The 133290-nt window shown below is 39.1% G+C and overlaps 3 protein-coding genes across 12 annotated transcripts; 2 read left to right on the top strand and 1 right to left on the bottom strand.

Moving 5' to 3' along the window:
- Window positions 1-18489: 18489 nt before the first annotated feature.
- On the top strand, window positions 18490-90485 carry usp9 (ubiquitin specific peptidase 9). 5 transcript variants are annotated; one of them, XM_062061702.1, is made up of 48 exons: window positions 18490-19048; window positions 41241-41505; window positions 48455-48600; window positions 48729-48808; window positions 48931-49043; window positions 49201-49419; window positions 49501-49616; window positions 49692-49943; window positions 50020-50155; window positions 50232-50384; window positions 52178-52282; window positions 52392-52598; window positions 53099-53235; window positions 53415-53453; window positions 57879-58012; window positions 58095-58185; window positions 58276-58389; window positions 58480-58708; window positions 59728-59823; window positions 59925-60136; window positions 60216-60456; window positions 60528-60677; window positions 60759-60879; window positions 60973-61103; window positions 62607-62885; window positions 62971-63096; window positions 63202-63339; window positions 63405-63571; window positions 63669-63777; window positions 63861-64007; window positions 64083-64229; window positions 64595-64802; window positions 64888-65108; window positions 65612-65799; window positions 65947-66120; window positions 66240-66381; window positions 68574-69330; window positions 71324-71447; window positions 71518-71743; window positions 71833-71962; window positions 72077-72262; window positions 74379-74599; window positions 74684-74772; window positions 74856-75012; window positions 79529-79741; window positions 86343-86372; window positions 86546-86644; window positions 89054-90485. In XM_062061702.1, the coding sequence occupies exons 2-48, from the start codon at window positions 41410-41412 to the stop codon at window positions 89333-89335; spliced, it is 7878 nt and encodes a 2625-aa protein (XP_061917686.1). In that variant the 5' UTR covers window positions 18490-19048; window positions 41241-41409; the 3' UTR covers window positions 89336-90485. The 5 variants fall into 5 exon arrangements, with proteins under 5 accessions (XP_061917686.1, XP_061917685.1, XP_061917687.1 ...); XM_062061701.1 differs by having other exon boundaries at window positions 74666-74772; XM_062061703.1 differs by lacking the exon at window positions 53415-53453 and having other exon boundaries at window positions 74666-74772.
- Window positions 90486-92071: 1586 nt separating this feature from the next.
- On the bottom strand, window positions 92072-96568 carry rpl8 (ribosomal protein L8). Its single transcript, XM_062061700.1, has 6 exons — window positions 96435-96568; window positions 95846-95989; window positions 95633-95774; window positions 92541-92759; window positions 92349-92464; window positions 92072-92274 (listed from the first exon to the last, which is right to left on the bottom strand). Exons 2-6 carry the CDS (start codon window positions 95981-95983, stop codon window positions 92116-92118), a joined length of 774 nt encoding a protein of 257 aa, XP_061917684.1. The 5' UTR covers window positions 95984-95989; window positions 96435-96568; the 3' UTR covers window positions 92072-92115.
- Window positions 96569-108425: 11857 nt separating this feature from the next.
- On the top strand, window positions 108426-128940 carry ddx3xa (DEAD-box helicase 3 X-linked a). 6 transcript variants are annotated; one of them, XM_062061693.1, is made up of 20 exons: window positions 108426-108765; window positions 109338-109389; window positions 112873-112920; window positions 114321-114380; window positions 118796-118903; window positions 119217-119340; window positions 119414-119518; window positions 119603-119702; window positions 122895-123030; window positions 123105-123202; window positions 123289-123387; window positions 123464-123624; window positions 123706-123850; window positions 123927-124071; window positions 124301-124351; window positions 125040-125221; window positions 125300-125417; window positions 125510-125666; window positions 125751-125878; window positions 126013-128940. In XM_062061693.1, exons 1-20 carry the CDS (start codon window positions 108721-108723, stop codon window positions 126096-126098), a joined length of 2148 nt encoding a protein of 715 aa, XP_061917677.1. In that variant the 5' UTR covers window positions 108426-108720; the 3' UTR covers window positions 126099-128940. The 6 variants fall into 6 exon arrangements, with proteins under 6 accessions (XP_061917677.1, XP_061917679.1, XP_061917683.1 ...); XM_062061695.1 differs by lacking the exon at window positions 114321-114380 and having other exon boundaries at window positions 108427-108765; XM_062061694.1 differs by lacking the exon at window positions 124301-124351 and having other exon boundaries at window positions 108429-108765.
- The last annotated feature ends 4350 nt before the right edge of the window (window positions 128941-133290 follow it).

Here is a 133290-nt window from a genome sequence, read left to right as displayed (position 1 = left end):
CCGGATTGTTATAGGCGCAAAGTGTAAAAGCCAGCATGTGTGATGGTATGGGGGTGTATTAGTGCCCAAGACATGGGTAACTTACACATCTGTGAAGGCACCATTAATGCTGAAAGGTACATACAGCTTTTGGAGCAACATATGTTGCCATCCAAGCAACGTTACCATGGACGCCCCTGCTTATTTCAGCAAGACAATGCCAAGCCATGTGTTACATCAACGTGGCTTCATAGTAAAAGAGTGCGGGTACTAGACTGGCCTGCCTGTAGTCCAGACCTGTCTCTCATTAAAAATGTGTGGCGCATTATGAAGCCTAAAATAGCAGAAGGGAGACCCCCGGACTGTTGAACGACTTAAGCTGTACATCAAGCAAGAATGGGAAAGAATTCCACCTGAGAAGCTTCAAAAATGTGTCTCCTCAGTTCCCAAACCTTTACTGAGTGTTGTTAAAAGGAAAGGCCATGTAACACAGTGGTGAACATGCCCTTTCCCAACTACTTTGGCACGTGTTGCAGCCATGAAATTCTAAGTTAATTATTATTTGCAAAAAAAAAATAAAGTTTATGAGTTTGAACATCAAATATGTTGTCTTTGTAGTGCATTCACTTGAATATGGGTTGAAAATGATTTGCAAATCATTGTATTCCGTTTATATTTACATCTTACACAATTTCCCAACTCATATGGAAACGGGGTTTGTAGTTTCATCATAGTTTACTGACACCACTATTTAGTAGTGCAACTAATTCATTTGTATTTATATTTATCAGGGCTGCAACAACGATTAATTTGATGATCGATTAATCTGTCGATTATTACTTCAATTAATCGATTAACAATCGAATAAAAGAGACAAACTACATTTCTATCCTTTCCAGTATTTTATTGAAAGAAAACAGCATACTGGTGCCATGTTCTTTCAACTTGCCAAATAAACCAAGGAAAATGTTACAAAAATGCACACTTTTGACACCCCTGCTATAGATAATAAAAAATTTAATCTGATAAATCTATGGATAAAAAGCAGAGCCTGGTGACGCATGCGCGTTTATCATAACTCTCTCTCTCTCTCTGCCTCTGCCCCTCTCTCACGAATGCTGCTTGCACAATTTGTTTTGTTTTTAACCCCTTCTTAACCCTGAACGTACATTGAAAATACACGCAACCCTAACTCAAAATGCCGGACATTTGAGGCATTTAAGAAACACCGCCCGGACAGCCCTGCAAAAGAGGACATGTCCGGTGAAAAGAGGACGTATGGTCAGGACCTAGCCTGGTCGCTGCTAGCATGCTAGCCGGACATGTCCTCTTTTGCTAGCATGCCAGCAGCTAACGGGCTAGGATAGACTGACCATACGTCCTCTTTTCACCGGACATGTCCTCTTTTGCGGAGCTGTCAGGGCGGAGTTTCTTAAATGCCTCAAATGTCGGGCATTTTGAGTATTGTTTACACAACGTGCGTTACGCTACTTAATATGTCCGTGTGGAAACTTGTTCGGTACACCTCCGCACCGAACCAAAACCCCCGTCGTACCGAAATGGTTCGATACAAATACACGTACCGTTACACCCCTATTATTTTGATTATTGTTTCTCAGCTGTTTGTAAATGTTGCAGTTTATAAATAAAGGTTTAAAAAAAAAAAGTAGCCTCAGCGCATGCGCATAGCATAGATCCAACGAACCGATGATTAAATTAATCGCCAACTATTTTTATAATCGATTTTAAGCGATTTAATCGATTAGTTGTTGCAGCCCTAATATTTATGAATATAGCATTTTATGCTTCGAAGATCCTGGGTTCGATCCAGGGCTTGGGATCTTTTGATGGATTGATTGAAACTTTTATTAGTAGATTGCACAGTACAGCACATATTCCGTACAATTGACCACTAAATGGTAACACCCCAATAAGTTTTTCAACTTGTTTAAGTCGGGGTCCACATTAATCAATTCATTCTGCGTGGAGTTTGCGTGTTCTCCCCGTGACTGCGTGGGTTCCCTCCGGGTACTCCGGCTTCCTCCCACCTCCAAAGACATGCACCTGTGGATAGGTTGATTGGCAACACTAAATTGGCCCTAGTGCAGTGGTTCTTAACTTTGTTGGAGGTACCGAACCCCACCAGTTTCATATGTGCCTTCACCGAACCCTTCTTTAGTGAAAAATAAAATGTTGTTTTTTTTTCAAATTCAAGAAAAAGTTTTATGTTTTTTTACTGGTGCACAAAATGAACCGTGCATGAACATCACCTTGTTCAAAGAACAAAACCAACACAGTGCATGAACTCACAACAAATTACACACCTTACACACATTACCATGTATTGATTTACGTGGACCCCGACTTATACAAGTTGAAAAACTTATTCGGGTGTTACCATTTAGTGGTCAATTGTACGGAATATGTACTGTACTGTGTAAACTGTACTGTTTCATATAATGTATTCTCTTCCTTAGCAATCTGCTAGTAAAAGTTTCATTCGATCAATCAAACAACCTGCAAATCAGATGGAAAATTAGAGGGAACATTGTTTGGGGGTATCCATAATACGCCGATAGGGAGAAGTTTTTATTTACACGATAAGTCGGATTTGTCTATAACTCCGTGGCGGAGGCTCCGCCGAACCCCTGAGGCTGACTCACCGAACCCCTAGGGTTCGATCGAACCCAGGTTAAGAACCACTGCCCTAGTGTGTGAATGTGAGTGTGAATGTTGTCTGTCTATCTGTGTTGGCCCGCCCGAATGCAGCTGAGATAGGCTCCAGCACCCCCCGCGACCCCGAAAGGGACAAGCGGTAGAAAATGAATGAATGGATGCTTTGAGCGGGTAGCTCGTGTGTGAGCAGCGGCTTGCCAAAAGGTCAAATAATTATGTATGCAAATTGAAGATTGTCATTCAGTGAAGGATGTTAGCCTGTCATTGTTTGGTTGCAGAAGTTTTTTTGTTTGTTTTGACAGAAGTTATTAACGTTAGAGAGCAGTTTTTAAACATTTGTGTGTTTATAATTGCAAAAAAACATCGTAACAAAAAATTGTGCCTATCATGAACAGTACAACACATGCGGATCCCTGTTATTTTTATTTGGCAACGTCGCTTTTATAGTGAAAAAAGGTCAGAGACATCTTACTTTGAGCATACAATAAACACAAGATGGGCTTCCGTGGTTAAACTATAATATTGTGAATGCGATAAAATCAGTAAAAAAGATCAAAGATGAGGTCATGCATAGAGAAAACAATGACATCATGCCATTCACAGGAAGATCATAGCGTTTTTCGAATGTCACCAATGCGCTTTTCGCTGCCATTTGTATTGCATGGCGTCCGGGGCTTGTTTATATGCTGTGATGTTTGCCTTTTGGCACAAATTAAATTAAATTATTGTCTAACTGTGGTTTTGGACGGAACACGTCGGAGTTGTGGTTAGCCAGTTGGCCTTAACATGTTTTCTCCAGGCCTCCTCCCACTTCCCCCAAGTTAGGCAAACTGAAGACTCCATATTGTCCATGGGTTGTTAGTATGTGTCCTGTGGTTGACTGGCCATCAGTCCAGGGTGCACCCCGCCTCTCGCCACAAAGTCAGCTGGTGTAGGTTCCAGCTGGCCCTAATGAGGACGAGCTGTATAGAACATTGATGGATGGAATTTTCATGTTAAGTGAATCATTTTGTGGTTTCGCCTTTGATTTGTTGCTCGTCAATATAATCCGAATGTGTGAACAGTTTCATAACAATATAAAAGATCGCACATTGTAACAATATCAACACAATAATACATTTAGTCCAGTATTCACTTTTATATCTGTTTTATTACACACAAAAGCAACAGCTCTCCTTCAAATCCTTTGGCTTTTTGCTCCCAAAGTTGTGCGTCCAAGCACCTATTCCCTGAATGTGTAAACAACAATATCAACAACAACAAAACACATTACTATAGAACAGTGGTTCTTAACCTGGGTTCGGTGAGTCAGCATCTGGGGTTCGACGGAGCTTCCGCCGCGGAGGTATAGACAAATCCGACTAAAAACTTCTCTCTATCGGCTTTATGGATACGGCAACAACAGAAGTCAGACTGATTTGCAGGTGTGTAATTTGTTGTGAGTTCATGCACTGTGTTGGTTTTGTTCTTTGAACAAGGTGATGTTGATGCACGGTTCATTTTGTGCACCAGTAAAAAAAAACATCTTGAATTTGGAAAAAATAAACATTTTATTTTTCACTAAAGAAGGGTTCGGTGAATGCGCGTATGAAACTGGTGGGGTTTGGTATCTCCAACAAGGTTAAGAACCACTGCTATAGAAGAAAGCTGACATCCAACCACTTATTCCCCGAATTTGTAAACCATAATATCAACAACAAAACTGAAAAATTTAAATATATTATGGCTATTATTACGATTTTGACTTTTGTCTATTTCAGAGCCATATTTAAGATGCAAATCTTACATTGACAATAAACACTTATGGTTAAAACACCTAACACAACAGTTAAATGACAATATTATGATTAACACACCGTTAAAGGGATATTGGCGATTAAATCACAACATGCTTTAATTTGCTTTTAGTCCAATGTTTGTCCCAGTATCTCCTAAGAGTTTAAATGTTGTACTTCATGTGAAGGGCTTTTAGTTTGATTACACTGAATGTATTTTTGGTTTCTATTTCATCCGTGCTGCATTCAAACAACCTCGGAAGTTGGCAAGCCAAGATGGCAGCTCCCGGGTAAAATCATTGTTTTAGCCGACTTAAGCGCATCGTGTAAAACCGAGCGAGGGAGAAGTTGATGTACGAATAATGTATGTTGCGTGTATCGTGTTGAAGTGTGCTACCAGAGTCTACGGGAGGGCCACAAACACGTCCGTATTTTCACACAAAGATGATACGCACTTGAACATCACAGACTTTAAAGAGTCCACTTAAAGGCATCTTTATGTGAAATCGTTGTTGTTGTTGTCGCTGAAGGCAAGACGAGGGTGTGCACGTCCACGTCATGACAGATCAGCAGCATTGACACGCTGCGAGCCGACATATTTTGACCATCGTTCATGTGTCGCTGTCAACTTTCACTTTGCTGTCTTGTCTCTGCGGTGCAGGAGCGGTGCGAACTAACCAGGTGGGCGACACCTTTGTATTAACATTGCACACGACGTGCTCATGGCACAGGTGTACACGTCGTGGAGTGTGTGGCTTTAAAATGGAACAATACTTCAAAATATTTGCCGTCTGACAGGTTCTTCTCGTGTCTGTTGATGGCTTGCAAACCGTTTTATAGGCTCGTTAGCACTACCAACTGGATGGGAGCAGATGTATATATTCAAATGGTTGTGTCAAAGCTGGTTGTTGACTAGCACTTGCCCCAAATAGCTTCATCTACCTCAGGCCTGGCCCTAACCAATCTGGCGCCCTAGGCAAGATTTTAGGTGGCGCCCCCCCACATCGGCAGTGAAGTGTATACTCAGGGGCGCCGCTAGGGATTTTGGGCCCCATGAAAAGAATCTCTACAGGGACCCCTGTATTATAATTTCATCATCTTTAGGGGCCCTTCTGGGCCCCCCTCCATCTTGGGCCCCTAGAATCCGTCTCCGTTACCCCCCCTTTTCGGCGCCCCTGTATATACTCACAAGAAACCGAATAGCTTTGTCTTTGACCTTTTTTTTACTTAAAGAAAGCAAATTAACATATTATATGAGAATGTTATGTTATGATTATCTTTAACCGAATCACAGCAGTGCTCAAATTAAAAAACAGCATTCCCTCTCATGTGATATTGCTTAATTAACATTAATGATGTGCACTTTAACAACTAGGCTTACAACTATACCTAATATATAAAGGGGTGGAAAAGTGACTATTACCTGCAGGGCAAACATTAGCTAACCAGAAGGCAATAACAATGTAAACAAAAAAACACCTGCTTAAAAGATCTGATACAAATGTCCCTGAGGAATGTAAGGTGGGAGTAGTGTAATTACCTAACGTTACATTATTATTTTCCATAACAATTTAGCCCCCTCCACAATATTAACCCGACGTTAAAGCAGAACTAGCTATTTATTGAATAGCAATTGCCGAATCATGTAACATTAGCTTATTGCTAAAAAGCCAGGTTACTATCACATTCTGTAACAGACAAATAATTTCATGTAGGCTAACGTTACCTACCTGCTACCTCTGTCTTTTTCTCGTTTCTCCTCCTCTTCTTTTCTATTTTTTCTTCCCTGGGCACCTGACAGTTTTGGCCGTTTTGACATTTTGTGTTGATTTTTTGGTGGTGACGTCCAAAAAGAGTCATGATACGGGAAGGGAGGGGGCGCACCGTGCGGGGGGAGGGGGGGCGTAATGTTGTAACAAATAATATTTCTATTAAATAGGCTTTACTTTGCATTTTAATTAACGTGGGATTATTTTTTGTATTTAGAAATAATAGTACCAACTTTTTTTTTTTTTTTCTCCAACATTTGTGGCACTGGCGTGGCGCCCCCTGATGGACGGTGCCCTTAGCATTTGCCTATACGGCCTATGCCACGGGCCGGCCCTGATCTACCTCAGTACCTACTAGGGCTGTGAATCTTTGGGTGTCCCACGATTCGATTCAATATCGATTCTTGGGGTCACGATTCGATTCAAAATCGATTTTTTTCAATTCAACGCGATTCTCGATTCAAAAACGATATTTTCCCGATTCAAAAGGATTCTCTATTCATTCAATACATAGATTTCAGCAGGATCTACCCCAGTCTGCTGACATGCAAGCAGAGTAGTAGATTTTTGTAAAAAGCTTTTATAATTGTAAAGGACAATGTTTTATCAACTGATTGCAATAATGTAAATTTGTTTGAACTATTAAATAAACCAAAAATATGACTTATTTTATCTTTGTGAAAATATTGGACACAGTGTGTTGTCAAGCTTATGAGATGCGATGCAAGTGTAAGACACTGTGACACTATTGTTCTTTTTTTTCTTTTTTTTATAAATGTGTAAAGATAATGTCAATGAGGGGTTTTTAATCACTGCTATGTTGAAATTGTAACTAATATTGATACTGTTGTTGATAATTTTCATTTTTGTTTCACTACTTTTGGTTTGTTCTGTGTCGTGTTTGTGTCTCCTCTCAATTGCTCTGTTTATTGCAGTTCTGAGTGTTGCTGGGTCGGGTTTGGTTTTGGAATTGGATTGCATTGTTATGGTATTGCTGTGTGTTGTTTTGTTGGATTGATTAATTAAAAAAAAAAAAAAAAATTTTTTTTAAATAAAATCGATTTTTAAAAAAATTAGAATCGATTCTGAATCGCAAAACGTAAGAATCGCGATTTAAATTTTTCCCACACCCCTAGTACCTACTGTATTCATGGTCAGCCTGTCGATTGATTAGGACACTGCTGTATAGCGGGAGGTTTATGTATCGTTTAATAATTAATGAGGCACTGCTTTAGTGTATTTTTCCCTGTTTAATGCCCAAACGCCCAAATTGTGTCCATAGTAAAATAGGCTGACCATATTCTGAAATCCCAAAAAGAGGACACATATAAGGCGGGGGCAGCACACCAAGACCCGGGACGAGGCGAAAATTTGCCAATGATACTCGAACTTGCTTTATAAATAATATATTTATTTGAATAAAACATATTTTCTCCTCTGTTGACAGCAGTGTTGTCGCTAGGAATTTGCGAAAAGGGGTCCCACAGTAAATTGTTGGTTTCCCACTTTTTTGTAAGCGTTTTGAAAACAAATGATAAACGTATGCATTAGCCTGTTATATCTCACATTCTACATTGTGTTTTGGAAAAAGGTTGTCATAAACGTTACTTAATTCATTAAAAAATAAATAAATAAATGTATACATATGTAAATGTATTCAGTTATAAACGTTCATTCACTTTCTTTTTTCCTTCATGGATCTGAACTTTACCACTGCTAGTAGTTTTTTCTATGTTTTTATTTAATAAGTTGTAGGTGTATTTATTTCAGTATAAAAGTGTAAAAGGTGTTTTGCTTGGTTCATGAAATGATGATAATGGTGTGCCAGGGCATACATACATTTTATATTTAACGCTTAAATCTCTGGAGTCTACATCAACTTCAGATATATACCTCATTTCAAAATGTTTTAGTTTTTTCTATGTTGTTTTTTTGTTTGTTTGTTTTCCGGCCTATTTTGTCAAACAAAACACTGTTTTTAATGGCAAACACACAAAATATGCAAAATCTTCCACCAAAAATATTTTTCAAAGTGGAATATTTGATGTGAAGTAATCGGAACCTTGGATAGGTCAATAATTCATAATAACATTGATTTTGATTCAATATTATGTTTTGAGCAATGACAGTTTGAAAGGAAAAAAACAGCTTTGTTTTATTAGTCAACATTGCAACTTTTTCTAAATTACATTTCACCTTTAAGCTTTTTTATTTCACTTTTGTTATGTTTTTGTTTATTGTAATAGTATTTTTAAAATGTGCCGTGGGCCTTTAAAACATTAGCTGTGGGCCGCAAATGGCCTCCGGAGCACACTTTTGACACCCCTGCTATAGATAATAAAAAATTAAATCTGATAAATCTATGGATAAAAAGCAGAGCCTGGCGACGCATGCGCGTTTATCATAACTCTCTCGCTCTCTCTGTCTCTCTGTCTCTGCCCATCCTTCACCAATGCTGCTGTGTGCGCACACCTTCACAATTTGTTTTGTTTTTAACCCCTTCTTAACCCTGAACGTACATTGAAAATACATGCAACCCTAACTCAAAATGCCGGACATTTGAGGCATTTAAGAAAGTCCGCCCGGACAGCCCCGCAAAAGAGGACATGTCTGGGGAAAAGAGGACGTATGGTCAGTCTATAGTAAACTCATAATTAAAGTGCAGATAGAAGTTGTTGTTTTTTTATCTTACATCAGGGGTCTTCAACGTTTTCCAGGTCAAGGATTCCCAAACGGAGCAGGGACCTCCTACTTAAATATATTGTGCAAAAATGTGTTTTAAAGGAGTCGTATTATATTAACCTATGCACGATATTTACATTTTTGGAGTTTCACCTGTATTTTTAGCACGTCAAAAATGTGCACTGGGAGCGGGCGCGATGTTGTGACGTTACATCTGGAATGATCCGGACGCCAGAAAATGCACATTGCAAGGAGTTCCTTCAAATAGGAAAAACAAACATTAATTAAAAAAAAAAAACTTCAGCATACACCAAAACGGAATTTGAGTCAATCAGCCTCTTAAAGGGAAGACATTTTTTTCTACATTTAAAACACTTCCTTGTGGTCTACATAACATGTAATGATGGTTCTTTGGTCAAAATGTTGCATAGATGGTTTTACACACCATTTTTAAAGCCGCTTTTTGACCACCTCGTGTTTTATGTCTTATTTACCTCTCTCGACTTCGACAGCGTCTTCTCTCCCGTCATCTATGATGTATTTTTTAGTGCTACCATATTGAGTTGCAGCTCATTTTTTATCAGAAATGGCAACAGAGGATGCATGTGCATATACGAGCCAGTCTGCCCCACAACAAGAAAAAGAAGATATTTGACCACAGTTTCGGACTACAATGGACCCGCAAAAAAAGCTCTTTGCGTAAACCTCTTCCATATGTGGATAATCCGCTGAAGTCACCGACTGACAAAAACGTCACCAATGTGGCAAATCCCAAAATGGCTCGAAGGAAGGCAAGAATGTTTTATAAATATCTCCCCAATTCCTCCACGGTTTCATTTCAAATCTTACTTATGTAGATCTGAAATACACAACAGCAGGTACCAATAAGTAAGAACAGTTTATTTTGCATAATTAGGGCTATTTTAAATCAAAACTGTCCCTTGTTATTGTGCATTAATAAGACATTTTAATAATATGGTATAGAACGGCAAATCCCTAGTTGGAAACTAGGGCCGCTAATCTCTAGTGGGGAAACTAGCACTCTAATCACTAGCTGGCCACTACCTTGCTGATCGCCCGCTGGCAGCTAGGGCCGCGATGCTCTAAATAGCAACTAGCGTGCAACTAGTACGTCAATTGTTAGCTGGCCACTAGTGTGCTAATCGCCTGCTGGCAACTAGAGAGCTAATCGCTAGCTACCTTAAATGACAACACAGTGTTTACCATAAACTGCCAAGATACCTGTGGCGGTGGGGGCGTGGTTATGGGCGTGGCTATGGGTGTGGTTACCATGACATCATCGAGTAATTTGCATAATTTACTACAATGATATGAATTTCTCTAAAAAGGCTCAAAAAATGTATACTTACTAATTAATAATAACAGTTTGGTTTTAAACGTCCATCCATCCATTTTACAATATAATTGCAACACTTTATGTACATATTTATATACAGATTTGAACAATAAGTTATTCACTGAAATATATTTATTAATGGTGGTTCTTACAAAAAATGTATCTTATAAAATATAAAAGCTAAAATGTCTCTTAAAGCTCTGCCCCTTTAATTAGTGCATACTAAATAATTTAACTTTAGCCTACTACTACAACCATATTATTTACCAGCAACATAAAGTGAAACAGAGGCAGAGGTGTCCTGCCACAGTCAGTAACAAATAAACAGAAAACAGTAGTGGTCAAATACAAATAAGGCAACAAGAGAAGTATCCTACACTTCTCTTTTGTAAAGTAAATCTGAACAGCCTGAATGGGCATCTACATCAACTATATGATTTGCCTGAGAAGCTGGACAGGACAAAAAAAAAAAAAGTAAAAAAAAAAAAATATATATATATTTTTTTTAAATTTATTTGTGGCGGACGTAATTCTTTCGTGGCGGGCCGCCACAAATAAATGAATGTGTGGGAAACACTGCAACATGATTATAATATAAATATTTACTGCCATTTTTAAACTACACTCCAGTGTGTTGGAATGTCAATGTGTATTTAAAGAAATGTTGATTTGCGAAAAAATAGCAGGGGTAATATGAAGACATATCATTTTAAAAACTCTAAATGCGGTACTCCTTTGTGGGTCAACAGTCCCACACAAAATTAGGTCAAAGGAATTCAGTATTAACTCTTTATTATCGCGTTAACTTTGACAGCTATAATCTGTATGAATCTCAATATGTTGGGAATATTATTGAAGTTTAAAACATGTATTTAAATTTAGCATCACTTTGCATCAGTTACAGCAAAGCAGCCATTTTGATAGTTGTGTTCTAGGGTTCCTTGAATGTATGGATTGTATTGGTGTGTTAGCCCAGTGTTTCTTAGCGTGAGCGCTCCCTAGAGGGCCGCCAAAATATATCTGTTTCTCAGCTGTGGTCCGTATGGGCTGCAGAGGTGTTTAGTTGTATTACACTTTTCCAGCACTTGTTGCCGTAACGACAATATCAAACAAACAGAAGAAGTCTGGAGCTAAACTCAAAGGGAAGTTTCTTAAGCGCAAAAAATATGACTTAAGTGGTGAAGCTGTAATTTTATGTGAACGACTGTTTTGTTAAGAAACCTATTCATTATTTATTTTGCATCTATTAGCACAACATAAATCAAGATTGTTTATTGTCATATGCACAGTTAAACAGACAGTTTGCCGTACAATGAAAATCTTACTTTGCTAGTCCACCCTTCAACAAGTCACACGGTAATAATTGTATGTACATTCATTTTTCATCAGTTATTTATCAGTCCCTTCTTTTGCAGTAACTATATTTTAGAAACTTTTTTTTTTACTAATCAGCCTGAACTAAGCTTGATGAAGGTTTATGTGTTAAAAAATCCTCTTTGTGATTAACACATGGTTTTAAATTATTTAAGAAGGTTTTAAACTGTAAATAGGTTAGATATAATTATTGAATATGATTAAAATCCAGGAGCCGTACTTATCAAGCTTCTTAGAATTACTCCTAAGAAGTCTGCTAAGAGTTGACTTAAGAGTAAATAAATTCTTCGCTGAAAGCTGCACTTAAAAGTTAGTTATCAAGCGTCTTACTCACACTTTCAGCGAAGTGTAGGACTGAATCTTAAGTGTCACACTCAGAGCTGAATTACGACATTACTATGTGCCGTAAACGGAATTTTAGGTGACGTCATTTCTGTGTCCATAGAAATGACCAATCACGGAAGGGAATCCCTTTTCTAAGAATAAAAAAATATCTTACAAATATTTAAGTGGACAATGGGAGTGTATGTTTTGACAATAAACTACAAAATAATACAAAACAAACAATATTGGCAATGAATCAAAAATAACTGTTTCCTTTTTGTTGCACCTTTCCTGCTTGCTCCCAGACCGTAGTCGAAGAGCGCAGGGGAGACACTTCTCCAGGGCCGATGTATGATCGGGGCAACACCCTTCACTTTACCCGGCAGTGGGTCTCCACAACGGACGACTTTAGGGTGAATGATGAGTCCGGCGATTAGTTGCAAATCTTGCTTTATTGATTGCTTGCACACAGCCAATCCAACACAAAACAAACTAGTCCCCGCCCGCACTCGCTACCGCTCCCTCTCTTCTCTCGCCCACACATTCACTGACGTCACTCACATCACATGCTGTCACCTATTAAAGGGCCACACGCACATACGCTACTCTCATAACATTTTCTTTCCAATTAATTAATTAGGCAACTAATTTGAAACTGGTGTGGGTGGCTCTATATATACTCGCCCACTGCAGCCACATGCAGAAATCAACATGGAATCGAAAATTATTAAATCTGTGACAAAAATAATACCCGCTCTGTCTAAACGATACCGTTTGATCAGCTGCTCGTCATCAAACAAAGCCAGGACATCCTTCCGCTCCCTGAACGTTCGCGCACGTCTCTCTCGCCACAGTGCCATCCCCTGCTGGCAACTCCTAACCACTTAAGACACCTCTGAAGGTCTCTTAAATATCGTGGAGAGTAGGAGTGATTCTTAGACTTAAGAAAGTTGATAAATAGTTTTATTCTTAAATTTGAGAGTAGGACTAAATTTCGCCAATTCTCAGGACTTAAGTGTAAAATGGCACTCTAAGATGCTTGATAAATACGGCCCCAGAGTAAGATTACTAATTCAATGTTAATATTTAAATGGGCTCCGGACCTCTCTCTAGTGGAAAAGTTTGGCCCTGATGTCAAAAAGCTTAAGAACGCCTGCGTTGGGAAATAGGTGCAAATGTGCTTCATTGTCCTGACTCTCCAAAAATAAAAATAATACAAACACAATTGAATACATGCAACTGGAAAATTTTGCACAATTTAAAAATGCTGCAATCACGTAATGCTAAAAGATTTTTTTTTAAAAGGACAAAATGCTGCAAATGACAAAAACATTTATTTTGCATTTGTGTATGCGTAGGCGTGGTCAGTGACAAGACTCCCAAAGCCAAACTAATTCCGTGGGCAGATGAGCAATTTTTATACAATATAATCAGTGAACTGTGAAAAATAGACTTTAAAATGTAATTTTTTAACATTTGTTCTTTTTATACCACTGATAGTAACATCCAGTTCTGTTCTTGTCATATTCTTAATTTAAAAAAAATGTACTAACTTTTGCGCAAGTTGCACTTTTCAAACAAATATTTGGAATTTCTTCTGTTTCCATGCTCTTTATTACATCTCGGCTGGTCGACAAGTGTGAATGCCCCCTCAATAAACATTTTGGCACGAACAAACTAGAAATATAAGCATGCCAGATTGAATACAGCCAGGCAAAGTGTCATACCCCAACAGGATGTTAGGAGACAAGACAGAGTAAATGAATACAAATTAGACATCCTAAGTCTAATACTAAAAAGACTAGCACAATCATGATGGCCCACGGGTGTCAAAGCGAAGGCCAAGGGTCTCTCTAATACAGGGGTTTCAAACTCGTTTTCATTGAGGGCCACATCGCAGTTATGGCTGTCCTCAGAGGGCCGCCTGTTACAGTGAATGATATATGATGTATAAGGATTCGCCCCATGATATTACATTACATTACACAATAGTTACTCAGAATTTTACTGTATAATTTTTGATGGTTTTTACAGCATATATATAAATGGAATAGGAAAACAGTACCACTTTTTTACATGGCAACTGAGCTGCCTTTTTTTTTTTTACTGTAAAGTCTATGGTTGTTGTTTTTATAGTGTGTTACTGTAAATGTAAAAACAGTACCACAATAGTTTTTACGGTAAAAGAAAATTGGCAGCTCAGTTGTCAGAATTTTACTGTAAAATCTGTGGTCATTTTTACAGTGTACAATTTGATGAATACTTTGTCAAAAGTCAAACAGATATTTAAGTGTTTTTACCTTAACAAAACATGCTTTTGGAATGTATGATATTTTGTTGCATTATTAAATAGTATTAAAGTTTAAAAGATAGGCAGCTGTGCATATAGAGCAGACCTGGGCATTCTGCGGGCCGCGGGCCACATCCGGTCCTTTGTGCGTCCCTGTCCGGCCCGCGTGAGGCCAATCATAAATTACAAAATACATTTTAAAAAGTATCTATATCGAGTGTGCAATACAACGGTGCTGCTTTTGTTTTGAAAAGCGTTATTTGTATTACTTCCGTGTGGACGTATGCGCGTGCGTGATTGTGAGTGAATGTGAACAGCGGCAATCACAAATTACAAAATAAAGTTGAAAAAACATCTATGTCGTGCGCGCAATACAACTGTGCTGCTTTTATTTTGAAAAGTGTTATTTATGGGCGTATGTCCGTGTAACCTGTGAGTGAAGGTGCACAGCGACAAGTGATGCACGGCTTACACCCGAGACGCTAAAAAGAGAAAAGTTGATGACAAATGGCGTGTTTTCAACAAGACATGGACTGCCAAGCAACGTTCCCTCTAAGGTGCGCGCCTGCGCAATTGCGCACTGCTCAAGCGTCCGCTGCGCACAGCAAATATATGCCGTGCACCAAATCAAATCCCATCTGAATTCTAAAAAAAATAAACACATTTATTCTGTGTAATTTTGCAATGCAACTTTGAGTGACAGTGACAACAAGCGGCCCTAACGGTGTTCGTCAACACCGTTCAATTTAACACCGTTCAATTATTGTATTGCTATCGAGATGCTTCGAGGCCAGGAATTATATCGATCACTTTATTGAGCAAAACTGTTTATATTCGGCCACAACCACACCAAAAACATGAGTAAAACACTCCTATCTCGAAAAACTAGTCATTTTCTGCCGTACAAACCAGGCCTAAACCAACTTGTCATCTGTCACCAACACGCATACCACTAAACCAGGAGATTGAAGCTCAGCGAATCCAAGACGGTGACACAAGCTTTCCACCTATACAATTGGGAAGCGGATCGTGAGATCAGGTTCGAGGTGCGGAAGCCGGATGGGGCTTCCCTTACCCTATGCCGGCCTCGTCCTACACCTGAAGACCCTCGCCCTGACCCTAAATACCTTGGGGTCACCCTGGACAGGTCGCTCACTTTCCGTAAACACCTCTTGGCAACACGCAAGAAACTCAACACCCGCGTCTCACTGCTGAGACGGTTGGTCGGGTCCGGTTGGGGTGCCGGGGCAAGAACTCTGCGAACAGCAGCACTTGCCCTGGTCTACTCAACTGCTGAGTACTGCGCACCTGTCTGGGCGCGCAGTGCTCACTCTAAACAACTTGATGTCCCGATCAACGAAGCCTTGCGTGTTATCACTGGATGCCTGCGCCCCACCCCTGTGGAGCTACTGCCCATCTTAGCAGGCATCCAACCCGCTGAGCTTCGTCGCCAAGGTGCTGTAGCAACTCTGGCGGGCCGGGCAAACATGGATGAGAACCACCTGCTCCATGAAAGGCTCACACTCTCCTCAGAGCCAACGCCCCGCCTCCCCTCCAGAGACCCACTGGTACCAGCCGCCCTGAAGCTCCTGCAGCAATGCAGTGACAACAACATCAGGGCGGCTCACTGGGCGAATCACAAATGGAGCACGGACCTGGAGCATACCATCTCCTCCAGACTCCGTGACTTCATACCTGACACCGGCTCAATACCAGGCCTCTCACTACCACGAGTGGCCTGGGTGAGGCTTAACCGCCTCCGAACTGGTGTCGGTCGCTTTCGCTCAAACATGTTCCAGTGGGGCTTAGCACCTAACGCGACGTGTGAGTGTGGCGCGGAGGAGCAGACTGCCGACCACGTGATCCTGCGTTGCCCGATTTATCGTGCTCCTAATGGTTTGCGTGGCCTGGCGGACCTGGATGACTGCTCGGTGACCTGGCTCACTTCTGTGTGTCCTGACATATGAACGGGAGGGCCCCCCGGGCCTGGGGTGGTAAAAGGCATAGACCCTCGGCCTCAGGTCCGGGTGCCGGAAAACAGCTGCCCATACGATGAAGACTAAACCACTGGTGCGTTTATGGCCACACACAAAGTCGAACTCAAACACCACACAAAGTTACACTATGACTCCTCAGTCATACGTGTGCTTATTTTACTGTCATTTATTAGTAATGTTAATTTATTTATATTAATCATGGAATGCTGTTACTAGAGAAAGTTACAGGAATGCACACTTCATCCTATGCTAACATTTCATTGTGCAACATGAGGATGTTTAAGGGGAACTAAATGTGATTTCTGAAAGGGGTACAAATGATTTCCAAAGCAGTGCTTTTGGTATAAAGTTAAGTTAGGTTAAATGAAAATATTATTATTATATTTTTTTATCTTACGGTATACATCAAAAATAATGAGCAAAATTTAATTGAAATATTGTCGATGTGGCCCTCCAGCAGTGCTCGAGTTGCTCATGCGGCCCCCGGTAAAAATTAATTGCCCACCCCTGATATAGAGGGTATGCATTCAGTACATCCATCCATCCATTTTCTACCGCTTGTCCCTTTCGGGGTCGGGGGGGTGCTGGAGCCTATCTCAGCTGCATTCGGGTGGTAGGCGGGTTACACCCTGGACAAGTCGCCCCCACATCGTAGGGCCAACACAACATTCACACTCACATTCACGCACTAGGGCCCATTTAGTGTTGCCAATCAACCTATCCCCAGGTGCATGTCTTTGGAGGTGGGAGGAAGCCGGAGTACCCGGAGGGAACCCACGCAGTCACGGGGAGAAAGTAAAACAATATAAAAACAGTTACATAGAAACTAGTAATGAATGAAAATGAGTAAAATTAACTGTTAAAGGTTAGTACTATTAGTGGACCAGCAGCACGCACAATCATGTGTGCTTACTAGGGATGTCCAATAATGGCTTTTTGCCGATATCCGATATTCCGATATTGTCCAACTCTTTAATTACCGATACCGATATCAACCGATACCGATATCAACCGATATATACAGTCGTGGAATTAACACATTATTATGTCTAATTTGGACAACCAGGTATGGTGAAGATAAGGTACTTTAAAAAAAATAAAAATAAATAAAATAAGATAAATAAATTAAAAACATTTTCTTGAGTAAAAAAGAAAGTAAAACAATATGAAAACAGTTACATAGAAACTAGTAATTAATGAAAATGAGTAACATTAACTGTTAAAGGTTAATACTATTAGTGGACCAGCAGCACGCACAATCATGTGTGCTTACGGACTGTATCCCTTGCAGACTGTATTGATATATATTGATATATAATGTAGGAACCAGAATATTAATAACAGAAAGAAACAACCCTTTTGTGTGAATGAGGAGGGAGGTTTTTTGGGTTGGTGCATTAATTGTAAGTGTATCATGTGTTTTTTATGTTGATTTAATTAAAAAAAAAAATCAAAAAACCCCCCGATACGATAATAAAAAAACCTGATACCGATCATTTCCGATATTACATTTTAACGCATTTATCGGACATCCCTAGTGCTTACAGACTGTATCCCTTGCAGACTGTATTGATATATATTGATATATAATGTAGGAACCAGAATATTAATAACAGAAAGAAACAACCCTTTTTTGTGAATGAGTGTAAATGGGGGAGGGAGGTTTTTTTGTGTTGGTGCACTAATTGTGAATGTATCTTGTGTTTTTTATGTTGATTTAATAAAAAAAAACAAAAAAAAACCCCAAACGATACCAATAATAAAAAAAACGATACAGATAATTTCTGATATTACATCTTAAAGCATTTATTGACATCTCTAATCTTCACCATACCGGGTTGTCCAAATTAGGCATAATAATGTATTAATTCCACGACTATATATATCGTTATTGGTTGATCTCGGTATCAGTTGATATCGGTATCTGTAATTAAGAGTTGGACAATATCGGAATATCGGATATCGGCAAAAAGCCATTATCGGACATCCTCAGTATTGTTTTGTTGGATTGATTAATTAAAAAAAATAAAATAAATAAAATCGATTTTTTAAAAATGAGAATCAATTCTGAATCGCACAACGTGGGAATTGCGATTCGAATTCGAATCAATTTTTTCCCACACCCCTACGGGCCACCCCCGGGCCTTGAGTTTGACACAAGTTTACACCGAGTTGTAAACATTCGAGTATCATTGAACGCACCATCAAAGCAGAATGGGCGTGGCCTCGTCCCAGTGGCTGACCTCAGAGCGGCCATGTTGTTCCAGTGAAACTACGGAGTAGAGGAGCAGGGGGTCTACTCGGAGCCGGACTCCACTCAGACTCAAGCAGACTCGGGAGCAGTTAAATGCACTTTCCGTTCAGCTGATGTTGTGTTGACTTGAGGGGGGCCGCTCCTCCGCATCTCTCCTACGGACGAGGCCGACGCTTTTTTTGGACTTTGTCTGGCTTTTCCTTTTTGGCCCATTTATCTTTTTTTAAAAACGGGAGCAAGCTGGCGCTTCCGCCATGTTGATTCAAGTTGTGTTTGTGCGGAGAGTGACTGCACTGGGAGCCAAGTGACAAGCCCCGCACGTTTGGTCGACAGTCAGTCAGGGGGCTGTTACTGCGCCGGTGACGCAGGAAAAACACCCAGAAGCCAAGAGTCTGGGGGGGGGGGGGGGAAACGTCGGAATTAAAACAAGAGATCTTTAGGTGACCCCCCGTCTGCGAGAAGCCGTCACCGACACAGGCCCACGTTTATATAACACACCGCCACGACATCGCCGCTGAAGGTTTGGACGTAGCCCGACAATAGAAGAGGGGGAAGTCCTATCAAATTCCTGGTGAGTTGTTGGCTAACTAGCACTGCACGCTATAGACGGGGATCGTCAGCCTAGCTACTATGCTACTTTCGCTTGCATTTACTTGTTTTTTCGTGTGCCATGTTGCCTTCACGCCTCGCCCAGGCTGTTTTATAAATGTCAAGGCGGCAAAAAGTGCAATTCATTGGTGCTAACACCACAACCGGTGTTTTTTTTTTACATTTTATTTCTAACACTGACTGTGGAGCTAGCATGCTAGCGCTAGCCAACCAAGTATACTGTCGGCGGTGTCTACCAGCTGAGACAGGGAAAACAATGATATATGTGTCGCTATTAATCCATTGATTGCATGGCAAAGCTGTACGTTTCGATTGTCGTCATGTTTATTTGATGCAAATAGTGCAAGCGAGTCGGCCACCCGAGTAAAACTTGATACTTAAGTGATACAAGTACTGTGGGGGTTTCAGGAAATAGACGACGACTCCTATTGAGTTCTGTATGCAGGTATCGACGTGATCTTAGTTTATTCACATTTCGTTCCTGTGACGTGTAAACGTGTGCTGACAAGAGCACACAAACTGGACAAATATGGTGACATTTTTAGTCATATTAGTTTGTCAAAATGCAACGGGCTACCTTAATACCGGACGTTAAGCTAACTGTTAGCACGTCCGAGGCTAATAACTAAGGGGAAATGGCGACTCTGCCCGAGAGCAACTCGGTCAACCGGGGTGGAACGACCTAAGAGTACCATGCAGGCTTCGTTGTGTTCGTAGCTGTTGGGGCCACATTTATTATATGTATTCTCTGGCACTGCCGTCTACCTTTTTAAGGAGGGGGGCGGTTAACGTATGCCAGGCCCCGAGCCGATGTGATGATGAGGCCTGCACGTCTCAACGCAATTCGCTTTTGACGACAAGGCCTGTCGACGAGTCCGCAGCTCGGCTGTTTTTTGTTGAGGTGGATCGTCTTTTGCACGATTTGCTAACTCGGGAGATCAACAATGTAAGGCATTTGTTATTGTTACTTGCGTTATGACTTGTTTTGATCTGTTGTGACCGCTCGCTGACATGGACGTTAATTCGACACCGATTCACCGGGTGGTGTAAATGCACGAATGTTGTAAAGCCGGTTCAGTTCTCTTGAGGCCGGCAACATGAAGTTTGTTCTAGAATAAGCCCAACAGGGACGTCAGGTGGGCTGCTGAACATATTCCAACGACAAGTGGGGGGGGGGGGTCAGTAGAATGTTCTAGCTTCTTGTAACACACAAAAGCAGGATAGAAAAGACCAATGCATTCCTATGATGGGAAAGTTGCTAACCCTAATTTTTGACCGAGAGCCCACAGGAGGCTTTTTCTGTAGTTAAAAAAGCAAACATTCTTAGACCGTCTTTAAGGATGTGATCTTAAGATAAACAATATTTACAGGGTTTGAATTTAAGTGCCGCGACCGCCCTTGTCACTTGCTGTAATGCCCTAAAAAATTGACCAGCATCGACGGCAAGGAAATGCCATCGCCCTTGACTTTTTACTTATTAATGAACAATTGTGACGTAATTGTTTCGTCGCAAACATTTGATAAAGACACCCAGAGATTACTTTTTTTCTTTCATTTTCAAATGTTTAAGACATCGCATAATTAATGTTAATCTGTATTAACAACATAAGTGCAGCCATTTTGGACGTAAGGGGACACTATGCCCATTTTTCCCCCAGATATATATATATATATATATATATATATATATATATATATATATATATATATATATATATATATATATATATATATATTAGGGCTGCAACTAACGATTAATTTGATAATCGATTAATCTGTCGATTATTACTTCGATTAATCGATTAATAATCGGATAAAAGAGACAAACTACATTTCTATCCTTTCCAGTATTTTATTGAAAAAAAACAGCATACTGGCACCATACTTATTTTGATTATTGTTTCTCAGCTGTTTGTACATGTTGCAGTTTATAAATAAAGGTTTATTTAAAAAAAAAAAAAAAAATTATTTTTTAAAAAGCTTCTGCGCATAGCATAGATCCAACGAATCAAAGACTAAATTAATCGGCAACTATTTTTATAATCGATTTTAATCGATTTAATCGATTAGTTGTTGCAGCCCTAATATATATATATATATATATATATAGGGCTGCAACTAGCGATTAATCTGTCGATTATTACTTCGATTAATCGATTAATAATCGGATAAAAGAGACAAACTACATTCAGTGTTTCCCATAAACTGCCAAGATACCTGTGGCGGTGGGGGCGTGGCTATGGGCGTGGTCACCATGACATCGTCGAGTAATTTGCATAATTTACTACAATATGATTTTCTCTAAAAAGGCTCAAAAAATGTATACTTACTAATTAATAATAACAGTTTGGTTTTAAACATCCATCCATCCATTTTACAATATAATTACAACACTTTATGTACATATTTATATACAGATTTGAACAATAAGTTATTCACTGAAATATATTTATTAATTGTGGTTCTTACAAAAAATATATCTTATAAAATATAAAAGCTAAAATGTCTCTTAAAGCTCTGCCCCTTTAATTAGTGCATACTAAATAATTTAACTTTAGCCTACTACTACAACCATATTATTTACCAGCAACATAAAGAGAAACAGAGTCAGAGGTGTCCTGCCACAGTCAGTAACAAATAAACAGAAAACAGTAGTGGTCAAATACAAATAAGGCAACAAGAGAAGTATCCTACACTTCTCTTTTGTAAAGTAAATCTGAACAGCCTATATGGGCATCTACATCAGCTATATGATTTGCCTGAGAAGCTGGACAGGACAAAAAAAAAAGTTATTTTTATTTTTTATTTTTATTTTTTTTATTTGTGGCGTACGTAATTCTTTCGTGGGGGGCCGCCACAAATAAATGAATGTGTGGGAAACACTGACATTTCTATCCTTTCCAGTATTTTATTGAAAAAAAACAGCATACTTGCACCATGTTCTTTCAACTTGCCAAATAAAACAAGGAAAATGTTACAAAAATGCACACTTTTGACATGCCCTAAAAAAATTTAATCTGATAAATCTATCGATAAAAAGCAGAGCCTGATGACGCATGCGCGTTTATCACAACTCTCTCTGTCTCTCCCCCTCCCTCACGAATGCTGCTGCGCCCACAATTTGTTTTGTTTTTAACCTTAACCCTCAACGTACATTGAAAATACACGCAACCCTAACCCAAAATGCCGGACTGTGGAGCTAGCATGCTAGCGCTAGCCAACCAAGTATACTGTCGGCGGTGTCTACCAACTGAGACAGGGAAAACAATGTTATATGTGTCGCTATTAATCCATTGATTGCATGGCAAAGCTGTACGTTTCGATAGTCGTCATGTTTATTTGATGCAAATAGTGCAAGCGAGTCGGCCACCCGAGTAAAATGATACAAGTACTGTGGGGGTTTCAGGAAATAGACGACTCCTTCTATTGAGTTCTGTATGCAGGTATCGACGTGATCTTAGTTTATTCACATTTCGTTCCTGTGACGTGTATAAGTGTGCTGACAAGAGCACACAAACTGGACAAATATGGTGACATTTTTAGTCATATTAGTTTGTCAAAATGCAACGGGCTACCTTAATACCGGACGTTAAGCTAACTGTTAGCACGTCCGAGGCTAATAACTAAGGGGAAATGGCGACTCTGCCCGAGAGCAACTCGGTCAACCGGGGTGGAACAAATTAAGAGTACCATGCAGGCTTCGTTGTGTTCGTAGCTGTTGGGGCCACATTTATTATATGTATTCTCTGGCACTGCCGTCTACCTTTTTAAGGAGGGGGGCGGTTAACGTATGCCAGGCCCCGAGCCGATGTGATGATGAGGCCTGTACGTCTCAATCCAATTCGCTTTTGACGACAAGGCCTGTCGACGAGTCCGCAGCTCGGCTGTTTTTTGTTGAGGTGGATCGTCTTTTGCACGATTTGCTATCTCGGGAGATCAACAATGTAAGACATTTGTTATTGTTACTTGTATCATGACTTGTTTTGATCTGTTGTGACCGCTCGCTGACATGGACGTTAATTCGACACCGATTCACCGGGTGGTGTAAATGCACGAATGTTGTAAAGCCGGTTCAGTTCTCTTGAGGCCGGCAGCATGAAGATTGTTCTAGAATAAGCCTAACAGGGACGTCAGGTGGTCTGCTCAACATATTCCAATGACAAGTGGGGGGGGGGGGGGGGGGGGGTCAGTAGAATGTTCTAGCTTCTTGTAAAATGAACACAGAAAAGCAGGATAGATAAAAGACCAATGCATAAATATGATGTAAAAGTTGCTTTAACCCTAATTTTTGATCGGGAGCCCACAGGAGGCTTTTTCTGTGGTTAAAAAAACAAACAGTGTTCTTAGACCGTCTTTAAGGATGTGATCTTCTGATAAACAATATTTACAGGGTTCGAATTTAAGTGCCGCGACCGCCCTTGTTACTTGCCTTAATGCCCTAAAAATTGACCAGCATCGACGGCAAGAACATGCCATCGCCCTTGACTTTTTACTTATTAATGAACAATTGTGACGTAATTGTTTCGTCGCAAACATTTGATAAAAACACCCCAATTTCTTAATTTTCAATTGTTTAAGACATCACATAATTAATGTTAATCGGTATAAACAACATAGGTGCAGCCATTTTGGACGTAAGAGGACTCTATGCCCACTTTTTTCCCAGATATATGTTTATGTGTATAATATATATATATATATATATATATATATATATATATATATATATATATATATATATATATAATGGGTGTGTATATTAGGGATGTAACGGTACACAAAAATATCGGTTCGGTACGTACCTCGGTTTAGAGGTCACGGTTCGGTTCATTTTCGGTACAGTAAGAAAACAACAAAATATACATTTTTTGGTTATTTACCAAATTTGTAAACAATGGCTTTATCCTTTTAACATTGGGAACACTATAATAATTCTGCCCACGTTAATCAACATTAAACTGCCTCAAGTTGTTGCTCAGATTAAATAAAATGACAAAACTTTTCTTCTACATATAAAAAGTGCAACATTAAACAGTTTCAAGTCAGCTCATCATGCTTAATTTATTACAGTATTTGGGAAGCCTGTAGTTGATTTATTATGTAAATTTTATATTTTTATCAACATGTGATAGCAGGGACCTGCCATTTAAAACTAGACTGCTGCATTACTAATGATTAATGTATCTATAGCTGAAAAAATGGTGCATTAGGAGAGACTATTCATCCCTGAACACCATGGAGTTCATGTAGGCTTAATGATGCTGTTACATTAATATTAACATGTAAAGCGACTTTGGGTACTTAGAAAAAGCGCTATATAAATCCCAGGTATTATTATTATTATTATTATTATTATTATATCAACTGTCACAGACAGAAACTCTTCATTTAACATAATGTCCTTTTTTTGCTGCTTCAACACAGCTCAATCAACACAGAAAAAGGTAAAGTGAAATAATAGACAGACAGGGCTTTGCTGTCCATAACACACACACACACCGCAAAATGAGCTAACATTACGCTAAAAGCGAATTAACCTTCACCTCAAGCCAGGACTGCGAGCGAGCTGAGCTGCCTTTTATATTTCTAGAAGGTCAACGGGCTCATAGTGATGTTACTAGTAGTTGACTGGGAGGTGTTTAATATAATTTGGGGGGGGTCCGCTGCCTGATGCTTACCTGCTAAACGCTAAGCACTGACTACATGCGCTCTGAATATGCACTGCTGATTGGCTGTTACTGCTCTGAATACGCACTGCTGATTGGCTGTTACTGCTCTGAATATGCACTGCTGATTGGCTGTTACCGCTCTGAATACGCACTGCTGATTGGCTGTTACCGCTCTGAATACACACTGCTGATTGGCTGTTACCGCTCTGTTTGTAACCAATCAGATGGTTGTGTGGGTGGGACAATGCTGGGTGTTTCGCAGGTTTCTCTGCTCCTCAGGGGATTTCATGGAAGTGTCTCACTTCAATAAAATTTCCTGACCAACGTATATTCCGCACTACCCTGGTATTGAGCACTGTATAACGGATAAACCACAGAAACCTCGACTATATATATATATGTATGTATGTATGGCATGGCGTCGGACGTCTGGAGGGAGGATGTGGACACAACCTCGGTAAGAGTGTTAGCTTGTACCTTGCTAGCTAGCTCACAAGTGTTAGATGAAGTTGTGTGAAAAAGAACTATCATTTTAGCCAAAATCAGCGAGCTAAACTTTGTCTACATCAGTTCAAGTACACTTTAAAGCAGCGGCAATTTGCAATGCAATAAAAAAGGCACGATAACAAACATATACGCGCACACAAACAGACACAACAATTCTATACATTTAGTCTATTAATTAGGGCGCTAAAACTGCCAGTAGTTAATCAATAGTGTTAAGCTTTTTAAACATAATAACAAAATGCTTTTCTTTTTGAGCGAGTTGGATTTGGTGTTTTATTTGTTTTTATTGCTACTATTTAACTTTTTAATACATTTAAAAAATAGTTTTTTTTTTAAGCGCTTTGCCTTTCCTTTCTTATAAACGGACATTTCAATAGTCTTTTACATTTTTACACTTTTACATCATTGTAACTGAGCTACTGTGTTGAACAATTTCCCTTGTGGATCATTAAAGTTTGTCTAAGTCTAAGTAACAAATGAATGAGCAGCACAGTTACAGTATAAATACATATTTATGAATTAATTTGTCATCTTTGTTTGTAAGCACATGCCTAAAATTACTTAAGTTTCATTTAAAAGTTGATGAAAAATCCAACTAGTCAACTAATCGTTAAGATAGTCCACTGTTAAAATAGCTGTTATATGCAGCCCTATTACACAAACTTAGTAATTGTGAAAAGTATAGACCATTATGTTACACTAATGGTAACCTAAGATAGCTAATAGTGTTCTTTCTGTTTTGCTTTGGAAAATGTAACTGAGCAAGTTGCAAACAGTCCCTTTAAGGAGCCAACTATGTAAAACGATTATTATTATTGCTTGTGTTGGGCTCTCTCGCAGGTTATGTAAATCCACAAATGTTGTGTAACTTGTCGAAAGGCCGGCCGCAGTTGCACTCAACATAAAGTTTGGTCTAGAATAAACCGACTTGGAAAGTCCAGGTGGGCTGTTCAACATATTCCAATGGCAGGTGGGAGGTCGGTAGAATGTTATAGCTTTCTGTAAAATTAATACACAAAAAGCAGGATAGATAACCGACCGAAACATTACTAACATTACAATACTAATACTAACTTGAATGTTTTTAATCCAAAGTTTACAGGAGGCTTTGACTGTGGTTAACAAAAATGTTAAGACTTTCAGCACTTGATCTTTGGATAAACAATATTTACAATAACCTGACTTAAATCGGCTTAGATCAGTGACCGTTTTTTAAAATATATTTACAACATGTTCAAAATGTGTAGGTGGTAGTAGCCTGTAGTCTCAAAAGGAATCACCTTTTGGAACAACTCTGTCTTGGTTCGGTTTGAGGTTTCTTAGTTTTCTTTGCCTCTATCCAAAGTTTATCATCTTTTATGTTTTGCTTAAAAGCCAACTATTTAAGACATTTGTTATTATTGCTTGAAGGGCTGGGCGATATGACCTTTTATTAATATCTCGATATTTTTAGGCCATGTCACGATACACAATATACATCTTAATATTTTGCCTTAGCCTTGAATGAACACTTGATGCATATAATCACAGCAGTATGATGATTCTATGTGTCTACATTAAAACATTCTTGTTTATACTGCGTTAATATATGCTCATTTTAAACTTTCATGCAGAGAGGGAAATCACAACTGAGTCAATTTACCAAAAGTGTATTTATTAAACAGTTAAGCAGTGGCACAAACATTCATGTCATTTCCAAAACAGAAAGTGCAAGATTGTCAGAGACATTTTAAAAGAAGCTATTAGTGCACTTTTGTGCATGATGTCACTAAGATGACATATCAAAACAGCACTAAATTAAAGTGCACTTTTTGTACAGAACACCACTACAATATTTTAAAACAAATAAAGTGCACTTTTGTGCAAGATGTCACACAAGATATTTCAATAACTGTCAAATAAAAATGAGCGGCATAATAGGAAATCAAATAGTGTATGTCCTTCGCTATGTGGTAGTTTCCTGCGGACGTTATCTCCTTCTGTTGTTGACTATTTTTTTCATACGGTGTTGATCTGGAAATGGAAGATGCCAGGCTCCATTGGGTCAGTGCATTTTGTTGGGTGTGGCACTGGCCGGAAATGTTTTAAGCACTTTTCATTCTCTAGCGGGTGACTTTTCAAATGATGCTACAAATTAGTAGTGCTGCTACTTTTTGTAGCAACGCTTTTGCCGCATACTTGACATATTACGGTTGTCTGTTCAACATCTTCCCGCTTGAAGCCAAACCACCACCAGACGATGGACCCCGTGCTGGTTTTCTTGGGAATTAATTTTTCTTCCTCCATTTGTTACCAGATTCGCACCTTCTCTCTCTCGTATTACCACTCACACCGCTCCGCTAGCACCACAGCTAACGTTACCATTCCGCTACCTGTCTGCTCGTATGACGTTGCACGAGCGACAGTATGTGACGTATGTAACACGGTGCGCTTGTTTTATCTCTCTGTGAGAAGGAGACAAGAAAGAGTGAGAATTGTCTGTAGTGTAATGCCCGCAGCTAGCACTAGTCTGAAGGCCCGCTGCGTGCACCCAACATAGTTTGTTCTACAACAAACATGGATGGGAAGTCAGGTAGGCTGCCCAACATATTCCGATGGTAGGTGGCAGGTCGGTAGAATGTTATAGCTTTTTATAAAATAAATATACAAAAGCAAGATGGATAACATACGTTTACTAACATTCGGTCTACTCTGACACTTACAGGAGGCTTTGAATATGGTAAATACAAATGTTGATCTTTGAACAAAGTCTTTTAAGCACTTTATCTTCACATAAACAATGTATACATTTACTTAATCTTAACTTTATATCTGTGACTACTTTTTAAAATGTACATGTCAAAATGTGATGGTGGTAGTAGCTTATAGTCTCAAAAGAAATGGTCTTTTGGACCAACTGAGTCTTGGTTCTGTTTGAGGTTTCTTAGTTTTGTCTTTCACCAAAATTACTAACCTAATATATTTCACTTAGAGGTAGGGATGATGTTTGATAAGGAATTATCGAGTTCGAGCCTATTATCGAATCCTCTTATCGAACCGATTCCTTATCGATTCAATTATCGAGTCCAGATAGGGTGTTGTATATGGAAAAAAACACACAATATTTGGTTTAACAAAAGCTCACTTTTATTATATAATTAAAAAAAAAATCTAATAAATAAATAAATATTGACTGTTACCCACCTAAAAAAATAAAATAAAATAAATAAATATTGACTGTTGTTACCCAAAGTATATTAAGTGGGATTTTTCAGAAAAACAAATATATACAGTAACACAAAAACAACCTGTCTCTGTGATCACTATAGGTGTATAAATAATAATATAGTGTTAAATAAAATCAGTCCCTTGGGCACAAAACTGAAAATAATACAGCTTTCCAAAAAGTGCACTTCTGCTGCTATTTGACATAACTGTTTGTTATGATGCTTTGACATTTTTGCACTTTATTTCTTTATTGAAAGAAAATTCTATGAAGAGAAAAGTTCTTTGCAAATGTGGTTACAATGCTTAAAAATGAAAAGTTAAAGCTAAAAAAAGAAATAACTTTATTGAGTTAACATTATTTCTTTATAGGGGGGAAAATGTTATGAGCTAGAGAATATAACAACTACACCAGCATGCAACGGGAGTTACAGGCATGCGCGGTAGCCCCGAAAAGTGTTGCATGTTGCCACGCTTTGAAAGTAAACGTCAAGACCTCAGCCAACACGCCTCGTCTGCATTATTTATAATTAGACCGACAACACATCTACAGTGTGATTTTGTTTTGTTTACAAGGAAAGAAAAACAAAAGTTAAAAAAGGGAGATATGTTGTATATATATGTATGTGCTGCGGTTGTTTTAAGAACGTTGCGACAGCTGCCGTAAAGGAGGTGCGTTGCTAGCCTGGTTGCTATGTTTCCGGTTGGTCGTAAAAGTGTTCGTCATGTGTTTTACCCTGCTAAAATCTCTCAGTAAAGTTATTCGATGGATTATAGCTTTTGTTTTGAACTTTATTACACCTTGGAGCGCTTTTTCCCGTCGGTTGTTTTCCTGCTTTCGCTATCTGCGCCTAATAACTGAGCTACGTGACGTCATTTCTTGTGATGTCCCACGGAGCATTTCTGGTCGGGACGGGATTCGAATAAAGAATCAACTCTTTTCCTTTACTATAGTGGTCTCGATAACGGGTACCGGTTCTCAAAAAGGGATTCGAGTCCGAGGACTCGGTTCTTTTCTTATCAAACAACCGGGAAAACCGGTTTCGAGTATCATCCCTACTTAGAGGCCAACTATGTAAGACATTTGCTAGTTACTGCTTGTAACCGATTGGTGTCTCAATCACTAAGTTTCCATGCACTAAATTAGTCTGATTTCTCAAATAGTTCTGTTTTTTGTATTTTCACACCTGCATGTGTTCAACTGTCCATGCACTCTTTTCTAATGCGACTATTGGTCATATGCCGTGTGCCTCTCGTACGCTACAGGGCGCTTATTTCCTTATAGCACGGACAAATATATTGCTTTCCCGGTTGACCTATGATGTAACACTACACATCCGTGGCTCCATACAAGTCAACAGCCTAGCTCTGTAGTACCTGATGTCAGCTGTAATATTGACACAGATTACAAATATATCTAATTAATATGCTGATTTTATATAGCATACATCAAAGAATGATTGTATATTGTGCTACAAACATGACGCTATTACCAATACCGTATCGGAGCGGATGCAGAGAGTTTTTCCAAATGAATTTTCAGCCGGAGTATAATGGAAACAAAACTTTCGAATGTCTCGGCGTTTATTGAAAAGCCACCGTGGATTGATGGAAGGAGTTTTAAATTCTAAGGAAAATACCGCTCTTGCCACGGCCGTAATGTTCCAGTTGAGAGTGTTGATATTGTTCTGGACTATCTTGCCAGTTGTGTGGAATACTGAGTTATTGCTAAACGGCTTGGAGTGCACAGATGTATCGTGAAAAGGTTTTGTGTACGCTTTATCTTTGGCCTTAAATATAGCTGTTTAGTTCTTTCATCTTATTCATATTTCATTAGGGAGTTCGAATGACATACGAATGAGCATTTAAAATTTCCTAAACTACCTTCCGAAATAAATCTTTAAAATGTTATGTTCTTTTAATTTGTTAAGCAAATAAACTGTCTCCTCTTCATTACAATTGTTGCTTATGTTTTTATTAATGGTATCTGCTTCGGGATTGTACGCCGCGCGTTGAGACTTTCGCATGCGCGATACGAAGGGTCCCCTCCGGCGGTCGAGATCTGGTTTTCAATTGCATAATCCAGGTGTGTTAGTCCAACTTTTCAAAGACCGGACACAGTCGGATTAATGTGTTTCCATGGGTTGTAGGATGCTTATTTAGAGACAAACTAATTTAGTGCATGGCCATGTACTGAATGTCATGGATGTTAATTTGATAGATTTATCGGGTGGTGTTATTGCCCAAATGTTGTGTAACTAGTCTGGAGCTTGTAAAAGCCTTGTAGAATAAATCTATAGAGTTAATCATCTGGGTCTTTCAACATATTCAAGTGGGGGTGTGCGGTTGTGTGTGGAAATGTGTCATCTTCTTTAAAAATGTATAAATACATAAAAGCAAGACCCAATAAAAGACTAATAGTCTATTTTGCCAAAGTCGGCAACCTTTAAAGAAATCAGTGTCCAAATGACAGAAATTTTACTAACCAGTTCTCAGTCATTTCTCATAACATCAGTTTTTGAGTAGTGGGTCGTTAAGTAACTATTTGGAACTCTCCCTTTCCATCGCCTGTCAGGTCAGGAGTGCTACAGCTGGCCGCGCACCTAGTTGTACTGAGTTGGCACCCGACAAAGGTAAGGACAGAAAGGTGGTTAATTATTTTTTTTTTTCAAGCCTGTGCAAACTACCCTAGTTTTGACATCACTACCAACCAGCGCTGTACGGTGCGACAAATGTACCCGAAAATGCGACTAAAAATAGACCTTGCGACCAAAAAAACCAACTGTTGCACATGTGTGGAAAGGGATTTCAACCCTTTTTATTGCATGTTGCCCCTAAAATAAATCCATTCGAAATTGATAAAACTAGAGTAAAATGTTTGCCCATCTGTATAGCAGGTTTGAAGTACATTTCAACCATAACCAAATGATTAATCACTCGTGTTGAGAGCTGTGTGTATATGCTGATTTTAGAAAAAAAATTATATTTCACTGCACGTGTATTATATCACCATGTTGATGATTAAACATGTTATAATTCTATGAGTGTTGGGTTTAAGGCTGCAGCTAACGATTATTTTTCTATCGATTAATCTATAGATTATTTTTTTGATTAATCTGTTAATCTATAGATTATTTTTTCGATTAATCTATAGATTATTTTTCCTTTTACCGATTATTTTTTAATTCAAAATGAAGATGAAAAAATAAATGTAGACCCGTTTTTTCAAAAGGCATGGCTTTTATTTACAAAAAAAAAGAAGTATGGCCACTCAGTCAACATGGACAACAACATGACTAAATATTCTGTAACAATGTAAACATTTAAAACTTTTAACATTTAACAAAATTAAAAGTAGCTTATTTGCTTTTTAATGTGCAAATATAAAAGTCAACATCCAGTGCAAATCTTAATATTCTGCAATAGTATAAGCATTTTAAAAGTAAAAGTATTGCTTATTTTGCTTTAAAATGTGCAAAAATAAAGATATAGAATACAAAAAAGTGCAAAACGAAATATTCTGTAACAACAGTGTAAACATTTCAACAAAAGTGAAAATATTGGTTATTTGCTAAAATGTGCAAAAATAAAGATAAACATCCAATACAAAAAAGTGCCAATCTAAATATTCTGGAGCACTGTAAACATTAAGTATTGCTTTTAAAATGTGCAAAATAAACATCCAGTCCAACACAGTACACAATAACCAATTCTACTCATTCCAGTGAGTGACTAACAGTTGTAATGAAGAAAGGTTAGCATGTGTACATGCTCTGGTTCTTTTCTTGTTTACAATATTCCCAGCAGCTGAAAATAGGCGCTCAAAAGGGGTCGATGTGGCTGGAACTGAGAGGTAATTAGCCTTCACCTCAAGCCAGGACTGCGAGTGAGCTGAGCTGCAGTTTATATTTCTAGAAGGTCAACGGGCTCATAGTGATGTTACTAGTAGTTGACTGGGAGGGGTTTATTATCATTTGGGAAGAGTCCGCTGCCTGATGCTCACCTGCTAAAAACCTATCTGCTCCACGCTGAAGCGCTGACTACATGCGCTCTGAATACGCACTGCTGATTGGCTGGTAATGCTTTCTGTGTACCAATCAGATGGTTGTGTGGGTGGGACAATGCTGCGTGCTGAGACAGAGGCAGACGGAGCAAAGCAGCTTGTTAACACTTTAGCTTTAGCTTAGAAACTCGTTCGGTACACCCCCGTACCGAACCGAAAGCCCCGTACCGAAACGGTTCAATACAAAACACGTACCGTTACACCCCTAGCAGATACAAATGACACATTCATGTTTTTGTGTAATGATGACAACGTATGCTCACGCGGACGATTGACTAGTTGATGGTTTTCTTTTCAAATGTTCGTTCATAGCCGTTGTGCTGCTATGATAGGCCATTTCCGCTCGACACAGTGTGCATACAACAACATTATTAGGCCGTTTATTTGAAATACTCCCACACTTTTGACCACTTTTGGCATGCTTTTCCCCCCTCGCTCGCATCGTCTGCTTTGATCGTCTGCTTTGCGCTTCGCCATGACGGTAGTGTGACGTAAATATGCGACGCGTCGACGCATTTACGTAACCGATGACGTCGACGCGTCGTTTCAGCCTTAGTTTGGTTTCAGCAGCACAGGTGTGCATGGACGCTTTAAACGCTAAAAAAAAAGATTCATAATGTTCCCAGGGCTTTGTGTAAGTGTAGGCAGGTTTTAAAAATAATGTACGTGTCATTGTACGTCTAGTATATCAAAATAAACATTATAATAACAGAGGCGTAATGCCACCAAGTCAGCCGTTGCTGATATTTCCAGGCTTCTGATTGGACAACATAGACCGTTTTAAAACTACACTTGTGTGGATGGAGATCATTTCAACTTTGGATATATGTTTTTGAACCTCCCGTGTTCATGTGGACATGGCCTCAGACTACTGAGTAAACTCGCTGACATCACACGTCACAAGGCAACAGGCACCGCATTTTTAAAAGGCACACGCACACTGAAACTTGTCTTAACTGCATTATGCCAGATATTTGAAGTTTATTTTTTAGGTAACACATTCATTAATACCCTAGTAACTACTTACATTTATTAAAGAGTAATTCCGTTGGTAATTCAATTACATTTTTGGTAAAGTAAGGAGTAACTATAATTAATGACTTTTTAAAAGTAATTTTCAGTTTCAGAACACAGCCTATCACACAGGATCATTAATTGGCAGGTTGGTGTTCCTGGCTAACGTATTTCATGTTGCTGCTGACGTTTAAACATGTCCTCTTAAAACAGAACACTGTATTTTACATTTTGTTTTTTGTGTTTTTGTTAGCTGAAGAATTGAGCATAGCTAAATTGTTTTTTTTTTAAAGATTTAAGATTATGTTTGACTTTTCTCATATTTTAAAGGCTTTTTCTTCTTTATTATCTCAAAATACTCTTAAAGTTGGGATTCTATTAGTCAAAACCTACTTTTCTTACTTGTTGGTACCTGTTTTTGTGTATTTGGGATCCCCAAAATTGACATTGAAGGCATGGTGGAGATATTTAGTTAGATCAACGGATATTTTCCTTTATGAGTTAGTTTATGGGCCATATGGGTTTTGAGTAGAGATGTCCGATAAATGCTTTAAAATGTATCGGAAATTATCGGTATCGTTTTTTTTATTATCGGTGTTGTTTTTTTTAAATTTTTAAATTTTTAAATTTTTAATTTTTTTATTAAATCAACATAAAAAACACAAGATACACTTACAATTAGTGCACCAACCCAAAAAAACTCCCTCCCCCATTTACATTCATCCACACAAAAGGGTTGTTTATTTCTGTTGTTAATATTCTGGTTCCTACATTATATATCAACATATATCAATACAGTCTGCAAGGGATACAGTCCGTAAGCACACATGATTGTGCGTGCTGCTGGTCCACTAATAGTACTAACCTTTAACAGTTAATTTTACTCATTTTCATTAATTACTAGTTTCTATGTAACTGTTTTTATATTGTTTTACTTTCTTTTGTATTCAAGAAAATGTTTTTAATTTATTTCTTATTTTATTTTATTTTAAAAAAACCCTGATCTTTACCATACCTGGTTGTCCAAATTAGGCATAATAATGTGTTAATTCCACGACTGTATATATCGGCATCGGCATCGGTATCGGTAATTAAAGAGTTGGACAATATCGGATATCGGCAAAAAGCCATTATCGGACATCCCTAGTTTTGAGCCATGTCGCCCAGCCCTACTCTTGTGTCAGCGACAGTGCTAGCGCAGTTTAAGGATGTTCTGTGTTTAATTGAGGTTTACAGTAGGGCCTATGATGGCATTGTGTTTCTATATATCTGAGGGCACGTGTGTACCTTCTTAATAATGACATTGTAATATTTAAGACATTGAATATTCCTACTAAAAGTGTTCTGTGCTACAAAAAAAAATTCTGTGCTACCATTTTTTTTTAACTTGGTAGCACCGGTCCTACTAGTTAAAAAGATAGGCGTACAGCACTGTTACCAACTATAACGTCTAACTTTACGCTGTGTGCCGGTCGTCATCGAACCTCCATTTGGACGTGTGTGTGGAGTGTGCATGTTGTCCCTGTGCTTGTGAGTTTTCTCCGGGTACTGTGGCTTCCGCCAACATTCCAAAAAATAAGCATGTTTGCTTCATTGGAGACTGTAAATTGTCCATAGGTATGAATGTGAGCGTGAATGATTGTTTGTCTATCTGTGCCATACGATTGGCCCTGTTCATTTTCCTTAGCATGTAAATGAGCTGGTCCATTCTGCGTTAGCATGAAGGTAGCGGCATTAAAACCAACCATCATTCCTACGTGAATGTGCACTTCATGTGTATATATAATGTACTTGACCTGATGTGTGGTTAGTTTTACAGAATATCAACAAAACACCTCTAGTGATTATTTCATCTGTAATTCAAAAGACTGTTTACTTACTTGGCAAACTAAATTGGAACAGTCAGGGAAAGCATAATATGGTGTAGCTTGTGTTACCTTTTACAATAAGCAGCAACAATTGAAATTGCATTGAACAAAGAGCGCAGTCTCACCAAATCAAATTCCTTGTGTGGGAAACATATTTGGCCAATAAAGCTGATTCTGATAATGTAGGAAAAACTGTTATTAACTAACAACACGTTTTAGGGGTGTGCATCTCTACCTTAAATGGGGATCTGAATTGAATCTCGATACATGGGTTATGATATGATTTACGAACAATAATTTTTAAAACAATTCGATTCGATACAATTCAATACGAGAGTTTGTGTGCGTCTCCTCTCTGCTCTGAAGAGAACAGAATGGATTTATTTGCGATTACACTTAAAAGTACATCAAAATGTGTTTTTAGTACAAGCTGTCCAAGAGCAGACATTCAGTAGACAGGGGACCGTCTGTGAGGAAAGGCTCTAAGCATCACCGCTTGTACGTTAAGGACAGTGATATACGCGCTTTCATGTCTCCAAACATCCAAAAAAGTTGCTTGATTTGTTGTTAGTTGCTTTTGAGAAAAAGTCACTAGGAGTTAGAAAGGTACTAGATTTAGCGATAGTCACCAAGTTGACAACAATGCGCTGAGGTGTGTGTGAAAAATTGTGAAAAACATTGCAACTTAGGGGAAACCATGTAGATCAGTGGTTCTCAAATGGGGGTACGCGAACCCCTGGGGGTACTTGAAGGTATGCCAAGGGGTACGTGATATTTTTTTTCAAAAATCCTTTATAAATATATTTATTGAATAATACTTCAACAAAATATGAATGTAAGTTCATAAACTGAACATCAAATCAAGTAGGCTATTCCATTCATTACCACAAACCCAGAGTTTCCCCCATGCCATGATGACCCTCACTAAAATGTCTATCAAAAAGAACTGTGAAAAGAAATGCAACAATGCAATATTCAGTGTTGACAGCTAGATTTTTTTGGACATGTTCCATAAATATTGATGTTAAAGATTTATTTTTTTGTGAAGAAATGTTTAGAATTAGGTTCATGAATCCAGATGGATCTCTATTAGAATCCCCAAAGAGGGCACTTTAAGTTGATGATTACTTCTATGTGTAGAAATCTTTATTTATAATTCAATCACTTGTTTATTTTTCAACAAGTTTTTAGTTATTCTTATATCTTTTTTTTCCAAATAATTCAAGAAAGACCACTACAAATGAGCAATATTTTGCACTGTTATACAATTTAATAAATCAGAAACTGATGGCACAGTGCTGTATTTTACTTCTTTATCTCTTTTTTTCAACCAAAAATGCTTTGCTCTGATTAGGGGGTACTTGAATTAAAAAAAATTTCACACGGGGTACATCACTGAAAAAAGGTTTAGAACCACTGATGTGGTTAATTTGTTTGTAACAATGTGTTCTAATGATATGTAGGTTCATTTGTTTATAACAATGTGTTCTAATGATATGTTAATAGACTTATTTAAAGTAATTGTATTAATGTATTTATGTACCTTAAGTAGAAAATTTTATGTGCATATGAAAGCAACACAAGCATTATAAACAACGTAACATGGCAAAAACGAAATAACATAAATTAAAAATAAATGTGAAAATTGTGAAAGATAGCACCTGATGGCCATAAGACGTCTACAAATATTAAAAAGTTTAAATTTTCCTGAGGGAACTCTCCTGAAGGAATCAATAAAGTACTATCTATCTATCTGTATTTTTGTTAATAGTATCAACGTGTCAGCTTTTTCTCATTACATGATGCCTTTATTTCTATTTTTACATTTTGATGATGAGAGGTTTTTTCAAGTTATATATATTTTTATGTACTAATGTATGCACATGTACAAGCTGTATCGAAACAGATCCATTTAAGAGTTTGAGCAGAAATGTCGTACAGTAATGAACTATACACCATAAAACATTAACAACATGCTATGTCAAATGAATGGTTTTTAAAGTAATAACTTTGTGAAATGACAAAAAGTCCACAAGTAATATAAAAAAACATGTTTACTTTTGATATCAATATAAAACACAAAGCAGTTTGGCTAATCAAATAAACAAGCTTTGTTGTTCAACAACACCATGCGGTTGAGTGCATGAGTTTGGGCAACAAAAATAAACCGGACTCGTACATCTAATACACAATCTTTGTTGCTCACTGACAACGCAGCCTGCGTTCAATTCGATGAGATGACATAACATTTGAGCTAGTATTTATGTTACTGGAACACTGACAAAGTTAGCAGTTAAAGGACAAGTGATCATCCCAGTAAACAAACTAAAGACTTTAAAGTTGTGGCAACGTTCCAGACACATCGCCTGCTGCATGGTATCTCTCAGTCCCAGTAGTTGACGGAAGGACGTGATGTTGCACTTGCAAAATGAAACTACAACATTAAATATTTTTCTCCTCAATGGTATAATTTTAATGTGGGACAAATGCATTTGTCTTCAATATTGTCCACACTTGTCATCTACTAACAGCAGTGCGCTGTTAAACGCATGCCGAGACTCCACGGAAGTAGAAGCTAGTGAAATTAAGTGAAACAAATCAATCGGCTCTTTATGCGAAGGGAACCTCTCCAGAGCAAAGTCTGCGCAGTTGCCGCCATTTTTTCCTGAGTCTAATGGCGCTAGTGCGGAAGCAAGCAGTGTTGCCTAAAATGTATTAGTAAATGTTTTTTCGGTAATTAAAAATGTATACGGTATTACTAAAGGTCTGGATTGTTTGTAGAGCCTTTCCAATCCTTATAGTGACCTTTTCTTTATTAAAAACGACTAGCAACAAATCTAGCATCTTTTTTTGGTGGTGTTGGAGACTGTACTCGTGTTTAGAGATCTGTTGGTCGATGTCTGCAACAAACCGCAAGAGCTGCAGCAAGCCTGACGTCACTCTTGCTTGATGCTGATGCTCCAGCTGCACTTTCTCTCCTTGAAAGAGAGCCACTGTCTTCTTATTTTCACATTGCAAATTTTGTAGATAGCTGTTCACAGGTATATCTCAGATGTATTAAAATATGTCCACATCGCAGGCATGCTGCCTCTGCTCCAGAAAATCACGTATATCGTGGTTTACGTCATCACAACATCCTGTTTTCACTGTGCTGTTTCAGTGAACTGTCTTTTACCGGTGGCCACATTTTTGATGCATCACTACTCAATAGGGGTGTCAAAAAATCGATTTAAAAAAATGTTTGTCCTGTCCAGCCTCTCAGACAAATTATATTGTGGATGTAGATGCCCATATTTGCTTTACAGATCTTTAGAAAAGAAGTGTGGGATATTTCTTTTGTTGCCGTATTTGACTTCATTAAATGTTTGGGAAGCATTAACAAAATCAGTTTTCTTTTAAATAATTTATATATTTATCAAAGCTGTTTATTTTATAAAGTAAATTAGTTAGACAAAGAACTGGCATCTAATGTTATTAAACTATAGATTTTCAATTGATAATCAATTCCGAATCGAATAGTTACCCCCAAAAACCAAATTAAATCATATGGTGCCCAACGATGTACAGCCCTACTAGTCAAAAGTGCGTAAATAATAGGCTATATATATATGTATGTATGTATGTATGTATATATATATATATATATACATATATACATATATATACACAGTTTCCCATAAACTGCCAAGATACCTGTGGTGGTGGGGGCGTGGCTATGGGTGTGGTCACCATGACATCATCGAGTAATTTGCATAATTTACTACAATGATGTGATTTTCTCTAAAAAGGCTCAAAAAATGTATACTTACTAATTAATAATAACAGTTTTGTTTTAAACGTCCATCCATCCATCCATTTTACACTATAATTACAACACTTTATGTACATATTTATATACAGATTTGAACAATAAGTTATTCACTGAAATATATTTATTAATTGTGGTTCTTACAAAAAATATATCTTATAAAATATAAAAGCTAAAATGTCTCTTAAAGCTCTGCCCTTTTAATTAGTGCATACTAAATAATTTAACTTTAGCCTACTACTACAACCATATTATTTACCAGCAACATAAAGTGAAACAGAGGCAGAGGTGTCCTGCGACAGTCAGTAACAAATAAACAGAAAACAGTAGTGGTCAAATACAAATAAGGCAACAAGAGAAGTATCCTACACTTCTCTTTTGTAAATTAAAGCTGGACAGGACAAAAATAAAAATTAAAAAAATATTTTATTTTTATTTTATTTTTTAAAAATTTGTGGCGGACGTAATTCTTTCGTGGCGGGCCGCCACAAATAAATGAATGTGTGGGAAACACTGTATATATATATATCGAGTCATACAATATAAGGCACAGAAATACCTCATTTTTAAGGTGTGGCGGCTTTTATTTTGTCGTGGCAATGCGCCAAGATCAATTACATGTAGGCGAAACCTTGCGATGGTGTTTGGATTCTCTTCAAGGGTTCTTCTTTTTTAGAGGGAGTTTTTCTCTCTCTGTTGCCAAAGTCTCTTAGGACTTGAGCCTTGGACCAACTGAGTCTTGGTTGTCGAAGTGTCTTCCGTTTAAAATTGTTTTATAATTATTATTTCATCATTGGTTTTCCTCATTGTATAAGGAGTGTGCTTGTAAGTGTGTAAAGTACCTTGAGAAATCTTCTGTTGGAAACTGTCGACATATTCAAATTGATTCGTTTTTACCCATGTACCATTGGTTTGGGTCCCAATCACACAAAAACGAGCAGTGTCTAAATTTCAGCAAGGCACTAAACCCAGAATGACTGCCTTCAAAAGTAATTTGAGTTGCCTCTTGTAGCGTGATTCGGCTAATACATTCTGGGAGTTTATTGGTGGAGGTCACAGGTTTGAAACTGATTGCCAACATTAACGCATTTCTGACAGAAGATGTCATTCTGACAAGGGAAAACAAGTCAACATTGATAGCTTTATTGTGACATGTTTTTACTGGGGATGGGTTTGTGGTAACTGACATTTCACCTGATTTGAATTGTTGATCTGATTTTGTGTTATAGTGTCGAGCTACGTTCTGTATTTTTGCTCGTTATTCCCCATCGCTTGTCCTAAGTCAAATGTAGCATTACACATTGCATGCAAATAAACAATCTCCAACATTGAGATCATTAAAGTGCAAACTTTTGTCCTAAATAACATACTTTTGTAACAAAAAATGTATTATACATTTTATCCAAAAGAATAATGAAGTAAAACATTGAGGACTTTGGTTTGTTTCAGTAAGTAGATAAAGTGTAAACAGCCTTGGTGGTGTGCAGAGCAACTGCTTTAGTGATTGCCCTATGCATTGTGCTTCTTTCTCATCATACATGGCATCCATACATACTTTGTGTAAATGATTCCACCATAGTAAGGTGATTTTTAGCCCTTACTGTTTATTGTTGCATCTTTTTCGCACTCGGCTGGAGGCTTCGCTTTCAGATGCCGTTGTTTGTTGTGCAGATGCCTTTTTGAAACAAACTTTGCAGCGTGTAGTCTCTTGTTCCATGCCTGTTGGCACAAAACCAAAGTACTAACAACACTTTTTTTGTATTTGGAACAAAGATCTGGCTCTTGTTAGCGTTAGCATTAGCCATGTTTTGCTATGTGTGCCACTAAGGAAGTAAGGCGATGGAGCAAGCTATGGAAGCTCCTGAGCGAAAAGTATGTTGGACTAAGAGGAGAAAAAAACAATTTTTTTTTTTTACATTTTTAAATCGTCTGAAACAAAAAACTTGAATATATCCATGATATTGATATATCGCCCATGCCTACTGTCAACCCTTAACTTTCTCTCTTTCCCTTCATTTCAGGTTATGCAATGGTCTCAGCGGCACATCCAGATCGCCAGGTGCTCGTGTCCCTCTCTCGCGTGTTCGGGCTTTCTTCCCTCCGCTCCACGGCTGAGGTGGCTCTGATTTCCCTCCTGGTCAGCGCCGCGTAAAAGAGGCCAAGATTGCCAAGATCTGCCCCGTGGCGAGCATGACGGCCACCACGCGTGGCTCTCCTGTGGGGGGCAACGACAGCCAGGGCCAGGCGCCTGATGCTCAGAGCCAACCCCCATTGCCACAGAACCAGGTCAGCCTTTAACTACCTCAAGGGCTAAATGGTAAAAGGGAAAAGTTTCAGGGCCACATTACCCCACCAAAAAATCCCTCTAAACTCTGAAGTTAGGTTTTGCAAGAAATGTCATGTATGCTATAAAATTGTGAAACTTTAGTGTAGGGTTGGGCAATGAATCGAAATATAAGTGTGGAGGCGGATAGGAAAGCAGCAGCAGCAGCAGAAGAAGCCATGTGACACACTCCCGCTACAAACACGCATCATGGAGGATATCTCTGACCCCGACAGTACAATAAAAGCAGCTTCCACCCAAAAGGAATTCCCTAACAGTTGTTTAGACACACTTTGGGTTAGGGCTGGGCGATATGGCCTTTTTTTAATATCGCAATATTTTTAGGCCATGTCACAATACACGATATACACTACCGTTCAAAAGTTTGGGGTCACCTTGAAATGTCCTTATTTTCAATGAAGATAACTTTAAACTAGTCTTAACTTTAAAGAAATACACTCTATACATTGCTAATGTGGTAAATTACTATTCTAGCTGCAAATGTCTGGTTTTTGGTGCAATATCTACATAGGTGTATAGAGGCCCATTTCCAGCAACTATCACTCCAGTGTTCTAATGGTACAATGTGTTTGCTCATTGGCTCAGAAGGCTAATTGATGATTAGAAAATCCTTGTGCAATCCTGTTCACACATCTGAAAACAGTTTAGCTCGTTGCAGAAGCTACAAAACTGACCTTCTTTTGAGCAGATTGAGTTTCTGGAGCATCACATTTGTGAGGTCAATTAAACGCTCAAAATGGCCAGAAAAAGAGAACTTTCATCTGAAACTCGACAGTCTATTCTTGTTCTTAGAAATGAAGGCTATTCCACAAAATTGTTTGGGTGACCACAAACTTTTGAACGGTAGTGTATATCTCGATATTTTGCCTTAGCCTTGAATGAACACTTGATGCATATAATCACAGCAGTATGATGATTCTATGTGTCTACATTGAAACATTCTTGTTCATACTGCATTAATATATGCTCATTTTCAACTTTCATGCAGAGAGGGAAATCACAACTAAGTCAATTTAGCAAAAGTGTATTTATTAAACAGTTATTAAGCAGTGGCACAAACATTCATGTCATTTCAAAACAGAAAGTGCAAGATTGTCAGAGACATTTTAAAACAAGCTATGAGTGCACTTTTCTGCATGATGTCACTAAGATGACATATCAAAACAACACTAAATTAAAGTGCACTTTTTGTACAGAACACCACTACAATAGTTTAAAACAAAGTGCACTTTTGTGCATGATGTCACACAACGTATTTCAATAAGTGTCAAATAAAAATGAGCTACATAATAGGAAATCAAATAGTGTATGTCCTTCGCTATGTGGTAGGTTCCTGCGGGCGTTATCTCCTTCTGTTGTTGACTTTTTTTTTCATACGGTGTTGATGTGGAAATGGTTGTCTGATGTCATCACCGGAAGTAGTCAAATCACCTGGCAGGTGTTTCCTGTGTGACAAAAGAAGAGATCAACAAGGAAGTCCTTCCGCCATCAGTGTGTGAATGTGTGTGTGTGTGTGTGAATGGGTGAATGTGGAAATAGTGTCAAAGCGCTTTGAGTTCCTTAAAAAAGGTAGAAAAGCGCTCAAGTACAACCCATTTACCATGGTTGCCTCGGCATTTTGTTGGTGTGGCACCGAACGGAGATGTTGACATGCGGAGTTAGCACTCTTCATTCTGTAGCGGGTGACTTTTCAAATGATGCTACACATTAGCAGTAATGCTACTTTTTGTAGCAACGCTTTTGCCCCACACTTGACAAATTACGGTTGTCTGTTCGACATATTCCCACTTGAAGCCAAACCACCGCCAGACGATGGACCCCCTACTGTTTTTCTTGGGAATTAATTCTTCCTTCATTTGTTACCAGATTCGCACCTTCTTTCTCTCGTATTACCACTCGCACCACCGCTAACGTTACCCATGCCACTACCTGTCTGCTCCGCGAGGGCGTATACGTATGTAAGAAGGTGCGCTTGTTTTATGTCTCTGTGAGAAGGAGAGACAACAAAGAGTGAGAAGCATACTTGCCAACCCTCTGGATTTTCCCGGGAGACTCTCGAATTTCAGTGCCCCTCCCGAAAATCTCTCGGGGCAACCATTCTCCCGAATTTCTCCCGATTTCCACCCGGACAACAATATTGGGGGCGTGCCTTAAAGGCACTGCCTTTAGCGTCCTCTCTCACCTGAAAAGGAGACTATTATATATGTCTCCGTTATCCATAGGTTTATCTATAACCCATAAAGTAGGCAGGCACGGAGCTATTTCTCAGCGTGTGTTTATTCCAGCCGGCACGTTGATACACTGACACACAACATCCGGATTCCCATCATGCATTGCTTCAAAACTACGGCAAGTAGTAATGTCCAAAAACATAACAGAGAGGAAGCAGAAGAACGAAGAAGTGACACGGCGACGACGAGTAAGAAGAAGAAGTACGCTTGCAAGATCCAAAATGATTGGAAAAAATAATTTCAGTTCATCCAGAACAGCTGGAAGGGGAAGGAGTATGCTGTCTGCAAATTTTATAGATCAGACTTCTCCATTGAACACGGTGGCCGAACTTATGTTCTCATTCATGAACGGTCTCAAGGTTGGCAAGTATGATGAGAAAAGCCTGTAGTGTAATGCCCGCAGCTAAAAGCAACTGCGTGAGAACGTATACTCGAATATCACGATATAGTCATTATCTATATCGCACAGAGACAAACCTGCGATATATCGATATATCGCCCAGCCCTACTTTGGGTGCAATAATAATGACATATTAACTGAGAGTGGGATAATTGTGCATTTACTGAAATCGAGGTAGAAAGTTCCAATTATTCATGATTTTAGATTTGTTTCATAATCGCCCAGCTCTACTTTTAGAGGCATATTTTTAAAATGTTCTTTGCTGTTTAGAATTTTAAAGGTTATGCAATTAGGGATGGGCGATGTGGCCTCAAATAAATATTGTGATTTATATTGCATCTTCCTGCGATAATGATATATCACAATATATTATTTGGTATGTAAAAAATAATGGAATTATTTCAAGACTGGTTACAAAGGCTCCTAATTTGGCTGCTGACATATGCAGTTACATATTGTCATTTCTGGTTGTATTATTTTCTCAAAATTGTTATTGATATACTTGCTAATCAACTGTACTATCTGGCTACTTTTCATTGTAAAGAATTTGGTAAGCACTTATTTTTATTTTGTTTGGATACTTTACATTACCACAAATGTGTGTATCGATCCAATACAAAGCAGTTACAGGGGCAGTATTAATCATACCAGTGCTGATACTAATACTTAAAATGTTCCATCCCGAGGTAACAATATTATTTAAATATTTAAAAATATTTTCTATGATTGAGTCTGTTTTTAAGTAATTTCCTTGATTTGACTTACTTCCTAAGTTTGTAAACAATGACAAAAACGACAAAAACTATTTTGATAAAGATATCAAACCATCTATAGTATTGACTATACAGCTCTTATACTTACTGTCGATATTGGTATCACTCTACCCACCTTTGTTTACATTCAAGAGCTGTTAGCAGTTAGCATGGCCTGTGTAGTGTAGCATGTTTAGCTACTTCTCGTCCTCCAGTGATACCTTTAGGAAACATACTTTATCTGCAGGTTACCCACCACTAACTTAGCGTCTGTCTTGTGCTTTTCTTGAAGGGGTGAGGTATAGACTAAGGATAAACATGATTTAATGATACATGTTGTTAGGTATAGTCTTTTATTGACCTAAAGTTGTTTCAAGCCTCGGCCCATGCATTTTTAAAAGTAGTATATTTAATTGCATTGTTGCACGGTCCATTGAAAAACAAATGTTAATTTTCCTTTGACTCAAGTGTCTTCATGTAAGAGGGTATCACTCCATGATTGGTGGTAACCAGTTAGTGGTGGCGCTAATCCGCCAAGGTGCAGTATGTTTAAAAGAAGCAGCAATTTCATGTTTTGGGAAGGGAGGCGTTTAAAATGTTAGCAGTGCCGTGGCTATGTTTTTTTTATTGATGAAAGCTCAGATGCACAGGTAGCTTCACCACAATTCTATTACTGTTGAGGAAAAACAATCCAAACAACAACAATAATAATGATGTTGGTACTTTTCCAGACGATTAAGACCATTTTTAAAAAAAAATGCCCATCCCATTTCCAGACACTGCAGCGTGCAGGATTTTTTATTTTTTTTAAACAAATACAGCTCACTCCCTACCCTACAGACACACACAGATGCCCAGAGCGATGAAAAGAGAGGGGTGAGGGGAACGGAAAGAGGGAGAAAAAGTGAAGACGAGGCATCAATGAACAGAGAGAACCTCCTGAGTGATGGATAAGGGATGTGTGTGTGTGTGTGTGCGCGCATGTGTGTGTGCGCGCACGCTGATGAGCAATGGTGATACGTGAGAGGCAAGCTGTATATGTAGGTCAGCCAAGCAGAAGGAGCCTTCACCACACACCACCTACATTTCATATTTCTCACTCACGTTCACTCTGTTGTACTGACTGGTGTAGCTTTGTTGCCTTTTAAGATGGTAGACACCTGCCCTCGCACCTGCTAGCGTCTACACTGACCATAAGATGAGAAGCAGGTGGTTCAGCCTGGTCCACTCAACAGTCCTTGTCATACTCCAATGGAATTTAAATGAGGGCCCCCATGAGCTTTGGTTTTTCCAAAGAGGAATCCATCAGTTGCCTTCCATAATTTATGCTAACAGGAACTAACTAGTTTTTTATATGTACATGTCACACTTTTTACACCTATAGAAAGAAACTACCGGTAATTAAGTTTCATAGTCTAAAAAAAAGAGTATACATACATGGTGAATTTGTCTAGTGGTGTTGCATTTCTTACCAAAGTCCTCATTTATGTGCATAAAGTGTATTCATAAGACAGTTGTGTCCCTGTCATCGCCAACTACTGGCCTGGGGTTTGTAGTTGTTGTCGCAGGTACCGTAATTTCCGGACTATAAGCCGCTACTTTTTCCCCTCGTTCTGGTCCCTGCGGCTTATACAAGGGTGCGGCTTATTTACGGCCTGTTCTTCTCCGACACCGACGAAGAGGATTTCGGTGGTTTTAGTACGCAGGAGGAAGACGATGACACAATGATTAAAGACTGACTTTTCATATACCGGTAGGCTGGTTATTTTGATAACGTACAGGCGAGCACTTTGTATTACTTTTCACCGTTGTATTATTTGTACTCTGCACGAATGCTGTTCGCCATGTCAAAGATGTGAAAGTTTGATTGAATGATTGAAAGATTTATAGTTAATAAATCGGACGCTTTGCGTTCCCAAACAGTCATCTCTGTCCCGACAATCCCTTCCGTGGTAGCAGGAACCCCTATATACTACGGTAATTACACATCAAAACCCTGCGGCTTATAGTCGGGTGCGGCTTATATATGGAGCAATCTGTATTTTCCCCTGAATTTAGCTGGTGCGGCTTATAGTCAGGTGCGGCTTATAGTCCGGAAATTACGGTATTTGGGGACTGTAGGACAGCGACCCATATTTTGCAGAGTCCTTGTCTGGGATTATCCAACATATTATTGCAACAAGCTGTTTGGGGAAACTGTCTGAAAATGGATTTGGCAAGCTGTTAAGTGCCTGCTAATGTCCAAATTCAAAATGATTAGCTCCATAAATTGAAGTGACAAGCTACAGTGTACCTGCTCATTTACACATTAAGAATAATTAGTTCCAGAAATGGGGCGAAATTAAGGTAGAATATAAGATAAAGGGTTCATATTACATATATATATATATGTATATATTCTACATTTTAAACACTTTCTTGTGGTCTACATCAGTGGTCCCCAACCACCGGGCCGCGGACCGATTGGTAGCGGGCCACGCAAGAAATAAAGAAGAAGAAACAATTTTTATTTTTTATTTTTTTTTTTTAATAAATTAAATCAACATAAAAAACACAATATATACATATTGTGTATGTGTATGTCAATATATATCAATACAGTCTGCAGGGATACAGTCCGTAAGCACACATGATTGTATTTCTTTATGGGGGGAAACCCCCCCCCCCCCCGGTCCGTGGGACAAATTTTCAAGCGTTGACCGGTCCCCAGCTACAAAAAGGTTGGGGACCACTGGTCTACATAACATGTAATGTCACTTTTGTCTAGATTTTGTTTTACAGACCACCTTCAAGTCGCTTTTTGATTGTCTCTTCAGAATGCGCCGTTTTAGGGGTGGTCTTATTAAAGTGCCAAAGCCCTCCAGGCCAATTTCCCCTCGACTGCATCTCCACCCCTGTCAGACATGTTGTAGCTTTAAGAGTTTACTGACCGATATAAGTTAAAACTACACGCTACTTTGTATTAGGAAAAGCTACACCGAAGGATATTAGCATGCATCTGCCCCACTACAATAGGATAGAGGAAAAGGAGGAGCTTATTAACTACAACTTTGGACTATAACTAAATTAAAAAAAATAGCTGACTTGCGCAAAGCTCACTATTAATGGAGAAAGCCGCTGGCATAACTTAAGCAAAAGACGTCACTAAATTCTCAAATTCAAACTATTTGTTTGGAGCAGGTTTGGAAATAATTTTATAAACCTCTCTGCCATGCCTCCATGGTTTAATTTCAAATTTTTGGGGATTTATTGGGATCCAGATTATACAAAAACAGGGACCAACAGCTAAGAAAACTTGGTTTTGCATAATGGGTCCCATTTAAGGCAGGGGTAAAACATGATTATTGGGGAAATGCTAGGATCTACAACGAAAACTTGTTGTAAAACAGGAAAAATATTCCTGTTGCTCCTAAGTCGTGGTTGTTGTTTCTGACATATATACTTATAAATGTATGCCATCTTATGATGTATATTAATGCTGATTTGTGTTTGTTTTTAAATGTTTTAGACATCATCTCCTAACTCATCTAATGAGAACTCTCCAGTGAGTCCCCCCGGTGAGCACGGGCAAGGGGATGGACCACCCCAGCTGGAGGAGGAAGAGCCCGCCTTCCCTCACACTGACCTAGCCAAGCTAGATGACATGATCAACAGGTACACCCCCTCATTTGGCTGTATACTGCAATGGAGGAGTTGCCCTCGCGAGTCATGGTCCATTACTCTTCCCGTTTTTCTTTGCATCGTTTGGTATTTCTGAATGTTGTCGTCCTGTTTCCTCTCAGGCCTCGTTGGGTCGTTCCAGTGTTGCCAAAAGGAGAGTTAGAAGTCCTCTTGGAGGCTGCTATAGACCTCTGTAAAAAAGGTAGGCATAGCAATTAAAGCATGGTGCTAAAACAATCCTTTTTAATACTGCACAGAAACCCCCCACAGCTGGTGTGCTATATTGTAGTTACTAAGTGTGCAATTGTGTATTTTTTCTTGCAGGACTGGATGTGAAGTGTGAGGCCTGTCAGAGGTTTTTTCGAGATGGTTTGACTATCTCATTCACAAAGATCCTGACAGACGAGGCTGTTAGCGGCTGGAAGTTTGAGATTCACGTGAGTATCTTTCTTCAATTTTGATTTAGTCACAAATGTTTTGGATCATTCGCAAGAGGAGTGCGCGTTTTTAGTTTGATTTTAAATAATGTTATTTATTAATTTATTGTATATTTGGTTCCTAATTGTGTATCGCCACCACTCTCCACATCCACAGAGGTGTATCATTAACAACACACACCGCCTGGTGGAGCTGTGTGTGGCCAAGCTCCCTCAGGACTGGTTCGCCCTACTGGAGCTTCTGGCCATGGCCACTAACCCCCACTGCAAGTTCCACATCTACAATGGCACGCGGCCCTCTGAGACCGTCCCCGCTGGAGGGCAGCTGGCTGACGACGACCTCTACGCCCGACCACCTGACCCACGCTCGCCAAAGGTTATACACAGCCTATGCTCATTTTGTGTTGTAGAACTAGCAGATGACAGCCATCCCTCATTTTTGTTTTGTCAAATGCAGGGCTGGTTGGTGGACTTAATAAATAAATTTGGCACGTTAAACGGGTTTCAATTGTTGCACGATCGCTTCATGAGTGGCCAAGCACTGAACGTCCAGATCATCGCTGCACTTATCAAGTGAGGAAGCAATTGTCTCCATGGGGCCTTCTCGTAGGCTTTCCTTACTATTCTCTTTCCTCTCCTTCATTGCAGGCCTTTTGGCCAGTGTTACGAGTTCCTCACATTGCACACAGTGAAGAAGTACTTCCTCCCCGTCATCGAGATGGTCCCCCAGTTCCTAGAGAACCTGACCGACGAGGAGCTTAAGAAAGAGGCCAAGAATGAAGCCAAAAACGACGCACTGTCCATGATAATCAAGTCTCTAAAGAACCTTGCATCTCGCGTACCAGGACAAGAGGAGACTGTGAAGAATTTAGAGATTTTTAGGTTAAAAATGATTCTTAGGTGAGGATGTGAAGACAGTGGTGCACATGAATACTAAAAAGATTCAGGTAAACTAACAAACTGTTCCTTCTTTCAGGTTATTGCAAATTTCTTCTTTTAACGGCAAAATGAATGCACTAAATGAAGTTAACAAGGTGATATCCAGCGTGTCCTACTACACTCATCGACATAACCCGGAGGAGGATGAATGGTTGACAGCAGAGCGCATGGCGGTGAGCTCATACGCCTTGCTTGAGTTTTTTTAAATGCCACAGTGCATCATTGTCTGTCTTTAATGTTGTACCTCAGGAGTGGATCCAGCAGAACCATATTCTGTCCATCGTCCTACGGGACAGTTTACACCAGCCTCAGTATGTTGAGAAACTGGAGAAGATCCTTCGCTTCGTTATAAAAGAAAAAGCGCTTACTATGCAGGATCTCGACAACATCTGGGCAGCACAGGTATAAAATGGCATTGATCACATTTTCCCCATGGAAATATTGTACATTTATAATTACTCTATTCCTGTGTCAAACTGTCACCATCGTAAAAATGATTACAGGTGATATTTTAAATAACATTTGGCATTCTTAAAGTTATACTAGTGCAGTACTTCTCTTTGCTGCGACAATAAATAGTATCGTGTGTCTATAAAATTGCCTGCTTAACATTGTATCCTTATCAACACTAAAGACAACAAAAAAGATATATATATATATTAGTGGTGTAACTGTACGTGTATTTGTATTGAACTGTTTCGGTACGGGGGTTCCGGTTCGGTTCGGAGGTGTACCGAACGAGTTCCACACGGACATATAAGTAGCGTAACGCACGTTGTGTAAACAATGCACACCGAGGCACAACACACGGCATGCTAGCAGCTCACGGGCTAGGATAGACTGACCATACGTCCTCTTTTCACCGGCCATGTCCTTTTTTGCGGAGCTGTCAGGGCGGAGTTTCTTAAATGCCTCAAATGTCCGGCATTTTGAGTTAGGGTTGCGTGTATTTTCAATGTACGTTCAGGGTTAAGAAGGGGTTAAAAACAAAACAAATTGTGCGCGCAGCAGCATTGGTGAGGGAGGGGCAGAGACAGAGAGAGCGAGAGAGTTATGATAAACGCGCACGCGTCGCCAGGCTCTGCTTTTTATCCATAGATTTATCACGTTTAATTTTTTATTATCTATAGCAGGGGTGTCAAAAGTGTGCCCCGGAGGCCATTTGCGGTCCAAAGCTAATGTTTTAAAGGCCCACGGCACATTCTAAAAATACTATTAAAATAAACAAAAACATAACAAAAGTGAAATAAAAAAGCTTAAAGGTTGAATGTAATTTAGAAAAAGTTGCAATGTTGACTAATAAAACAAAGCTGTTTTTTTTTCTTTCAAACTCATTGCTCAAAACATAATATTGAATCAAAGTCAATGTTATTATGAATTATTGACCTATCCAAGGTTCCGATTACTTCACATCAAATATTCCACTAAGAAAAATATTTTTGGTGGAAGATTTTGCAAATTTGGTAAATAAATAACCCAAAAAGTTATTTTTTTGTTTTCTTACTGTACCGAAAATTAACCGAACCGTGACCTCTAAACCGAGGTACGTACCGAACCGAAATTTGTGTACAGAAAAGATTTCAAATGCATCAATTTGCCTGAAATTAATGAAAAGTGAAACCCTATCTAAACTATAAACAACATTTGACCAACTTCAACCATTTGATACTGAAAATTTAAATTAAATAAGCTCAATAAGTAATAAGAAATTCAAATTATCATCAACATTTTCTCAGGATCACAATACATAAAACACTTAAACCTACAATAAACCAACTTGTTCTAAAAAATTATAGACTTATCAAAATGAGGAAGTCATGATTAATGGCTACAATGAGTACATTTTGTAGTGCACAGTTTTTCGAAGGAGGCTTTGATGCATGGTACTGATAAAGCATGCTCCCTGGGCTCACATGCGCCCACTTGCCTCACTTTAGTTTGAAAATAACTATACTTGTGTAAAAATGTTAGCGGGACGCCATCGTTAGCCTCTGCATCTTGACCAGTTGTTCACTCATTCTCAATGAGGCCAGTACTTCTGGAATACAAGTGGCAAAAAAGCAAATGTTTGCTAAAGTAAGCTCTCATGAGTGATAGTCTGAAGTCTTGCAATATTTGCCCAGGAATCTGCAAAAGTTCCCCATGTAGTGCAGTTCGATAAATCTACAAGTAAAACTGTTCCTCCATGTGTGCAGGCTGGCAAACACGAGGCCATCGTAAAAAATGTCCACGACCTGCTGGCTAAGCTAGCATGGGATTTCTCTCCTGAACAGCTTGATCATCTCTTTGACTGTTTTAAGGTGAGTTGCATCTCAAGGGGTGGTACTTTATGTGGTCTACATATTCATTTAGTAATAACAGTAATAGTCTGCTTTTACTTGACCATCTGCCTTATGCATTGTCGTGCAGGCAAGCTGGACTAACGCCAGTAAGAAGCAGCGGGAAAAACTGCTAGAACTCATCCGCCGCCTGGCCGAGGACGACAAAGACGGCGTGATGGCTCACAAAGTCCTCAATCTGCTGTGGAACTTAGCCCACAGCGACGACGTGCCTGTAGACATAATGGACCAAGCTCTTAGTGCTCACATCAAAATACTGGATTACAGTTGCTCACAGGTATGCTTTACCAGAGGGGAAATGGCCTGCAAAATCACATTTCAGCAACCATGTTATATCTTTCCAAGGAACAAAACTACAGAAATTAAACTTAGATTTACTTAAGTCAGTTGTCATCTTGTATGTGTGCTTGGGGCTCATTATTGCGGTGGAAACTACCAGTGGCCCAGTTTCCCAGGCTCGGGTTTTGCTTCAGAATGTCACAGTGCCTGTTGGAATTAATTTGCCCTCGATGACCCGCAGCTCCCCCGTTTTAGCTGCACTCACGCAGCCCCGGACCTTGACATTACCGCTACAATGCTTGACTGTCGGCAAGACACAAGTATCTTGCTACTGACTAGTGTTGCCTGTGTGAGTCATGTTCAGTTGGTGGAAAATATAAATTTTGATAGAAGATATACACGGGCTATGGTATTTATTGGCCCTTGACAAGATGTACTGTAATAAAACTGCTTGCTCAAATGTAAGAGCTGACAAGGATTCTTTCCTTTGACTCATAGGACAGAGACACTCAGAAGATCCAGTGGATCGATCGGTTCATAGAGGAGCTACGCACCAATGACAAATGGGTGATTCCCGCCCTCAAGCAAATCCGAGAAATCTGTAGCCTTTTTGGAGAAGCTCCTCAGAACTTAAGGTGAGGTCATGGCAGGTCATTTTCACCGTTCCGGCCTTTATTGGTGTCCCTGGACTCAGTTGTACAGACAAGGGAAAAACTAGCACAATCTTAAAACGGCATTATTTTTCAAACCAAGTTAGTGTTTCTTACAGTCCCTTGTAGACAATATGTAGTATACATCCCTGTTGTTTTTCCAGAAAGAAAATGCCAATTAACATGCAAATGAGCTTGGTTGGGTAAGTGGAGTGTCAGGGTTGTACCTACCCACTTTCTCTTTGTGTTATGTCCAAAATCTTTCTCTTTGACATGTTTCTAATAACATGTTCTTCATTATGGAGGTTTCTGCCATCAATCTGCTTTCACCAATTATCGCTTGGGTTCCATCTCAAATGAGATTTGATTATACCTCAGTCTTTTTTGCGAAGATTACCCGATTTTTGTTGCGACACATTAGAAATACACTTACCTTTTGTTGTAATTGGAGTTCTTAAATGTTCAATATACTGTATAGACTCCACACTGCTTGTGCCTACCTTACCAACATTAAGGGGTGGGGGCTGCACTTTTTTGGGGGAATTTCGCCTGTCGTTCACAATCATTATGAAAGACATGACAGATGTATTTTTTTCTTTGTCACTGATTACTCACTGCAGACTTCATGAGAGCCAACAAACATAATAAAACATCACTTACTTTACAAGGTCTACTGTCATTAGGATGCGACTGCTAGGATGTTCATATATTCCCATTTAGATGTAGAATGACCGATAACCCTCGCAAAGAAAAGGGGGGATGGAACCAAATGTCTTTTTGTGTCGTTCTTGCCATTTCCGGGTATAAATTTGCTGTCTAAGTGTACCAACTTGTCCGAATACGTCCTCGTTCTTTTACTATCCAGGTGAAAGGCATGATTTATGATCTACAATAAAGTTTGACAAGCGAGGAAGCAGCTGATCAGTCGATCGTGCCAACATTGGCACTCTAGCTCCGCTATAAATAGTTTGTCTGCGTTAGCGCTTGTAATAACCATATCACTAATCCTTGTCTAATATCTAAGTCATGAAATGTTAATGGAGTAAATTGGGGCTTTTTGGAATGTTTTTTATTGGGTTTCATGGGCGGAATAGAGGACCTTACATTGGCTACGCTGTAAGCAGACTTTTATTCACAAATTACAATACATCAGTCATGTTTTTCATAATGATTGTGAACGATAGGCAAAATTCCCCTGTAACTTTATTTTCTCCCAGTATTGATCACATTCTACACAGTTAACAAAAATCCTAACTTATATGGAAATGTACAGTGGCATTTTTAAGATCATTTAAGATGGACCTCTGCCCCCCCCTATTGCCAGTGCCAAAATATTAACGCTGTTTCCTGCCTTGCACCTGTTTACTTATTAAAGGGGTCATATTATGATTTTTTTCCCCTACATTTAAAACACTTTCTTGTGGTTTTCATAACATGTAATGGTGGTGTTTTGGTCCAAATTTTGCATAGATATCATAATTTCCCATATTCAAGTGTCTCTTCAGAATGTGCCATTTTTGGGGCAGTCTTACTTACGTGCCAAAGTCCTCATCCAGGCCAAACCCCCTTCGACTGTGTCACCACCCCGTCGTCCATGTTGTAGATTTTAGTGCTTCCATATGAATTTTACTTACAAATATAAGTTTGAACTATACGCTACTTTGTATTAGAAATGGCAACAGCGGAGGATGCATGTGCATGTATGAACCAGTATGCCCCTTCAACAAGAGGATAAAAAAAATAAGGAACGACTTTGGACTACAACTGAATAAAAATAGCAGTCTCGCGCATAGCTCTTTGTGTAAACCTCAACCATATATGGAGATATTTGCTGACGTCACTAATGCAAAATGCGTCACTAAAGTCTCCAAATTACAAACAGCTAGTTTGGAGCAAGTTTGGAAGAAGGCAATATTGTTTCATAAATATCTTCGCCTTGCCTCCATGGTTTGATTTAAAATGTTCAGGTCTTATAGGGATCCTAAATACACAAAATAGGTTAGAACAGGTGGTTTTGCATAATAGGACACCTTTAAATATGAACTCTTAGAATGTGAATTTTACAACTTACGATTCAATTTTGATACTTGGATTTTCTATCCACAATCCATTATCTTTCAGTAACAAAGGATGCTTTTATTCTAAGGTTAAAATACTCCTCTAAAAATTAGACCAGTGCGCATAGAATTTTTCAGCTGGTGAGCTACTAATAAAAAGGACAAGTCAATATTGCACTGAATGGAATAATCCAGGGATGGGCATTAGTTGCTGGTATGTTCCACAACTTTAAATAGGACATTGTGGAAAGAAAAGTCATCCTGCTGAGGATTTAGCTTCTTTGTCCAGATCCCCTACTAATTTTTATACTCTTGAGAATAAATCAATTGCAGACAAACTTTGTTGCTCCATAGTTTAAGTTATTTTTCGGGGAACCTTATTTTGTCAGCGCAGGCAGAGAATGTATACCGTGCAGCACTTGTTTTGTGAAAACCGGGTGTGTGCGGTTGGTTTTTGGGTTCCTGACGGCAGTTGTGTACTTCTCAAGTTCAAGACCGTCCTTTGTTGTCTGTCAATCAAGTGACAAATGTCTTTGTGATGATGGAATATATTTTTTTTAATGTCATAATTAACCAGTCTACGCAAAGAGCCCTGAGAAATGATTACTCCTTACCCCAGAAATTGCAGAATACGAAGTGCGCCCAAACATGCTTTGGTGCTGGCTGTATTCATTACAGACATCTCACCGCTTGTTAGAACAAAACACTATGAAAGGCGTTACCTGACAAATGGTGCACGCATCGAATATGGCATGGTAAAAACATTTTTTTAATGGAATATTAAACATTTTGCATCAAATCAGAATGGCGAGTCCGAAGTAAATTTTAAAAAATCCGGCACCTCTATAAGCTCTTGGGATCTAATGATAGTCATGGTCCATCTGTAATAAAAACTGGTCTCACGGGTCGCAAAAGGTAATTATAAGATTTTTACGATTCTAATTACATTTTCGATTCTGTTCTTTAAAAAAGAATAACCAGTTGTTTAGCATCAACTTTGTTTTGTTTAGAAGTCAAATATCTGTACAAAAGGCGTTGTAGACCCTGGACAAGTCGCCGCCTTTAACGGTCATCCAGAAAAGATATTTGAAGCCAGCGAAGCCAAACATCAGTTTTTAAGTTATTTACATTAATAAAAGTTCAATTGTTGACTTTCCTGAGAGAGCATTTTCCAAACTGATATAAACATGTCCAGTGTGGAGGACACTGCTTCTCAGAAATTAAAAGACACTAAAGTGAACATTATTGTTTAACACTGGATGTTTAAGTTTTTACTTTTGAAGACACTCAACTGTCAGGTTTTTTCTAATATTTGCTTGTAACAGCGGATGTCCCTAAAAAAATCTTTGCAGTTAAATATGTATGTTTGTAGTAATAAATATAATTGGAATTTTTCAACATTGTTTGTGTTAAATTACAGTAAGTGTGTTAATCCTAAATATTCCTGCCACTTTATTTTACACACTAACATTTTAAGCCTTTTTTTTTTTCTTTTACATATACCACAATAATATCGTACCGTGAAATTTGATACAGTTACATCCCTGACATTGCCGCTCTCGCTGGTGGGGATTGAGGGGATCGAAAATGCCTAATTTGTAATTACTACATGCTGTGTGCAAATGTTTCTGGTAGTATTTCCTCCCTTAGTTGAAATATCCAGTTTGCAAGTTGCCCCGTTTTTCATGAATAACACGTCATGCATGGGGACATCATCTGCGCCCTTAGAAATCGATAAGGGAATTGTTCACAAAACTGGCAGTTGATACAAAGCAATCGAAACTGGTTGAAACGTTTTTTGATTCCCATTTCTTGTCGCACAAGTAGCTAGTACCCATGGTAACTCTATTTTACCAAAAAGTATGGCTCATTCAATCAGGAAAAACACTTGCCAACAGACCATGACAGGGCTTTTAAGCTAAATTGTTCAGAAAGTTAAGAACCCAGGATGCAGACTTCTCCTGTCACTATTTTTCTTATTTCGTATATAATGTCAGTGCAAAGCTCTGTCATACCTTGACTTTTTTACCTCACCAAATGGCTAAAGTAGTCAATTTAAAGTCCTGACTTAAAAGAGAATTAGACAACATTAACACCAGTCATACAGATCCTGTTAGTTTAAGGAATCTGCTGCAAAATGTTACTCATTCCAAAGTTTTGGTGTGATTCTGATTTGGCCCTCTGGTTGCCAGTTGAATTGCCCTTTCTCATGTTTAGGCTTAGATGCTGTCATTGTGTGTGAGCTCCACGTGAATAATTTTAAAACAATGTTGATACTTGAGTTAGCTTTTTTGTGTAGTTTATTTCCAGGATGCAAGGCAGGAAATGACTTCTATTGATATGGCATCTTGTTACACACACACACACACACACACAAATGCTCCAAAAGCTGCTTTCTTTGTGCCTTAAATGAAAACAAAGGAGAAAAAAAAGCCGTTATTTTGTTTTCTGTGATCAACAAAATGGACAGCCTTGTTCTCTGCTCTTTCTTGCCTCATCTCTCGCTGTGGTTCAATCCCTGCCTTGTGCATCATTACCTTTTATTTTATTTTTTTGCTGCTCGTTTTTCAGTCAAACCCAGAGAAATCCCCATGCGTTTTACCGCCATGACCTTATCAACCAGCTGCAAAATAACCACGCTCTCGTCACGCTGGTGGCTGAGAACCTGTCGGCCTACATGGAGACAATGCGGCAGTTCTCAAAAGGTAGAGACAAAAATGTTTTCTGCTCTGCTGAAAGTTGAGTAAGCAAACAGTCTGATTACTTGTGTCTTTGCTTTTACTGTAGAAGAACAGGCAGAGTTTGACCCTCAGACAGTGCGGCCAGGAAGCCGCTACAGTCACGTTCAGGAAGTACAAGAACGACTTAACTTCCTCAGGTACATTTATCACACCAATATAAGCTCGGTCAAAGTATCGCAGAGAAGAGAAATTGTTCCTGCTCACTATAGTTTTTTTGTTTTTGCCAGGTTCCTTTTAAAGGATGGTCAGCTGTGGCTGTGCGCCCCTCAGGCCAAGCAGATCTGGAAGTGTCTGGCTGAGACTGCAGTCTTCCTCTGTGACCGTGAGGCCTGCTTTAAATGGTTCGTTCTGAATTAGCTTCTTGCTCGTTCTCGCTCTGTTTCTCTCACTTTCTCTCTGGCACACGTCGTAAATGACCCTTTGCCTCACAGGTACTCCAAACTGATGGGCGATGAACCCGACCTGGATCCGGACATCAACAAAGACTTCTTTGAGAACAACGTTCTGCAGTTGGACCCCTCACTGTTGACGGAGAATGGCATGAAGTGCTTCGAGAGGTTCTTCAAGGCTGTCAACTGCAGAGAAGGCAAATTAGTCGCCAAACGTCGGGCCTACATGATGGATGACCTGGAATTAATAGGCTTGGACTACCTCTGGAGGGTGAGGCCACAGATGCACTGGACAAGTGTTTATTTTGTTTTGACGAGCATAACTAACTATATTAGCCATCATGTGAGGCTTTATCTTGCATTGACCTTATATACAAAAAAAGAGTTAAAGTTTGCCCCTTAAGAATAATATTTAATGTAGGGCTGGAAGATTTGGCTGTAAACTGTATCACCATATAAGTGTTTATTATCAGTCTATCGATAATTATTATATATATTTTTTAGAACCTAAAGAAAATAAAAAATGTAACCTTTCACCTCAACTATCAAGGCAGAAAATACATTTAATGTCAACAAAACCATTGAAAACACTCACATCAATGTAAACTAAATTCTAAAATCACATTGAACACTTAACAATAACCTCTTAAAATGAAGGTGAAAAAATAAGGAATATGTGGGAAGTGCTTAATAAAGTGTAACAAAATAGTGCAATGTGGGAAAATGTAAACCGAGAGAAACCTGAGAAGAACTTTCTTCTGCAGGTTTAGTACCAGTAAGTTAGGGCTGTGCTTGGATGAGTGAGACTAAGATGGTGAGGTATTACCGGTCTTGGTAGGGACAAGCACCTTCTTTAATTTACAGACCATAAATAAAAAAATCCAAAATTGCCATACTGCCGGTGACTCTTCCTGTTTTATCCACAATTTATTTGCTCTCTGCAGCACTGAGTTTTACTTTTTCTCACGCCATGCAAAGAATAAACCACAAGATAACAAGATGGCACAACCAAACTTGAGAGTTGACACTGTTAACCTGATTGGCTGTTGTCAATCCCACTGATCACTTCCTGCATTGCTCAGTTACCAGAGAGTGAGCGCATTTTTTGTTTATGTAACCAACTTTGCTAGACATCTTCCAGTTTATTTCAACGAAGAAAAAATATTTTTGATCGTTTCATCGATATTTGTATTGATAATCGATTGTCTGTTGCAATATATATTGCAATCGTTTTATCTCTAATTTAATATGTAGAATACTTGTGAAGAACTTTGGTCTTTTTATCTCTAGGTGGTAATTCAAGGAAGCGACGACATCGCCAGCAGAGCTATCGACCTGCTGAAGGAAATCTACACCAATCTTGGCCCAAAATTACAAGTCAACCAGGTACACTAGTTGTGTCCCAGCGTAGCATCCGGCTGTTGTGCACGCTGCTACCGAGTTAGCAAAATGATCCCTCAAAACAACACAAACTTATTCCCTTGTAGGTGGAAATCCATGAAGACTTCATCCAGTCGTGTTTTGACCGTCTGAAGGCCTCTTACGACACCCTGTGTGTGTTGGACGGAGACAAAGACAGCATCAATTGCGCGCGCCAGGAGGCCATCCGCATGGTGCGAGTGCTCACTGTGCTGAAGGAGTACATCAATGAGTGTGACAGCGACTACCATGAGGAGAGAACTATCCTGCCCATGTCGAGGTGAAATGGCCAGCAGAAACATATTGGAAGTGAGTTATTTTCCCAATTGATAGACTTAAGGTTGCCATTGTCTTCTCAGGGCCTTCCGGGGAAAGCATATCACGTTGATAGTGCGCTTCCCTAACCAGGGCCGCCAGGTGGACGACCTGGATATCTGGTCGCACACCAACGACACAATCGGCTCGGTGAGGCGCGGCATCCTGAACCGGATCAAAGCTAACGCCGCGCACACCAAGATAGAGCTTTTCATCGGTGGGGAGGTCGTTGACCCAGCTGACGACAGGAAGCTGATTGGACAGCTCAATTTGAAGGATAAAACTGTAATAAAGTCACATTTGTATGCAGTTTTGTGCTCCCTCTGTTGTATAAATCTGCTTATTTATTTGTTCAGCTGATCACGGCCAAACTAACTCAGGTGAGTGCCAACATGCCCTCCAGCCCAGACAGCTCGTCCGACTCCTCCACTGGCTCTCCTGGTAACCACGGAAACCACTACAGCGACGGCCCCAACCCCGAAGTAGAGAGCTGTCTTCCAGGAGTGGTGAGTTGGTGGGGAATCAGTTCAGAAAATAAAATATGTCAGAGAAATGATGTTTAAAGAGAATGTTTTGCTGTTCTACAGATCATGTCGCTGCACCTCCGCTACATTTCCTTCCTGTGGCAGGTGGCTGACTTGGGCTGCCAGCTCAACATGCCCCTCCTTAGAGACGGAGCTAGAGTTCTCATGAAACTCATGCCTCCAGGTACTCATTCATCATCAAGCATCTTGTTCACTTACATACACCAGCAAGCTGGCACTTAACACCTACACTGCTTGTGTTTTTCCCCCATTATAGATAACACCACTGTAGAGAATCTGCGAGCTGTGTGTTTGGACCATGCCAAGCTCGGCGAGAACAGCCTCAGTCCTTCACTGGACTCACGCTTCTTTGGCCCCTCGCCCTCACAAGTGCTCTACCTCATTGAGGTGCGACCCTTTACTAACCTGCATATTATCTCTATGTTGCCACTGCACTTGTACTCACACTGGGCTCACCATCAATCAAAGTTTATTTATATAGCACTTAATCACAAGTGTCTCAAAGGGCTGCATAAGCCAAAGCTTTATTTGCTATTGATGCCTTTTTCCCCGCCGTAAGCAAGTATTATGAGCTACTATTTCTAGTACCAGCTGGAGTAAACGTAAACACTACTTGTCGTAACTTTTTATGCTACATGTTATGGCTAGCACAATTCTGCAAAAATGTGTAAATTATGATTTTAAATCTTTTTTTATAAATATTATTAGGCTACTCATTGTCTTTCTTTAAAGAAACTTCCAATGGTCTTTTTGCCATTGTCAGTTGGTCCCAGAATGTCAGTTGATGGGGGATTTTTTATAAATAGAAATACAAAATTCATTAAGTAAAAAAAATAATGGCATACTCACTCCACAATACATGATAAATAATAATTATAAATGCAACTCAATTATTGCAATCGCTCTTCCAGAAAGTTTATGAATGATATCCAGCATCCCGCAGCAAGCCCTGCCTGCCCATGTAGCTCATTAAATGATAAATAATGATAAATGGGTTATACTTGTATAGCGCTTTTCTACCTTCAAGGTACTCAAAGCGCTTTGACAGTATTTCCACATTCACCCATTCACACACACATTCACACACTGATGGCGGGAGCTGCCATGCTAGGCGCTAACCAGCAGCCATCAGGAGCAAGGGTGAAGTGTCTTGCTCAAGGACACAACGGACGTGACTAGGTTGGTAGAAGGTGGGGATCGAACCAGGAACCCTCCGATTGCTGGCACGGCCGCTCTACCAACTTCGCCACGCGTCCCTTAAGAAAAATCTTTTAAGAAAAACTTAGATGTCGATTTAGTAGGGATGTCACGGTATTGTCAATATTGTGGTATTTTGTTTTCAAAATGATAAATAATTTATATTATTAAAAGTTAAATTGTCAGGTAACCTCCATATTTGTTTCGCACTTGTCAAACTGGATGTTTAAGGACACTACTCAAATTACTACTCAAAATTCACTATTCTTTGCACCTAAAATGCTTGTTTGTAGTAATAGATATGATTAAAGCATTTGAGCATTACAGTAAGTCTTCATCCTTAAAATTCCTGCCTTTACACACTGGCATTTTTACTAAGCCTTTGTTTAAAAAATTTTGGACGATACCACAATAATATCGTACTATTGCCTTAATACTGTGACAATATTGTACCGTGAGATTTTGTCTGCTTTTGTGCGCTACTTATCTTGCGCACAATATGGATGAGTATAGGAGACCCTCGTGTTCTAGCTTGTCTGATTTTGGTTGTGTTCAATGCTGTTATAACTTCCTGCACTATTTCGAAGTGGAAGGCCAACCACTCTTAATTTGCAGTGTAAAAGCTTCTTTGTTTGTACTTTCTAACTCATTAAGTTGTAGGAAGGTTTAAACCGCCCCTGTTTTATGTCCTAGGTTGTATATGCTTTGCTGATGCCAGCCAGCGCCGCCCTGGGCGAGGATGCCAGCGACTTCCAGTACAACTTCCTAAAAAGCGGCGGGTTGCCGCTGGTGTTGAGCATGCTCACCCGGAACAACTTCCTGCCGTCTGCTGACATGGAGACGCGGCGTGGCGCTTACCTCAATGCCCTAAAAATTGCCAAGCTCCTCCTCACTGCCGTTGGCTTTGGGCACGTGAAGGCAGTGGCGGAGGCCTGCCAGCCCAACGCAGAAGGAAATATCCCAGTTTCCCCGGTTAGGACACACACACACACAGACTGATAAAATATGGTTAAAAATTTTATAGTTTCCTGAGCTGCCAACATCTTTCTCTATACAGATTAATCAGGCCACTCACGATCAGGCTCTAGTTCTGCAGACCGCCCTGCAAAACATCCCTAACCCTGCCTCAGAATGTATGCTGCGCAACGTAGCCATCCGCTTGGCCCAGCAGATTTCTGATGAGGTAATTGGAAAGACTTGCATTTTTTCCTGAATTTGTACTAAGATTTGTTTTTGTGGTTGCTTCCATTTTAATGACTTTGGTGCTACCTCCCCCCAACCCCATCAGAATTTTTTCCAGGCGTCAAAGTCTATCCCCGACATCTGCGTGATCCGAGCGGTACAGAAAATTGTTTGGGCATCAGGCTGCGGTACTGTGCAGCTTGTCTTCAGTTCTAATGAAGACATCAGCAAGATTTATGAGAAGGTAAGTTGCTAACGTACTTTGGACTTTGTAACGTTAGAAATGTTCCATGTTTTTCCTTCTATTAGACCAATGCAGCCAAGGAACCGGACGGCGAGGACGAGCAGGTGTGTTGCGAGGCCTTGGAAGTGATGACGTTGTGTTTCGCCCTGATGCCCACAGCCCTGGACACCCTCAGTAAGGAGCGGGCTTGGCAGACTTTCATCATAGACTTGCTGCTACACTGCCACAGCAGGTATGTGCTCTATTATGTGACAAGCAAGAGAATAGCTTGTCTTTGTGGCTTTTTACAGCCCGTGATGGAACATAATGTTTCTGTTGCCTTTTGACAGATCCGTGCGTCAGATGGCTCAAGAGCAGTTTTTCCTGATGGCAACCAGGTGCTGCATGGGCCAAAGACCCCTCCTCTTCTTCATCACCCTTCTGTTTACGGTTATGGGGGTGAGTCGTGGCAGCAATTTAGCATGTAGCCACCATAACTTTTCAGGATCCTAACTTTACCGTCATACTTTATCCATGGTCAGACCACAGCTAAGGAGCGAGCTAAACACGCTGGGGACTACTTCACTTTGCTCCGGCACCTTCTGAACTATGCCTATAACAGCAACATCAACCTGCCAAATGCCGAGGTGCTGCTGAACAATGAGATAGACTGGTTGAAACGGATAAGGGTAAGCTAAGTTCATTCATTGTCGTTGGGTCTCCTTTGGGAATGTGAGCTAACAGTATGTTGGTGTGTTCTCCAGGACGAAGTCAAGAGGACGGGGGAGACCGGCGTGGAGGAGACCATCTTGGAAGGCCACCTCGGAGTCACCAAGGAGCTTCTGGCTTTCCAGATTCCTGAGAAAAAATATTATATTGGCTGTGAGAAGGGCGGAGCTAACCTCATAAAGGTAGACCTGACATTTTTAGTATAGCTTCTAGGGATGTGAGTCTCACAACTCACTATTTGATGCAGTATCCATTCTCGATTAAAACCAATTCTCACAATATATTTGGTATATTAATGAAAATAGGTCATTTTTAAACCAGATTGCAAAATATCCTCTTGGTTGCTGAAGTAGGACATTCAAATGCAGCAATTAAACTTGAAGATGGCTTAAATAATCGTCTTGGGGAAAAAAAGCCATTGACATTTTTTTAAGTTGATTTCAAATCGTAATAATTCGGACGGGAATATTTTTTATGGCACGCCTATCAGTTTCCTGTTAGTATTGAATCATTTTTGCTAACATTGCTGTCTTGTTTTTCTTATTAGGAGCTGATTGATGACTTCATCTTCCCAGCGTCAAATGTTTACCTGCAGTACATGAAGAGCGGTGACTTCCCTACAGAACAGGCCATTCCTGTGTGCAGTTCCCCTGCTTCCATCAATGCCGGCTTCGAACTCCTAGTGGCCCTGGCTGTCGGCTGTTTCCGCAACCTCAAGCAGATCGTCGACACGCTCACCGACATGTACTACTTGGGTATGGAGATGTCTCAATAGTTGCTTACGACCGCTTGTGCAAGGCGAGCCATGCATGTGTGCTCTTTTGTCATCTGTCCTTTCAGGCTGTGAAACGTTGACAGAGTGGGAGTATCTGCCTCCAGTGGGCCCGCGGCCTAATAAAGGTTTTGTGGGTCTAAAGAACGCTGGAGCCACATGTTATATGAACTCTGTCATTCAGCAGCTGTACATGATCCCTCCCATTCGCAATGGCATTTTGGCCATTGAGGGCACTGGCACCGACGTGGATGATGACATGTCAGGGGATGAGAAGCAAGAGAATGAGGTACTGACCAGCAATCAAAAGTTTAAAGTTCAAACAACTATTGTAAATAAGTCTTACAAGATCCCACAGTAGTCTATTAAACATTTCTTCAGCATTGATGCTGGCGTTTAGACCGTTTTAAAAGCGCATATTATTTTTGTGTATATCTTCAATGCAAATTAGCTGTTTTGGTACATTTCTGTCTCCCATAAGCGTCGTGCACTTTATCCAGTTTTTATAAACACTGTAAATCTGTACTTGTCTACCTTTTTATAGATACTATCTGTCACATTAAACATAATGTGAACTAGTGGGTTTATGTTAGCAACACTAGCATAATAATGTTAGCCTCAGTGCTAACATTACACGGATGGATGGATCTTTGTCATTGAACAAGTACAACGAAACACTATTCAATAATTTTTTCCACTCATGCTTATTTCCCCCAAAATGCAACTTTTGCATAATAAGAATTTTTTTAGGCACTGTGGGCTCAAACTCATCTTTATCTATGTTTCTCACAGACTAATGTGGATCCTCGTGACGAGGTGTTCAGCTATCATCATCAGTTTGATGATAAGCCCTCCAGTAAAGCAGAAGACAGGAAAGAGTACAATATTGGGGTATTGCGTCACCTTCAGGTCATCTTTGGCCATTTGGCGGCATCCAGACTTCAGTACTATGTTCCGAGGGGATTCTGGAAACAATTCAGGTATTTTATATTTCAGTCCTTTTTATAGTTAAGAATCACTGTTCACAGTCCAGTTGTTGGATACAGTGTTAAGTTTTTTTGAAAATATATATATTTTTAAATTTCAGCTAATGCAAATCTTAAACTCAACGTGTGACCTTCCCACAGGTTATGGGGTGAACCAGTAAATCTCAGAGAACAGCATGACGCGCTAGAGTTTTTCAATTCTTTGGTGGACAGTCTGGATGAGGCGCTGAAAGCGTTGGGTCACCCCGCTATGCTCAGCAAGGTGCTGGGAGGCTCCTTTGCTGACCAAAAGATCTGTCAGGGATGCCCGCACAGGTGAGCATATTGAGATTTCAATATGGGTCAATTGCAACACAATTTTTGTTGTTGTGTTTGTTTCCTATTGCAAACTGGGTTTTTGTTTACACACTACCCTTTTTCATTTTATTTTTAAGATACGAGTGTGAGGAGTCATTCACGACACTTAATGTCGATATCAGAAACCACCAGAACCTTTTGGACTCCATGGAGCAGTACGTCAAAGGAGATTTGTTGGAGGGAGCCAATGCTTACCACTGTGAGAAATGTAATAAAAAGGTGAGTTCATGTGTTTGAACTCTTTACGTTAGTTTAGCACAGGGCTACTTTTAACTTTTTCACCTTGGGGCCCAACTTTTCCATTCAAATATTAACACTAAATGAGTAATTTACTCTTGATTTTAATAGTATTAAACAATTATATCTATCTATTTACAGTTTACAACCTTGTCAAATTATCTGAAAGCACATGTTGATCACAAAGATTATTACAATAATTTTGGTCAGGCTGATTTAGAAAAATAAATACTAACCAAATATACTACCAAAAAAAAGGACTCATAAAAAATAATTAAACATCAATGTACATAAAATTATGCAAAGCTAAAACAAATACAATCTAACTAAATTAATAATAAATGATAGGGGTGTAATGATTGATCGTTTTGTCTTTATAAAATTCAGTATATCAATCTGTGCTCTGCAAGTTTGCCTGTCGGAAGGGAAACTTAAAAGGGAATCGATTTTATCAATACTGTAAAAAGGAAAACCGATTTAAGAACGGCATTCTTCATATGAAGTTTAACACTTTTAAAAATAACGACAGTAAAATTAGACTTAAAGTCATCAAAAAAAGAATGGCAGATAGTGGCTTAGAAAGGTCACAACAAACGCAAACGGCACAAGACAATATCATTAATTACAACACAACAGCTTTGAGTTACAGCACGATTGCAAAAGCCAAATCAAATACAAACAACACAATTTGAAGCTGCAACACAACTTTAAGCTACAACAGTTGCGCCCGCTATGCTTGGCAGTGACAGCGGGGAAAGTTAGGCGACGCACCGACTTCCGGAACACAACGACATCAAATTTAACATGCAACTGGCATCCAAAGATAAGTAATTTCATGAGTGAGAAAGAAATAGAAGATATGGATCAATGAGGCTGTGGAAATGAGGAAGCGAGGGACCAACACTAACAGGGATAAGGGAGTATATACATGCTTCCACACACTGTCATCGGCGACGCCAGGGGTGAGAACAGACACTCTATGGTTTGGTCGGGAAACTTTATTTAGCAGGTTAATAATCTACTCTTAAAATGTTGGTTACTCTACTTTTTATTGAAAATTGCTTGAATGTTTAAAATGTGAGCTGAAAAGATTTCTTCTTGTTAATTCAACCTTAAGTGTTGGTTGTACTTTATTCAAATAAGTTGAGAATGCATTGGCCATTAATAGTTGATTACTCACTTGTTTGTATCCATAATTCATTTATACATAATTTTCTTACAAGAAATAACAGGAATATAGGAAACTTCACCTGCAGTGTCCAGTATCCAGCATTTATTTCACAGTCACACTGCTTGATTTTATCTGCTAAAAAGTTACTAAATCGATTTTAACGCACTGAATCGTTTCGGAACATATTGTTAAAAAAATTTTTAAAAAAAGATTGTCGTTCTTGAGTTGTTGTCGTTAAACCCCTAAAAAATAATAATAATACAGTATATATGTTTCTAAACTAAACTGCCAATAAAATGTAAGCGCAAGTAAAACTACAGCTTCACCAATTAAGTCATAATTTTTGCACTTAAGAAATTTCTTTTAAGCTCCAGACGTCTCCTGTTTGTTTGATATCGTAGTTACTTCCACCTGGAAGAGTGTATTACAACTTGAGTACCGCTGCGAACCATACCGACCACAGCTGAGAAACCAATATTTTCTGGTGGCCCTGTATGGGCTGCTCACAGCCCAACACCAGGCCCTTGCCACATGATTAAGAAAGACTGGTTTAGCAAATAACAAAGGAGTGTGGTCAAATGATCAAAGATTAATCACATTTAAAAATTTTCTTTTTCTTGATTATTCACAGTAAATTACTAGCCTCCATACTTTAAATTCACTTAAAAAAGACACAAAGTAGTGATTTTTATGTTTGACTTGAATGCAAGTCATTTATTTGCTTCAAACTGTTTTATTTAAAGTCCAGTCAAAGTGTATTTTAGACTGAAACGTATCAGTGACCACACCAGTCCGTCTCCTCACTTATCTTTGTACTGACTGTACAACAACCCACGCCACCTTTCAGGGTGACCATGGAGCATGTACGGTCTAAATAAAGTGCGTGATTCATCTGCATATATACATAATCAATGTGATTATTAATCGTGATTAATCACGAGTTAACGCGTTAATTTTGACATTCCAACAAAATAAAAAAAAGTAATTGTTTTCTCCTATTAAGGTGGACACAGTCAAGCGCCTGCTGATAAAGAAGCTGCCGCCTGTCCTAGCCATCCAACTGAAGCGCTTCGACTACGACTGGGAGCGGGAGTGTGCCATCAAGTTCAACGACTACTTTGAGTTTCCCAGGGAGTTGGACATGGAGCCGTACACGGTCGCCGGCGTGGCCAAGATCGAGGGAGACGACGTCAACCCAGAGAACCAGATGATCCAGCAGAACGAGCCTTCGGAGCCCACGCCGTCGGGCAGCTCCAAGTACCGCCTGGTGGGAGTGCTGGTCCACTCGGGCCAGGCCAGCGGCGGACATTACTACTCCTACATCATCCAAAGGAACGGTGGCGATGGCGAGAGGAACCGCTGGTACAAGTTTGACGATGGCGACGTGACCGAGTGCAAGATGGACGACGAGGAGGAGATGAAGAACCAATGCTTTGGCGGCGAGTACATGGGCGAGGTGTTTGATCACATGATGAAAAGGATGTCGTACCGCCGGCAGAAGCGTTGGTGGAACGCCTACATTCTTTTCTACGAGCGCATGGACTCCTTGGACAAGGACAGCGAGCTTGTCAAATACATCTCAGAGTTGACCATCTCCGCCACCAAGCCACATCAGGTCAAGATGCCTGGTGTCATCGAGTGCAGCGTCCGCAAACAGAACGTCCAATTTATGCACAACCGAATGCAATACAGCCTGGAATATTTCCAGTTCATAAAGAAACTTCTGACCTGTAACAGTGTCTATTTAAACCCTCCTCCAGGTATGTACACTTCTTTTCAAATGCACTACTTGGTTGATTAGACACTTAACCTGTCAAGCACTTGGTATGCTCATTATGTAATACTCAGTAGATAGAGGATCAGATGTTTGCTGAATATTGCAAAATTGCCGTCAGTTTGTAAAGATTAACATCTTGTGTTGTGGGGATAATCGCATTTTTGAGGTGAAATTTATTTTGTGCATGATTCGAAAAAACAAGTACAATAGTGTAGTGCCCAGGTGTGTCGTCTATCTGGAAAAAATGGTACCTTGTAATAAAAGCTGTAAAATATTTATGCTTTAGGTTGAGGTTACGAGCCTCTCTGTCGCTGGTTGGTGTAGCAAATATCAGTGTGAACCCTGTAAGATCCGAGCAAAACATTCGGTCTTACTCTAGCAATCAACAGAAGGGTTTTTTTCCAACCATGGGGATGAATAAGGAGAGGGCTAAGAAGAAGAGGATGATATTCATTAAAGGTGCTGTTTGCAACTTCGTAGTAACATATTTTCAAAGCAAAAAAATATAAGTACACCACCGGCGAGCTAATGTTACCATTAGTGGTTTACCAGAATACATTTGTCTGACAATTTTCTAAATTTTTCACAATTACAAAGTTTATGTAATGAAAATGTTCCTGGCCCGGATTAAATAATTGCTGTTTATTGCGGTCTCGTCAACACATACGTGGGCAGAGTGCGCGTGCACACATACAAAAGCAGTCCAAGAGAAGTAACGAACAATTTGCAGTGGGGCGGTATAGCTCGGTTGGTAGAGTGGCTGTGCCAGCAACTTGAGGGTTCCAGGTTTGATTGCCGCTACAGCCATCATAGTCAATGCCGTTGTGTCCTTGGGAAAGACTCCCAGTGCCACCCACACTGGTTTAAATGTAACTTAGATATTGGGTTTCATTATGTAAAAAGCGCTTTGAGTCAAAAGCGCTATATAAATATAGTTCACTTCGCTTCACTTCAGTCATGTTATGATAGAACATACATTCAATGACAGCTAACGCTAGCTATCCAAGTTGCTATTATTAGCTAACAACACCCAAAGCTAATGTGCGTGCAAGTGTTACCTACGTATGTATTTACGTCATTGCGTACGAGAAGCCGAATGAGGGCGGGATAAACTGTAAAATACATTGGAAAAGTGGAGCCCTCCAAGCATCTGTATAAATGTTGCAAACAGCCCCTTTAAATTAAATAAATCTTCAAAAGTTTGGTGAAGCAGTTAGAACGTAACGCTGCAACATACTGAAGCAGAACGAGTCCAAACCAAACCAAGTACTTAAAAAAATATCCGGACGGTGGACATTTATCCATGACAATATGGAAAAGCTGCTGATGTGTTACGGAGAAGCAGCTCGAAGACGTTACTGTAGAAATCCGCTCTCCAAGATAAAGGCTGTACATTGTACATTACTTCATCAAATTAGTGTGGTCGGTTGTTGGACATTCTATTGTATTGTTTTTCATACAATATTATTTCAAAATAAGTTTTTTTGTTTTAAAAAGCGAGTACATGTTTAAATTATGCTGTTTTGTGGGGCTAAAAATGTATTTCAATGGGCGACGCTGTTTTGCAATACAATATTTTCAAGGTACTGCAAAAGACAGTTGCAGTATAGAACCAATTAGACTCCTATCCAGAGGTAGTACCACTGTAGTTTACTAGTAGCGAGCGTAGTGGTACACGGCTAACTTTCATGTAACAAGCGTGGCCATTTTAAGTGTAAATATGAATCTGTTTGTGTGATTCATTGGTCACCCAGCCACGGTGTAGTTCTGCATTTTGCACACTGTCAGCTGGGGTAGACTCCATTTTCGCCGCAAACCAAAACAGAAAAAGCCGTAGAGAACTGATGGATGAGTTAATGACTTGATGGCTTTAATGCATTTTGATACCACCTTGGGGCATGGCAAACGTCATTACTGCAACTGAAACATATTTATATTTGAACATGCAAACGTGAGTCTTGCTCTCTCTCACTCAGGACAAGACCACCTTCTGCCAGAGGCAGAGGAGATTGCTATGATAAGTGCTCAGCTGGCTGCTCGCTTCCTCTTTAGCACAGGCTTCCACACCAAGAAAGTAGTGAGGGGTCCTGCCAGTGATTGGTAAGCTCTGTTCGCCTGCCTCGTTTTTCATCTTTCTCCCCCTAAATGCCTTCTCCTTCCCTCTGTGAAGGTATGACGCTCTCTGCGTCCTGCTGAGACACAGTAAGAATGTACGCTACTGGTTTGCACACAACGTCCTGTTTGCTTACCCGAACCGGTTCTCCGAGTACTTGCTGGAGTGCCCCAGTGCGGAGGTTCGCAGCGCCTTCGCCAAGCTCATTGTGTTCATCGCCCACTTCTCGCTGCAAGATGGCCCATGCCCTTCCCCCACTGCATCACCAGGAACCTCCGTTCAGGTGGGTAGCGCCCCTCCCCATTTTTACAACTTTGAAGGTTTCAAGCAGCTGTTTCTCATATTTACTTCTTGATTTCCCACATTCATCAGGGCTGTGATAACCTCAGTCTCAGTGACCACCTTCTAAGAGCCATACTCAACCTGCTCAGACGAGAGGTTTCCGAACACGGCCGTCACCTGCAGCAGTACTTCAACCTCTTTGTCATGTACGCCAATCTGGGTAAGAGGCACGCCGGCACCTTCCACACCTGTCATGTACACCTGCTGTGACCAACTGGATTTACTTAATTTTTTTGTAATGCGTTCTTTTACATGTTTTTTCTCTTGTTCACAGGCCTGGCTGAGAAAACCCAGCTGCTGAAGCTGAATGTGCCAGCCACGTTCATGTTGGTCGCTCTGGATGAGGGTCCTGGCCCACCAATCAAGTACCAGTACGCCGAACTGGGCAAGCTGTACACTGTCGTCTCCCAGCTTATTCGCTGCTGTGACGTGTCCTCGCGCATGCAGTCATCTATCAACGGTGAGTGTGGTGGTTTTAGCTGAGTGGGAAGGGAAGTCTCCCTAAAAAGACTTTTACTGTTCTCACTAAGTCTGAATATTTTAGTATCAGTCAGAGTTCAACAAACTTTTTTGTCATAAAAAAATACAATCATATTAAACTGTGAGTTGGGTAAATGTTATGTATTTTAAGACATTTACATTTGTGGAATCATTGCGGGGGCAATCTGAACCGAGGATGTCGTTGTGGCTTGTGCAGCCCTTGGAGACATTTGTTGTTTTAGGGCTATATACAAACCCCGTTTCCATATGAGTTGGGAAATTGTGTTAGATGTAAATTGTGATTTGCAAATCCTTTTCAACCCATATTCAATTGAATGCACTAGAAAGACAATATTTGATGTTCAAACTGATAAACTTTTTTTTTTGCAAATAATTAACTTAGAATTTCATGGCTACAACACGTGCCAAAGTAGTTGGGAAAGGGCATGTTCACCACTGTGTTACATGGCCTTTCCTTTTAACAACACTCCGTAAACGTTTGGGAACTGAGGAGACACATTTTTGAAGCTTCTCAGGTGGAATTCTTTCCCATTCTTGCTTGATGTACAGCTTAAGTTGTTCAACAGTCCGGGGGTCTCCCTTGTGCTATTTTAGGCTTCATAATGCGCCACACATTTTCAATGGGAGACAGGTCTGGACTACAGGCAGGCCAGTCTAGTACCCGCACTCTTTTACTATGAAGCCACGTTGATGTAACACGTGGCTTGGCATTGTCTTGCTGAAATAAGCAGGGGCGTCCATGGTAACGTTGCTTGGATGGCAACATATGTTGCTCCAAAACTTGTATGTACTTTTCACCATTAATGGCGCCTTCACAGATGTGTAAGTTACCCATGTCTTGGGCACTAATACACCCCCATACCATCACCCATGCTGGCTTTTCAACTTTGCGCCTATAACAATCCGGATGGTTCTTTTCCTCTTTGGTCCGGAGGACACGACGTCCACAGTTTCCAAAAACAATTTGAAATGTGGACTCGTCAGACCACAGAACACTTTTCCACTTTGTATCAGTCCATCTTAGATGAGCTCAGGCCCAGCGAAGCCGACGGTGTTTCTGGGTGTTGTTGATAAACGGTTTTTGCCTTGCATAGGAGAGTTTTAACTTGCACTTACAGATGTAGCGACCAACTGTAGTTACTGACAGTGGGTTTCCGAAGTGTTCCTGAGCCCATGTGGTGATATCTTTTACACACTGATGTCGCCTGTTGATGCAGTACAGCCTGAGGGATCGAAGGTCTCGGGCTTAGCTGCTTACGTGCAGTGATTTCTCCAGATTCTCTGAACCCTTTGATGATATTACGGAGCGTAGATGGTGAAATCCCTAAATTCCTTGCAATAGCTGGTTGAGAAAGGTTTTTCTTAAACTGTTCAATTTGCTCACATGTTTGTTGACAAAGTGGTGACCCTCGCCCCATCCTTGTTTGTGAATGACTGAGCATTTCATGGAATCTACTTTTATACCCAATCATGGCACCCACCTGTTCCCAATTTGCCTGTTCACCTGTGGGATGTTCCAAATAAGTGTTTGATGAGCATTCCTCAACTTTATCAGTATTTATTGCCACCTTTCCCAACTTTGTCACGTGTTGCTGGCATCAAATTCTAAAGTTAATGATTATTTGCAAAAAAAAAAAAGTTTATCAGTTTGAACATCAAATATGTTGTCTTTGTAGCATATTCAACTGAATATGGGTTGAAAATGATTTGCAAATCATTGTATTCCGTTTATATTTACATCTAACACAATTTCCCAACTCATATGGAAACGGGGTTTGTAAATAAACATTGATTGATTGATTGAAATATAAGAAAAATATTACATTTAAAAAAAAAAAAGAAGTAATCAAACAACAATTTAATGACCCATCCTGTTAAAGACCTCTGATGTAAACCATTTTGCCCAATGAAGATCTACATCCTTGCTCAGGATCTGGTGACTGACAAAACAGCCACTCTGAGCTTCTGTGCTGTGTAGCCAGAGCTCGGAGCTGAGGGCCTCTGAAAAGCAAAACAGGTGAAAAATAAGAGTTATCTTTCCAATGCTAACATCTGTTCATCCATCTTCCACACAGGTAACCCCCCTCTGAGTAACCCCTATGGGGACACCAACCTGACGGCCCCGGTGATGCTGGTGCAGCAGTTGGTGGCCGACATCCTCTTTGTGCGGACTAGCTACGTGAAGAAAATTATTGAGGACTGCAGCAACTCGGAGGAGACTGTGAAGCTGCTCCGCTTTAGCTGCTGGGAGAACCCCCAGTTTTCCTCCACTGTGCTCAGTGAGCTCCTCTGGCAGGTAAAACTACACATTACCAGAACCTCATTACTTGTGCTGATAGCTTGCTTACCTGTAAATTAACAGGTTCATGTTTCTGAAAAGGTGGCGTACTCTTACAATTATGAGCTCAGGCCTCATTTGGACTTGCTGCTTCAGATCCTTCTTATCGAGGACTCCTGGCAGACACACAGGTCCGACTTGATTTGACTTTTTTGAGGCTGGGTACGATGTGCTGTGTCATTATATAACGTCATAACGTCGCTTGTTGGCGCAGGATCCACAATGTGCTCAAAGGGATTCCGGATGACAGGGATGGTCTTTTTGATACCATCCAGCGCTCCAAGAACCACTACCAGAAACGAGCCTACCAGTGCATCAAGTGCATGGTGGCCCTCTTTAGCAACTGCCCAGTGGCTTACCAAATCCTGCAGGTAGGTATTGCTAACACTCATGAATGAATTTAAATGTCTGCTCAAATAATGATATGGGACTAGGAATGGGCGATACAGCCTAAACTAAAGTCTGTATCGCAATATATATTGCAGCCTCTTCCGATAACGATGTACATCTCTATGAATGTCAATAAAATAACTATTTCAAAAAGGGTTACAAACGCTCTAATTTGGCTGCTGAGGTATGCAGTAACATATTGCGTCGTTTCCGTTGTTTTATTTTATAGGAATTATTACTAATCTACTGGACTCTCACATTATCTATTAATGTAAGAATTTCAATAACTGTATCCAATCGGCATTCATTGCAACCGATCACCCAGAAGGGGTGTCCCAATGCCTGCGACACCTTCCTAAGGTTTCTTCTTCCCAGCTTAAGCTTTTGGAGTATTGCCTTGGGTGGATATAGACACTTGCGATTAAGGGCTATATAAATAAGTTTGAATTGATTTATATTTGATAACTTACTGTAAATCGCTGTTTGCTTTCTCTAGTAACATGTTTTTATCTACACCTCTGTTAAAATGTAATAAACACTTCTATTGTTTCAGTAATTTAGATTCGTTTTGGGCAATACTGCAAATTTGGGTATTTAATACCTAGTAGTTACAGAGGCGGTACTGTATTACTTAAATTTTTCAACATCATTGAACTACTAAAATTTTAACAATTGTTAAATATTTAAATTATTTCCAACTATTAACTCTGATTTAAATCATTTGGTTTTTGCCCTTTAAGTCCTCTTGTGTCCAGGGACTTATTTCTTGAGTTTCTAAACAATAATATTGACCATATAATATTACTATTAGAGCTGCAGCTGTGGAATATTTTAGTATTAGCTTTATTATTATTTTTATTTTTGTCCTGTCCAGCTTTTCAGGCAAATCATATTGTTGCTGTAGATGCCCATATCGGCTGTACAAATTTACTTTACAAAAGAGAAGTGTGGGATACTTCTCTTGTTACCTTATTTGTATTTTGACTTTGTTAATTGGATTTATATTATTATTTGGTGCAGCCGGGCCGGAGCAATATTTTTGCTTACCGGTAATTAAGGTTTAATTATACATGTTAAGATGTGCCCTCAATTATTGCGTTTGGCCTAATTGTCTTTTATTTCCTAAACGCCTGTTTTCATTATTGAAGGCTGACACGCACAGCTGAAATGCGTCTGTGGTTGATTGTGCCAATTTGTGTGTGCTAATAAAATCAGGTGCGCTCACAGCCCAATGTGCTGTGTGGTGTGGCCGCATAAACAAAGTTCTTGTCTCTCGTGCGTTTTTGATGATTATTATACGGTGCCGTTTAAATGGTGGTTTATCCACGCAAATCCACTGAGCTGTTTTCAACCTGCCAACAATACATAAACAATATAAAAAGGCAAACCACTTAATGACAACAGTTTTAAATTTTAAGAATGCAATACAGTTCATTGCATTCTTTGCATGCAAAATAGTAATCAATGTTCATTTTGCCATCATAACATGTTACAGATGAAAACACATATATAAAATTAGTTCAAAATTAATATTCCCTGAGAAAGTTAAAATAAAACTATATTCTGAGTATCAAAAATAAAACGATAAGAACAGTTTTCATTATATGAAACATAAAAAGTGGATTAGGTAGTGCCTTTAATACTGCATTTGACATGTGCAACCAGTAGTGAGTCACCACCAAGCAAAAACCGCGCATGCTCAGAAAAGTAGCGTCAGATTTACCGCCCGTCCGAGCACCCACTGGTAGAAATGTAGATCGGCGCCTATGCTATAGAGACTGTAGTGGGTGCAAGTGCAAGCTATCCATGTAGCATGTGGTTGCATGACTTGAATAACCCGAATAACTTTGCACGACTACTTTCGCGTGGTTACTAATGAAAGGCTAATTGAACACGACAGCTCGGATAGCGTTGTTAAGTTTTCAACACCTTTTGGCGGCATTTGATGACTTCGTGGGAGTGAAAGAACACAACCTGGTTATCATAATGAATAACATTTATTTTACTAACACAACGTTTGCGTTTACATTTGATAATAGATGACTTACCTCGCCTCCGGACGTCCCTCGATCGGATGCTTTCTCGACAGGTGCTAGAGCAGGGGTCACCAACCTTTTTGAAAGCAAGAGCTACTTCTTGGGTACTGATTAATGCGAAAGGCTACCAGTTTGATACACACTTAAATAAATTGCCAGAAATAGCCAATTTGCTCAATTTACCTTTAACTCTATGTTATTATTAATAATTAATGATATTTACACTTAATTGAACGGTTTAAAAGAGGAGAAAACACGAAAAAAAATGACAATTCAATTTTGAAACATAGTTTGTCTTCAATTTCGACTCTTTAAAATTCAAAATTCAACCGAAAAAAAGAAGAGAAAAACTTTAAAAAATTATTTATGGAACATCATTAGTAATTTTTCCTGATTAAGATTAACTTTAGAATTTTGATGACATGTTTTAAATAGGTTAAAATCCAATCTACACTTTGTTAGAGTATATAGCAAATTGGACCAAGCTATATTTCTAACAAAGACAAATGACTATTTTTTTCTAGATTTTCCAGAACAAATTTTTTTTTTTAAATTCAAAAAACTTTGAAATAAGATTTAAATTTGATTCTACAGATTTTCTGGATTTGCCAGAATAATTTTTTTGAATTTTAATCATAATAAGTTTGAAGAAATATTTCACGAATATTCTTCGTCGGAAAAATTAAATTAAAATCTATTTATTATTCTTTACAATAAAAAAACAATTTTTACTTGAACATTGATTTAAATTGTCAGGAAAGAAAAGGAAGGAATTTAAAAGGTATATGTGTTTAAAAATCCTAAAATAATTTTTAAGGCTGTATTTTTTCTCTAAAATTGTCTTTCTGAAAGTTATAAGAAGCAAAGTAAAAAAATGAATGAATTTATTTAAACAAGTGAAGACCAAGTCTTTAAAATATTTTCTTGGATTTTCAAATTCTATTTGAGTTTTGTCTCTTAGAATTAAAAATGTCGGGCAAAGCGAGACCAGCTTGCTAGTAAATAAATAAAATGTAAAAAATAAATGCAGCTCACTGGTAAGTGCTGCTATTTGAGCTATTTTTAGAACAGGCCGGCGGGCTACTCATCTGGTCCTTACGGGCTACCTGGTGCCCGCAGGCACCGCGTTGGTGACCCCTGTGCTAGAGCATCGAAATTGTGGTATGCGAGCTCCACTTTGCAATGTTTCCATACGACTGCGTTTTCCTTCCATTTTAGTGTGAAGTGTTCCCACACCTTATACAACTTTTGTCGCTTTTTAATTCCCTCGTTTTGCTACGGCTCCTGTTCACTGCTTTCTGCGACGTCTGTCATTGAGTTATAATGGCGAAAAAGTTGACTAAATTCAGGCGTATTTAAAGGAGCGGTGTTGTGCGGTGTATGATCTGACGTAAACACGATGTGCAATACCTAAACAGTCCGTGCGAAACGTGAGCTTTGACTACTAAACAAGGCAAAATGGCATACTTTTTTTTTTTTAAAACTTGACGCCTCGAGGCAGCAAAAATTCATCGAATATATTTTGTAATCGAATTACTCGAGGAATCGTTTCAGCTCTAATTACTATACATGATATCGTTACTTTCGAAAATTTGTATCGATTCGTCCACCTTGGTTTTACATTCAAGAGCTTTAACTCGCACTTAGAATATCCTCTTAGTGTGTAGTGCAGCATGTTTAGCTATTCCGACACATGCAATTTATTTGCAGCCATGAAGGTATCCTGACTTAGAAGTGGCTTTGCTCTGTGGAGGGACGTTGGCTACTAGCGAGAATACTACATTCTGTTAAAGATGCTTTGGTTCGCTTGTCGCTGTGCTATTTGGTTCAATCTTAAATAAGACATAGGAAGTGGTTTTAGGCTTGTCTCTGCAGTTAAGACAGTATAAAAAGCGCTTTTAGGAAGGCTCCTCGTTTAATGCTAATGATTCATTTCTCTCCACACCTGTCTGTGTTTCAAAGAATCACCATTGTGCACTTTTTCAACTTATTACATTTTCCCAGTAGCTCTGCACTTTTCCAACGTAATAGATGCCATACATCACACATAAAAATGTAACATTGAGGAGTGGATATTAATGTTGGCAATACTAGCATAGCTATGTGAGTTACAGTGCTAACATTACACTCATTTTAACAGCAACGTCATGCTAGGTTGGCCTATTTGCTGAAAAAAAACAAATTATCAAATGTACAGTTCCAATGTTTGTTGCTGACTGACTGCAAGTTAGCAGAGTGCCAGGGTGCATTTTAAGATGATTAGCGAAGCCATTTAAGATGTGTAGCGAAGCCATCTGTGTGTGTATTTTTCACCAAGTGGAACATAATATTGTTTGTCTACTGTCACAACATCACTAAAATAGAGTAATCCTAGTGTCTTGGCACCTACATTCTCTTGCTTATAAAGTTTAATAGCCGTACGTTGTTTAACCAAGCGTATTTGCTGTGTATGCCCACACAGAGCAACGGTGACCTCAAGCGAAAGTGGACGTGGGCAGTGGAGTGGCTAGGCGACGAGCTGGAGAGGAGGCCTTACTCTGGGAACCCACAGTACACATACAACAATTGGTCGCCTCCAGTCCAGAGCAACGAGACGTCCAACGGCTACTTCCTTGAGCGCTCACACAGCGCACGCATGACCCTCGCCAAGGCCTGCGAGCTGTGTCCCGAGGAGGTAATCACACATCAAATTGACTGTGATGACTACATTTACATTAACCAGGGGTGTCCAAAGTCTGGCTCGGAGGGCTTTTTGAACGCCCGCAGGATATTATAACCTTGAAGTGTGGACTTACTTTAGACTTTTGCCAACAATTACACAAAGCTGTCAATGAAGGCTGTATTCTTTAATTATAATGAATTGTTCAACATACACGGACCTACGTTGGGTTTGTTTTTAGTGTGTTTTCTAACAAATGTGAAGGATTTGATAGTGGTCCTCACAACCATCAGTTTTTAATGTTAATGTGGCCCTTGGTGGAAAAAGTTTGGACACCCCTAACTTATTGTGCACTATTCTGAATGTCTTAGGTTTTTTCTGCTAATTTGGAAGCCTTATGACATCCATCATGATTATTATGCAACATACTGTAAATGCTCTAATTAACGCCTCTATTTAAACTGCAGAGTCTCCGATAATCGATCTGTGTGCGTACTCTACAAAAGCAAATAAAACTAAACCCACTAGCATTAACCTCCTGATGTAGTTGTTTACATAATTATGATGGCAGCAGCTGCAATGGAAATATGATTGGTCCACATCTGCCTCCGCATGCGCTATAAAATGTCTATTGTGCTACTCAACTGTCCATGTGAAGCTGATGCGCTTTGCACTTGCCATATTGTTAACAAAACTAATCTGCTCAGCAGTTTTGCTACATTTGGTTTGGTTGCCGCTACGTTGTGCTATACACTTGTTAATAAACAACCATGTGCTTGTAGAGAACTGTATTGAATTAGTCATTAAATGTATTAAAGTTAAAGTACGTTATAGGTAGGGATGTAACGATAAACTGTATTAATAATAACTGCAGTAAAACTCCACAGATGAGTTAGTATTACCGTTTTTTAAATTGAAATGATCGAAAAACGTGTCATTGATAACTGCACTTTTGATAAACTCATGGCCTGACTGGCGCCAGCCAGCTAGCTTAGATGCTAACTAGGGATGTCCGATAATGGCTTTTTGCCGATATCCGATATTGTCCAACTCTTTAATTACCGATACCGATATCAACCGATATATGCAGTTGTGGAATTAACACATTATTATGCCTAGTTTGGACAACCAGGTATGGTGAAGATAAGGTACTTTTTAAAAAAATTTGTAAAATAAGATAAATAAATTAAAAACATTTTCTTGAATAAAAAAGAAAGTACAACAATATAAAAACAGTTACATAGAAACTAGTAATGAATGAAAATTAGTAAAATTAACTGTTAAAGGTTAGTACTATTAGTGGACCAGCAGCACGCACAATCATGTGTGCTTACGGACTGTATCCCTTGCAGACTGTATTGATATATATTGATATATAATGTAGGAAGCAGAATATTAATAACAGAAAGAAACAACCCTTTTGTGTGAATGAGTGTAAATGGGGGAGGGAGGTTTTTTGGGTTGGTGCACTAATTGTAAGTGTATCTTGTTTTTTATGTTGATTTAATAAAAATTAAAAAAATTAAATAAAAAAAACCCTGATACCGATAATAAAAAAACCGATACCGATAATTTCCGATATTACATTTTAACGCATATATCTCTAATGCTAACAGGAAAACAAGAGACATTAAAGTCTTCCCCCATTAAACTGGACATATTGTGTAAAACAACTTTTCTTACATATCTGTACCTGTTTTTGTCTAATAAGGATCTGCATAAGTCCCAAAAATCTAAAATAAAACCATGGCGGAGAGATTTATAAAACAATCTTGCCTTCCTTCATATTTCCTACAAACGAGACGTTTGGAATTTTCCCAATTTGTGACGTTTTTTCCAAATGTGACGTCAGCGGATGTTGCTATAGTATAAAGTTACCCAAAGTGCTTTGCGCGGGTTCGCCATTCAACGACAAAGTCAATAAGTTCCTTTTTTTTCCTCTATGCTCTTGTTGTGGAGCTGCACATGCTTTCGCCGCTGTTGCCATTTCTAATATAAAGAAGCATGTAGTTTGAGCTTATATCTGTCAGACTTCCTTGATGAAAGCGCTAAAAACTACGTAATGGCTCACGGGGAGAAGAAGCTGTCAAAGTGGAGGCACGTAAATAAGACCACCCAAAAAATCGCGCAGCTTGAAGATGGTCTGTAAAACATAATCTATGCACAATTTTGACCAAAGAACCACCATCACGTGTTATGTCGATCCCAAGGAAGTGTTTTTAATGTCGAAAAAAAATAATCTGACCGCAATAAGAAACACACCCCAATCTAAACTAGTATTCAACCTATAAACTGCTCTCTTGTGATTGTTCTGTAATGAAAAGAATAGGAGTCAGTAGTTTTTACGGTGATTTCAAGTACCTCTGAACAGAGGACGCCGCCACAACGCCCGCCAGAAATAATAAAGACTTTATTCTACGCACTTTCAAATAAATTAAATCTTAAAGTGCTACAGTACAAACCTATATTTTTAACAATTAAAGCTTAGCAATTAAGCAGATCAAATACTAAGACTAAAACACTATCAGTGAAGCATATGAAACACAAAACGTGCAAAATAGTAGCTTTTCTAAGTTTATTTGTGTTATTAAAATAAGTTATTCAAAATATTTAAGTGTGTTTATACTGTAAGTACTTTTTGGAGCACATTCAACAATACTGCGGTAACTGACCATTTTGGTATTAAATGTTCATATTGTTACATTCCTACTTGTATCTAATGAGTTTAATTTAAATAACAGCCCCCCTGCTTCCAATTAACGGCCCGTCTTAATTAGAGCATTCACGGTAGCATACGCAGAGTGTACTTCTTCATGTAGATGATTAACTTTCTGCCCTGCATTGTTGATGCGTTGCTGTAAGGTGTTTATCCAAGGCTGCCGTAGATGGACTACTTGGATGTATTTGCATTAATGTTTGCGGCCAGGATGTTAGGATGTGAAATTACTTGTCAGAGCCACTTAAGCCTGGTGTATACTCTCGCCTTGGTGACGTTTCCCCTCCCCTTGTGTAGTTTACGTGCCACCTCCAAAAAATCCTAGGTTTGCATCGCTGTGATTGGCCAGTTTTTGCCAAGGAGAGTCCCTGAACACAGATGCTTAAATGCTCGTATGAAATAAAACAACAGTGGTTAAACATTTGCCAGAAAACTGATATTGTGTACTTGATATCTCGGGGCGCTCTAAAAATAATAACTGAAGCGTATTGCGTCGAGAAAATGTCACAAAGTACGGCACTCCTAACTTTTATTGACAAAATTGTGCCAACAGGTTAAATTCCGACACATTTTCTCTCATGCACACACGTCTTTTTCTCCGTCAATAATCATTTTCCTGCACTTACAGGCACGGTATATTTACAAAAATGCAATTTCTGAACATTAACACCAGCATGTTGTTTACTTAAAATAACTATTTAACAGTGTTTTTTTTCCCATGATAGCACTCTAGTCACATGTACTAAACGGCCGAATAGTGTTGCAAATAATAACGTCCTCTGTCGCGACTCGTTCAGAAGTTGCACAGTCCATCTTTACAAAGGTACCGTATTTTTCGGAGTATAAGCCGAAAATGCATAATAAAGAAGGAAAAAAACATATATAAGTCGCACTGGAGTATAAGTCGCATTTTTGGGGGAAATGTATTTGATAAAAGCCAACACCAAGAATAGACACTTGAAAGGCAATTAAAAGGCCTACTGAAATGATTTTTTTTTATTTAAACGGGGATAGCAGATCTATTCTATGTGTCATACTTGAACATTTCGCGATATTGCCATATTTTTGCTGAAAGGATTTAGTATAGAACAACGACGATAAAGATCGCAACTTTTGGTATCTGATAAAAAAAAAAAGGCTTGCCCCTACCGGAAGTAGCGTGACGTAGTCAATTGAACATATACGCAAAGTTCCCTATTGTTTACAATGATGGCCGCCAGAAGTGAGAGAGATTCGGACCGAGAAAGCGACGATTTCCCCATTAATTTGAGCGAGGATGAAAGATTTGTGGATGAGGAAAGTGCAAGTGAAGGACTAGTGGGGAGTGGAAGCGATTCAGATAGGGAAGATGCTGTGAGAGCCGGGGGTGACCTGATATTCAGCTGGGAATGACTACAACAGTAAATATACAAGACATATATATACTCTATTAGCCGCAACACAACCAGGCTTATATTTAATATGCCACAAATTAATCCCGCATAACAAACACCTAGGTGTTTGTTATGCTAGCTACTAGCTCGAGCTAGTAATATGGACGGGATCCCGTATATATAACCCGCCAATACAATTCAAACACCTGCACAACACACACACTCACTCAGCCCAAAGGACCGTTCACCTAACCCAAGGTTCATAAAGCTTATATATTTAACCAAAGTTACGTACGTGACACGCACGTACGGGCAAGCGATCAAATGTTTGGAAGCGTGCGGGTGGGACCTGATATTCAGCTGGGAATGACTACAACAGTAAATAAACACAAGACATATATATACTCTATTAGCCACAACACAACCAGGCTTATATTTAATATGCCACAAATTAATCCCGCATAACAAACACCTAGGTGTTTGTTATGCTAGCTCCTAGCTACTAGCTCGAGCTAGTTATAGCAAGCGATCAAATGTTTGGAAGCGTACTCACGGTATCGCGTCTGCGTCTGTTAACGAAGTCAAAGTCCTCCTGGTAAGAGTCTCTGTTGTCCGAGTTCTTCGATCTTGACTGCATCTTTCGGGAATGTAAACAATGAAACACCGACTGTGTTGTGTTGCTGACTTCCCTCGCAAAATACTCCGCTTCGCACCGACTTTCTTCTTTGCTTGCTCAGCTTCTTTCTCCATAATGCAATGAACATAATTGCAACAGATTCACCAACACAGATGTCCAGAATACTGTGGAATAATGACATGAAAACAGAGCTATTTCGTATGGGCTTCAATGGGGAAGCCATACCTCTGTTAAACTGGCTATGTCACGCGCATACGTCATCCTCCAAAGGCGCTTTGAACCGGAAGTTCCCCGGGAAATTTAAAATTGCACTTTATAAGTTAACCCGGCCGTATTGGCATGTGTTGCAATGTTAAGATTTCATCATTGATATATAAACTATCAGACTGCGTGGTCGGTAGTAGTGGCTTTCAGTAGGCCTTTAAAATGTCTAAAGAATAGTGAACAACAGGCTGAATAAGTGTACGTTATATGAGGCATAAATAACCAACTGAGAAGGTGCCTGGTATGTTAACGTAACATATTATGGTAAGAGTCATTCAAATAACTATAACATATAGAACATGCTATATGTTTACCAAACAATCTGTCACTCCTAATTGCTAAATCCCATGAAATCTTATACGTCTAGTCTCTTACGTGAATGAGATCAATAATATTTAGGGATGTCCGATAATGGCTTTTTGCCGATATCCGATATGCCGATATTGTCCAACTCTTTAAGTACCGATACCGATATCAACCGATACCGATATCAACCGATATATACAGTCGTGGAATTAACACATTATTATGCCTAATTTGGACAACCAGGTATGGTGAAGATAAGGTACTTTTTTAAAAAATGAATAAAATAAAATAAGAAATAAATTAAAAACATTTTCTTGAATAAAGAAGAAAGTAAAACAATGTAAAATCAGTTACATAGAAACTAGTAATTAATGAAAATTTGTAAAATTAACTGTTAAAGGTTAGTACTATTAGTGGAGCAGCAGCACGCACAATCATGTGTGCTTACGGACTGTATCCCTTGCAGACTGTATTGATATATATTGATATATAATGTAGGAAGCAGAATATTAATAACAGAAAAACAACCCTTTTGTGTGAATGAGTGTAAATGGGGGAGGGAGGTTTTTTGGGTTGGTGCACTAATTGTAAGTGTATCTTGTGTTTTTTATGTGGATTTAATAATAAAAAATAAATAAAAAAACGATACTGATAATTTAAAAAAACGATACCGATAATTTCCGATATTACATTGTAACGCATTTATCGGCCGATAATATCGGCAGACCGATATTATCGGACATCTCTAATAATATTATTTGATATTTTACGCTAATGTGTTAATCATTTCACACATAAGTCGCTCCTGAGTATAAGTCGCACCCCCGGCCAAACTATGAAAAAAACTGCGACTTATAGTCCGAAAAATACGGTATTATCTTCTGGTTTATAAGTAAAACGTCCATTAAAATGAATCTGATGATTGTGAATGATTACTTCCAGTGTAGACACAGATGTCGATGTCGTCACTTAACAGGAAATAAATACAGTATCTAGTCCACAACAGTTGCAGTTTCTCCTTTTGGAGACACTGCCCCGAGAATTACAAATTTGGCGCCACCCCGCACGGTAGAACCATAAATCAAACAAGACGCCATCGGCGGGACACCAGCTACGTGACACGAGAGTATATGCCAGGCTTTGCATGCTGGGATGTATGGCGTTTTGATGGATCTCTTCTAGTTGAGCTCCGGAGGCTCAGCCAATCCTCAGTAACAATAACGCGACTTTGAGCATTGTGTGTACATGTCATGTCAAAGATAGTTGCATTTGTTCAGTGCAGTGGAATGACACACTTCTCCTGTAATATTTCACACACAGCTCAAGTGTACTGAGGGAAGCCCAGGGAAGGTCAGTATCCCAGGCACCCCCCTCCCCTCACATAAACCAAAGTCATCCTTGGCCAAAGCTAGAAACATTGATTAGTGTGTAACTTATTGATGCTTCTGGCAAGACAGTCCATAGTCTGACACGGGTGCATACAGTCAGTAGATGTGTGTGTTGTCTTCTTGTCCTCTTTGCAGGAGCCCGATGAACAGGAAGCCCCCGACGATCAAGACTCTTCACCGCCCGAGGACACGTCTCTCTACCCTCATTCTCCTGGAACCACACAGTTTCAGCAGGTCATTATCAACATATCACTTCATATTCTGGCACTTTTGAGGGATACACATTGGAAAAAAATAAAGTGCTTATATAGAGGACAAAATTAATTTGCACAAATTAAATACGAAATAATTATGGAAGTTGTAATGCAACATGTTGATGTCCAATTATTGTTGGGATAGATCAGGGGTCACCAACCTTTTTGGAACCAAGAGCTACTTCTTGGGTAGTGATTAATGCGAAGGGCTACCAGTTTGATACACACTTCAATAAATTGCCAGAAATAGCCAATTTGCTCAATTTACCTTTAACTCTATGTTATTATTAATAATTAATGATATTTACACTTAATTGAACGGTTTAAAAGAGGAGAAAACACGGAAAAAATGACAATTACATTTTGAAACATAGTTTATCTTCAATTTCGACTCTTTAAAATTGAAAAATCAACCGAAAAAAAGAAGAGAAAAACTAGCTAATTCGAATCTTTTTGAAAAAATTTAAAAAAGAATTTATGGAACATCATTAGTCATTTTTCCTGATTAAGATAAATTTTAGAATTTTGATCACATGTTTTAAATAGGTTAAAATCCGATCTGCACTTTGTTAGAATATATAACAAATTGGACCAAGCTATATTTCTAACAAAGACAAATCATTATTTCTTGATTTTTCAGAACAAAAATTTTAAAAGAAATTCAAAAGACTTTGAAATAAGATTTAAATTTGATTCTACAGATTTTCTAGATTTGCCAGAATCATTTTTTTGAATTTTAATCATAATAAGTTTGAAGAAATATTTCACAAATATTCTTCGTCGAAAAAACAGAAGCTGAAATGAAGAATTCAATTAAAATTTATTTATTATTCTTTACAATAAAAACAATTTACTTGAACATTGATTTAAATTGTCAGGAAAGAAGAGGAAGGAATTTAAAAGGTAAAAAGGTATATGTGTTTAAAAATCCTAAAATCATTTTTAGGGTTGTATTTTTTTCTCTAAAATTGTCTTTCTGAAAGTTATAAGAAGCAAAGTAAAAAAAATAATGAATTTATTTAAACAAGTGAAGACCAAGTCTTTAAAATATTTTCTTGGATTTTCAAATTGTATTTGAGTTTTGTCTCTCTTAGAATTAAAAATGTCGGGCAAAGCGAGACCAGCTTGCTAGTAAATAAATAACATTTAAAAAATAGAGGCAGCTCACTGGTAAGTGCTGCTATTTGAGCTATTTTTAGAACAGGCCAGCGGGCTACTCATCTGGTCCTTATGGGCTACCTGGTGCCCGCGGGCACCGCGTTGGTGACCCCTGGGATAGATGGTCCATTATTTAACACATTTATTTATTGAGCACCAATTGTACGCAATTCAAAGTACCGTATTTTTCGGAGTATAAGTCGCATCGGCCGAAAATGCATAATAAAGAAGGATAAAAACATATATAAGTCGCACTGGAGTATAAGTCGCATTTATTTGATAAAAGCCAACAGCAAGAATAGACATTTGAAAGGCAATTTCAAATAAATCAAGAATAGTGAACAACAGGCTGAATAAGTGTACGTTATATGAGGCATAAATAACCAACTGAGAAGGTGCCTGGTATGTTAACCTAACATATTATGGTAAGAGTCATTCAAATAATTATAACATATAGAACATGCTATACCAGGGGTCGGCAACCCGCGGCTCCGGAGCCGCATGCGGCTCTTCGACCACTCTGATGTGGCTCAGCTGCATACTTGCCGACCCTCCCGAGTTTTACGGACGTCAGTGCCTCTCCTAGTGATCTGCCGGGGTTAATATTCTCCGATTTTCACCCTAACAATTGAATTAAGAGTGTACCTTAGCGGTACTGCAATAATTGTCCTCTATAGCCTGCACAAATCGCATGACAGCCCAGCCACATGTTGTATGCAGCTACTGCTTGCTAACATAGGAGACAGCAAGGCATACTTGGTCAACAGCCACACAGCTTACACTGACGGTGGATGTTTAAAACAACTTTAAAACTGTTACGTTACAAATATGCGCCACACTGTGAACCCACACCAAAAAAGAATGACAAACACATTTCTGGAGAACCTCCGCACCGTAACACAACAAAAACACAACACAGCAAATACCCAGAATCCCATGCAGCCAGTCTACATTATACACCCCCGCTACCACCAAACCCCCCCACACATCAACACACATTGCATCGTGTCTAGCCAAAAAAAGGTATAAATATCACAATACATATTTTTATCTGATAAATGATAGATTATGGGGGTTTTTTATACCTTGTTTCTTCCTGTGTATTGAGGACTCAAAAACCTAAATGAATGTCCTGAAGTGTTTGTACAACTGACGCCTGGTGCTCTCTGCAGTTAAGTAAATGTCGTAACGTTTTGTCCACTTGTCTCCCCCCCCCCCCATCGTTTGACAGAACAACCACCCTCACGGACAGCCGTACACGGGCCCCGCCGCACAGCACATGAACAACCCCCAGCGCCCAGGCCCCGCCTCGGCGCCCACTCCCGGCCCCGCCTCGGTGCAGACCCCGCCGCCCGCCCCGGCCCCCGCCCCCGCCCCCACTTCCGGCCCCGCTCCCGGCTCGGGCCCGAGAGCACAAGAGAACTGGGAGAGCACAGAGGAGGTGGCTCCGGCTCCCGCCTCAACCCCGGCTCCCGCCCCGACCCCGGCTCCCGCCGCCCCGCCCAAGGAGTAACTTCTCCCGCCCGCCATGCCAGGCCCGCACCGACACCTCCTCTGCTGTGCCTCTTTACTCTCATGTTCTCTTCTCGCTCTCTTTGGTTCTCTCCTCTCTTCAGAGCCTGGCCAGCAGGAGGAGGGGCCCTTGCGCTACACGGGGGGGGCGGGGCCTGCTGAGCGCAGGGAGTAGATTTAAGAGTTCTAAATAAAGAAAATTAACCCAGAGCTGGCGATGATGATGATGATAAAAAAGGTGTACATAATATTATGTTAATGTTTCTGACTGTTGGGATCGCCCAGTAGCATAACTGTGTGGTTTGCTGTTGGGAGAGCTTGCGGATTTAATATGAACGACACACAAAAAATGGATATTATACCAAGAACCCACCAGAAGACAAGAAATCCTCCGTCATCGCCCACAGTTCAAGTTTGTTCCGCCATTGGATGCTTTATCGGTCATTCAACTGTAGAAGACGAAGAAGGACACTGCATTGTTATCATAATTATTCTTTAAGCTCCTCAACGACTCACCAGCCGCGTGGCTGCTTTTAGCGAGACATGCGGAAGGAAGGAAGCAAGTTGAGTTTTACGGTGTTTTGAGGTGAAAACGTTCCGAGAATCTTTGCCTTTCTTTGTTTTGTTTTTTCCCCCCTGAAGCTCCAGTCAAAATGCTGTAACATTTTAGCATGGCTTTGTCACCACATTAGTGTGTAGCCCAAACAACCTGAAGCTCTCCTTTTTTCTACTCCTCTCCAATGACAAGATTTTTCTTTCAACCAATGTATGACTTAAGTGGCTTTTTTCCAATTGCACATATAATATTAATATCCTCCAAACGTCACATTTTGGCAGCCCGGTGTTCCAGTGGGATTAGACGGCTTATAGCTAATAGGAGAAAACAAGAAATCCAAACATATGCAACAAATAGACTGTCTTTTTTTTTTTTTTTTTTTCTGTTTTCAGCCGAGCCCTGTATTTTTTTTTTTATTTTTTTTTTTTTACAATCACCTGTGTCGCCTAGTGGCTGCCAACCATTGTCACATCCCAGCCAGGGTTCAGGGGTGGCAGACAGGCGGCTGGTTAGTCAATGTTGCAACATTCACTGACTTGTACTTCTGTAGGAGTAAAAGGTAAAAACATCAGTAAATACTGTATTTAATTGGTAACTTGAATGCGTGGTTGTTGTTTTTTTTCCTTCTTTTTGTCTAAAACATACCAAATACTCCTGCAAATGAAAATATTCTGCCCACCGTATTATATTTAAATATTTTTGCTCTTATTTTATAGAATTTATTTTGTTGTATTTCACAAAAAAAAAATAGAATTTGATTTACGAAAAGGAACATTTTTGTCCTTGGTGTTATTTTTAAAGATATTGACTGTACAGAGTTCTAATCTGCGCCCTGTTTTTTTGCCGACTTTTGTTTTGGCCATGGTGTGTGACGTTGAATTCTGGAGCTACAGTCGCGATGTGGACTTTCACTTTGTGAGGTTTTTTTTTTGTGCACAGAAATATAACAAACAAAAAAAGACAAAAAGCATTGCGCCCTTAGCAAATAAAGAACATTGACTCTTGTCTGTGTCAATCATTGGCTGCTCTAAAAGTTTTGAGGTGGTTGCTTTGTGCAGCCTAGCATTTTACAGAACATTAAATACAATTCTGAAAATGACAAAAAAACACTAGACATTTGAGTCTTCCTGCAAGGATATTTGTATGTGTAGTATAAACATGATTTAAAATGTACAGCATGGCTATACTATTTAGTAGAGATGTCCGATAACGGCCTGCCGATATTATCGGCCGATATATGCGTTAAAATGTAATATCGGAAATTATCGGTATCGGGGTTTTTTTTATCGGTATCTTTTTTTTTTGTTTTTTTTAATTAAATCAACATAAAAATATACACTTACAATTAGTGCACCAACCCAAAAAACCTCCCTCCCCCATTTACACTCATTCACACAAAAGGGTTGTTTCTTTCTGTTATTAATATTCTGCTTCCTACATTATATATCAATATATATCAATACAGTCTGCAAGGGATACAGTCCGTAAGCACACATGATTGTGCGTGCTGCTGGTCCACTAATAGTACTAACCTTTAACAGTTAATTTTACTAATTTTCATTCATTACTAGTTTCTATAACTGTTTTTATATTGTACTTTTTTATTCAAGAAAATGTTTTTAATTTATCTTATTTTACTATTTTTTTTAAAAGACCTTATCTTCACCATACCTGGTTGTCCAAATTAGGCATAATGTGTTAATTCCACGACTGCATATATCGGTTGATATCAGTATTGGTTGATATCGGTAATTAAAGAGTTGGACAATATCAGGATATCGGCAAAAAGCCATTATCGGACATCCCTACTATTTAGTGCATGTAGATGTATTGCAATCGGGCTGGATTTGTTCAAGGTCCAAGTGCAGAAAGCAATCATAAATAACAGCATATATTAAAAAAAAAAAAAGCACTATAGCGCAGACCTAGGTCAAGCCAGTAAGTCTTGAAAAATGACTAAATCCAGACTGACCTGGATGACACCCAAACCCTTATCCTATTTCTGACGTCTCCTGACAGCTAAACCAAAATGAACCTGAACTTAGATAGAACACATTATCCCCTGGTGGAGGTATTGATGCAGTGCAGGTAGAAAAGTCAACATGCACTCATTAAAGCTGTGTGGATCCAGCCTTAAGTGAAAAGCTCATCTTTGCACAAATGTTAAGAATGAGTAAACAATTTGTTTTGGTATAAATTGTATTTTTATTTTCAACACATTAGACCTAGTTCTCCTTCTCCTGGACTGTCTTGGTTCCACGCAGTCTTCCGGTACGACGGGCAGCGATGAGACCGACCTTGCGACCAGCGGGGGCGTCCCTCCTGATGGTGGAGGGCTTGCCAATGTGCTGATGGTTACCACCTCCGAATGGATGCTCCACAGGCTGGGTGGAGGAGAGCAAGGGTCACTTTCAAGTAGCGTGGTGGTGCTCAGCGGCCGCAGCGTTGGGACACTTACGTTCATGGCCACACCACGGACACGAGGCCAGCAGTTCCTCTTGGCCTTATATTTGTGGTAGGCGCGACCTGCCTTCAGGATGGGCTTGTCAATACGACCGCCACCGGCAACCACGCCTACAAGAGCAGAGAGAAATCATTCCAGCGACGCTCCAAAGGGTCGTGTGATGCGATTTGTAACAAGTAGCCTCACCGATGACAGCTCTGTTGGCGGAGGAGATGACTTTCTTGGAGCCAGAGGGCAGCTTCACTCTGGACTTCTTGGTCTCCGGGTTGTGGGAGATGACCGTGGCGTAGTTTCCAGACGCACGGGCCAGCTTGCCTCGGTCGCCGGGCTTCTCCTCCAGGCAGCAGATAATTGTGCCCTCTGGCATGGTGCCGACGGGCAGGACGTTGCCAATGTTGAGCTGGGCTGTAGGAGGACGTACGTCAGACAAGTCCTCCACGACGCTGCACTTGGACCAATCAATGCATCTTTGCAGCGTTATCCACCTCTGCATGTTTAGGGGTGGGGCCTGCTACATTTAGATCGCTACCAATTTCCAGTACTAATTGTTTTTCATAATAAAATCTATTTTTTTATTGCAACATTAAAAAATTTGATGATTACCATATTTTTCGGACTATAAGTCGCAGTTTTTTTCATAGTTTGGCCGGGGGTGCGACTTATACTCAGGAGCGACTTATGTGTGAAATGATTAACACATTAGCGTAAAATATCAAATATTATTATTGATCTCATTCACGTAAGAGACGAGGCGAATGTCAGCAATCGCCACACACACGTCAACCAATAACAATTCAGCGGGGGCGGGTCATGGCAGAAGTGCATTATGGGTCATGGGATGCTAGCTGCTACTACGTCCGTAGCTATAAAAATGGATCATTTCAACATTGGCGGTAACTTTTAAAAACTGAGAAGGGCTGAACAAAAATGGCACCGAAAAAGAAATCATATTCTGCAATAAGATGCTTTTAGTAGCCATCCACAAGCTTCTTGCTTGAATTCTTGACCACTCCTCTTGACAAAATTGGTGCAGATCAGCTAAATGTGTTGGTTTTCCGACATGGACTTGTTTCTTCAGCATTGTCCACACGTTTAAGTCAGGACTTTGGGAAGGCCATTCTAAAACCTTCATTCTAGCCTGATTTAGCCATTCCTTTACCACTTTTGACATGTGTTTGGGGTCATTGTCCTGTTGGAACACCCAACTGCGCCCAAGACCCAACTTCCGGGCTGATGATTTGAGCTTGTCCTGAAGAATTTGGAGGTAATCCTCTTTTTTCATTGTCCCATTGTGGCCAAAAAGCTCAATTTTTGTTTCATCTGACCACAGAACTTTCCTCCAGAAGGTCTTATCTTTGTCCATGTGATGTCAGATGAAACAAAAATGGAGCTGTTGGGCCACAATACCCAGCAATATGTTTGGAGGAGAAAAGGTGAGGCCTTTAATCCCGGGAACACCATTCCTACCGTCAAGCATGGTGGTGGTAGTATTATGCTCTGGGCCTGTTTTAATGGAACTGGTGCTTTAAATGGGACAATGAAAAAGGAGGATTACCTCCAAATTCTTCGAGACAACCTAAAATCATCAACCCGGAGGTTGGGTCTTGGGCGCAGTTGGGTGTTTTTTGTGACAAATATGTGCTCCAATCACTATCACAAAAAAATAAGAGTTGTAGAAAGTATTGGAAACTCAATAAAGCCATGAAATTATGTTCTTTACAAGTGTATGTAAACTTTTGATCACGACTGTATATACACTACCGTTCAAAAGTTTGGGGTCACATTGAAATGTCCTTATTTTTGAAGGAAAAGCACTGTACTTTTCAATGAAGATAACTTTGAACTAGTCTTAACTTTAAAGAAATACACTCTATACATTGCTAATGTGGTAAATGACTATTCTAGCTGCAAATGTCTGGTTTTTGGTGCAATATCTACATAGGTGTATAGAGGCCCATTTCCAGCAACTATCACTCCAGTGTTCTAATGGTACAATGTGTTTGCTCATTGGCTCAGAAGGCTAATTGATTATTAGAAAACCTTTGTGCAATCATGTTCACACATCTGAAAACACTTTAGCTCGTTACAGAAGCTACAAAACTGACCTTCCTTTGAGCAGATTGAGTTTCTGGAGCATCACATTTGTGGGGTCAATTAAACGCTCAAAATGGCCAGAAAAAGAGAACTTTCATCTGAAACTCGACAGTCTATTCTTGTTCTTAGAAATGAAGGCTATTCCACAAAATTGTTTGGGTGACCCCAAACTTTTGAACGGTAGTGTATATACTAGGGGTGTAACGGTACGTGTATTTGTATTGGACCGTTTCGGTACGGCGGTTACGGTTCGGAGGTGTACCGAACGAGTTTCCACAAGGACATATTAAGTAGCGTAACGCACGTTGTGTAAACAATGCACAACACACGGCATGCTAGCAGCTAACGGGCTAGGATAGACTGACCATACGTCCTCTTTTCACCGGACATGTCCTCTTTTGCGGAGTTTCTTAAATGCCTCAAATGAATTTGAGTTAGGGTTGCGTGTATTTTCAATGTACGTTGAGGGTTAAGAAGGGGTTGAAAACAAAACAAATTGTGAGCGCAGCAGCATTGGTGAGGGAGGGGCAGAGACAGAGAGAGCGAGAGAGTTATGATAAACGCGCATGTGTCGCCAGGCTCTGCTTTTTATCCATAGATTTATCACGTTTAATTTTTTATTATCTATAGCAGGGGTGTCAAAAGTGTGCCATTTGCGGCCCACAGCTAATGTTTTAAAGGCCCACGGCACATTCTAAAAATACTATTCAAATAAACAAAAATATAACAAAAGTGACATAAAAAAGCTTAAAGGTTAAATGTAATTTAGAAAAAGTTGCAATGTTGACTAATAAAACAAAGCTGTTTTTTTCTCCTTTCAAACTGTCATTGCTCAAAACATAATATTGAATCAAAATCAATGTTTTTATGAATTATTGACCTATCCAAGGTTCCCATTACTTCACATCAAATATTCCACTAAGACAAATATTTTTGGTGGAAGATTTTGCAAATTTGGTAAATAAATGACCCAAAACTTTATATTTTATTGTTTTCTTACTGTGCCGAAAATGAACCGAACCGTGACCTCTAAACCGAGGTACGTACCCAACCGAATTTTTTGTGTACACCCCTAATATACACACATACATACACAAGTATCAGCAACATGTTATCTTCTTGATATCGGATAGTATGCTGTATAATGTTTGGCCACTCTGTGATAATTAAATGTAGTGTCTTACCCTTCTTGCCACAGTAGATGAATTGTCCTGTGTGAATTCCCTCAGCGGCGATGAAGAGCTCGGTCCTCTTTTTGAAGCGATAAGGGTCCCGGAACGTCACCTTGGCGAGGGGGGCGCCACGGCCGGGATCGTGGATGATATCCTGGAAGGTGGGTAAGAGCGATGAAGCAACAGTTTGGAGTAGGTGTACATATGTACCTGCCAGGACAGTACCTTGACAATTCCCTTGATGTAGCCATGGCGTTCTGCAAAGTCAATGTGGCGGAGTTTGGCCGCTCCTTTTCTGTGTTTAACGTGGGCTTTAAACACGGAGCCCGCACCTTTTCTTTGTCCCCTGATCACACGTCCCATCGTGAACTGCAACACAGACGCCATTAAATTAACGAGTGTCATCATTTGTATTCAAGTTAGCTGCTAACGCTAGCTTGCTAACTACCGGTGTCTTGACTAATTTGGCCCAGTGATACTAGCTAGTGTCCCTAACTCTTGTTATAGTGACAAAATATGCGCTAATTTAAATAATTTAGCTAGTCAAACATTTATATGTTGTCATTATTTGCACAAATACAAGGCGGCGGCTAGCCGCTTAGCTCACTCACACCGCAACAAGGCCATGTCACCCATAGGCCACACACATAACTCTTAAAACACTATATTTTAACATATTTGGTGATAAATATCCCCTGTGTCGCCTTCGCTAAGAAGTCCAGCGTCCCCTTAGATGTTTTTACGTAGAGGATGGCTTGTAAAAGTCGTGATTTGAAGGAGATTTTCGCATGCGAGTGAGACGGACATTACATACCTAAACTCAGTTGACGGAAAGAGGAAGTTAGCCAGCACTAGCCGAGGTTTTCTTCCGGAGGAGTTGAAAGGAATGCTGGGAAATGTAGTTTACGATCGCTGTAGCGATAAAAGGAGCTATTGCGGTGGTTAAATAGTTTATTAGAGGCGTTTTAGGAGACACATATCAGTTCGGTAATACATGTAAAAGGTGAAATAAGAAAGTGTTAAATTATTGTACTATATTTTATATTATGCGACGAAAAGGCTTATTAGCTGTGCAAGTGTAAATAAACTACAAAGATGGCAGAATGGTTTACTGAACACGTCATTATCAGTGCTGTATTAGCACTTAATTATTCATTTTTTAAAATGTATCTCCTTCATTGATGTGCATCTTTGATCGATAAACAATTATACCTCAATCATGCAATTACACATTTACACACCAATGCCTGAGAAGGAGCAGGATGAACAAAAATCTTACATTTTCTGCCCCCTTCAACGTAGTCTTACTTAATGGATATCATACAAACCAACAAATACATCCAAATATAATGAAAACAAACAAAAAAACACAACAAGTGCAAATCTTCATGAAGTACAAACCGAACAAAAATAAAAGTAATATACACCTCACGGGATGATACAAAACAAATACAAAACCAGGCAAAAAATAAGTAAAATAATAAATATAAAGCAAAATGTAAACACTTATGGCTGTCCATATGATTTTATTGTTCTGTCTTTATATATTTTTTTCAATTGGAATATATTTTTACAGTCTTTGATCTCATTGTAAAGAGAATTCCATAGTTTAACCCCCACCACTGATATATACACATTTGTTTTAAAGTTGTCCTTGAATACTGATGTTGGAAATGACCTTTTCTTCTATGCTCTTCATTCTCAGAAGTGATGACAAACATTTTTTGTAAATTTGCTGGTAATGTTTTACTTTTAGCCTTGAACATGACACATAATGTCTGTAACTTTACTAGCGCCTGTAATTTCAATAAAGCAGAATTAATAAATAATATGTTAGTGTGTTCTAAGTAATCTACTTTATGTATAATCCTTATAGCTCTTTTCTGTAGTTGCTACAATGCCTTTATGTTACTCTTATATGTGTTCCCCCACACTTTATGTTACTCTTATGTGTGTTCCCCCACACTTCCACACAGTAGCTGATATATGACAATATAAGTGCAGAATACAATATACGCATTTAAAATCTAACACATATTTTACCTTGTTTAACATAAAAATACTCTTAGACATCTTTTTCCGTACATGTGCAATATGAGATTTCCATGTCAGACCGTCATCCAGTATCACTCCTAAAAATCCCTTTCAATATCAATTCCATCTATTGACAGTTTGATAATTTCCTCCCTTTTCCTCTTACAAAAAATCATAAACTTTTTTTTTTTTTTTACATTTAATGATAATTTATTGACATCAAACCATCTCTTAAGTTTAATCATTTCCTGTTCAATAATGTTTGATAACACTTTTAAGTAGGGATGTCCGATATTATCGGCCGATAAATGCGTTAAAATGCAATATCGGAAATTATCGGTATCGTTTTTTTTAATTATCTGTATCATTTTTTTTTTAATTTATTTTTTTTTTTTTAAAAATTAAATCAACGTAAAAAACACAAGATACACTTACAATTAGTGCACCAACCCAAAAAACCTCCCTCCCCCCATTTCTTTCTGTTATCAATATTTTGGTTCCTACATTATATATCAATATATATCAATACAGTCTGCAAGGGATACAGTCCGTAAGCACACATGATTGTGCGTGCTGCTGGTCCACTAATAGTACTAACCTTTAACAGTTAATTTCACTCATTTTCATTAATTACTAGTTTCTATGTAACTGTTTTTATATTGTTTTACTTTCTTTTTTATTCAAGAAAATGTTTTTAATTTAGTTATCTTATTTTATTATTATTTTTTAAAAGCACCTTATCTTCACCATACATGGTTGTCCAAATTAGACATAATAATGTGTTAATTCCACGACTGCATATATCGGTTGATATCGGTATCGGTTGATATCGGTATCGGTAATTAAAGAGTTGGACAATATCGGAATATCGGATATCGGCAAAAAGCCATTATCGGACATCCCTACTTTTAACTTAAGTCATGTCCCGAACTATAAAAGTTGGTGTCGTCCGCAAATAATACACATTTATAAACACAGTGTTACTGTTCAAACTGTGTGTGAATTTACCATGAATTGATTAACGTGGACCCCGACTTAAACAAGTTGAAAAACTCATTGGGGTGTTACCATTTAGTGGTCAACTGTACGCAATATGTACTGTACTGTGCAATCTACTAATAAAGGTCTCAATCAATCAATCGCCATGATGACCAACATTATAATACGGTATCGCAGTAGGCCTAAGTAGTCATTAAAAACCAGGCAGAGGTTTTATTTAGCAAGTATATTTGTAACATTATAACCAGTTTAAACAGTAACACTGTGTTTGAATATAGCAAAAAATAGGGATGTCCAATAATGGCTTTTTGCTGATATCCGATATGCCGATATTGTCCAACTCTTTAATTACCGATACCGATATCAACCGATACCGATATCAACCGATATATACAGTCGTGGAATTAACACATTATTATGCCTAAGTTGGACAACCAGGTATGGTGAAGATAAGGTACTTTTTAAAAAAATGAATAAAATAAAATAAGATAAATAAATTAAAAACATTTTCTTCAATAAAAAAGAAAGTAAAACAATATAAAAACAGTTACATAGAAACTAGTAATTAATGAAAATGAGTAAAATTAAGTGTTAAAGGTTAGTATTATTAGTGGACCAGCAGCACGCACAATCATGTGTGCTTACGGACTGTATCCCTTGCAGACTGTATTGATATATATTGATATATAATGTAGGAAGCAGAATATTAATAACAGAAAGAAACAACCCTTTTGTGTGAATGAATGTAAATGGGGGAGGGAGGTTTTTTGGGTTGGTGCACTAATTGTAAGTGTATCTTGTGTTTTTTATGTGGATTTAATACAAAAAATAAAAATAAAAAATAAAAAAAACGATACTGATACTAAAAAAACCGATACCGATAATTTCCGATATCAAATTTTAACGCATTTATCGGCCGATAATATCGGCAGACCGATATTATCGGACATCTCTACAAAAAAAAGACATTATATTCAAACTATATTCTATTAAACACAGTGTTACTGTTCAAACTGTGTGTGATGCCAAAAAATATTAAATATACATGTTAAATAAAACCTCTGCCTTGTTTTTAATGAATACTAAGGCCTACCGTATTTTTCGGACTATAAGTCGCAGTTTTTTTCATGTGCGACTTATACTCAGGAGCGACTTATGTGTGAAATTATTAACACATTAGCGTAAAATATCAAATAATATTATTTAGCTCATTCACGTAAGAGACTAGACCAGGGGTGTCCACAGTGCAGCCCGGGGGCCATTTGCGGCCCACAGCTAATTGTTTACCGGCCCGCCACATATTCTGGATTTGCTATTGCAAAAATAAAAAATAAACATTACAACAAGTAGAATGAGGTGAAATCTAAGTAGAAAAAGTTGCAATGTTGACACAAAGCTGCTTTGTCTGTCTTTATTAAAATTAAAATTAAATTAAAATCAATGTTATAATGAATTATTGACCTATTCAAGGCTCCAATTATTTCAAATATTTCACTTTAAAATGTTTTATGTGGAAAATATTGCATATATTGTGTGGTTGCCATACAAAAACATCAACGTTTTCTTTGACAAAAGAGCATAAAACAAACAAAATAATAGTTAAAACGTAAGATATAAGACAGATATATCTGAAGTTGATCTCGTAACTTAAGTGTTGAAAGTAAAAAAACAAACTAATACAAATGTATCACTTTGAGTGGGGCACCTTTTGGATCCTAAATATATTTAATGGGATTTTATTTGTCTTTTCACTGTGATTACTCAAAAATAACAATGAATTAATATCAATGGTGTCTTGCATTATTGATGTTTTTAAGGCTCTAATTACTTCACATCAAACATTGCTTTCTGAATGTTTTGGGCAGTGGGGGAAATACTGCATATTTCAGTTTTATTATAAAAAAACAAAGTTGTCTTGACAGAAAAGGCATAAAACCTTTTTGTTTTTTTTAATTTTATATCAACCTAAAGTTGATATACTGTAGAGATTTACTGTAAGCGTTAAATAAAAAAAATAAAATAATTTGACTTGTTTTTAACATTTTAATGACTTAGACCCTTTATGTTCCCTGGTAGCCCTAAAGGTAAAAAAGGTAAAAAAATAAATAAAAATCCATATATTTTGTTATGATTTGAAAATGAAAACTATCAAAATGGCCCCCGCAGGCTTTCATTTTTCCGTGTGCGGCCCTCAGTGGAAAAAGTTTGGACACCCCTGGACTAGACGTATAAGATTTCATGGGATTTAGCGATTAGGAGTGACAGATTGTTTGATAAACGTATAGCATGTTCTATATGTTATAGTTATTTGAATGACTCTTACCATAATATGTTACATTAACATACCAGGCACCTTCTCAGTTGGTTATTTATGCCTCATATAACGTACACTTATTCAGCCTGTTGTTCACGATTCTTGATTTATTTTAAATTGCCTTTCAAATGTCTATTCTTGGTGTTGGCTTTTATCAAATACATTTCCCCCAAAAATGCGACTTATACTCCAGTGCGACTTATATATGTTTTTTTTCCCGTCTTTATTATGCATTTCCGGCCGGTGTGACTTATACTCCGGAGTAGGGATGTCCGATAATGGCTTTTTGCCGATATCCGATATTCCGATATTGTCCAACTCTTTAATTACAGATACCAATATCAACCGATACCGATATCAACCGATATATGCAGTCGTGGAATTAACACATTATTATGCCTAATTTGGACAACCAGGTATGGTGAAGATAAGGTACTTTTTAAAAAAATTAGTAAAATAAGATAAATAAATTAAAAACATTTTCTTGAATAAAAAAGAAAGTACAACAATATAAAAACAGTTACATAGAAACTAGTAATGAATGAAAATTAGTAAAATTAACTGTTAAAGGTTAGTACTATTAGTGGAGCAGCAACACGCACAATCATGTGTGCTTACGGACTGTATCCCTTGCAGACTGTATTGATATATATTGATATATAATGTAGGAACCAGAATATTAATAACAGAAAGAAACAACCCTTTTGTGTGAATGAGTGTAAATGAGGGAGGGAGGTTTTTTGGGTTGGTGCACTAATTGTAAGGGTATCTTGTGTTTTTTATGTGGATTTAATAAAAATAAAAAATAAAAAAATAAAAAACAAAAAAAACGATACTGATAAAAAAAAAAACGATACCGATAATTTCCGATATTACATTTTAACGCATTTATCGGCCGATAATATCGGCAGACCGATATTATCGGACATCTCTAATGAAAATTAGTAAAATTAACTGTTAAAGGTTAGTACTATTAGTGGACCAGCAGCACGCACAATCATGTGTGCTTACGGACTGTATCCCTTGCAGACTGTATTGATATATATTTATATATAATGTAGGAAGCAGAATATTAATAACAGAAAGAAACAACCCTTTTGTGTGAATGAGTGTAAATGGGGGAGGGAGGTTTTTTGGGTTGGTGCACTAATTGTAGGTGTATCTTGTGTTTTTTATGTGGATTTAATAAAAAAAAAAAAAAAAAAAAAAACAACAACAAAAAAACGATACCGATAATAAAAAAAACAGATACCGATAATTTCCGATATTACATTTTAACGCATGTATCGGGTGTGTGGGTATCGGACATCTCTACTCCGGAGCGTCTTATACTCCGCAAAATACGGTATTCTCCTGCCGTGCATTTATTTTGAAGAGCTGATGTTCTCCTAACATCTGTCGTTTTGCACCAGTATCGTATTTTTCTGGACTATAGAGCCACACCCACTACTTTTTAGAGAAATGCTTTCCCCTTATAGTAGCTTCACCGAACTATAAGCGGTATACGGTACTATGCTATTGTATTTTAATGTTGGTCATTATGGTGGTACTTGGAGAGTGTTTTCTGAGGTAGTACTCAAAAACTGATCAAGACTACGTTGAAAAAAACAACTGTTTTGTTACACAACGCCACACCCACATTTATGATTGACAAGTTGAGTGGCATTTTTGCATGGGGCTTTGGAACGTTCTTACACAATCCACAAACTTAGTCAACAAGTCACGAGTCAAACAGTCTTTCTTCTTCTTCAGTCACACTCTCACCCATTATGTTGACCTTTGTCCTACTTACCCCCCGCCTTATCTCATCAACATATGGCCTCCCCGGGCCTCCATGCAGCTAGGAGACTGTGTGGAGATGCTAGGGGGGTTGTTGGTGCTCAGCACCATGAGGGTCATGAGTAGTGGGGAGGGAGGGAGAGGCGGGGGGTGGACTAGAAAGGCTTTGGTTGTTTTAATGACCCACTTTGCCTTACTTTAAAAAAGGACATTTGAAAGCAAACGCTAAAGAGTCATCAGTCACAGATGTCACACGCACACACACACATCAGCTTATGTCAGACAGGTGATGTAAACTGTACACATGCATTATTTGCCTTCACCGCCAACCTTATTATTGAAGCATTTTGCTGGTCAACTTTTACGGGACGTAAACAGTTGATGATGTGCATTGTGGTCATCTATGCCAGTGGTCCCCAACCACCGGGCCGATTGGTACCGGGCCGCACAAGAAATTAAAAAAAAAACTTTTTTTTTTTTTTTACTAAATCAACATAAAAAACACAATATATACATGATATATCAATATAGATCAATACAGTTTGCAGGGATACAGTCCATAAGCACACATGATTGTATTTCTTTATGAAAAAAAAAAAGTTTGTCCCTCAGAGAGTTCAGAGTGTATAAAACAATTGGATTAGTATTTTTTTCCACTTTTAGTTTTTGCTCAGAACGCTCAATCAACCTCACCTTAATTAAAAATAGCTAACATGTAATTTATTTATTTTTACATTTTTACCCTTTGAATGCCCATTTTAAGTAATTATGGAAGTTTTTTTTAATTTTTGTTTTGGAAAATGTTAAAATATATCAGGCCTAATTATATATAAGATCAGTAATAAAACCAATTTTGATAGATTATTTTTTTTGGCTGTCAGATTCCAAACCTAATAGCAGCAGTTTAATTCAGGGATGTCCAACCTTTTTCAGCTGAGGCCGGACGCTAAAAAATTAAAGCATACAGTGGCCATATTGATATTTTTCAATATCAAACCTATTACAATACAATATATAGATTTTTTTTACCTTTAGGGCTCCCCTCAGGTTTGGTTTCAGGGACTTCAGATGCATCTATCAATATAAAGTTTTTTTGAATGTTTTATGCCCATTTTGTAAAAAACAAAACAAAAAAAAAACGTTTTCATAGCAAGAACACAAAATATGAACACAAAATACCGGTATGCAATATTTTCCCCCCGATTTTTTTATTTAAGAACAAATATTGCATCTGATGTGAAGTAATTAGAGCCTTAAATTGGTCAATAATTGATAACATCGATTTTGATGTACTATTATTTTTTTAGCAATTAGTTAAAAAAAAAAAAATCCTATTAAAATTCTCAGGGATCCAAAAAGCGCCGACTTATAAAAGTGTTAATAAATACATCATACATTATTTTCAACTTTTTTACTTTCAATGCCTAAATCCCCGGATCAACTTTAGATCTGTCAATTATAAGTTTTTATTATATTTTTATGTTTTTCGTTTGTAAAAATATGCAACATTTTCCCTCCAATTTTTTATTTGGGAACAAATATTGCATTTGATGTGAAGTAATTAGAGCCTTAAATTGGTCAATAATTGATAACATTGATTTTGATGTTTTATTATTTTTTTGAGCAATACAGTTTAAAAAATAAATCCCATTAAAATTCTCAGGGATCCAAAAAGCGCCCACTTATAAAAATGTTAATACATCATACATTATTTTCAACTTTTTTACTTTCAATGCCTAAATCCCTAGATCAACTTTAGATCTGTCAATTATAAGTTGTTATATTTTTATGTTTTTCGTTTGTTTCTTTATTTTATATGTACACAGAAAAATATGCAACATTTTCCCCCCAATTTTTTATTTGGGAACAAATATTGCATTTGATGTGAAGTAATTAGAGCCTTAAATTGGTCAATAATTGATAACATTGATTTTGATGTTTTATTATTTTTTTGAGCAATACATAAAAATAAAAAAAATCCCATTAAAATTCTCAGGGATCCAAAAAGCGCCCACTTATAAAAATGTTAATAAATACATCATACATTATTTTCAACTTTTTTACTTTCAATGCCTAAATCCCTAGATCAACTTTAGATCTATCTGTTAATTATAAGTTTGTATTATCCATCCATCCATCCATCCATCCATCCATCCATCCATTGTTCCTTTCGAGGTTGCAGGGGGTGCTGGAGCCTATCTCAGCTGCATTCAGGCGGAAGGCGGGGTACGCGCTGGACAAGTCGCCACCTCATCGCAGGGCCAACACAGATGGACAACATTCACAGTCATATTTTTTATATTTGTATGTTTTTCGTTTGTTTGTTTATTTGATGCCTTTCTTGTCATAGAATTTTTTTGTTTTTTAATGGCAAACAGCATGAAGTATTTTCCCCAAAAATATTTCAAAGTGGAATATTTAATGTGAAGTAACTGGAGCCTACATAATTCATAACAACAGTGATTTTGATTCATTATTATTTTTTGAGCAATTACATTTTTAAAGAAAAAAAAAAAGCCTGCATACAACTATGTGGTATTATAGTCAACATTGCAAATTTTTTTTCGGTACAGTTCACCTGTATGCTCTTTTATTCCACTATTTTATGTTTTTTTTTTTGTAGTAGTTTTGGAATGTGCCACGGGGCGTTGAAAAAACTGCTGCAGCCGCAAATGGCCCCTCGGGCTACAGTTTGCACACCCCTGTTTTAGTATCATGGTCCATAAAAACCCCATTGACTACCATTATAATTACAATTTTAACTGGACAACCATTGCACAAAAATAATCTTGCATTTTCTCATTTCAGGGTTTCGTTTTGGAGAAAAATAGAACAAATGTGTCATATTTACTATTTGGAATTAGATGGGACAATTTTGATCATCTGCTTTGATGCGGTGTTGTTTTTTTTGTTTTTTTGACAGAGACAGGCTCCAGCACCCCCCGCCACCTCAAAAGGGACAACCGGTAGAAAATGGATGGATTGATGAAAAAAAAGTAGAAAAAAATAAGACTCCAAAACCTTTTCATACACGCCTAAACCTTAGGACTTTTTCGTCATGTTGGCAATTAACGGGCCTTAATTTAGTTCCCTGAGTCATTGTTTTTCAACCACTGTGCCGCGGCACACTAGTGTGCTGTGAGATATTGTCTGGTGTGCCGTGGGAAATTATGCAACTTCACCTAATTGGTCCCAAAAATATTTTTTTCAAATCAATAATCATAATCTGCAAATAATGTGCCGTTGCTTAGTGTCTGTGCTGTGCAGCAGGTAGTTAATTGCTTTGTAAAAGTCGGAATGTGTCGGGTGAGACGAGGATGGTTTGTTGTGATCACAATATGCAGGTAAAAACGTGTATAATGCTTAAACCAACAATGAACATAAGGAAAAGGCAATGAAGCATAGGAATGGCTATGCAAAGCACAAGTAAAACTGAACAGGCCACCAAGTAAACAGAAACAGAATGCTGGACGACAGCAAAAACTTACGGCGTCCACACAGTACATCCGTACATGACATGACAATCAACAATGTCCACACAAAGAAGGACAGCAACAACTTAAATAGCCTTGCTTGCACAACACAAAGCAGGTGCGGGGGAATAGCGCTCAAAGGAAGACATGAAACTGCTACAGGAAAACACCGACAAAACAGGAAGGGCCACCAAAATAACAGCGCAAGACAAAAACTAAAGCACTACACAGGAAAACACCAACAAACTGAAAATAAGGCACGACGACCTGGTGGAGTTTCATTTTTTAACCTTTTCTGCTGGTGGTGTGCCTCCGGAATTTTTTAATGGAAAAAAACGTGCCTTGCCTCAAAAAAGGTTGAAAAACACTGCCCTAAGTATCGTTATATTACAAACCCCGTTTCCATATGAGTTGGGAAATTGTGTTAGATGTAAATATAAACGGAATACAATGATTTGCAAATCCTTTTCAACCCATATTCAGTTGAATGCACTACAAAGACAACATATTTGATGTTCAAACTCATAAACTTTATTTTTTTTTGCAAATAATAATTAACTTAGAATTTTTTATGGCTGCAACACGTGCCAAAGTAGTTGGGAAAGGGCAATGTTCACCACTGTGTTACATGGCCTTTCCTTTTAACAACACTCAGTAAACGTTTGGGAACTGAGGAGACACATTTTTGAAGCTTCTCAGGTGGAATTCTTTCCCATTCTTGCTTGATGTACAGCTTAAGTTGTTCAACAGTCCGGGGGTCTCCCTTGTGCTATTTTAGGCTTCACACATTTTCAATGGGAGACAGGTCTGGACTACAGGCAGGCCAGTCTAGTACCCGCACTCTTTTACTATGAAGCCACGTTGACGTAATACGTGGCTTGGCATTGTCTTGCTGAAATAAGCAGGGGCGTCCATGGTAACGTTGCTTGGATGGCAACATATGTTGCTCCAAAACCTGTATGTACCTTTCAACATTAATGGCGCCTTCACAGATGTGTAAGTTACCCATGTCTTGGGCACTAATACACCCCCATACCATCACACATGCTGGCTTTTCCACTTTGCGCCTATAACAATCCGGATGGTTCTTTTCCTCTTTGGTCCGGAGGACACAACGTCCACGGTTTCCAAAAACAATTTGAAATGTGGACTCCTCAGACCACAGAACACTTTTCCACTTTGTATCAGTCCATCTTAGATGAGCTCAGGCCCAGCGAAGCCGACGGCATTTCTGGGTGTTGTTGATAAACGGTTTTCGCCTTGCATAGGAGTTTTAACTTGCACTTACAGATGTAGCGACCAACTGTAGTTACTGACAGTGGGTTTCTGAAGTGTTCCTGAGCCCATGTGGTGATATCCTTTACACACTGATGTCGCTTGTTGATGCAGTACAGCCTGAGGGATGGAAGGTCACGGGCTTAGCTGCTTACGTGTAGTGATTTCTCCAGATTCTCTGAACCCTTTGATGATATTACGGAGCGTAGATGGTGACTACCCTAAATTCCTTGCAATAGCTGGTTGAGAAATGTTTTTCTTAAACTGTTCAACAATTTGCTCACGCATTTGTTGACAAAGTGGTGGCCCTCGCCCCATCCTTGTTTGTGAATGACTGAGCATTTCATGGAATCTACTTTTATACCCAATCATGGCACCCACCTGTTCCCAATTTGCCGGTTCACCTGTGGGATGTTACAAATAAGTGTTTGATGAGCATTCCTCGACTTTATCAGTATTTATTGCCACCTTTCCCAACTTCTTCGTCACGTGTTGCTGGCATCAAATTCCAAAGTTAATGATTATTTGCACAAAAAAAAAAGTTTCAGCTTGAACATCAAATATGTTGTCTTTGTAGCATATTCAACTGAATATGGGTTGAAAATGATTTGCTAATCATTGTATTCCGTTTGTATTTACATCTAGAAAAATTTCCCAACTCATATGGAAACGGGTTTTTGTAAAAGACTTTGAAACAAAAATATTTAAATTGAGCATGAAAAAAAAACATGAAAAAAAAAGAGTAACACTGCCTAAGTCATGGCCAACATTAAAGAAAAATGTATCCGAATGGGCGAAAAAATATTTATTTATCTAGAGTGGCTGCATGATTCATTTTTTTTATCGAATTACAAAACACTGCAGTTCCAGCGACGAGAACAAACGGGGAAATCTCGCGATAATTGTCTTTCTCTGCGGGCATAGAGGCGATATCTCGTGTTACCTGAGCACCCAGCGCCTCATTCCTCCACGGTCTACCCTGCCGGGAACAGCAGCTGCTTCTTCCGTGGAAACTTAAGTTTATACTTAACAAAAAAACAACAAAAAACTGTCGACGTTTTTTAATTTTTTTTAAGTGAACGGCTTTGTCTCATCCGGTCGACTCTTGTTCCAGTTTTTGTTCAGGCAACGAGGAAGTTAAAACAAGCGTAGCCCGGTCTAGCTGTGTAACAAAGAAAAAAAATATCCTTTCTCCTGAGAAAATAATCCCACACTACTCTCTCGTTATGAGTCATGTGGTCGTCGATAATCCACACGGTCTAGATCAGCAGGTAAGTCGCTTTTATTGTGTTGTTTCGTCTGGTTACGTTTACTTTATGTGTTAAAATGTCGTCAGTTGCGTGTGGCGTCGAGCCATATAGCTTAGCTGTGGCTAAAGCCAACATGGCGGATGGCAAAATGGAGGCTGTGAGAAGGTTGTGATGGCGGATGCATTCGTAACGACGCCCAATAACAGTGTAACCAACATAACCCAGCACTAACTTGTCGAATAACATTTTTAAATGAATATTCTCACACTGTCATAAGCTCGTCTAACCACTTTTTCGTCAATAAATAAATTGCCGTTCTTGTAGAACTGTTAGCATGTACCGGCCGGTGTAGCTGCTAAGCTAACTTTGGGCCTTCTCGTTCTGAAACGTGGCGCAGAAGTAAAAAAAAAAAAAAAAAAAAAGACTACAGCCTCAAACTCACAATCCTTGCGAAATGTTAACGTCTCCTGAAAAAAATCGTCGAAGGGATGTTAAATAAGGACGATGTCATCAGTTATTCGATTTCCGCCTCGTCTCAGATTGACAAGATTGGGAACGAAATGCAAATTTATTGACATATTTTTTCTTTCCAGCTCGCTGCCCTAGACTTGAACTCTGTTGAGGGACAAGGCGGAGGAACCGGCAGTAAGTATTTTATATTGTTTTTTTGCCCTAAAGAACATTTACTTTAAAGGGGTCATACAATTATTTTTCTTATACATTTTGAAACTTTTTCTTGTGGTTTACATAACGTGTAATGGTGGCTCTTTGGTCAAAATTGAGCAAAGATTATGTTTTACAGACCATCTTTAAACAGTCTCTTCAGGATGCAGCGCTTTATGAGTGGTCTTAGGCCCTGTTTACACTAAGTCGGATAAGGTTATCCAGGGTAAATCCCACCTATCCATATCCTTGTCCACACACACACAATTAAGACCCCCTCCGTCTGACGGCACAACGCGACCTAATACGCATACGTGGAAAATGCGCACGTCTCCAGTGTTGCTTTGTGTGCAAGTTCTTAAATTTAACTTATCTGAACAATATCCAGTGTTGTGGTATTTCAATCACCGTATTTTTCGGATTTTTAATCAGTTTTTTTCATAGTTTGGCCGGGGGTGCGACATATACTCCGGAGCGACTTACGTGTGAAATTATTGACACATTAGCGTAAAATATCAAATATTATTTAGCTCATTCACGTAAGAGACGAAGCAAATGTCAGCAATCGTCACACACACGTCAACCAATAAGAATTCGGCGGGGGCGGGTCATGGCAGAAGTGCATTGTGGGCCATGGGATGCTACATGCTACAATGTCCGTAGCTGTTAAAATGGATTATTTCAACATTGGCGGTAACTTATAAAAACTGAGAAGGGCTGAACAAAAATTGCACCGAAAAGGAAATCATATACTGCAGATTACAAGCTGGACGTAGTGAAATATGCAGCAGAAAACGGCGATCGAGCAGCAGCAGCAGAAAGAAAGGAAGCGGCGCATACCAGGAGTGACAACGAGGAAGATTTCATGGGATTTAGCGGTCAGGAGTGACAGATGGTTTGGTAAACGTATAGCATGTTCTATATGTTAGTTATTTGAATGACTCTTACCATATGTTACGTTAACATACCAGGCACGTTCTCAGTTGGTTATTTATGCGTCATAACGTACGCTTATTCAGCCTGTTGGTCACGATTCTTTATTTTAAATTGCCTTTCAAATGTCTTGGTGTTGGATTTGATCAAATACATTTCCCCCAAAAAATGCGACTTATATGTTTTTTTCCTTCTTTATTATGCATTTTCGGCAGGTGCGACTTGTACTCCGGTGCGACTTAAAATACGGTAACTGGAATCCAGTGTGCTGTGGGGTCCTATTGTAATGAATCACACCTGAGCCATCATAAATTAATCAAATCTTTATTAGACAGGTAAACAATGTGATAAAGAACATTTTACATCAATCAATCTAGGGATCTAGATATCTGGTTAGGACACTCTTTACTCTTTTGCCTTCACCTTCATTGTCCATTCGCTTTTTGTGACTTTATATACTCTGGACCTAGACGTTGAGTCTGACAAACATGGCGGACAATAACTGATAGTCTCCTTTGCCAGTCCAAAAGCATTCACTGTTTTTTGTAGTTTTCCCTCGACGGCCAGGTAATACAAAACACACGCTACCTTTTTTTTATCACATCCACGGGAGCCTGCATTCTCGTTGACTCTCCTTCGACAAATGGACAAAGTTTTTCGCTAAGTAGAATCACAGCTGACCTGGACATTGGAAAGTTCTCTTGCCGTCTGAGAAGTGTTGTATCCCAAATAGCTGCAATCGCTTTCTCTAAGGTATTCATGTGATTTCCATAAGCGTCCGTACAGACGGAAGGAGAAACACGGGCATGTTCGGATTACTCGCCTCCATATTTCCAGTGGTTAGCTCCGAGTTACAAAACCGCTTTATTATGAAGCTGGCTGTTGCGCGTTCTTTCTGACGTCACTTCCTGTGTGGGCACGGTCTTTCTGGCGTCGCTTTCTCTGTGAACTCTGTTTTTAAACGATCAATGAGTCCATACAAAGCTAAGATTCAAGAAATACACGGCACACTTAGCCATGTAAAAATTTGTCCGAGGGGGACCTTAAACGCTGGTTTGGTGTGGCTGACACAGGGCTTAGGCTAAATAATTATTTGTTTGAGGGGTTATCCGGCTTAGTGTAGACATGGCCTCACATTCACACACTAGGGCCAATTTAGTGTTGCCAATCAGCCTATCCCCAGGTGCATGTTTTAAACATTTGAAACTTTTTCTTGTGGTGTACATAACGTGTAATGGTGGCACTTTGGTGAAAATATTGCAAATATTATGTTTTACAGACCATCTTTAAACAGTCTTTTCAGGATGCTGCTCGCCTTTTAACTGGCACTAAAAAACATGAACATGAGCGCTACAATATGTCAGACCTTTTAATAATGTGAACCCCCGCAAGGTCTCTGAGGTCAGCTAATCAGTTTCTTCTTGTCGTCCCAAAAACCCATTTAAAATCCAGAGGTGATAGTGCATTTTCTGCTGTGGCTCCAAAACTTTGGAACAATATCCCTCTTGCTATTCGGACGGCTCCCTCTTTAATGACTTTTAAATCACGTCTTAAGACATATTTTTACTCTTTGGCTTTTAAACCAGCATGAGAGTTGTGTGATTTTAGTCTATTTAATTTTCTCTGATGTATTTACTTTTTATAGTTAAACGTTTTATATTACTGACTCTTCTAGTTTGTTTGTCTTAACTTCTGTGCAGCTCTTTGTGAATCTTCTATTTTTTTAAATGTGCTATATAAATAAAGTGGATTGGATTGGATCGGATCCAGCGTTTTATGAGTGGTCTTATTTACGTTCATGTGCTGCATCTTCTCCCTGTCAGCAATGATATAGTTTTTAGTGCTCTTATATGAAGTCTACTGACAGATATAAGTTTGAACTATACGCTATTTTGGATTAGACATGGCAACTGTGGACAATATATGCATGAGCCAGTCTACCCCAACAAAAGGATAGAGAAAAAGAAGGAACTTATTGACTACAGTTTGGACAAGAATGGAGGGCTAGCGTTAAGCACTTTGGGTAAAATGTTATATGTGGTTATTTCCGCACACGTCATAAATGGGAAACCTGTCTCAAATTGGGTAAATTCCAAGTGGCTCATTTTAGAGGAAGAATGAAGGAAAGCAAGATTGTTTTATAAATATCTCTGCATTGCATCAATGGTTTGATTTCAAGTTTTTGATACTAATGCAGATCCCAAATACACAAAAACCAGACCCAATAGGTAAGAAAAGCTGGTTTAGCATAATAGGTCCCCTTTAACTTACTAGCTGTGCAATAGCAAATATGTAAAGTATTTGGACATTGCAACTGAGCTAATGACTGGAGCAATTGTCTAAATACTCTTGGGCCTAATGGCATCTGTGCCGTACAAAATGTTTTTTGTAAAAATTCTTGCAAGCCTATAAGGGTGTAACATACTGTGGTCATCATTTCATTTGGTTTGTCAATTTACCAATTAAATAAAAACTCTAATATATCAAGCCTTATGTATTTTAATTTGCTGTATTTTCTCTTGCTTTTTCCAGGACGTTACATTCCACCTCACTTAAGAAACAAAGACGCTTCCAAAAATGGTGAGTTTAATATAGCTTCAAAAAAGTTTGAATCTCATCACAGCCTGGTGAAGGTATCCAAAATGGGGCGGCTCCTTGATTCTTGTTTTTAATGGGATTCTCATCGCAGCAACTTCAACTTTGTTGACACATGTGCATAGGGATGTAACGATAAACGATATTAATGATAACCGCGGTAAAACTTCCAACGAATATTAGTTTTAAATTAAATTGATTGGAAAAACCCCACTGGATAACCACACTTTTATATATTCATGGGCTGACAGTTGTCCGCTCGCTAGTTTAATTGGTAACATGAAAACAAGAGATATTTACGTCTTTCTTTGTTAAACTATATGCCCAAGTCCAAACTTATACAAACACATTGGTGTCTGAGCCTTTTGGCTCAGCTCTTTCTTCACCACAACAAATTGATACAGGGTCTGCATCACTGCAGATGCCACACCGATCCGCCTGTTGATCTAACCATCCACTCTTCCCTCACTCATAAACACTTGAACTCCTTCCGGCATTCTTCCCTTTTTTGAGCGAGAACCACGGACTCAGACTTTGAAGTGCTGATTTTCACTGCAGTCGCTCCACATTCATCTGCGAACCGATCCAGTGAGAGCTGGAGATCCTGGCCCGATGATGCCAGCAGGACCACATTATCTGCAAAAAGCAGAGACCTGATCCTGCAGCCACCAAACTGGATCCCCTGTCTGAGCAACTAAGATATTCAGTTGTGCAAATTGAACCTACAAGCTGTGCTCTCTCAGCACATAGTGAGCGTTCTACACTGAGAGGAATACAAGACGGAGATGTTAACGGTTTGTTCAAGGACTGCTGAACAGAGTAAGAAGCCACAACGTCCACCAGAAATATTTTATTTGTTACGCACTTTTCATTTAAATAAAGTGCTACAGTACAAATCAATATTTGAAACAAAAGCTTAGCCATTAAACAGATAAAGTAAAACACTATTGATGAAGCACATGAAACACAAAACCTACAAAATAGGGCATTTTCTAACAGCGAGTCTAATGGTTATTAAATAATTCACTTTCTGGAAAGATTTCAGTGTGTTTAAGGACTTTTTGAGCACATTCAACAATAACGTGATCATTATGGTCACCATAAGTATTATAAAATGTTCTTATCGTTGCATCCCTGCATGTACTTCTCAAATGCTTCTGGTCCTCAATTTGTACACATTGTTTTTGTTTTAGCACAACAATTCAAGCTGTTCCATTTCCCCGCTAACTACAGCCTCTTAAAGGCTTAAAAAGGCTGTGTTTGACGTGCCTGGCACACTGCTAGGTCACATCATGTTACACTTGACTACATATTTTGAAATCTTGTAATATCACGCCTGACAATATATCATTTTTTTTTCTTTCTACTGTGCTCTCATTTCACAGCAGGAAATGCTTATTCCGCTGGTAGACAGTGCGGTTATTCAGTGGCACCAGTAAATCTCTGTAAGTCCCTTCTGTCTGCTTTTGCTGAGGGCAAATCTGCATTTCCACATGCATGAAATAGCCATCGCAAAGTCAGTGTTAAGGGGTTGGGGAGAATCTTCTTCACTTGAATTTTAATGATGGCCTCAATTGATGTGCTATGCTGCTTGGGTGCTTTTGCAGGCAAACATTATGGCAGACACAATGGGTGCTTCTCAAACTTTTTCACTCTTGAAGTCTAGTACATGTTTTGTCAACAGTACCTTCAAGCCTTAATGTCACTTGCAATGTTCCCCAAGTTCCCCCAAAGCCGTCCCCACAGCCGTGGCAAGCAGAGAGCCATGAAAGGCAAAGAAATAACTCTGGTTCAGGATATGAAGACCCTGAGATTGGTAACTACTTAGTACCTAGTGTAGTCCTGCGCTCATATTGCACCAGCCGGTAACTACACAGAAGTCCCTTTTTATAGCCTGCTGCTACCCTACCTTTTGCTCAGGTTACCAAAGACTGGCCCCTGAAGAGCTTGCCATTTACCATGCCTACAACGGGGGCTGGAGAAGCACATGTGGTATATACCATTGGCTGCTACCTGCATGCCCTGTTGGCATTTCACGGTCTTGATTGTTGAACACTAGAGAACACTTAAGTGTCACATGTGGTTTAAACCAGAGACCCCTAACCACTGGGTCGTGGAAAACAACTCAAATTCAAAGGGAATGCATATTTTGGAAAGGGAGTTGTTTTATTTTTTAAATATACACTACATATTTTTTACTCTTGCCGCCACTGTACAGTTTAAGTTGGGCTCTTGCAATCACTGAAGACAGTTGTGTAAATGAAAATATTTTTTCTCAATGGATGCTGAGAACACCGTACTCAGGATAATGAGATAACCTGAATGTAAAAATGTCAGCAGCTACTTAAAAATAGTTTTGTTGCTTCCATGCTAAGTGTTTGTCATTTCATAAACCAGTACTTTCCACAATGGCATTAAAGGGCGTTGCTTTTACAGTCCAAAAGTAATAGTCAACTTCTAAACAATAAAACTCCATAACACTGCCTGTCACCCACACATCAAACAATCTCTACAGTTAACAAACATCAGACATGCACCAAACTTTTTATGCGTTATTATGCGTCTTTGTATTATACACAATTAGGGATGTAACGGTATAACGATAAACCGCGGTAACATTTTGGACGGTGAGTAATACCGTTTAAATGTGTGATTACCGAAAAAAAACATAATTAATGCATTTTAGGAAACACTGCTTACTTCCTGGAAATGGCGTCACAGCAGCGCTGGCGCATTCGCACATTCGTCGTTCGGCTTGAAATAACATGGTGGAACACAACTACATGGTCTTTGCTACGGAGATTGATACAGAGAATATTAAGTTAAACCAAGCGCAGGGCTTGGTTTAACTTAATTTTCTTTTGCTTCATTTCCGTGGTGTCTCGGCGTGCTTTTAAGAGCACACTGCTGTTTTTAGATGGCAACAGGTGTGGACAATATTGGAGACAGATGCATTTGTCTCACACAAAGTATACAGTGAAGGAGAAAACTATTTGATCCTTCATTTTCTGAATACAGCGTCCATCAGCTGAGACAAAGTTAATGATGTGAGGAAATATGCAGCAGTCGATGTGTTGGGAATGTTTCCACAACTTGTTAATACAATCTTTAGTTTATTTACTGTGATGCTCACTCGTCCTTTATTGAATTGCAAACTGTGTCAGTGTTCAAATAACATCAATACAAGCTATTATGTTTTGTTATCGAATTGAACGCAGGCTGGGAAGATTCTGTATTCGATGTGAGAGATATCACTCCTGTTTATTTTTTTTGGCCAACAAAACTATTAACACTATTTTTATCTATGGACGAAAAGTGCGGTTAGGTCTTATGGCCAACAGGTGCTGCCTTGCAAAATTCTTTACATTGTTTTTATTTATTTATCTCTATGGTCATACAGTGCTATCTATCCTGCAGAATTTTCGCGTTTATTTTATTTTTTATTTTTTTCTGCCATATTACTAGATTGTGTTGCTTTCATATGCACATTACATTTCTGCTTGAGGTCCATGAAACAGTGTTCTTATCTACATTGTTTCTTCTACAAAGGAAATAATTTTGAATTTATTTATTTTAAAAAAAATAAAACTTGGTTAAAATATTACAGTATAAGTAATTTCTAAAAAAAAATGTTGCGCACATTTAAAAATACTGCAATAACGTCATTTGGGTCACCACAACCGTGATAAGAAATTGTCATACCGTGACATCCCTATATACAATACATAATAAATGCACTGCATTAGATCACTCAAAAGTCCTTAGGGATTGGGACCACTGGCTTGAACCACAACAGCATTTCTCAACGCCTAATAAGCATGGTGACGGTACCTCCTTAACAACAATAATATTAATTATGCACTGCATCACTTGTTGCTGTTCTTACTAATCAATATTTGGACCAGTATTTAGTGTCTCCCTTAGGGTTCTTTTTGAGGGTCCGTAACATAGTTAGCAGTGGAATGCGATTGCTCCTTGCCAATTATATACGGTAACGTCACCTTTCATAGTTAGAAAATCAAAAACAATCCCCAAAGTTAAAACCCACGCTTGGGTGTACTTGGGTGAAATGGTTAATAAATGCGATTGCGTTGCCTTTGGCAATACAGAGAGCATACTATCAACCATGTAGAGACAGGTAACGCTCAGTCATGTAGATAAGGTCCTGTAGGTTGCTTAATTAAAGCACAAAGGATAGAGCTGTTGTAAAAGGCAGCTTTTCTACAGAACATGTCTGTGGAGAATCTGTTATCAGGTGCTAGATAGAACATTTAAATTTTAAATGGATTTGGCTTACCTCCAGATATGATGGGGGGGAAACGCAGTGCCCCAATTAATCCCGTTCCAATACTATGACTGCCATGTGTTACGGTAACCCAACATCTACTGGCAGCTGCGCAGACGTATCTGTAAAGCTGGTGGTGGTATATTAAAGTTTAAAGAAGGATCTCAGAAACATGTAAACATTGGCTGTATTTGGAATGATAAAAATGTATTGGTGTGAACAAATACCCTTACAATCACTAAAATTCCTTACTCGTGCCCAGAACTTGCTAAAGTTGTGTAAAATATTTTATGAGAAAGGGCCCTATTTGCATTTTCTACAGTTGTACATATAAAACACCATAGTTACTTTCAGATAATTGAAATATTTCCCCCTCCATTAATTTAACTTGGTTGTTGACTTGGTAGAGTTAAGATTTTAAGGTGAACCAACTTTGGCAAGTTGGTTTCTTAGCGAATTCTCTCTCTAAAGGAAAGATCAGATAACCAAAAGGCTCATTGGTAATGCAGTGTTTGTTTGCAGTGCACACAAAATAATTGCAGTCAGCAGAATCTGCAAAGTGTAGACATTCGGTCACCAGATTTGTCTGCTTGGTAAATGTTCACAGCTACACTTGGTGCCAACTTGGAAATCGTGTGTTTATTTTCCATAAAAAAAACGCCCAGCAAAGATTTTAAGTAGTTGGCAATTTTAAAGTATTTATTACTTGGTAGTCAAATTGCTCTGTCAAGAACCAAGTGAACTTTTGTTTTTTAATAATTGGCTAACTGACAGGTTTTTGGCAGCTAACAAGAGAGTTTGCATTTGCCTCCAGTGTGTGTGTGTCTTGGACTGTTTTGATGTGGAATAATTTTGCACTGTTCTGAGCCAAAACCTGACACTGTTGCTGTTTGGCACCTCATAACGTTCGAGATTTGAACTAGTAGAGATTGTAACGATAGGTAATTTATTAAATAATGCAACGTTTTACCTGGAAAACTTCAGAATTGACAACATTATTTGGCTATAAAATCTGTCCAAATCTACATTTTAAGGTTGTTAAAGGAATTAGGTTGGAGTTAATGGTTTGGTAGTCCAGTCATCTGTATTCAATTAGATCATTAGACTGTGTTGCACTCCCTACTTGTGTGCACTGGACTGTGCATGTTAACGCGTGATGTGACTGGCACAAAGCATTTGTTACCACGTGTGAGCCGTGGATAACACACAAAGAATCTGGAACTTCAAATGGCGAGTATTCAACAAAGATGTTTGAGCATTGAATTGTTACATTTTGGTGGCTGGATTTCATATTGTGTAATTGCAAATATTACAAAATATAGAGCAGAAGCAGACGGTATATTTACATTTTTCTTTTTCTGCCTTTTTTCCCCTTTGCCCATCTCGAGAATGTGCTTGCCTGTTTCTCCTAAAACACTGAGCTATTTCAATTCTAGTAATTGTGCCAGCTTGCAGGCTAGCGTTCATTTTGAAGTGAGACGCCAGCATACCATCTGAGTCTTCAACTTGAAATTGAGAACTGATTGGATCAGAAAATATCTGCACAGGGCTGATCCTGGCTTTTTCTCTGTCAAGATGCACCTGGATGGGATGGTGGCCGCAGCAACGGATTTGTGAACGGGTACCACGACAACCGCACAAACGGGGGCTTTGGAGGGCGCGGACCCCCACGTCATGATAGAGGTGGGCGCGGCGGCTTCCGTGGTAACTGGGGCGGAGGCTCCTTTTAATCAGCCATTTCAGAATGCAGGTGGGCTAATCCTGTCTTGCTGTAAGAAAGAAAAGAAAAAGTCTCACTGTAAAGCAGTTTATTGAGACTAGGTATAATCCAGTCAGCTCTGCCTACCGCTTCCTTGCTTAAACAGTATCACTGTTTAAACGTTTGATCAGAACTCATGGAGCAGTTTGGAGGGAAATGTCAGGTTTCCCATTTTTTGGCAGTAATTTGATGCTAGGAAACAGTTTTTGTGCTGATGGACACACCCTGCCCTTCTAGGGTTTGGTGGTGACGGAAACTGGGGCGGACAGCAGAGAGACGCAGCTTACAACAGCTTTGGAGGACGCAACGACCGGTCAAAGTCTACCTTCTTTAATGATCGCGGAGCAGGCTCAAGAGGAAGGTAAGTCTCGTATTGTGATGCTCGTATCTAAGCTTGTAAGACCCCAACCATTAAAAGTATTACATATACACAGGTACGAGCGTGGGGGCTATTCTGGCGGAGGAAGCAGCCGCTGGGCGGAGGAATCCAGAGATGAAGATTGGTCCAAGCCGACCGCTCCCAATGAGCGTGTAGAACAGTAAGCCCAGTAACCTGATTTGAAACACTCTGTTTTACTGAAGTCCATGCTAACTTGAAGCTATGCTCCTCATCTTTTTTATAGGGAGCTTTTCTCTGGGGGCAACACTGGGATTAATTTTGAGAAGTACGATGATATTCCCGTGGAGGCCACTGGAAGCAACTGCCCTCCCCACATTGATAGTGTAAGTACAGTAGTGTTGCGCAATATAGACAATATAAGATAAAAATTATATCCATTTGGCCGCCGATAGTTCTTAATAATGTAATTTTGACAGCAAACGAGCGGTGTGAAGCATTTTTTACATGTTACATTATCACTGGAGGACTAGGAAGAGCTAAACATGCTACACTATGCACCAGCGTATGACGATATGCTAACCGAAAGCTAGAGCCCTTTAACATAAACAAAGGTGGGCAGATCGATACAAATATTGATTGGAACGATGCAGCGTATAGCCTTATTTTGTTGATATTACACAATATTTTTTGTCATCAAAAATATTTTGTTGTGGTTTACAAACTCAAGAAATAAGTCCCTGGACACAGGAGGCCTTTAGGGGCAAAAAACATTTATTTTTATTTTGATACTTTATTGATATTTTTACACTGCCATCCTGTGTTTGTCTGGAGCAGTCATCAAAAAGGAACCTTTTAGTATCAGCATTGATATGACCAATACTCTACCTATAACGACTTGGTTTTGGATCGATACCCACATTGTTTGTGTATCGCCCAAAACTAATTTAACAAAACAATACTCCCCCAATGACTACTTGGTTTTGGATCAATACCCACATTTTTTGTGTATCGCCCGAAACTAATTTAACAAAACAATACTCCCCCTATGACTACTTGGTTTTGGATCGAAATTTAGGGCTGGGCGATATGGCCTTTTATTATCTCGATATTTTTAGGCCATGTCACGATACACAATATATATCTCGATATTTTGCCTTAGCCTTGAATGAACACTTGATGCATATAATCACAGCAGTATGATGATTCTATGTGTCTACATTAAAACATTCTGGTTCATACTGCATTGATATATGCTCATTTTAAACTTTCATGCAGAGAGGGAAATCACAACTAAGTCAATTTACGAAAACTGTATTTATTAAACAGTTAAGCAGTGGCACAAACGTTCATGTAAATTCCAAAACAAAATTGCAAGATTGTCAGACATTTTAAAAAGAGCTATTAGTGCACTTTTGTGCATGATGTCACTAAGATGACATAAAAACGCTAAATTAAAGTGCACTTTTTGTACAGAACAATAGTTTAAAACAAATAAAGTGCACGATGCATGATGTCACACAAGATATTTCAATAACTGTCAAATAAAAGTGAGCTGCATAAAAGGAAATCCAATAGTCTATGTCCTTCACTATGTGGTAGGTTACTGCGGACGTATATCTCCTTCTGTTGACTATTTTTTTCATACGGTGTTAATGTGGAAATGGTTGCTTTGGTATTTTGTGGGTGTGGCACCGAACGGAGACTTTGACAGGCAGAGTTTCAAGCACTCTTCATTCTCTAGCGGGTGACTTTTCAAATGGTGCTACACATTAGCAGTGCTGCTAATTTTTGTAGCAACGCTTTTGCCGCATACTTGTAAAACATCTTCCCGCTTGAAGCCAAACCACCGCCAGACGATGGACTCCCTGCTGTTTTTCTTGGGAATTAATTCTTCCTTCATTTGTTACCACACCGCTAGCATCACAGCTAACTTTACCATGTCGCTACCCGTCTGCTCCGTGAGAGCGTATGACGTTGCGACAGTATGTGACGTATGTAAGAAGGTGCGCTTGTTTTGTCTCTGTGAGAAGCAGATACAAGAAAGAGTGAGAAAAGCCTGTAGTGTAATGCCCGCAGCTAAAAGTAACTGCTTGAGGACGTATATTCGAATATCACGATAGTCATTTTCTTTATCGCACAGAGACAAACACGCGATATATCGAGTATATTCGATATATTGCCCAGCCCTAATCGAAACCCACATTTGTAGTATTGCCCGAAACTATTGAAAGAACAGAAGGATAGGTGCTTACTACATCTGAACAGAAGTTTAGATAGAAACATGTTAAAAAAAAGTAAGCTGATATTAACAAGTAGATTAATAGTTTTGAGAAATGATGCGATATGTTACCACTAGGCATGGGTGGTATATACATTTTATCAATAGATTCAAGTTTTTTATTGCAGACTATTTTAAAGAAAAAATATTGTTGTTCTCTTGCTCCAGCAGGTTTTTTGCTCCACAGGAGCTTTTGTAGCTTCTTGTCCCGTTACTTCCTTAGTGTCACGAGGAAAACATATCTTATGCTAATGAGAGCGAGACATTTGTTCCAAAGAAAAGAAAAGTGTTGTCAGTACTTTGGTTTTGCGGTAACAGGCATGGAACAAAAGACTGCCACACGGCAAAGTTGATTTAAAACAGACCGCAGCACAACAAACTTATTCCAGCACCTAAAACCGAAGCCTCCAGCAGAGTGTGGGAAATGCTACTCTTTACGAGGCAAACAAGACCGCAACAAACAAAGAACTAATAAGCAGCTTACTATGGTGGAATTTACCCAAGGTATGTATGTATGTATTATGACAAAGAAGCACAATGCACAGAACGATCCCTAAAGCAGTCGATCCACACATCACCAAGATGTGTAGATGAAAAAGCCTCCGTTTATCCACATACTGAAACAAACTATAGTCCTCAATGTTTTTCTTGATTATTTGGAGAAAATATACATTTTTATTTACAGAAGTATTTTATTCTAGACAGAAGTTTTAAGTTTGCACTTTATAAATTGCAATGTTGGAGACTTATTTATTTGCATGCAACTACGTTAATCAATACAGAAGTATTGCTTCCCATAGGAAACTCCTAATTTAGTTCTTTAAAAATGATTCCATAAAAGTACAATTTATATCTGGTACAAAAATAACACTCAAATTATAATTTTGCTAAGAGTAAGATACAGTGTACGCGGTGTCATTTCAATCCATCTCTTGATTAAATAAACAAAAAACTTGTTTTCATTCATCTGTCATTTATATTCAATGGTTTCTTTAAAAATAGGGGGGAAATTGAAAAAATGTAGATGTAATTTTTTGGACATGGCATGGCGCCTAGGCCTGGTTACCACACACGACGGCATCCAAATTAGGAGCTTTTTTAACCTGTTTTGAAATATTGTATTATCTACATACTTTACCAAATAATGTGTCATTATCGCCCGGGGACTACAATATATATTACCATATAGATTTTAGGCCATATTACCCATCCCTAGTGTGCAGGCATTGGTGAATCTTGTCGCATGTTAGCGAATCTTGAGACAAAAATGTCTGACCGTGATTCCAATATTGTACAGTTCAGTGATGTGGACATGGGTGAGATCGTCATGGGCAACATTCTCCTGAGTCGCTACACGTGTCCCACTCCGGTCCAGAAGCACGCCATTCCCATTATCAAGTCCAAGAGAGACCTGATGGCCTGTGCCCAGACTGGTAAGTTCTAACAAGCTTCACATTACTTTTACAGGTGGAGTGGGGCTTTTTGACATTTTGTGGTGTTATTTCAGGATCTGGAAAAACTGCTGCCTTCTTGTTGCCTGTGCTAAGTCAGATCTACTCTGATGGGCCTGGAGATGCTATGCAGGCTGCCAAGAACAATGGACAGGTAGAAAACCTTGCAGTTTAACGGTTTCACCTTTTTTAGCATTTCGATTGGTTATTAACTCTCTGATACATTTGTAAACCTGACAGGATAATGGAAGATACGGCCGCCGTAAGCAGTACCCACTCTCCCTCGTCCTGGCTCCCACCAGAGAGCTGGCCCTGCAGATTTACGAAGAGGCCAGAAAGGTGGGCAGGTTTATTTAATCACATTTAATGCAGTAATTACTGTGGCTTTAATCATGTTTTTCTTGTCCCACTCCAGTTTGCCTACCGCTCACGCGTACGCCCCTGTGTTGTGTATGGCGGCGCCGACATCGGCCAGCAGATCAGGGAATTAGAGAAAGGCTGTCACCTGCTAGTCGCTACTCCTGGCCGCCTGGTGGACATGATGGAGAGGGGAAAGATCGGTCTGGACTACTGCAAGTCAGTATTTACACAAATGCCTGCATGAACTTAAAATTAGTGTTTAGATGTTTTTAAATTTGAAGTTGTGTCCGTATGAAGCTACTTGGTGCTGGACGAGGCTGACCGCATGTTGGACATGGGTTTCGAGCCACAGATCAGACGCATCGTGGAGCAAGACACAATGCCCCCGAAAGGCATTCGTCAGACAATGATGTTCAGTGCCACCTTCCCCAAGGAGATCCAGGTCTGCTTTAATAACCAAGAACATGGTACATACTGCAGTTAATAAGCGTCCTTACCGCTAGACTTCTTGTGTGTAGATCCTTGCTCGCGATTTTTTGGAGGACTACATTTTCTTGGCTGTTGGTCGTGTTGGTTCAACCTCAGAGAACATCACACAGAAGGTGGTCTGGGTGGAGGAGGTTGACAAGAGATCTTTCCTCCTGGACTTGCTCAATGCCACTGGTAAGAAAAAAACTTTTTATTTTTGGGGAAACCATTGTCCTTTTAGAGTCCCCATGCCAAGCTAAAACTGCCATAGCTAAACTTTGTTTAAAACGCGTTTTGAAATGAGATGGGTCAGTAGGATTCCTTCTATGTTTAGTTTGCACGTCCCATGTGATCTGCATAAAGCTGTGAACGTTGTGTACCGCACAGGCTCACATTTTCTGGCCTGGTTTGGTTTTTATCTTAGTTATTCCCAATGAGGCTCAGGAAAATGGGACAGAGCCCCCAGAAACACCAGGTAAGTACAAACGTACCAAAGCTTTTTGCGCCGAACCCACCAGCTAAAAGAAACATCACATCCCACAGCTCATTCACCTTTTTATCCCTTTTGCTCTCCAGCCGACATGCTGCTCAGTTTTTATTTGGCCAACAGGGACTTTGAGCTGTTAAAAAATGGCTGTCTTTTGATGTGCTCAGTTTTTCTTCTGCCTTAACAACTCAATCAGTCATTAAGACTGACATGGTCCCGGTCATTAAATGTGCTCACACTTGAGGAATGGAGAAGGCCGAGCTTTGGATTGTGTTTTTCCTCTGGTTTGAGCCGATACTGGCACAGTGGAGGTTGGCTGCAAATAATGTGATTTTTGGAATGCTGTCCCCTTACCCATCACCCTCCAGCCATTGTACTATCTTTAAGCTTTTTCCCTGATAGCCATTAATGCCAACCATATCCATACTACATTGTGACCAAATAGCCAACTTAAATATAATTTAGAGTGCAGTGGTAGTCAAGTTAATGGTTGTCAGTAGATGAAAAGCTTATGCAACCCCTTTATCATTTCTAATTTGTCATTTTGTTTTTCATCATGAGAGCTAGTTACTTAACCTCCTACACATGTGACCTATCCCTATAGAACCGCACCATGTGCAGTATGTAGACATTTCATTTTGGTCCCTTTCTGTGTGGTACTTATCTCCTTTTGCAGGCAAAGACTCGTTGACTCTAGTCTTTGTGGAAACCAAGAAAGGCGCCGACGCTTTGGAGGACTTCCTCTATCGTGAGGGCTATGAGTGCACAAGCATCCATGGTGACCGATCCCAGAGAGACCGAGAGGAAGCTCTGCATCAGTTCCGCTCTGGACGCCGCCCCATCCTGGTGGCTACGGCTGTAAGGCTAGGGGATGCTCCCCTTACTTCTAATATTTTACTGTAACTTGAGTGCTAAATGGTAGTCTTTGTTCACCAGGTGGCTGCTAGAGGTCTGGACATATCCAACGTGAAGCATGTCATAAACTTTGATTTGCCTAGCGACATTGAAGAATACGTTCACCGTATTGGCCGTACGGGACGTGTGGGAAACCTCGGTATAGTTATTTTAATTGTTTGTATTTTTTTTTAAAGAACATGGTTTTGATTTGGATTGCCCTAACTATGCCATTGACATGCCTGTGCACAGGTCTGGCCACGTCGTTCTTTAACGACAAAAACAGCAACATAACCAAAGACTTGCTGGACATCTTGGTGGAGGCAAAGCAGGAGGTCCCCTCCTGGCTTGAGAGCCTCGCGTATGAGCACCAGCACAAGAGTAGCAGCCGTGGTGGCCGCTCCAAGAGGTAACATTTGTACATTCACAGATCTGACACCAGCACAATGCCAACAATACTGAGAAAGACACGTCCCTATTATATAACTTTTAGGTTCTCTGGTGGTTTTGGAGCTCGGGACTACCGACAGACACCAGGAGGGGCTGGAGGCTTCGGCAGCAACCGAACAGGCCGAAACCCTGGCGGTCATGGAGGGAACCGTGGCTTTGGTGGTGGTGGAGGTAGGTCACGGTCTTTAACTTCCGGTTACTTTTATTATTGTATGCAGGTCAGTTTAAAAACATTTATGATCACTATGTTGTTCTCATTGTATTTATAAATAAAAGTGGCTAACTAAAATCATATTCCTCCACAGGTGGATTTGGAGGCAACTTCTACAGCAACGATGGCTACGGAGGAAACTACAGCCACTCAGGAAGTGTGGACTGGTGGGGTAACTAGTCGCCAAAAGGAGTAGGTTGCCATGCCAACCCAATGGGAAACCACATGTTAACTTAAAAGCCAGACCATAACAACCCTCCCTGTGTAGCTTCACTGACACACAGTACATTTAGCAACACTGGTTCTTTGCCAGATGCTTCTCTCAAAAAAAACCCAAAACACGAGTGCAGCGTGGCGCTAAGGGAAAGTCACCAGCACGCGCATGTGTGCACGGCACCAGAGAGAGCAGAGACATCCTCCACTGCACCTCAGAGTGAGCATGGATGCCGACATGCACTGTCCGATAGCAACCTCGGACTGTTATTGTTAGAAGTCTTTTTGTGGATACGAAAATCCCTAAAATGCAAACTCCAGAGGCTCACTTGTATGTTAATGTACTCTGCCTTTTTCAATTGAACTAAAGTCTCAATTTTCATTTCATTAGATGGACAAAATAATGGCCAAGAGCTCTGATTTAGTTTAACTGTTAGGTTTGGTGGCAAATATTAAAGGTTAGGCAGAAGAAAAAAAGCTTGTAATCGATCAAACCTTGGCAAACACTGGGATGATGTGGCTCGTGAGAGTCATGATTCCATTTGAACCTCAAAATTTCTAGCAAACAGCTGACGGGCCCACTGTGCCGCTCTGAACGATCTGTATTTTAAACCAAGTTACGTTTTGTTTTCTTTCTGCTCACTCTATCCTGGACTGCCTCCATCTTCTTCTTTTTTTTCTTTCTTTTTTTTTCTTAAATGAAGGCAGTGGTTGTTTCTGCAACAACCATTCTTCCTTACGGCTCAGTGCCAGCAATCACTGAGGTTAAAACCAGAATAATCTGTGCTGGAACTTGTTACTCCACCACTTTTTGTTTTTCCCTTATTCAATTGACTTGACAGTGTTACGGCAGCTAGCATGTTACCAAGCGCTAGCTCCAGAAAAGTGGGCGTGTTCTTTTTCCTTTTCTCCATTTGTACTTGACATTTACGGTGCAGGTATGAGCAACAATTAGAAAATAACAACAATTTTCTCTTTTAGTTAAGGTTTTTTTTTTTTTTTTGAGTATGCATTTCAAAAAACAAAATGCCTGCCAATCTTGATGGTTCGAAGGTGGGCTGCATAAGGACCACGGCATCGGGAGGGCATTGCGTGGCGTCGAGCCGAACCCACCGCGGCGGTCCGCAACGGTATTCCACGCGTGCAAGTGTTCATGTTTTTTGGTCAAGGTGAAAGGACAGGGTGAACTTGAGTCGCAGGCTTAACTTAATCAACAGTTTTCTCTTTTTTTTCAAGCTGCGTTTATAGGCGTGGAGGGACGAACAAGGATTACTTGAGGTTTATCATTCAATGATAGGTGGGAGGGGGTGGGGCTCAGTGGAACACGGGTAGTAGGCGCCTGGGCACAGTTGTCAGTGGCGCAAACTACTGAATTGGGCGAGGGGGGTGTGTCATTTCTCTCCGTCAGGTCAACATGTGGCCTGGTCAAGCCAGATAAATGCTTGATTTCTCATCAGGGGTGTTGTGCCTTGAAACCTTTTTTTTTTTTTTTAAGAAAAGAGATGCACTGATCATGTTGAGAACCTGAGGTGGTAGAATGGTGCTACTTGATTCTAGGGCGCTAAGAACCTTGTATGTTGTGCCCATCGAGTTTTACTAAAGTTCTTTTATTGCACATCCAGAGTTTTATATAGCATGTCTGGCATATGTGTCCTTAAGCTTCCAAATATTGTGTATGTGTGTGTTTGTGAGGAGATTGGAGGGGTTGAGAGAGTTAAAAAACAAAACAAAAAAAACGCAGCTTGTTTACAAAAGGGGAAGGTTTCTCAACGTTAAAACCAGGATTTTTTTGGGACCAGAGGGATTTAGCAGTCGGGAGGGGGGAATTTAGCCATTTGCACAGATTTCTAGATTCTACTTTTTGCTGCTAGTTTTTGTGTAATTTATTAAGCATTTTTGACAAATATTTATTTTTGTAAGCCTCAAAGTGATTCTTTGAAAGTCAGAAAACTTGACCAAAAGACAGTAAAACAAAAAAAAAAAACACTGGCACTTGAATGTTGAATGTCACCCTGTATGCGTGAAATTTGTATATTTCGGGGTAGTGTGAGCTTTTTAATGTTAACGATACATCGGACTTAATAAGTACTTGAAGATGATAATATCCACAGCTGTTTTCAGGGCCTCTGCGGGGCTGGTCATCTGATTTCAATCTTCTAATTGGTCTGCAGAAATTTGCAAATGGAATTGAACAAAAAAAACCTGCCAAGGTTTGAAATCTAGCTGTCAAAAGAGCAAACACATTTCCTAAGCGTCGCGCAGAAGTGTTCCGATTTTTTTTTTTTTTCTCCTATTGTGTGCATAATTGTTACTACTCTGATTTTGGTCTGATTCCTTTTCTCCAGTGAATCTGTCTGGCACATGGCAATCCTAAAAGAAACAAACATGTGGTTTATTGTCATTGTTGATCTTGCATATTCTTACAACTCTGGACTTCTCACAGTGGCTTTTAGGCGAAGCGCGCCGAGCCATTGTAGAACACCGGAGCTCTTTAGACGTAGACTTTTTTTTTTGTTTTTGCTTTCTTGTGTTAGCTTCCTGGCTAATGCGCAGCGTTGGGGATTTACTCATCTGCTCAGTTGTATGATTTTACCAGAATTAAAATGTTTGAATGCAAAAAAAAAAAGTTATCTGGACACAAAAGTTCAGCATGTTTCCTGAATACTTGTTTACCGTAGTGAGAGTAAGAGAGATGCCTGTAGCAAAGCCACTCTAAAAAGCAGGTGGTAATTAGTCTAATTCGCGTCGATTGATTGGATGGGCTTCATTTCCTTTGAAGAAATTACATAAAGATTTAATTTCTAATTGCTTCTGTCTCTGCGGTCTTATTTCACATTGGTGCCAGACAATGATTTCCCTCTTAATTTGGTCACACAAGTTAGACTAAAAATATTGTGCAATGGTTTGTTTATACCAGGGGTCGGCAACCCAAAATGTTGAAAGAGCCATATTGGAGCAAAAATACAAAAACACATTTGTCTGGAGCCGCAACAAATTAAAAGCCATATTACATACAGATAGTGTGTCATGAGATATATATTGAATTAAGATGACTTAAAGGAAACTAAATGAGCTCAAATATAGCTGCAGATGAGGCATAATGATGCAATATGTACATATAGCTAGACTAAGTAGCATGTTAGCATCGATTAGCTTGCAAGTCATGCAGTGACCAAATATGTCTGATTAGCACTCCACACAAGTTGAGTTGAGTTGAGTTTGAGTTTATTTCGAACATGCAAGCATACAACATGATACATCACAATTTCCAGTCAATAACATCAACAAAACTCACCTTTGTGCATTCACGCACAATGTTAAAAGTTTGGTGGACAAAATGAGACAGAAAAAGAAGTGGCATAAAACACGTCCTAGAAAGTCGGAGAAAGTTCTACATGTAAACAAACTAAGGTGAGTTCAAGGACGGCCAAAATTAGTAGGACAAAACAGCGCTCGCCAAATACTCGAATCAGTGAAGCATGTTTAATACAAACAGTGTGATTTATAACAATTAGGGAGGTTTATGTCATGTTTGTCCTCCTACAGAAACCATATTAAAACAAAAAATATATTTTTTCCCCTCATCTTTTTTCATTTTTCATACATTTTTTAAAAAGCTTCAGAGAGCCACTAGGGCGGCGCTAAAGAGCCGCGGGTTGCCGACCCCTGGTTTATACCAACAATTAGATTTACAATGTGAAACCGATACATACTTGCCAACCCTCCTGAATTTTCCGGGAGACTCCCAGATTTCAGTGCCTCTCCCGGGACAAACTTTCTCCCGATTTCCAGCCGGACTTAAGGCACGCCCCCTCCAGGTCCGTGCGCACCTGAGTGAGGACAGCCTGTCGTCACGTCCGCTTGGCCGACCAAAAAGTAACCACAGAACACTGGTTACGTTTTGGTCGGCCAACGGTTTACGCTGTATTGCGCACCCTTACGGCAAGTGTGGGAGTCTGTTCGGAAGTATGAAGTAAAGAGACGTAACTTCGTCACCTCGCCTGGTTGACTCCAACCCAGAATATTCCACTGCCCATACCTACGCTCCTTCAAAGGCTGTGCTACTGGCTGCAAAGCATTGCACTTTCAAATACAACAATGAGTAGAGAGTGTTGTGTGTATATGAAAATAAAACCACTGAAATTCAAGAATTTCTTATATATATATATATAAGAAATACTTGAATTTCAGTTAATTCTAGCTTTAAATATACTCCTCGCTCTTAACCCCGACCCCGCCCCCCAAATCTCCTGAATTTGGAGGTCTCAAGGTTGGCAAGTATGAACTGATATGACATAGGCTCATATCATGAAACTCAATATATAGCAAGACTTCTTTGGATATAATTTTCATGATTATGGTTTACAGCTTATGACAACCTTGAATTGAAAACTTTCTCCAAAAACTAAACCATGATTGTCATAACAAACTTTGGCATATCTCACTTTATGTAATGAGATTTACATCACATTAGTTTCACATTTAAAGTTGAAATAAATGGACTTTTCCAATACATTTTTAGTTTTCAAGTTTTACCTGTATCCCATCAAGCTGACCTATTTGCCTTTCCATGTTGAACCTGTTGCGTTTTAGGCGGCAAATCCACTTTGCTTTCACACTGACCTAATTTTGAAAGTTTTAGCGGGAGGGGGAGGTTGTCACATGGTCCTTTCATAATGCTCTCATAACTCCATTAAATGTGTCATACGGACACACAGTCAGTCACAGCCAGACCAAGCTGTAGCCTCGACGTATGAAGAAACACCAGGAGTGGTGCTGTCACTTTAAGAAACTGACTTTTAAGTAGGCAAATTCGCTGAGCTGAAAAAACATGAGTAGCATGCTGCATTTGCCACCGCTATCATCGATCTTCTAAATCAGGGGTCACCAACCTTTTTGAAAGCAAGAGCTACTTCTTGGGTACTGATTAATACGAAGGGCTACCAGTTTGATACACACTTAAATAAATTGCCAGAAATAACCAATTTGCTCTATTTACCTTTAACTCTGTTATTATTAATAATTAATGATATTTACACTTAATTGAACGGTTTTAAAGAGGAGAAAACACACAAAAAATGACTATTAAATTTTGAAACATAGTTTATCTTCAATTTCGACTCTTTAAAATTCAACTGAAAAAAAGAAGACAAAAACTAGCTAATTTGAATCTTTTTGAAAAAATTAAAAAAATAATTTATGGAACATCATTAGTAATTTTTCCTGATTAAGATTAATTTTAGAATTTTGATGACATGTTTTAAATAGGTTAAAATCCAATCTACACTTTGTTAGAATATATAACAAATTGGACCAAGCGATGAGGTGGCAACTTGTCCAGGATATACACCACCTTCCGCCCGATTGTAGTTGAGATAGGCTCCAGCGCCCCCACGACCCCAAAGGGAATAAGCGGTAGAAAATGGATGGATGGATGGACCAAGCTATATTTCTAACAGACAAATCATTATTTCTTCTAGATTTTCCAGAATAAATTTTTTTAAAAGAAATTCGAAAGACTTTGAAATAAGATTTAAATTTGACTCTACAGATTTTCTAGATTTGCCAGAATTTTTTGGAATTTTAATCATAATAAGTTTGAAATATTTCACAAATATTCTTTGTCGAAAAAACAGAAGCTAAAATGAAGAATTAAATTAAAATGTATTTATTATTTTTTACAATGAAAGAAATAAATTTACTTGAACATTAATTTAAATTGTCGGGAAAGAAGAGGAAGGAATTTAAAAGGTAAAAAGGTATATGTGTTTAAAAATCCTAAAATCATTTTTAATGTTGTATTTTTTCTCTAAAATAGTCTTTCTGAAAGTTGTAAGAAGCAAAGTAAAAAAATGAATGAATTTATTTGAACAAGTGAAGACCAAGTCTTTAAAATATTTTCTTGGATTTTCAAATTCTATTTGAGTTTTGTCTCTCTTAGAATTAAAAAATGTCGAGCAAAGTGAGACCAGCTTGCTAGTAAATAAATAAAATTTAAAAAATAGAGGCAGCTCACTGGTAAGTGCTGCTATTTGAGCTATTTTTAGAACAGGCCAGCGGGCTACTCATCTGGTCCTTACGGGCTACCTGGTGCCCGCGGGCACCGCGTTGGTGACCCCTGCTCTAAATGGAGCTGACAAAAGTTTTTAAATGTTTTTACTTTTAAAGCGCCCAATATGGTAAATGCTTTTTTTCTGGTTATTTGGCTCATTGACCCAAGTTGCTGGTTTCATATTCCTTTCTACATAGCTTTTTGTTAGAAAAATACATTTGATATTTTATTTGCTGGCCAAATGTACCTGCGTAGTCATCCAAATGGATCATTTAATTTGCATCTTATAGTGGATGGATTATCTTGACAAGACATACTAACCAATTAAGGCCGATTTGTCAACAATTTTAGAGCTAAATAAGCCTTTTTATATACATGGAAAATGGAGATCTGGAGAAGTTCAGCTCAAGAAAGAATGGAGTAAAAAGTGTTTGTGTTGTGTACCGTATTTTTCGGATTATAAGTCGCAGTTTTTTTCATAGTTTGGCCGGGGGTGTGACTTATACTCAGGAGCGACTTATGTGTGAAATTATTAACACATTAGCGTAAAATATCAAATAATATTATTTATCTCATTCACGTAAGAGACTAGACGTATAAGATTTCATGGGATTTAGCGATTAGGAGTGACAGATTGTTTGGTAAACGTATAGCATGTTCTATATGTTATAGTTATTTGAATGACTCTTACCATAATATGTTACGTTAACATACCAGGCACCTTCTCAGTTGGTTATTTATGCCTCATATAACTTATTCAGCCTGTTGTTCACTATTCTTTAGACATTTTAAATTGCCTTTCAAATGTCTATTCTTGCTGTTGGCTTTTATCAAATACATTTCCCCCAAAAATGCGACTTATACTCCAGTGCGACGTATGTTTTTTTCCTTCTTTATTATGCATTTTCGGCAGGTGCGACTTATACTCCGGAGCGACTTATACTCCGAAAAATACGGTATATTGGTTTATCCTTGTTTAAATTGTCTTGAATATTGTAAATCATTTTACCTCAACTTTTTTTTTATTGTAAAGCGGACTTTAGCAGCGTTATAAGAGAAAAATGCACTGAAAGTCAAAGGTTTTAGTATTGTAATATGACAGTCGTT

This window comes from Entelurus aequoreus, linkage group LG10 (assembly GCF_033978785.1).
Source record: "Entelurus aequoreus isolate RoL-2023_Sb linkage group LG10, RoL_Eaeq_v1.1, whole genome shotgun sequence".
Taxonomy (NCBI): domain Eukaryota; kingdom Metazoa; phylum Chordata; class Actinopteri; order Syngnathiformes; family Syngnathidae; genus Entelurus; species Entelurus aequoreus.
The sequence above is the reverse complement of the archived record's forward strand: the minus strand, read 5'-3'. Positions and strand labels throughout refer to the sequence as shown.

Coding starts and splice junctions, on each gene's coding strand:
- usp9 (XM_062061701.1), top strand. CDS start 41,410: ATGACGGCCACCACGCGTGGCTCTCCTGTGGGGGGCAACGACAGCCAG. Junction 52,283..52,391: donor ATCTCTTTGACTGTTTTAAG/GTGAGTTGCATC, acceptor ATTGTCGTGCAG/GCAAGCTGGACTAACGCCAG. Junction 65,800..65,946: donor GGATTCTGGAAACAATTCAG/GTATTTTATATT, acceptor ACCTTCCCACAG/GTTATGGGGTGAACCAGTAA.
- rpl8 (XM_062061700.1), bottom strand. CDS start 95,983: ATGGGACGTGTGATCAGGGGACAAAGAAAAGGTGCGGGCTCCGTGTTT. Junction 95,775..95,845: donor ACATCAAGGGAATTGTCAAG/GTACTGTCCTGG, acceptor CCCACCTTCCAG/GATATCATCCACGATCCCGG. Junction 92,465..92,540: donor CGCCAACAGAGCTGTCATCG/GTGAGGCTACTT, acceptor CTGCTCTTGTAG/GCGTGGTTGCCGGTGGCGGT.
- ddx3xa (XM_062061693.1), top strand. CDS start 108,721: ATGAGTCATGTGGTCGTCGATAATCCACACGGTCTAGATCAGCAG. Junction 109,390..112,872: donor ACAAGGCGGAGGAACCGGCA/GTAAGTATTTTA, acceptor TGCTTTTTCCAG/GACGTTACATTCCACCTCAC. Junction 125,418..125,509: donor GGGACGTGTGGGAAACCTCG/GTATAGTTATTT, acceptor GCCTGTGCACAG/GTCTGGCCACGTCGTTCTTT.